Genomic DNA, 144,179 nt, shown 5'->3' with positions numbered 1-144,179 from the left:
AGATGATGTAATACCCATTATCTCACTATTACCGGCTTGTGTACTAACACTTGGGAGTGCATGAGATGAACCAATGTTTTAAACTGAGCGACAAACATTAGGTGTAGAGGTTGCAAATCCCACTTGACCTAAATCTGACAAGTCAACAAGAGCATGGTCCAGATTATTTGGAGGGGACTCAACCCGATCATGTGCCATGGAATATAAATCACGTGTCTCCCCTGATGCCATTTTGTTTGACTATAGATGCTGCAAAACCAAGAACTTTACAATTCTGCTTCTAAACGTACTCTATGAATGTACTTTATGACCTCTAATCAGTTTCAACAGGATATACCTGTATGATGAAACAGACCTTGATTCACATAATAAAACTACAAAATGTAATACTTTACTTGTTTTGGGATTTTTCTTTTTCTTACGGAAACAATGTTACTTATTCTGACAAGAATCAATTAGTTTTCACTAAGAAAATGACAAAACAATCCTGGTCTCGGCACCAAATCTGTAATAGGCGCCTCCGCTGAGGGAGGTCACCCAGTGACAGTAAGGTTCATATATCAAGGTTCGATGTTGTTATTTAACGCTCTCCGTTGTGGACTTTGCGTTGTGTATTTTTAATTAGATGTTAATCTTGTACCTGGAGAACGGAACCTTTCATGGACTTTATTTCAGGTTCTATGGTTGTTCAAGTCATTGTAAAAGATTCTTCACAAAATAAGAACAAAGTTCAGATTTCACTAAATAAATACAGTTTATTAATTAATAAAAACAAACTAAGCCAAACTCAACAAAATAAACAGAAGCCAGCATCAAACATACTCACAACTATCAGTATATGAAACCCAAAGAAAAAGAAAGTCCTAACTAATTAATTCCTACATACAAAGCCTACTCTAACCCTATCGTTTCCCCCAACCCACTAAATATTATGCCGTGACTGTCAACTGTCCGGGAAAGGAATAATTCCAACGGAATTTTACAGCCAAGCGAAGGTAAAAAGCGGAATTTTATTAACTACAAGCAACCTCCGAAGAAATCACTTACTCCCGGAAACTGCTACGTAAAACTTCCCACTAAATATATATATTACAACCCCAATAATGTGAAAAGAAAATAACTCCTATTCCCAACAAAAACCCATTTTCCTACACACTATTTCATCCAATCACAGCTGTCACATGTCTCTGTCTCTCTTGACTTGTTTTTACGGGTCTCGCGCAGGGAGCATGTGATACTGATTTAGTGTAGTGGAACCTAGAAGTCGAAGGGCTGGTGCCAGTCTATATGTGTGGGTGGTAGAGACGATTAACGGAATTGACACTCTCTTGGGATTTGACTCCATTAGTTCAACCTGGTTGTCCCATTTGAACGTTGGCCATGCAGTTAAGAGTGACCGATGAGGGGAACTTTTTTTTTCTTATTGTGTGTGTGTGTGTGTGTGTGTGTGTGTGTGTGTGTGTGTGTGTGTGTGTGTGTGTGTGTGTGTGTGTGTGTGTGTGTGTGTGTGTGTGTGTGTGTGTGTGTGTGTAAGAGAAAGAGACCTTGTACGAGATGACGACATTTCGTCCTCTGTTATAGTCAGTGTCTCACTGTGTCAGTGTTGCGATGGGCGTTTTACACATGATTACAGACAGCGATCGAGAGAGACTTTTGGGGTTAACAGTGGAAGAGCTGAATTGGCATGGGGAGGAGCGGTGAACGGCAGGAAATATTTCATAGCAGGAAGCGAACGATTTATCACGCGAGAGGTGAGCAGGTTTTATTTATGAAATATTTCTCAATATCTATATTTCTATAGGTCACACTGTCCCCAAAATTCATGCTGTAGAATAGAAGACACATGTGCCTAATTCCATCAAATATTTTTCCATTCCGGCATCATACAAGCCCATGAGCCTGTGAAACATTGTCCAGCTTCGGCTACGTTTCCGTAAAGATGCATGAATATATCAAAGGTTAAGGTACCATTGTTGTATAAACGAAAAACAAAATACATCAACATTTAGAGTAATTATCGAACTATGTTTGTGCCAAATTTAAATAGTTAGTGTTGTGCCGTTTTCGCGCTTTCATCCTCGGACGACCAACACCATTAAACTGTTAGTGAACGATTTAAGAACCCAGACAATTGGTCATGGTGAACGATTTCATTTCTCTGTTAGTGAACGATTTACGGCCAATCTAAACTCCTCATCCAAATTGCTGTTCAGCATTACCACTAACTATCAAGTATTCTATTCTTCAGATGTATTGTTTAAACGACGAAAGTGTCTCGATTCAGTGGGTTGATTTATCACTGCATTGACGTTTACAGGGAGAAGACAATTATTATCTTAAAAATATACGTTTATATGACATAACAGGTAACCTCAAATTAGAATATGTGCCAATTGAAACTGATAAAGAAATTGTTGTCTCAAAGGAACCTGAAAAACTCAATCAAAGGATGACGAATCACCATGTCCACCCAAAAAAAGAAGAGTCAGATTCCCCCTGAGCCACCACTAAATCAGATCTTTATGTGCGGATATTCTACCCTACACTATGACACTTCCTCCACCGAATCTGTCGAATGCAATTAGTGGCAAAACGTTCATTTCTCCCACGGTAAACATGCTGTATTCCATCTCGCCGGTGAAGAGGCCCGTGAAGATCCGGGGTAGAATAGGTCTTCAGCAACCCATGTGCTTGCCATAAAATGGCGACTATCTTGTCGTAAGAGGCGACTAACGGGATCGGGTGGTCAGTTTCGCTGACTTGGTTGACACATGTCATCGGTTCCCAATTGCGCAGATCGATGCTCATGCTGTTGATCACTGGATTGTCTGGTCCAGACTCGATTATTTACAGACCGCCGCCATATAGCTGGAATATTGCTGAGTGCGGCGTAAAACTAAACTCACTCACTCACTCACTCGCCGGTGAAGAAGAAATCGCGATTCATCCCTGAACCAGACTCGCCTCCAGTTTCTAAGGTTCCAGTTCCGGACTCTACGACATTACCGAAAGCGATTGCGTCAATAGAAGTCTCTCAAAACTAGGGCTGTGTATTGACAAATAAATTGTATTGGAATATATTGTGATCCCAGTATGGTACCCGTATTCCGATACGTGTTGCGATGTATTGGGAGCCTAAGTGTTTGACAGTGAATGACATCGATTGTACATGCAGATCCTATTTTCTGCAAGCTAAAGCCATAAAAATCAACTTAATGGTTGTGATAACAGACATTTCGAATTTAGATTTGATTTTGATGGATTGTATTTTCTTTTATATAATATGTATTGTATGTAAAGTATGCTGTTTTGTCAATCAATTACAAGGGACAACATCGGCGTGAAAGAAAGTCTGTATGGATTTGAACTTAAACCATAAAGATAATCACACAAAAACAAACAACAACAACACTGCAATACGTATCATTTGAAAGGCGTATTGCGATATACTGTTAATAACGTGCAGTCCTGACGCTAACTGGCCTTCTTGGTCGAATCCCCACTTCACGCAATCGATTCCTGACAGTTTGGTCGGAAATTCTTCTCAAACCAGGGATGCGTTGTGCAGTCTGGATGGATGGCTGTGGCAAGACGATGGCGCAAGTGAGCAACCGGGATGTAGCGGTCCTGGGCTTGGGTAGTAACTCTTGGAATGCCGCTTCTTAGGCGGAATTGGTCTGCAGTAAACGATCCCAAAGGTGAGATAAGGTGCTCTGATGAATGTTGAAATGTCGGGCAACTACAAACTGCGACTCCCCAGCTTCAAAGTGGCCAATGGCGATGTTTCGATTGGCGGCATTCAGTCGTGGCTTGATGATTTCCTCTTTTCCTGGCAAAAACGTATGACAAAATCAAACACTAACCTTTGTCTTTTTATAGTGATGATACCCAATGCTTTTCCGCTTACTTGCATGTGCATTTTCATTTGCGAATATTTCTTCAAACGCTTCTTAAACAAGGGGAAAAGTTAAAATTGCCGCGTTTCGGCGCTGAAGCACACAGGTGACGTTTCAGAAAGAAATAGTATATTTGTCTTGTTTCTGCCGCAGCTACATGAGTCCAATATTCTCAAAATCGACTAAGCGTTTCTTTCTTAAATTTCTTTTTTAAGAGTGTAGACAATGAACTGATGAATGAAATGAACTGATGAATGAAACCGTTTTTTCACGGCACTGCTTTTGATAGGTGTAGGGTGGGGGTGGTGGTTTGAGTATGTGTCTCGTTTAATGAGCCGTCCAAGGTGATTCCACTCACTTGTAGTGTCTCCATCTGCAAATGTTTTGCGACTGATATGACCATGTTGAAACAATTGTTAAGAATACAAACCACTGCCACTTTGACTCAGATATTGAAGTTGACGGAGAGAATCCGTACATAAGAAATATAATTGCCATGTAATACACACAAAAAAACATTGTGAAAAACAATTATCAAGTTGATATAGCTCTACGTGACTGAAATACGGATGTATCTATGGTTTCTCTGTGAATAAACGACTTTTGGGGCAGTACAGCTCAGGTTTGTCACTAGAAACTTTATTGAATAACCACCGTAAAGCGTTCACTTTGTAAATTCGAGTTCGACATGAAATCATTCACTATGGTGTTCTTAAATCGTTCACTAACAGTTTCATGGTGTGGTCTTCCGAGGATGAAAGCTCGAAAACGGCACAACACTAAGCATTCAAATTTGGCACAAACATAGTTCGATAATTACTCTAAATGTTGGTGTATTTTGTTTTTCGTTTATACAGCAATGATACCTTAAACTTTGATATATTCATGCATCTTTACGGAAACGTTGCCGAAGCTGGACAATGTTTCACAGGCTCAATGGGGACGTGGATATGCGGGAAAAACTAGCGGCACTAGTTGTTGGTGGTAAGAGCAAACAGTACTTGGGTGGAAATCTAATAACCGATAAAATTAATAGAATGCCCGCCGAAGAAGTCGAGCAACACAAGATACGAAAGCAGACTCAGCGCTGAAATGACAAAAACAATAGGTTCGGTTATAACCATTACTGGCCCAGTAAAGTCAGAAAATTAGGCCCATTTAAGGCATTCCGGAACTGGGCCTGTACTATTTTGCACATTGGCGTTAATCTGGACCAGTGCGGGCAAGGAAGTATGGCCCAGTACACAGCCGTAACGGTTGCAAATTGGCCCTTTACAGTATGGCCGGCACTGATCCGATTAAGTTTAGTACAGTTTCTACTATTTAAAAAAAGCTGATACCAAAACAAACTCTGAAAAAGAAAACAAACACACAAGACAACACAAGTTTATCCATATGAGTTTAATTCATGAAAATTAATGAAACCATAATGCGTCATTCTTTCATTGATTCAGAGTTCGTTGTCCTTCTGGATTAGCTTGTTCAACAGAAGTTTCAAAATTCAATTCACCTGATACTATAATATAGTATCAATATTTTGAATTTATGTTTTGAATGAGGCATGTCAACAGGTTTTCCATGATCTAACAACATGACATACATACTGAAAATTCATACTGCATGTTATTGTTAATATTTAGCTCAACACTTAACCTTAGTTGAAAAAGTAGTCTCTATAAGTGATTCACAGCAAGAACTGTTACATTTTAACGTGACATAAAGTCAATTTACATTCAGAAATGTGGAAAATGCCACACTCTACCTTTTGGCCACCTCTCTTGAGCAGACGACATGGTCCTGAGATAATCCCCCACAATTCACCAGACAGGAAGTGCACTGCCTGTACTGGGCCAGTACTGGGCCGGTACAGTATTGTGGTCCAGTATTTACGGTAACCACCCATATGGGGGCCCAGTACAGTTTTGCCTGTAACGGGCCACTAACAGAAAACGGGTATTGGTCTAGTACTGGCTTTATACTGTCGTACATTATGCCAGTACCAACGGTACAGGCCAGAGCGATGTCAGTACTGACCCAGTTATGTGATGTTAACTGGGACGGTACACTGGTGTAGCTTTGGCTCCACTTCCCATTCTACCAGAAAAACATCGACCATACTTATGCGAGGCACACGACGCTGACCCATTTATTGGTCACTCACTGGGTGTAATAAGTTGTGCGCTTTATCATAGATACGGTATGTTTTTAGCACCATTCACTGCGGCGATAATTACTGCTAATACAAATACAAAACAAAACAAAACTGCTCACATAATATTATACAATATGGAGGAGACGACGAACACCCACCAGTGGAGGATGCCCAGACTGATCAGGAGACGAACCGGATTAGGGTAACTTAGAATCCTAAAAAAGTAGCAGCTGGTAAAAAAGGTGGTTCGGCCAGAAGTAAAAATATGGAAGGTCGGGTTCACAACTGGGTCCCGTATGCACTAACAACAACCGTTGTTATCATCGCAGCTGTCTGGTTATATAAACAATGTTCATGCAAACCAAAATAAAACCAGATCATCATGAAAAGGCACCGCCGGTAGCAACTGTTGAACAATTAGGTGTAAATCCACATATTATTATGTTATAATCAATCGAGTCTACTCCAGATGGAAGAAAAGTTTGTAAACAATATGTATCATGCAGCTGTTGTCAGCAGCCATGCTAAGGACTATGCACAATTAGGTAAAATGGTGACCAAATCACGCCCAAGCTAGATTTCACTGCTTACGATATCAGTATGTTTGTCCTAGGTTTAGGCCTAGCTATGGCCACAAAAGATACGCTAATCAAACAAGGGATTATCCCAGAAAACATACTGAAGTAGTCCTATGTCTGCACATGCAAGTAGTGCTCACTAGGTATTGAAGTTATCACAACATGCTTTATTTTTATATATATAAAACATACTTTGTCATAATGGCTACGCCCTCACATTTTCAGGTAGAAATTATCTCCTTTTCTAAATTACGAACACCCAATGCAGCAGAGATAGAGGCTGAACGTAAAGACACAATATCGCAATTGAAAAATTTCAGACCGCACAAGCTGAGTATGCTCAGAAAAGAATGCAAAGGTCACGCAGTACAAAGGTATAGCGACGTATATGAGGCCATGCATGAATATTATCTTGTCTCCAGAAAACAGCTTCAACTTGGAAAACTTGGCGAAATGCCAAAACTCTTGTCATATTACTTCCAATATAATTAGACCAAATATGTATAAAAAGATTATTCTATTTAACACCAAGAAACTAGGAACTTTAAGAAAACTTTCATTTTTTTGTAAAATAATTATGGCTTTATTTAAACTGTACTACTACTAGTGCAACTAATTCAGGTCCCTATAGCCGTCAGGACGAGGAGAGTGTGTTTGACAGTCCCATTTCCTTAGAAGAAGTGAGACGTGTAGTAAGTCAAGCTAAGAGAGGGAAATCGCCAGGTTTCGACAATATTCCAGCTGATGTTTTGAAAAATGACATCTGTATAGATATTCTTCATAAACAGTTTTTTGTGTGTTACCAGTCTGGTCATGTACCCTGCAGCTGGGCCCAGGGGATCATTACCCCTATCCCTAAGTCAGGAGCTGACGACCCGAGAGACCCAATGTCTTATCGCGGCATCACACTTGCTAGTGCATCCTACAAGTTTTACTATGGGGTTCGGAATAACAGACTATGTCAGTACACAGAGGAAAACGAACTTATCGATGATCTACAAAATGGTTTTAGAAAAGGCCGCTCAACTACCGAACATATTTCAAGTTACATCTATAATTGAAACTCGGAAGTTTCAACGTAAATCGACTTTCACTGCTTTTATCGACTTTAAGAAGGCTTACGATTGTATAGAGAGAACACTGCTGAGGTGTAAACTGTATACAATCGGTGTGAATGGAAATATGTTCAAAGCAATTAGGTCAATTCATAAAAATGTTAATTTAAAGGTCACATGCAAAAACACAACTTTGCAGATTCTGATACCTTTCGGTATGGACTTACAAATGCAAATTCAACTTATAAAGTTGAAAAATAACGCGATGAAAAAAACCGCGCGAAACCGTAGTTCGAACGATTCACTAATTTTCCCCCAGCGCGTGGGGGAATTGAAGTGGTTTCAACAGCTGGGCTGCGCTCATAGCACGTGCGCAGTTCAATAGGTTCGCGCAGCTTGGAAGCAGGTTGTCCGGTGAATACTCGGTGAAGGCTTTGGTGTGAGCAGGGAGACTATATAAGGTAGACTAACAACTAGTCTCTGAAAAGAACATATTTTACTGAAAAAAGTTCATAGTAAAAAAATATAAAATATAATGAAAAGGAGCCCAGAAGCTGAGGAAATCTAGACTTGCCACATTTTCTAGACTTGTGTGGGCTTTCTTGGATATATTTGCTTCAGGGTCTGTACGACAGACTATATATAAGGGGGGTAGAGTATCCCTGGTGTGAGCTATTTTTCTAATGTTTTGTTGATATTTCACAGGCGCGAGCTTTCTATATGTTATGACAGTATATTAACTGTTTATATAATTTCATTTGTCTATTTCACCACACGTTCTTCTTACCGAGTCACTTTCTCAGTTCGATACTTAAAAGCAATGTCATTATTTAGCGTTGACAGAATTTCTAACTGTGATATAGATATGTCGTTGTCACAGACAAAACTCAGTGTCTTGTTTTATTGACACCTATGTGTCTGCCTGCCTGTCTGCTAATGACAATATTCAATACACAACTGCGATCACTGACCACATGCAATTTGAACTTAACACAAATCAGGCTATACACCATAAACAAAATGCATTGATTTATGGCCCGAGTTTGGTCTCTGTCACATTATGTAATTACACAGACAGGCAGGTGTGATACTTGTACACATGACATGTTATGATGTCTGTTGATTGCAAAATGATATACACAAAAAATAAGCATGTATTTACAAAACCCAACATCTCTATATATACACACTAGGGCTGGGACGGGTAGGACAAAAATGGAATCGAGTACCCGCATGTATTTACCCGAATCGGAATCGAGTACCCGGAAATGTAAGGAATACAGCGCTCTGTCAACTTTCTGAATATCCAATCACGATTTGACAGAAATTATCATACAAAATTTGAAAGGATGGCAATAAGACATTGAAACTGATCTTAGACTATTTAATTTACGTCTGTTTAACTAATATAGAGAGTAACACCATTACGTACATTCCACAGCACTTTTCGTTCGCACTGTTACTGTGACATGACAACTCATTGCTCATGTGCAACTAAATAACAATCGTTAATAATAACATCCATTAACCGGACAATACCAAAGATGTAAATGTGTGTTACGTCAATGAGAAAGACACGTTATTTTGTCAACTAGTACACAACTACCTTCAGGTGTGATATTCTAACTGAACCTATAATGTTTTACATGTAGATTTATTGTAAACTTACCTAGAATAAAATTTGATTGATGTATTTACTGACTGGAGAAGTCTATACGAGATATATACAGACCGGCAAACTGTAATGCAACTGAGTTAGCAACATAGCAAAATGCTTCGCTCGCATGAGGGAAGACTGGTCATTTTGCTCTGTTGCACAACTCAGTTGCATTACAGTTAGTCTATTATACAATACAAACTAATACAGTGATTAAATTTTATCCTTCCAGAAGATTATTAAAAGTTGCATTGAAATACTTTTTGTGTGAATGTAGGGATAAAGAGAATATATCTAAATGCTATATTTTCACGTTTAAATAAATAAAACACACAAAAACTATTGTTATTTAAATATTCTAAATTTGTATATATTAAGTGAACATTGCGTATCTTCATTGGAATAACTGTATGCTGATATTATTTGTTAAACTATAAAATGTATATTAACTAAATGGTATTATATGTGATCTAAGTGAATTGTGCTTCTATATATTTCTGATCACTTTCTTCTTATTGTCATGATAATCAGTCGAACATTGTATTTGCAAATCAGAATGTGCTCTTTCAATAAACGTTCGCTTTAATATGTTAATTCATTAGTTTTAATTGATATTCCCAACACATAGAATCATTTAATTACAATCTCTATATAGTGTGTGAAGCCCATTTCTGGTGTCCCCCGCCGTGATGTTGCTGGAATATTGCTAAAAGCGGCGTAAAACCAAACTCAGTCAGTCAGTCAGTCTCTATATAGTGAATGTATTCAGTCTTGACACAGAAGTAAAAGATGTGTTCATGAAATTGAAATAACAAAATTCAACGTAATCTTAACAGCATTTAATGAACTAACTTAATAAGCAATTAGAGTTACAAAATGCAATGAACACCTTTATGTTTTACGTTGTGTTTTAAAGCAAGATGTTTGTTCATTGAACTTGCACTGCTTCCACAATAAATAACATGGTACCACAGAGTTGGCATTTCGTTCTCTTGCCATTTGCATCAAGCTCAAAATGAGCCCAAACACACTTAGCATGTGTGTCGTCCATTTTGTTCTTGGTTTGAGTTACATGCCCTTGACATTACAGAGTTCTCACCCTTTCCGGGTACTCGATTCCTTGGAATTGGACTCGAATCCAGCTGTACCCGATCCGGATTCGAGTACCGAGTATCCGTCCCAGCCCTAATACACACACACACAATGAGCCGTGAGGGCTTCTGCAAATGAACCAGCCGTTACACTTGAGTGCACACCCACCCGCTCTGACTGGGTTCGGTATCCCGGCTGCTTCATTTCTTGGGAAGTAAACCCAAGTACACAATATGTCACTTTTGATTTGTGATTGTACGCTTATAATTTTGTTTATATGTTTTTTCATAACCAGCAATGTATATTATATGTCATGAATAAGTGATAATTATGTTTTAATTATGTTTGATTTTTTGGTTGCATGTGACCTTTAACAGCTCACTATACGATGTCCGCCATGTGTCTAGTACCTCCGTGACGTCATTTGAGATGGTTCCGTCACTGCGCTTCACTTCCATCGAGATTTTCTTCTTCCTGTAATAACCGACTCCAACTCGCCCTATCCTTCTCCAAAAGTCGCAGTCTTTAGCATCGCACATATCTTCAAAGTCCTTGAGTGTACGCCTGGTGGTTACACAACACCAAATGTTTTCCCATAGACTTCTATAGTAGCCTTATATTTTTTTAAAAATAATCCAGGCTATCAACAGCCATTCCATGTGCACATGGGTACACTCTGGCCTTTAAACTACCATAAAAACACACTATCTGGCCAACTTGTCCGGCTCGTTTTGCGAGCACAGGAAGCGGAACACATCAACCCCAGATCCGCACCAAATGTCACCTACTGGAAAATATCTGTACACACAATAAGTCATGGTGATGAAAATCACAGCACTGAATACTTAAAATTGTGGTCAGTTTTAATTACTGGTTGGATATGCTTTTAAAAAACATAAACATCTTACACTATTTCATCCAATCACAGCTGTCATATGTCTTTATCTCTTCATTTGTTTACATACGCATCTCGCTCAGTGAGCAAGCGATTCTCATTTAGTGTAGTATAACCTGTAGGAAAATTTAGAAACATTTGCCCTAGGCAAATCTGTGACTTATGTACTGTATATACATGCAACTTCTCAGAAAAAACATAAAACTGCATGAAGCTTCAATACTTTTTCCTGTCCAACATATGGCACAAGAATATATGGATTTGCTGCACTGACAGAGCTGTAAGAGTTATATCATGTCTATTTCACCAAAGCTATACAAAATGCACTTCTGCATTAATAGAGAAAGTTTTTAAATCATACATATACCATGGGAGTTTACTCTTATTTCACAAAAAAGGGGGGCCATGGGTTAATTCCATGCATGACTGGGACTGCCTTGATCATATCAATCCAAACTATATTTTGAACGACAAAAATCATTGAATTCAGGCCAGAAATTGGACAGGTTTAACATTAAGCAGCTTTAACATCCTGACATATGTAAGGCTGGATGATGAACTTTGCCAGAATGTAATAAGTGAGGGGTTGGATTATGCCTAGCAGTCTGAAAAACTGACCACAGTACCCTGCCGCCTGTTAGTCGATCAAGGCAAATGACCCTTTCAACAGATGAAATCACTTTTAGACCACAGCATGATAAGAACTTACACTTGAATCTATTGATTCATCAAGCTAAGACTTTGAAATACTTCCAGAAATTCAAAACTATTGACTGTGTATTGTTTTGAGGCTGTTACACTGGCCAATTTCATGTATAAGCCAGTTTAGAGGGAACAAAGTGAAAAAATCCACATAACTTTGGAAATTTATTGGTTACCCTGCCCTAAACTGAATATTTTTAATTACAATTAACAGTATTTGACAATATCAGCTAAAAACAGAGCTTCTCTGCAGTAATTTATGGGTTACTGGGTTAGAGAAAGACACAATGTATTTGGGTAAACAGGGGAGATAATTTTAAGATATCGAACACTCTCATGTCAATCAAATGTGAATTCAGACCCATAATATTACATTCCACAAGGGTCAGTTGTTATTATTTACATCTAAGCATCTTTTGGGATTGATGTACAGCCCTTATTTCATGTCTGGGAAGCTGAAATACTACACACTGAGGCATTAAGGGGACACTGTCAGAAATTTCTAATGTATGAGGATGACCGAGTGATGGAATTTGGTAGTGAGACATTTTGGTGCCTTAACTGGACTGGGACACTTAAATGTACTATATGTACCTACATGTCCAAATACTGCAACTTCTACAAGGCGGTGAAGCATATCGAAGCAAAGGGGTATGCTTGATTAGACACTGCCAACAACAGACTTCGGCCGGCATGTGAGAAATACCACATTGGATGTGAAGGCTTCTTTTTCTGCTGTATTTGTGAAGATACACCTCCCCATTCACCAACAGGCATTCTACAAGCTGAAAATAGTGTTGAGATTACATTAAATGTCAAATCATAAAATCTATAACAGCAATGAGACAGTTGTTAATAAAACAGAAATTCATTTTGAAAGTCCTATGGGTGAAAAAAAGGGTATATTTTTAAAAAGGAAAAGAAAATTAGGTCGTTGCATATTCAAAGAGGGAACAGGCAGAAAGAATTGATCATATGCTACACTGTTTGCATTTAAAACAAGGGTTTGTGACATGTTCTGCTGTCAGCAGTGAACAAATTTCATGATATTCTTATCATTTGACTTCAAATTGACCCTCAGGAGATTAACTTAGACACTCACATTGTTGTGGCAGTGGTGATTTTAACCTAATTTGTTGTCAAATTCATCAGTTCCAACAAATTTAGAAGCCAGGAACCACTACTTGATGGTAAGACTCACCGTGAGGTCTTTTCCCACTGTTCGACCACAAAAGCGAAGCAACGTTCATATTCTGGACACTAAAACAATCTATTCCACTCAAAACAGCCCTATCTTTACTCCCAGTACCTTTAAATTTGCCTCTACATTAATGCTAACATGTTTCCATGGTGAAATAAACACAGGAAATCATGTAAAGTATGAATTACTGAAAAGTGCTCGAAACCCTACAGGTTACACAACACCAAATGTTTTCCCATAGACTTCTATAGTAGCCTTATATTTTTTTTTTAAAATAATCCAGGCTATCAACAGCCATTCCATGTGCACATGGGTACACTCTGGCCTTTAAACTACCATAAAAACACACTATCTGGCCAACTTGTCCGGCTCGTTTTGCGAGCACAGGAAGCGGAACACATCAACCCCAGATCCGCACCAAATGTCACCTACTGGAAAATATCTGTACACACAATAAGCATAAGTCATGGTGATGAAAATCACAGCACTGAATACTTAAAATTGTGGTCAGTTTTAATTACTGGTTGGATATGCTTTTAAAAAACATAAACATCTTACACTATTTCATCCAATCACAGCTGTCACATGTCTTTATCTCTTCATTTTGTTTACATACGCATCTCGCTCAGTGAGCAAGCGATTCTCATTTAGTGTAGTATAACCTGTAGGAAAATTTAGAAACATTTGCCCTAGGCAAATCTGTGACTTATGTACTGTATATACATGCAACTTCTCAGAAAAAACATAAAACTGCATGAAGCTTCAATACTTTTCCTGTCCAACATATCTATATGGCACAAGAATATATGGATTTGCTGCACTGACAGAGCTGTAAGAGTTATATCATGTCTATTTCACCAAAGCTATACAAAATGCACTTCTGCATTAATAGAGAAAGTTTTTAAATCATACATATACCATGGGAGTTTACTCTTATTTCACAAAAAAGGGGGGCCATGGGTTAATTCCATGCATGACTGGGACTGCCTTGATCATATCAATCCAAACTATATTTTGAGCGACAAAAATCATTGAATTCAGGCCAGAAATTGGACAGGTTTAACATTAAGCAGCTTTAACATCCTGACATATGTAAGGCTGGATGATGAACTTTGCCAGAATGTAATAAGTGAGGGGTTGGATTATGCCTAGCAGTCTGAAACACTGACCACAGTACCCTGCCGCCTGTTAGTCGATCAAGGCAAATGACCCTTTCAACAGATGAAATCACTTTTAGACCACAGCATGATAAGAACTTACACTTGAATCTATTGATTCATCAAGCTAAGACTTTGAAATACTTCCAGAAATTCAAAACTATTGACTGTGTATTGTTTTGAGGCTGTTACACTTGCCAATTTCATGTATAAGCCAGTTTAGAGGGAACAAAGTGAAAAAATCCACATAACTTTGGAAATTTATTGGTTACCCTGCCCTAAACTGAATATTTTTAATTACAATTAACAGTATTTAACAATATCAGCTAAAAACAGAGCTTCTCTGCAGTAATTTATGGGTTACTGGGTTAGAGAAAGACACAATGTATTTGGGTAAACAGGGGAGATAATTTTAAGATATCGAACACTCTCATGTCAATAAAATGTGAATTCAGACCCATAATATTACATTCCACAAGGGTCAGTTGTTATTATTTACATCTAAGCAGCTTCTGGGATTGATGTACAGCCCTTATTTCATGTCTGGGAAGCTGAAATACTACACACTGAGGCATTAAGGGGACACTGTCAGAAATTTCTAATGTATGAGGATGACCGAGTGATGGAATTTGGTAGTGAGACATTTTGGTGCCTTAACTGGACTGGGACACTTAAATGTACTATATGTACCTACATGTCCAAATACTGCAACTTCTACAAGGCGGTGAAGCATATCGGAAGCAAAGGGAGTATGCTTGATTAGACACTGCCAACAACAGACTTCGGCCGGCATGTCGAAATACCACATTGGATGTGAAGGCTTCTTTTTCTGCTGTATTTGTGAAGATACACCTCCCCATTCACCAACAGGCATTCTACAAGCTGAAAATAGTGTTGAGATTACATTAAATGTCAAATCATAAAATCTATAACAGCAATGAGACAGTTGTTAATAAAACAGAAATTCATTTTGAAAGTCCTATGGGTGAAAAAAGGGGTATATTTTTAAAAAGAAAAGAAAATTAGGTCGTTGCATATTCAAAGGGAACAGGCAGAAAGAATTGATCATATGCTACACTGTTTGCATTTAAAACAAGGGTTTGTGACATGTTCTGCTGTCAGCAGTGAACAAATTTCATGATATTCTTATCATTTGACTTCAAATTGACCCTCAGGAGATTAACTTAGACACTCACATTGTTGTGGCAGTGGTGATTTTAACCTAATTTGTTGTCAAATTCATCAGTTCCAACAAATTTAGAAGCCAGGGAACCACTACTTGATGGTAAGACTCACCGTGAGGGTCTTTTTCCCACTGTTCGACCACAAAAGCGAAGCAGCGTTCATATTCTGGACACTAAAACAATCTATTCCACTCAAAACAGCCCTATCTTTACTCCCAGTACCTTTAAATTTGCCTCTACATTAATGCTAACATGTTTCCATGGTGAAATAAACACAGGAAATCATGTAAAGTATGAATTACTGAAAAGTGCTCAAACCCTACAGGTTACACAACACCAAATGTTTTCCCATAGACTTCTATAGTAGCCTTATATTTTTTAAAAATAATCCAGGCTATCAACAGCCATTCCATGTGCACATGGGTACACTCTGGCCTTTAAACTACCATAAAACACACTATCTGGCCAACTTGTCCGGCTCGTTTTGCGAGCACAGGAAGCGGAACACATCAACCCCAGATCCGCACCAAATGTCACCTACTGGAAAATATCTGTACACAATAAGCATAAGTCATGGTGATGAAAATCACAGCACTGAATACTTAAAATTGTGGTCAGTTTTAATTACTGGTTGGATATGCTTTTAAAAACATAAACATCTTACACTATTTCATCCAATCACAGCTGTCACATGTCTTTATCTCTTCATTTGTTTACATCGCATCTCGCTCAGTGAGCAAAGCGATTCTCATTTAGTGTAGTATAACCTGTAGGACAATTTAGAAACATTTGCCCTAGGCAAATCTGTGACTTATGTACTGTATATACATGCAACTTCTCAGAAAAATATAAAACTGCATGAAGCTTCAATACTTTTCCTGTCCAACATATCTATATGGCACAAGAATATATGGATTTGCTGCACTGACAGAGCTGTAAGAGTTATATCATGTCTATTTCACCAAAGCTATACAAAATGCACTTCTGCATTAATAGAGAAAGTTTTAAATCATACATATACCATGGGAGTTTACTCTTATTTCACAAAAAGGGGGACATGGGTTAATTCCATGCATGACTGGGACTGCCTTGATCACATCAATCCAAACTATATTTTGAGCGACAAAAATCATTGAATTCAGGCCAGAAATTGGACAGGTTTAACATTAAGCAGCTTTAACATCCTGACATATGTAAGGCTGGATGATGAACTTTGCCAGAATGTAATAAGTGAGGGGTTGGATTATGCCTAGCAGTCTGAAACACTGACCACAGTACCCTGCAGCCTGTTAGTCGATCAAGGCAAATGACCCTTTCAACAGATGAAATCACTTTTAGACCACAGCATGATAAGAACTTACACTTGAATCTATTGATTCATCAAGCTAAGACTTTGAAATACTTCCAGAAATTCAAAACTATTGACTGTGTATTGTTTTGAGGCTGTTACACTTACCAACTTCATGTATAAGCCAGTTTAGAGGGAACAAAGTGAAAAAATCCACATAACTTTGGAAATTTATTGGTTACCCTGCCCTAAACTGAATATTTTTAATTACAATTAACAGTATTTGACAATATCAGCTAAAAACAGAGCTTCTCTGCAGTAATTGATGGGTTACTGGGTTAGAGAAAGACACAATGTATTTGGGTAAACAGGGGAGATAATTTTAAGATATCGAACACTCTTATGTCAATAAAATGTGAATTCAGACCCATAATATTACATTCCACAAGGGTCAGTTGTTATTATTTACATCTAAGCAGCTTCTGGGATTGATGCACAGCCCTTATTTCATGTCTGGGAAGCTGAAATACTACACACTGAGGCATTAAGGGGACACTGTCAGAAATTTCTAATGTATGAGGATGACCCGAGTGATGGAATTTGGTAGTGAGACATTTTGGTGCCTTAACTGGACTGGGACACTTAAATGTACTATATGTACCTACATGTCCAAGTACTGCAACTTCTACAAGGCGGTGAAGCATATCGAAGCAAAGGGAGTATGCTTGATTAGACACTGCTAACAACAGACTTCGGCCGGCATGTCGAAATACCACATTGGATGTGAAGGCTTCTTTTTCTGCTGTATTTGTGAAGATACACCTCCCCATTCACCAACAGGCATTCTACAAGCTGAAAATAGTGTTGAGATTACATTAAATGTCAAATCATAAAATCTATAACAGCAATGAGACAGTTGTTAATAAAACAGAAATTCATTTTGAAAGTCCTATGGGTGAAAAAAGGGGTATATTTTTAAAAAAGGAAAAGAAAATTAGGTCGTTGCATATTCAAAGGGGACAGGCAGAAAAGAATTGATCATATGCTACACTGTTTGCATTTAAAACAAGGGTTTGTGACATGTTCTGCTGTCAGCAGTGAACAAATTTCATGATATTCTTATCATTTGACTTCAAATTGACCCTCAGGAGATTAACTTAGACACTCACATTGTTGTGGCAGTGGTGATTTTAACCTAATTTGTTGTCAAATTCATCAGTTCCAACAAATTTAGAAGCCAGGGAACCACTACTTGATGGTAAGACTCACCGTGAGGGTCTTTTCCCACTGTTCGACCACAAAGCGAAACAGCGTTCATATTCTGGACACTAAAACAATCTATTCCACTCAAAACAGCCCTATCTTTACTCCCAGTACCTTTAAATTTGCCTCTACATTAATGCTAACATGTTTCCATGGTGAAATAAACACAGGAAATCATGTAAAGTATGAATTACTGAAAAGTGCTCGAACCCTACAGGTTACACAACACCAAATGTTTTCCCATAGACTTCTATAGTAGCCTTATATTTTTTTAAAAATAATCCAGGCTATCAACAGCCATTCCATGTGCACATGGGTACACTCTGGCCTTTAAACTACCATAAAAACACACTATCTGGCCAACTTGTCCGGCTCGTTTTGCGAGCACAGGAAGCGGAACACATCAACCCCAGATCCGCACCAAATGTCACCTACTGGAAAATATCTGTACACACAATAAGCATAAGTCATGGTGATGAAAATCACAGCACTGAATACTTAAAATTGTGGTCAGTTTTAATTACTGGTTGGATATGCTTTTAAAAAACATAAACATCTTACACTATTTCATCCAATCACAGCTGTCACATGTCTTTATCTCTTCATTTGTTTACATACGCATCTCGCTCAGTGAGCAAGCGATTCTCATTTAGTGTAGTATAACCTGTAGGACAATTTAGAAACATTTGCCCTAGGCAAATCTGTGACTTATGTACTGTATATACATGCAACTTCTCAGAAAAAATATAAAACTGCATGAAGCTTCAATACTTTTTCCTGTCCAACATATCTATATGGCACAAGAATATATGGATTTGCTGCACTGACGGAGCTGTAAGAGTTATATCATGTCTATTTCACCAAAGCTATACAAAATGCACTTCTGCATTAATAGAGAAAGTTTTAAATCATACATATACCATGGGAGTTTACTCTTATTTCACAAAAAGGGGGACATGGGTTAATTCCATGCATGACTGGGACTGCCTTGATCACATCAACCCAAACTATATTTTGAGCGACAAAAATCATTGAATTCAGGCCAGAAATTGGACAGGTTTAACATTAAGCAGCTTTAACATCCTGACATATGTAAGGCTGGATGATGAACTTTGCCAGAATGTAATAAGTGAGGGGTTGGATTATGCCTAGCAGTCTGAAACACTGACCACAGTACCCTGCAGCCTGTTAGTCGATCAAGGCAAATGACCCTTTCAACAGATGAAATCACTTTTAGACCACAGCATGATAAGAACTTACACTTGAATCTATTGATTCATCAAGCTAAGACTTTGAAATACTTCCAGAAATTCAAAACTATTGACTGTGTATTGTTTTGAGGCTGTTACACTTGCCAACTTCATGTATAAAGCCAGTTCAGAGGAACAAAGTGAAAAAATCCACATAACTTTGGAAATTTATTGGTTACCCTGCCCTAAACTGAATATTTTTAATTACAATTAACAGTATTTGACAATATCAGCTAAAACAGAGCTTCTCTGCAGTAATTGATGGGTTACTGGGTTAGAGAAAGACACAATGTATTTGGGTAAACAGGGGAGATAATTTTAAGATATCGAACACTCTTATGTCAATAAAATGTGAATTCAGACCCATAATATTACATTCCACAAGGGTCAGTTGTTATTATTTACATCTAAGCAGCTTCTGGGATTGATGCACAGCCCTTATTTCATGTCTGGGAAGCTGAAATACTACACACTGAGGCATTAAGGGGACACTGTCAGAAATTTCTAATGTATGAGGATGACCGAGTGATGGAATTTGGTAGTGAGACATTTTGGTGCCTTAACTGGACTGGGACACTTAAATGTACTATATGTACCTACATGTCCAAGTACTGCAACTTCTACAAAGGCGGTGAAGCATATCGAAGCAAAGGGAGTATGCTTGATTAGACACTACTGCTAACAACAGACTTGGCGGCATGTGAAATATACCACATTGGATGTGAAGGCTTCTTTTTTCTGCTGTATTTGTGAAGATACACCTCCCCATTCACCAACAGGCATTCTACAAGCTGAAAATAGTGTTGAGATTACATTAAATGTCAAATCATAAAATCTATAACAGCAATGAGACAGTTGTTAATAAAACAGAAATTCATTTTGAAAGAAAGTCCTATGGGTGAAAAAAGGGGTATATTTTTAAAAAAGGAAAAGAAAATTAGGTCGTTGCATATTCAAAGGGGACAGGCAGAAAGAATTGATCATATGCTACACTGTTTGCATTTAAAACAAGGGTTTGTGACATGTTCTGCTGTCAGCAGTGAACAAATTTCATGATATTCTTATCATTTGACTTCAAATTGACCCTCAGGAGATTAACTTAGACACTCACATTGTTGTGGCAGTGGTGATTTTAACCTAATTTGTTGTCAAATTCATCAGTTCCAACAAATTTAGAAGCCAGGGAACCACTACTTGATGGTAAGACTCACCGTGAGGGTCTTTTCCCACTGTTCGACCACAAAGCGAAGCAGCGTTCATATTCTGGACACTAAAACAATCTATTCCACTCAAAACAGCCCTATCTTTACTCCCAGTACCTTTAAATTTGCCTCTACATTAATGCTAACATGTTTCCATGGTGAAATAAACACAGGAAATCATGTAAAGTATGAATTACTGAAAAGTGCTCGAACCCTACAGGTTACACAACACCAAATGTTTTCCCATAGACTTCTATAGTAGCCTTATATTTTTTTAAAATAATCCAGGCTATCAACAGCCATTCCATGTGCACATGGGTACACTCTGGCCTTTAAACTACCATAAAAACACACTATCTGGCCAACTTGTCCGGCTCGTTTTGCGAGCACAGGAAGCGGAACACATCAACCCCAGATCCGCACCAAATGTCACCTACTGGAAAATATCTGTACACACAATAAGCATAAGTCATGGTGATGAAAATCACAGCACTGAATACTTAAAATTGTGGTCAGTTTTAATTACTGGTTGGATATGCTTTTAAAAAACATAAACATCTTACACTATTTCATCCAATCACAGCTGTCACATGTCTTTATCTCTTCATTTTGTTTACACATCGCATCTCGCTCAGTGAGCAAAGCGATTCTCATTTAGTGTAGTATAACCTGTAGGACAATTTAGAAACATTTGCCCTAGGCAAATCTGTGACTTATGTACTGTATATACATGCAACTTCTCAGAAAAATATAAAACTGCATGAAGCTTCAATACTTTTTCCTGTCCAACATATCTATATGGCACAAGAATATATGGATTTGCTGCACTGACAGAGCTGTAAGAGTTATATCATGTCTATTTCACCAAAGCTATACAAAATGCACTTCTGCATTAATAGAAAGTTTTTAAATCATACATATACCATGGGAGTTTACTCTTATTTCACAAAAAGGGGGACATGGGTTAATTCCATGCATGACTGGGACTGCCTTGATCACATCAACCCAAACTATATTTTGAGCGACAAAATCATTGAATTCAGGCCAGAAATTGGACAGGTTTAACATTAAGCAGCTTTAACATCCTGACATATGTAAGGCTGGATGATGAACTTTGCCAGAATGTAATAAGTGAGGGGTTGGATTATGCCTAGCAGTCTGAAACACTGACCACAGTACCCTGCAGCCTGTTAGTCGATCAAGGCAAATGACCCTTTCAACAGATGAAATCACTTTTAGACCACAGCATGATAAGAACTTACACTTGAATCTATTGATTCATCAAGCTAAGACTTTGAAATACTTCCAGAAATTCAAAACTATTGACTGTGTATTGTTTTGAGGCTGTTACACTTGCCAACTTCATGTATAAGCCAGTTCAGAGGGAACAAAGTGAAAAAATCCACATAACTTTGGAAATTTATTGGTTTACCCTGCCCTAAACTGAATATTTTTAATTACAATTAACAGTATTTGACAATATCAGCTAAAAACAGAGCTTCTCTGCAGTAATTGATGGGTTACTGGGTTAGAGAAAGACACAATGTATTTGGGTAAACAGGGGAGATAATTTTAAGATATCGAACACTCTTATGTCAATAAAATGTGAATTCAGACCCATAATATTACATTCCACAAGGGTCAGTTGTTATTATTTACATCTAAGCAGCTTCTGGGATTGATGCACAGCCCTTATTTCATGTCTGGGAAGCTGAAATACTACACACTGAGGCATTAAGGGGACACTGTCAGAAATTTCTAATGTATGAGGATGACCGAGTGATGGAATTTGGTAGTGAGACATTTTGGTGCCTTAACTGGACTGGGACACTTAAATGTACTATATGTACCTACATGTCCAAGTACTGCAACTTCTACAAGGCGGTGAAGCATATCGAAAACAAAGGGAGTATGCTTGATTAGACACTGCTAACAACAGACTTGGCGGCATGTCGAAATACCACATTGGATGTGAAGGCTTCTTTTTCTGCTGTATTTGTGAAGATACACCTCCCCATTCACCAACAGGCATTCTACAAGCTGAAAATAGTGTTGAGATTACATTAAATGTCAAATCATAAAATCTATAACAGCAATGAGACAGTTGTTAATAAAACAGAAATTCATTTTGAAAGTCCTATGGGTGAAAAAAGGGGTATATTTTTAAAAAGGAAAAGAAAATTAGGTCGTTGCATATTCAAAGGGACAGGCAGAAAGAATTGATCATATGCTACACTGTTTGCATTTAAAACAAGGGTTTGTGACATGTTCTGCTGTCAGCAGTGAACAAATTTCATGATATTCTTATCATTTGACTTCAAATTGACCCTCAGGAGATTAACTTAGACACTCACATTGTTGTGGCAGTGGTGATTTTAACCTAATTTGTTGTCAAATTCATCAGTTCCAACAAATTTAGAAGCCAGGGAACCACTACTTGATGGTAAGACTCACCGTGAGGGTCTTTTCCCACTGTTCGACCACAAAAGCGAAGCAACGTTCATATTCTGGACACTAAAACAATCTATTCCACTCAAAACAGCCCTATCTTTACTCCCAGTACCTTTAAATTTGCCTCTACATTAATGCTAACATGTTTCCATGGTGAAATAAACACAGGAAATCATGTAAAGTATGAATTACTGAAAAGTGCTCGAACCCTACAGGTTACACAACACCAAATGTTTTCCCATAGACTTCTATAGTAGCCTTATATTTTTTTAAAATAATCCAGGCTATCAACAGCCATTCCATGTGCACATGGGTACACTCTGGCCTTTAAACTACCATAAAAACACACTATCTGGCCAACTTGTCCGGCTCGTTTTGCGAGCACAGGAAGCGGAACACATCAACCCCAGATCCGCACCAAATGTCACCTACTGGAAAATATCTGTACACACAATAAGCATAAGTCATGGTGATGAAAATCCACAGCACTGAATACTTAAAATTGTGGTCAGTTTTAATTACTGGTTGGATATGCTTTTAAAAACATAAACATCTTACACTATTTCATCCAATCACAGCTGTCACATGTCTTTATCTCTTCATTTTGTTTACATACATCTCGCTCAGTGAGCAAGCGATTCTCATTTAGTGTAGTATAACCTGTAGGACAATTTAGAAACATTTGCCCTAGGCAAATCTGTGACTTATGTACTGTATATACATGCAACTTCTCAGAAAAATATAAAACTGCATGAAGCTTCAATACTTTTCCTGTCCAACATATCTATATGGCACAAGAATATATGGATTTGCTGCACTGACAGAGCTGTAAGAGTTATATCATGTCTATTTCACCAAAGCTATACAAAATGCACTTCTGCATTAATAGAGAAAGTTTTTAAATCATACATATACCATGGGAGTTTACTCTTATTTCACAAAAAGGGGGGACATGGGTTAATTCCATGCATGACTGGGACTGCCTTGATCACATCAACCCAAACTATATTTTGAGCGACAAAAATCATTGAATTCAGGCCAGAAATTGGACAGGTTTAACATTAAGCAGCTTTAACATCCTGACATATGTAAGGCTGGATGATGAACTTTGCCAGAATGTAATAAGTGAGGGGTTGGATTATGCCTAGCAGTCTGAAACACTGACCACAGTACCCTGCCGCCTGTTAGTCGATCAAGGCAAATGACCCTTTCAACAGATGAAATCACTTTTAGACCACAGCATGATAAGAACTTACACTTGAATCTATTGATTCATCAAGCTAAGACTTTGAAATACTTCCAGAAATTCAAAACTATTGACTGTGTATTGTTTTGAGGCTGTTACACTTGCCAACTTCATGTATAAGCCAGTTCAGAGGAACAAAGTGAAAAAATCCACATAACTTTGGAAATTTATTGGTTACCCTGCCCTAAACTGAATATTTTTAATTACAATTAACAGTATTTGACAATATCAGCTAAAACAGAGCTTCTCTGCAGTAATTGATGGGTTACTGGGTTAGAGAAAGACACAATGTATTTGGGTAAACAGGGGAGATAATTTTAAGATATCGAACACTCTTATGTCAATAAAATGTGAATTCAGACCCATAATATTACATTCCACAAGGGTCAGTTGTTATTATTTACATCTAAGCAGCTTCTGGGATTGATGCACAGCCCTTATTTCATGTCTGGGAAGCTGAAATACTACACACTGAGGCATTAAGGGGACACTGTCAGAAATTTCTAATGTATGAGGATGACCGAGTGATGGAATTTGGTAGTGAGACATTTTGGTGCCTTAACTGGACTGGGACACTTAAATGTACTATATGTACCTACATGTCCAAGTACTGCAACTTCTACAAGGCGGTGAAGCATATCGAAGCAAAGGGAGTATGCTTGATTAGACACTGCTAACAACAGACTTGGCCCGGCATGTCGAGAAATACCACATTGGATGTGAAGGCTTCTTTTTCTGCTGTATTTGTGAAGATACACCTCCCCATTCACCAACAGGCATTCTACAAGCTGAAAATAGTGTTGAGATTACATTAAATGTCAAATCATAAAATCTATAACAGCAATGAGACAGTTGTTAATAAAACAGAAATTCATTTTGAAAGTCCTATGGGTGAAAAAAGGGGTATATTTTTAAAAAGGAAAAGAAAATTAGGTCGTTGCATATTCAAAGGGACAGGCAGAAAAAATTGATCATATGCTACACTGTTTGCATTTAAAACAAGGGTTTGTGACATGTTCTGCTGTCAGCAGTGAACAAATTTCATGATATTCTTATCATTTGACTTCAAATTGACCCTCAGGAGATTAACTTAGACACTCACATTGTTGTGGCAGTGGTGATTTTAACCTAATTTGTTGTCAAATTCATCAGTTCCAACAAATTTAGAAGCCAGGGAACCACTACTTGATGGTAAGACTCACCGTGAGGTCTTTTCCCACTGTTAGACCACAAAGCGAAGCAGCGTTCATATTCTGGACACTAAAACAATCTATTCCACTCAAAACAGCCCTATCTTTACTCCCAGTACCTTTAAATTTGCCTCTACATTAATGCTAACATGTTTCCATGGTGAAATAAACACAGGAAATCATGTAAAGTATGAATTACTGAAAAGTGCTCGAACCCTACAGGTTACACAACACCAAATGTTTTCCCATAGACTTCTATAGTAGCCTTATATTTTTTTTTAAAATAATCCAGGCTATCAACAGCCATTCCATGTGCACATGGGTACACTCTGGCCTTTAAACTACCATAAAAACACACTATCTGGCCAACTTGTCCGGCTCGTTTTGCGAGCACAGGAGCGAACACATCAACCCCAGATCCGCACAAATGTCACCTACTGGAAAATATCTGTACACACAATAAGCATAAGTCATGGTGATGAAAATCCACAGCACTGAATACTTAAAATTGTGGTCAGTTTTAATTACTGGTTGGATATGCTTTTAAAAAACATAAACATCTTACACTATTTCATCCAATCACAGCTGTCACATGTCTTTATCTCTTCATTTTGTTTACATCGCATCTAAGCTCAGTGAGCAAAGCGATTCTCATTTAGTGTAGTATAACCTGTAGGACAATTTAGAAACATTTGCCCTAGGCAAATCTGTGACTTATGTACTGTATATACATGCAACTTCTCAGAAAAATATAAAACTGCATGAAGCTTCAATACTTTTTCCTGTCCAACATATCTATATGGCACAAGAATATATGGATTTGCTGCACTGACAGAGCTGTAAGAGTTATATCATGTCTATTTCACCAAAGCTATACAAAATGCACTTCTGCATTAATAGAGAAAGTTTTAAATCATACATATACCATGGGGTTTACTCTTATTTCACAAAAAGGGGGACATGGGTTAATTCCATGCATGACTGGGACTGCCTTGATCACATCAACCCAAACTATATTTTGAGCGACAAAAATCATTGAATTCAGGCCAGAAATTGGACAGGTTTAACATTAAGCAGCTTTAACATCCTGACATATGTAAGGCTGGATGATGAACTTTGCCAGAATGTAATAAGTGAGGGTTGGATTATGCCTAGCAGTCTGAAACACTGACCACAGTACCCTGCCGCCTGTTAGTCGATCAAGGCAAATGACCCTTTCAACAGATGAAATCACTTTTAGACCACAGCATGATAAGAACTTACACTTGAATCTATTGATTCATCAAGCTAAGACTTTGAAATACTTCCAGAAATTCAAAACTATTGACTGTGTATTGTTTTGAGGCTGTTACACTTGCCAACTTCATGTATAAGCCAGTTTAGAGGGAACAAAGTGAAAAAATCCACATAACTTTGGAAATTTATTGGTTACCCTGCCCTAAACTGAATATTTTTAATTACAATTAACAGTATTTGACAATATCAGCTAAAAACAGAGCTTCTCTGCAGTAATTGATGGGTTACTGGGTTAGAGAAAGACACAATGTATTTGGGTAAACAGGGGAGATAATTTTAAGATATCGAACACTCTTATGTCAATAAAATGTGAATTCAGACCCATAATATTACATTCCACAAGGGTCAGTTGTTATTATTTACATCTAAGCAGCTTCTGGGATTGATGCACAGCCCTTATTTCATGTCTGGGAAGCTGAAATACTACACACTGAGGCATTAAGGGGACACTGTCAGAAATTTCTAATGTATGAGGATGACCGAGTGATGGAATTTGGTAGTGAGACATTTTGGTGCCTTAACTGGACTGGGACACTTAAATGTACTATATGTACCTACATGTCCAAGTACTGCAACTTCTACAAGGCGGTGAAGCATATCGAAGCAAAGGGAGTATGCTTGATTAGACACTGCTAACAACAGACTTCGGCCGGCATGTCGAAATACCACATTGGATGTGAAGGCTTCTTTTTCTGCTGTATTTGTGAAGATACACCTCCCCATTCACCAACAGGCATTCTACAAGCTGAAAATAGTGTTGAGATTACATTAAATGTCAAATCATAAAATCTATAACAGCAATGAGACAGTTGTTAATAAAACAGAAATTCATTTTGAAAGTCCTATGGGTGAAAAAAGGGGTATATTTTTTAAAAAGGAAATGAAAATTAGGTCGTTGCATATTCAAAAAGGGGACAGGCAGAAAGAATTGATCATATGCTACACTGTTTGCATTTAAAACAAGGGTTTGTGACATGTTCTGCTGTCAGCAGTGAACAAATTTCATGATATTCTTATCATTTGACTTCAAATTGACCCTCAGGAGATTAACTTAGACACTCACATTGTTGTGGCAGTGGTGATTTTAACCTAATTTGTTGTCAAATTCATCAGTTCCAACAAATTTAGAAGCCAGGGAACCACTACTTGATGGTAAGACTCACCGTGAGGGTCTTTTCCCACTGTTCGACCACAAAAGCGAAGCAGCGTTCATATTCTGGACACTAAAACAATCTATTCCACTCAAAACAGCCCTATCTTTACTCCCAGTACCTTTAAATTTGCCTCTACATTAATGCTAACATGTTTCCATGGTGAAATAAACACAGGAAATCATGTAAAGTATGAATTACTGAAAAGTGCTCAAACCCTACAGGTTACACAACACCAAATGTTTTCCCATAGACTTCTATAGTAGCCTTATATTTTTTTTAAAATAATCCAGGCTATCAACAGCCATTCCATGTGCACATGGGTACACTCTGGCCTTTAAACTACCATAAAAACACACTATCTGGCCAACTTGTCCGGCTCGTTTTGCGAGCACAGGAAGCGGAACACATCAACCCCAGATCCGCACCAAATGTCACCTACTGGAAAATATCTGTACACACAATAAGCATAAGTCATGGTGATGAAAATCACAGCACTGAATACTTAAAATTGTGGTCAGTTTTAATTACTGGTTGGATATGCTTTTAAAAACATAAACATCTTACACTATTTCATCCAATCACAGCTGTCACATGTCTTTATCTCTTCATTTTGTTTACATACGCATCTCGCTCAGTGAGCAAGCGATTCTCATTTAGTGTAGTATAACCTGTAGGACAATTTAGAAACATTTGCCCTAGGCAAATCTGTGACTTATGTACTGTATATACATGCAACTTCTCAGAAAAATATAAAACTGCATGAAGCTTCAATACTTTTTCCTGTCCAACATCTATATGGCACAAGAATATATGGATTTGCTGCACTGACAGAGCTGTAAGAGTTATATCATGTCTATTTCACCAAAGCTATACAAAATGCACTTCTGCATTAATAGAAAAGTTTTAAATCATACATATACCATGGGAGTTTACTCTTATTTCACAAAAAGGGGGCCATGGGTTAATTCCATGCATGACTGGGACTGCCTTGATCATATCAATCCAAACTATATTTTGAGCGACAAAAATCATTGAATTCAGGCCAGAAATTGGACAGGTTTAACATTAAGCAGCTTTAACATCCTGACATATGTAAGGCTGGATGATGAACTTTGCCAGAATGTAATAAGTGAGGGGTTGGATTATGCCTAGCAGTCTGAAACACTGACCACAGTACCCTGCCGCCTGTTAGTCGATCAAGGCAAATGACCCTTTCAACAGATGAAATCACTTTTAGACCACAGCATGATAAGAACTTACACTTGAATCTATTGATTCATCAAGCTAAGACTTTGAAATACTTCCAGAAATTCAAAACTATTGACTGTGTATTGTTTTGAGGCTGTTACACTTGCCAATTTCATGTATAAGCCAGTTTAGAGGGGAACAAAGTGAAAAAATCCACATAACTTTGGAAATTTATTGGTTACCCTGCCTAAACTGAATATTTTTAATTACAATTAACAGTATTTGACAATATCAGCTAAAAACAGAGCTTCTCTGCAGTAATTTATGGGTTACTGGGTTAGAGAAAGACACAATGTATTTGGGTAAACAGGGGAGATAATTTTAAGATATCGAACACTCTCATGTCAATAAAATGTGAATTCAGACCCATAATATTACATTCCACAAGGGTCAGTTGTTATTATTTACATCTAAGCATCTTTTGGGATTGATGTACAGCCCTTATTTCATGTCTGGAAAGCTGAAATACTACACACTGAGGCATTAAGGGGACACTGTCAGAAATTTCTAATGTATGAGGATGACCGAGTGATGGAATTTGGTAGTGAGACATTTTGGTGCCTTAACTGGACTGGGACACTTAAATGTACTATATGTACCTACATGTCCAAATACTGCAACTTCTACAAGGCGGTGAAGCATATCGAAGCAAAGGGAGTATGCTTGATTAGACACTGCCAACAACAGACTTCGGCCGGCATGTCGAAATACCACATTGGATGTGAAGGCTTCTTTTTCTGCTGTATTTGTGAAGATACACCTCCCCATTCACCAACAGGCATTCTACAAGCTGAAAATAGTGTTGAGATTACATTAAATGTCAAATCATAAAATCTATAACAGCAATGAGACAGTTGTTAATAAAACAGAAATTCATTTTGAAAGTCCCATGGGTGAAAAAAGGGGTATATTTTTAAAAAGAGGAAAAGAAAATTAGGTCGTTGCATATTCAAGAGGGAACAGGCAGAAAGAATTGATCATATGCTACACTGTTTGCATTTAAAACAAGGGTTTGTGACATGTTCTGCTGTCAGCAGTGAACAAATTTCATGATATTCTTATCATTTGACTTCAAATTGACCCTCAGGAGACTAACTTAGACACTCACATTGTTGTGGCAGTGGTGATTTTAACCTAATTTGTTGTCAAATTCATCAGTTCCAACAAATTTAGAAGCCAGGAACCACTACTTGATGGTAAGACTCACCGTGAGGGTCTTTTCCCACTGTTCGACCACAAAACGAAGCAACGTTCATATTCTGGACACTAAAACAATCTATTCCACTCAAAACAGCCCTATCTTTACTCCCAGTACCTTTAAATTTGCCTCTACATTAATGCTAACATGTTTCCATGGTGAAATAAACACAGGAAATCATGTAAAGTATGAATTACTGAAAAGTGCTCAAACCCTACAGGTTACACAACACCAAATGTTTTCCCATAGACTTCTATAGTAGCCTTATATTTTTTTTAAAAATAATCCAGGCTATCAACAGCCATTCCATGTGCACATGGGTACACTCTGGCCTTTAAACTACCATAAAAACACACTATCTGGCCAACTTGTCCGGCTCGTTTTGCGAGCACAGGAAGCGGAACACATCAACCCCAGATCCGCACCAAATGTCACCTACTGGAAAATATCTGTACACACAATAAGCATAAGTCATGGTGATGAAAATCACAGCACTGAATACTTAAAATTGTGGTCAGTTTTAATTACTGGTTGGATATGCTTTTAAAAAAACATAAACATCTTACACTATTTCATCCAATCACAGCTGTCACATGTCTTTATCTCTTCATTTGTTTACATACGCATCTCGCTCAGTGAGCAAGCGATTCTCATTTAGTGTAGTATAACCTGTAGGAAAATTTAGAAACATTTGCCCTAGGCAAATCTGTGACTTATGTACTGTATATACATGCAACTTCTCAGAAAAAACATAAAACTGCATGAAGCTTCAATACTTTTTCCTGTCCAACATATGGCACAAGAATATATGGATTTGCTGCACTGACAGAGCTGTAAGAGTTATATCATGTCTATTTCACCAAAGCTATACAAAATGCACTTCTGCATTAATAGAGAAAGTTTTTAAATCATACATATACCATGGGAGTTTACTCTTATTTCACAAAAAAGGGGGGCCATGGGTTAATTCCATGCATGACTGGGACTGCCTTGATCATATCAATCCAAACTATATTTTGAACGACAAAAATCATTGAATTCAGGCCAGAAATTGGACAGGTTTAACATTAAGCAGCTTTAACATCCTGACATATGTAAGGCTGGATGATGAACTTTGCCAGAATGTAATAAGTGAGGGGTTGGATTATGCCTAGCAGTCTGAAAAACTGACCACAGTACCCTGCCGCCTGTTAGTCGATCAAGGCAAATGACCCTTTCAACAGATGAAATCACTTTTAGACCACAGCATGATAAGAACTTACACTTGAATCTATTGATTCATCAAGCTAAGACTTTGAAATACTTCCAGAAATTCAAAACTATTGACTGTGTATTGTTTTGAGGCTGTTACACTGGCCAATTTCATGTATAAGCCAGTTTAGAGGGAACAAAGTGAAAAAATCCACATAACTTTGGAAATTTATTGGTTACCCTGCCCTAAACTGAATATTTTTAATTACAATTAACAGTATTTGACAATATCAGCTAAAAACAGAGCTTCTCTGCAGTAATTTATGGGTTACTGGGTTAGAGAAAGACACAATGTATTTGGGTAAACAGGGGAGATAATTTTAAGATATCGAACACTCTCATGTCAATAAAATGTGAATTCAGACCCATAATATTACATTCCACAAGGGTCAGTTGTTATTATTTACATCTAAGCATCTTTTGGGATTGATGTACAGCCCTTATTTCATGTCTGGAAAGCTGAAATACTACACACTGAGGCATTAAGGGGACACTGTCAGAAATTTCTAATGTATGAGGATGACCGAGTGATGGAATTTGGTAGTGAGACATTTTGGTGCCTTAACTGGACTGGGACACTTAAATGTACTATATGTACCTACATGTCCAAATACTGCAACTTCTACAAGGCGGTGAAGCATATCGAAGCAAAGGGAGTATGCTTGATTAGACACTGCCAACAACAGACTTCGGCCGGCATGTCGAAATACCACATTGGATGTGAAGGCTTCTTTTTCTGCTGTATTTGTGAAGATACACCTCCCCATTCACCAACAGGCATTCTACAAGCTGAAAATAGTGTTGAGATTACATTAAATGTCAAATCATAAAATCTATAACAGCAATGAGACAGTTGTTAATAAAACAGAAATTCATTTTGAAAGTCCCATGGGTGAAAAAAGGGGTATATTTTTAAAAAAAAAGGAAAAGAAAATTAGGTCGTTGCATATTCAAGAGGGAACAGGCAGAAAGAATTGATCATATGCTACACTGTTTGCATTTAAAACAAGGGTTTGTGACATGTTCTGCTGTCAGCAGTGAACAAATTTCATGATATTCTTATCATTTGACTTCAAATTGACCCTCAGGAGACTAACTTAGACACTCACATTGTTGTGGCAGTGGTGATTTTAACCTAATTTGTTGTCAAATTCATCAGTTCCAACAAATTTAGAAGCCAGGAACCACTACTTGATGGTAAGACTCACCGTGAGGGTCTTTTCCCACTGTTCGACCACAAAACGAAGCAACGTTCATATTCTGGACACTAAAACAATCTATTCCACTCAAAACAGCCCTATCTTTACTCCCAGTACCTTTAAATTTGCCTCTACATTAATGCTAACATGTTTCCATGGTGAAATAAACACAGGAAATCATGTAAAGTATGAATTACTGAAAAGTGCTCAAACCCTACAGGTTACACAACACCAAATGTTTTCCCATAGACTTCTATAGTAGCCTTATATTTTTTTAAAAATAATCCAGGCTATCAACAGCCATTCCATGTGCACATGGGTACACTCTGGCCTTTAAACTACCATAAAAACACACTATCTGGCCAACTTGTCCGGCTCGTTTTGCGAGCACAGGAAGCGGAACACATCAACCCCAGATCCGCACCAAATGTCACCTACTGGAAAATATCTGTACACACAATAAGTCATGGTGATGAAAATCACAGCACTGAATACTTAAAATTGTGGTCAGTTTTAATTACTGGTTGGATATGCTTTTAAAAAAACATAAACATCTTACACTATTTCATCCAATCACAGCTGTCACATGTCTTTATCTCTTCATTTGTTTACATACGCATCTCGCTCAGTGAGCAAGCGATTCTCATTTAGTGTAGTATAACCTGTAGTGTTCGCGCTTAGCTCTCTGAGCATGCCTGTCGAACAGTTTCCGCTTAGACACATACACATGTTTCAGCACATGTTACGAGGGCCATGCCACTAATTACACCACCGCCACTCGGCGTCACACATGTCACTCCAGAGTTGAGATAAATATTCAGTCGACCATTCCTTCTTCTTCCTGCTTCCTTTAGAAACTTACCGGGTGCCGATCTTTTGGTCATTATTTTCATAGGAAGCCAGTTTACCATTTCTGACCTAAGAGTGTCTTTAAAAACTGCAGTTGGCTGCAGTTGGCATCCTGAGTGACTAAAAGTTCAGTTCAGTTCAGTCAGAGAGGTCGCGAGTTGTCATTCGTCACATAAGGCATAGTTGTGACAGTGCCATTCCCCCAAGCCACTAGACCAGCCAAGCAGCTCGCCAAGCAATTTGACTGATGTTTATCTATGTGTGTAACAATGACGCACACTACATATAAATACAAATTGGTACTTATCAGAGAGCTCACAACTTGCGGCAAGAATTGCACAACCAACTATTGAGGAATACACATTAAAGCAATCAGGAAAGGTAACATTAACTGCACTTGCGGTGTTGGTGATAGATGTTACTAGTGGTGGATCCAGGAGGGGAAGCCCCGTTGACCCGGGGGGTGGGGGTGGGTTGGGGGGTTTTGAACCCCACTGAACCCCCTCCTTTCAAAATTCCTGGATCCGCCCATGTGTTATTATGATTTATGTAAAGCCCACGGAGTGGATGTTGTCAGAGCACAACTTATTTATGACAAGAGTCATCAGAAGCTGACAAATCCCCCCAGACCCTACAAATTTGAAAGAACAAAGCATCTGACAGTTACTTAAAGTCAAACTGATGTTTTTGGACTAAGCCCTAATCATATCCATGGAAATCATGAAAAATATAAATACCAAATATCTGCAAATAGCAAAAGGCACCACTTCAAGATCTGTTTGATATATCTGTCAAGTCTTGTAGAAAGATATTGAACAGTTTCCAAGTTTTGCTCCGAAAACGAAGCCCACCCCTCCCTTTTGCAACTAAGTCCGTTTGCAACAAAACGTTTCCATGGAAACCGAAAAAAGTAAAAGTGCCAAAAATCTGTAAATGGCAAAAGGTACCACTTTGGGATCTGCCTCATATAGCTGCTAAGTTTTGCTAAAGAATATTGAATGGTTTTTTAATTGTTCTTCCGAAACAAAGCCCACCTCTCCCTTTTGAGACTAAGTCCAAATCGTTTCCATGGAAATGCCAAAAATCTGTTAATAAAAGGTACCACTTTGGGAAATTGTCTCATATATATCTCCCAAGTTTTGCTGAAAGATATTGAAAGGTTTTCGAGCTGTATTTCGGAAAAGAAGCCCACCTCTCCCATGTAAACCGAGAAAAGTAAAAATGCCCCAAATCTGTAAGTAACAAAAGGCACCACTTTAGCTTCTGTTTGATATATCTACCCAGTCTTGCAGAAAGATATTGAATGGTTTTCGAGTTGTGATCTGGAAACAAAGCCCACCCCTCCCTTTTGCAACTAAGTCCGAATCGTTTCCTTGGAAACCATGAAAAATACAAGAATCATCAGAAGATGACATATCCCCCCAGCCCCCACATATTTGAAAGAACAAATCTGACAGTTACTTAAAGTCCAGCTTGATGATTTATTAGACTAAGTCCAAATTGTTTCCATGGAAATCATTCAAAATATAAATGCCAAAAATCTGCAAATAACAAAAGGCACCAATCTGGGATCTGCCACATATATCTGCCAAGTTCTGTTGAAAGATATTGAACGGTTTTCAAGCTGTGCTCAAGAAACTAAGCCCACTCGTCTGTTTGGAGACTAAGTTCGAATCGTTTCCATGGAAATTGAGAAAAATAAAAATGGCAAAAACCTGTTAATAGCCAAATGCAGCACCTTAGGTTCTATTTGTTATATCTACCAATTTTTGTTGAAAAATATTGAACGGCTTTTGAGTTATGCTCTGGAAACAAAATGATTACAGACGGATGGATGGATAGGGTTGACCTATATAGAGGTTTTTCTTTTGCTTCTTGAGATTGAAAGCATGTTACCTATTTATATATATAAAGATATATTGCAGAAAGTTATATGGAGGAAATGATCTTTAAGCAACAACTTTACCAGGGATTTGCTCTAGATCGGTTGGCCTTTAACATAACATCTTCATCTCTTTCACATGATTTGAAAAGATCTATATATTGGACAAGGTCAGCCAGCAGTCTTGCAGTGAGGATATAATCCCTGAAAACTATGGTGGCTGATAAGGGCAATCGCTTTCTGACCTTAAAATTTGACCATTAGACAGCGATATCACTGATGAGAAAGTGATAACGTGAGACGAGAAAGTGATACTGAATAGCACAAGATGAGCAAAAGATATCATTGCACGAGAAAGCGATATTCAGTCCTGTCTGCGTGTAGTCATCCCACAGATGACATCCTTACCTTGTCAGCTTGCTGATGGGGTTAACCTCTTTAGTCATGTGGACAAGGCGTCCGACTTCTGATCAGAAGGTCCATGGTTCGAATCCCAGCACGGGACTCGGAAATTTTATGGCCGCTACATGGGCATGATCAACTACAAATGGAAGCTCAGTCGCTATTTGCAGTTTCTGAATAGTATTACATGGTTTTCAGTAATATTCTTGCCCATGAATGGTTGTTGTATGACTTGACGTTTAGAGAATATCAAACACAGGTGCAGACTATCCTTTGGCATGCTATGTACACATACGCAATAGTCATATCGTGAAATAACAGAAACATTCATTTTGTGAAGTGACTAAGGGAATTACATATTTTATGACATGACTAGATTCAAATTGCCTTAACCAACTTACTGACACCAACCAATTAAATTATGATATTGTGTGACCAATGTGTCAGAAGTGCCAGACAAAAGGGAGTGGCCTAGGACAAATAAGGCATTGTCATGCCTATCTTTACATGGTGATTTCCATCATGAGTGGCTAGCACTAAGACAATCTAATACTGTACAATCAATCACTTCCAAACCATCATCCTATTATAAAATCACTGCAACACCATACCACATTGAATAACATCCTCCGAATGGTATGGAAAATATTCTTTAACAAGCAGACAAAGTCATCAATATCCCATGCAATGGCTAAATACTCTTCATGAATATGTCAACTAGTTATGCAAATGTCAAATATTTAGGTATGTACACAGCAGTGATTAATTGATTAATTGATTTTTAAAGTTCTACTCCGGAAAAGAGCACCAACACCAATTTCAGTCAAAGTCAAACTTGTTGCCATGGAAATGCAAAAAATATCTTATTCAGAAATCCAAAACTTCCAAAAGACACCAGTTCATCACCACACCTATCTATGTGCGAAGTTTGGTGAAGAACGGTTTTAAAGTTCTGCTCCGGAAAAGACAAATCTGCACGGACGGACACAGAGACAGACAGCGTTGCGGGGCATAAAAATATACTCCTCACAAAAAGTTAAGCAACACAAATGTTTAGTCTCATTACATTTTCATTTATTGAAATTGCAAATCATGGAATGATGCAATAGAAAGGTGAAAGATATGTACACACGATTAACAAAATGAAATGAAATGAAATGATATTGAGCAATAATAGACTTACAAATCATCAAAAGCATGTACCGTGAAACAGTCGTGCACAATGTGCTGCATAGATGGAGCAAACTGTTAACATTCAGGTTCAAGTCAATTTTGGACAGTGAAGCAGTTTTCAGTAACACGTATGACCACAATGGGCACGAATGGAAGCTTCTACACGTCTTGGCATTGAACAAATGGGCCTTTAACCTTGCTGTTGTGGAATGTTCTGCCATTCTCTCTGTAATGCCTGCTCAAGGTTATCCAGAGTCTGGGGGTGAACACGGAGACCGTAAACACGACTTCCAATAATGTTCCAGCATATTCAATGGGATTAAGATCACGTGACCTTGCAGGCCAGTCCATATGTGTGATGTTGTTGATCTAAACATCATTAACAACTCTTTCTCAGGCATTATCATCCATAGGCGGGCATTATCATCCATAAAAATGAAGTTGGAACCCGCTTATTGTACCAGAGGAATGATTACAGGTAGGTTTTAACCGATCAGAGTGCATGTGTGAAGAGTGGAGCACATTCATGCCACACATTTTGCATGTTGTTTCTGAGGGTGGTTGGGTTCAGGTGATGTTGTCAATGTTATCAGATAAATCAATTTGACAGTCACTAAAGGTTATGTATTCTTTGAATATTTACCTTTCAGTAATATGTCAGCAAAAATCGCTATCGAGATTGATAAAGATATTACACTGAAAATACTTGTTGCTTAATTTTTTGTGAGGAGTATAACACCAGCAATCTGGCAAAACTGTGTACAGAAAGTTGAAAATGAAATAGAGAATCAGTACTTTATAAAAAGTGTTTTAGATTATGCCACGATTCAACCAGTCATCATAAGTGTACAATCTGAGAGTAGTGAAAGGGAATCAGGAATTTCCTCAGATTCCAGTCCAGAAGAGTTTTGATACACCCCTAAATGTTGACATTCTAAACTGCACATGCTTTCCGCCCTTGAGGCTGTTCTGCAACTGTTACTTTACCCTCTTACACCTCACACGAAAAATATAAACAAAATGATGCTAGTTTGTCAAGTAACTTCTTTATTTTGGAGACAAACGTTATGAATCCTTTTTCCGGAGTTGGTCTGATGTTTTCATTACATTCTGCGTTGAAATGAATGTTTTATCATGAACCGATTTGGACATAGATTGAGATTCATCGGTATCATTTTGACCCCAAACAGACTGAAGTTTCAATTCCCATTCATGTGTAACATTGCCCCAATCAGTATGTGAACATCTTCAAATTCATGCACTACTTAAAACAAGTATACTGAACAGCAAAAGTAACCAGGTCTGGCTTTTTGTCAAGTTTTTTAATAGAAGACAACCAAAATCATGTCTAATCATTTATTCTATAGAAAACACTGTCAATTTAACAGTTGAAAGTTGCTGTTGACATTGAATTGCAATAAGTTCAAATTGATCACAGTCCGTCAAATGGAGATACCCCTGAACGCGAAAAGTGACAGTCTCTTTAGTAGCGTGTATAGCCACCTTGAGCTTGCACACAGGCCGTGCAACGTGGCCTCATTGAGTTCACTAGAGTCTGAAAGACTGCCTGAGGCAACTGGTTCTGCTCAAACACCAATCTGTATTCCAATTGTGCAAGTGTGAGTGGCTGTCTACCTGCCCCAATCCTCCGTCCAATTTCGTCCCAGAATGTTCAAAGGGAGCCATATCCGGGAAAGAGACGGCCCTGGAAAAATGTTAACGTTGTTCTGAGCCAGATGATCCGTCAACACCCTTGCTGTGTGAGGGCTGCTGGCGTTGTTGACGCGACGTCAAAACTGGCCCCACATATGGCCGTCGGCAGTGGATTCCAGCAGCCGAAGACGGCCTAATCGTATTGCGGACACTGCTCCACTTGACCCAAGAACTAAGGCTGCTGTTACTGTTTCTGCTTGAGTTCGGTTCTTTAGATGAGTGACCGGATGAACCGATCTTGGCGCATGAGTTGTCACTGTTGCCGTCCCGTGCGGGGGGCGATCAGCAGCAACCCGGGTTTGCTGATGACGTTGAGCAAGTCATGTAATGTGGTAAGATGACAGCCCAATTGCCTAGCTACAGCGGTTGCAGAGCTACCTCCGTGCAACTTTCCAATGGCCACTCCCCTCTGCTCAGTCGTTAGTCTAGGCATCGTTTGTGTGGCGTGTACACCTCCTAGCGTTAATACTGAACTGTTTTTTGACACAAACCTTTATAAAGGATACCTCAGAGTGAAATGCATGCTTTCCATCCAGAACCGTCGACGCACATGCTAAAATTATGGTTTTGCTGCACTGTTGGTGTGTTTGTGCGAATGGTTCGTATGGACGTCAAATTGCATGACATCATCTCATCTGGGATCATTACGTCACTTTACCATGAACGTTCCATAAACATGAACGCTTACCTTTATGAAATTTCATTTTTTCGAAACTTGCGTTTCTTTTGCTGTTCAGTATATTTTAAAATATCATTAGTCCAAGGAAAGCTTGTTACCATCATCATCCATTTTGTAAGAAAGCGTTCTTGTGCAACCATCCAAAAGAGTATTCTTCTTCTCACATCTAGGTAGCAGATACTTACATCTGTGTACGTGATATAATAAGCCAGATTCATTCCTATGAAAATGATAACTGATTGTGAGAGTGTGGCACTAATACGCTAAAAGACACTGAAATAATGGTACTTGTTCCTGCCTGGCACTCGGCATTAATTCGTACAACATGGACTGGTTGGCTTGGAGTCTGAGTCTGGTTTTCATGCTTATCTGCGGCATGGTATCTCAGTGGGCTAGCACTATAAAACCAGCTTAAGTCTGGGCAAGTACAAGCAGCCACACATACACACGCATGCACATCGTAATATGAGCAAAATATTCTTAAGTACAACGTTAAACCTCATTTCATCTCACTAATTCGCTACCATCATTTGGGTTTATGTAAACACATCTAACAAGAGTCTCTTTTTCTAAATTAAACAATAACTTATCAAATGCAATAAATAAAGCATTTTTTATCCAAAATGAGTTTCACACAAATGAGTTTCTGATTTATACCATGATACCAAATAGCAATGTTCTTGGCATGGAGTGTATCAGATTTAAAATAACCAGAAAAATGATCACACTTTCAGTCTTGGCACCATGTCTTGCTAAGGCATATGACATCAAAATAAACGCAGTACACATCAGCATGTTTATTTGTAAGACCTGAAAAATTCCCAAATATAGTCAGTGGGTGAATCATATAAGCACAACTGTCAGTTCCCCGAGCATGTCGTACTAGTTCATGCTGCCCCTGTTTGATCACTTGCATTGTCAGTATATCATGGGGCTTGTAGAGCTGAAAGGGGCGAGTCTCTGTTTATTCATGAAACAGCCTTTCTATAATTTTGTTGGTGTAGGTCCTGCAATACACTTCTCTGTCCTAGCTTGGTCACTGGCCATCCTTGTGCCAGAGTATTGTAGGTATAAGTGTACGTTTATCACACACTGGGAAAGAAAATAATTCACGAGAGAGTAGAGCACAGACAAATACAAACCAAACAGATGGATGACATGGGAACAAATACATGCTATGTCCCATCACGACAGTCTAACACCAGCTTGCGAAACCTGTCAGCTGAGCTTGGTCTGTTAGCTATTTGTTTTGTTGGTGGAGTTGGAACGTACTTTGCCTCACCGTGAGGGGGTGCTTGTGGAGACTGTATCCTGCTTACTGGCACAACTTTCACCAGAGTTGGACTAGCAGACACTTTTCTCACTGGTTGTTCCAATACTGCTATATCCTTTAGTGATACTGGAGAAGACGTTCCACAATCTGGGCTTGTAGATGAAAATGTTACTCCAATATTTGAACTTTCCTCATATCTTGCCTTCACTGGTGTATTATGTATGTTTTCCCACTTATAGTCACTTGATGAAAACAGATGTTTTGCTCCCACACTGATGGGCTGAGACAGGACAGACAAAGTACTTGTAGAGTGCAATCTGAAAAAAAAATCAATACAATCAAATGCACTCGACTGAAATCCATTAGGTGTATTTGGTTTATGTTCATTATTATGTGACCTCCTTTGATAGTGACAAAAAAGTAAGCTGTAAACTTGACCTTTAATTAACACTTATGGTAGTCTTACAGAAGATAAGGAACTTGACATGTAAAACACCCAGAAGCTAACTAGGATATATTTACAACATTACTATATCTGACCTGTGAAAAATACTTAAGTTGAAATGTATGTATTTCCATATGGTAATATCTATGAACTGTTCAATGTCCCATGTAACTAGTTATACATGTAGACCAGTGTACAAGTTCAATGTCCCATGTAACTTGTTATACATGTAGACCAGTGTACAAGTTGTAGACCAGTGTACAAGTTCAATGTCCCATGTACCTAGTTATACACGTAGACCAGTGTACATGTTCAATGTCCCATGTAACTACCGTAGTTATACATGTAGACCAGTGTACAAGTTCAATGTCCCATGTAACTAGTTACACATGTAGACCAGTGTACAAGTTCAATGTCCTATGTAACTAGTTATACATGTAGACCAGTGTACAAGTTCAATGTCCTATGTAACTAGTTATACATGTAGACCAGTGTACAAGTTCAATGTCCCACGTAACTAGTTATACATGTAGACCAGTGTACAAGTTCAATGTCCTATGTAACTACCGTAGTTATACATGTAGACCAGTGTACAAGTTCAATGTCCTATGTAACTAGTTATACATGTAGACCAGTGTACAAGTTCAATGTCCTATGTAACTTGTTATACATGTAGACTAGTGTACAAGTTCAATGTCCCATGTAACTAGTTATACATGTAGACCAGTGTACAAGTTCAATGTCCCATGTAACTTGTTATACATGTAGACCAGTGTACAAGTTCAATGTCCCATGTAACTTGTTATACATGTAGACCAGTGTACAAGTTCAATGTCCCATGTAACTTGTTATACATGTAGACTAGTGTACAAGTTCAATGTCCCATGTAACTAGTTATACATGTAGACCAGTGTACAAGTTCAATGTCCCATGTAACTAGTTATACATGTAGACCAGTGTACAAGTTCAATGTCCTATGTAACTACCGTAGTTATACATGTAGACCAGTGTACAAGTTCAATGTCCCATGTAACTTGTTATACATGTAGACCAGTGTACAAGTTCAATGTCCCATGTAACTACCGTAGTTATACATGTAGACCAGTGTACAAGTTCAATGTCCCATGTAACTTGTTATACATGTAGACCAGTGTACAAGTTCAATGTCCCATGTAACTACCGTAGTTATACATGTAAACCAGTGTACAAGTTCAATGTCCTATGTAACTAGTTATACATGTAGACCAGTGTACAAGTTCAATGTCCTATGTAACTAGTTATAAATGTAGACCAGTGTACAAGTTCAATGTCCCATGTAACTTGTTATACATGTAGACCAGTGTACAAGTTCAATGTCCCATGTAACTACCGTAGTTATACATGTAGACCAGTGTACAAGTTCAATGTCCTATGTAACTAGTTATACATGTAGACCAGTGTACAAGTTCAATGTCCCATGTAACTTGTTATACATGTAGACCAGTGTACAAGTTCAATGTCCTATGTAACTAGTTATACATGTAGACCAGTGTACAAGTTCAATGTCCCATCTAACTACCGTAGTTATACATGTAGACCAGTGTACAAGTTCAATGTCCCATGTAACTTGTTATACATGTAAACAGTGTACAAGTTCAATGTCCCATCTAACTACCGTAGTTATACATGTAGACCAGTGTACAAGTTCAATGTCCCATGTAACTAGTTATACACGTAGACCAGTGTACAAGTTCAATGTCCCATGTAACTAGTTATACACGTAGACCAGTGTACAAGTTCAATGTCCCATGTAACTACCGTAGTTATACATGTAAACCAGTGTACAAGTTCAATGTCCCATGTAACTTGTTATACATGTAGACAAGTGTACAAGTTCAATGTCCCATGTAACTAGTTATACACGTAGACCAGTGTACAAGTTCAATGTCCCATGTAACTACCGTATTTATACATGTAGACCAGTGTACAAGTTCAATGTCCCATGTAACTACCGTATTTATACATGTAAACCAGTGTACAAGTTCAATGTCCTATGTAACTAGTTATACATGTAGACCAGTGTACAAGTTCAATGTCCCACGTAACTAGTTATACATGTAGACCAGTGTACAAGTTCAATGTCCTATGTAACTACCGTAGTTATACATGTAGACCAGTGTACAAGTTCAATGTCCTATGTAACTAGTTATACATGTAGACCAGTGTACAAGTTCAATGTCCTATGTAACTTGTTATACATGTAGACTAGTGTACAAGTTCAATGTCCCATGTAACTAGTTATACATGTAGACCAGTGTACAAGTTCAATGTCCCATGTAACTTGTTATACATGTAGACCAGTGTACAAGTTCAATGTCCCATGTAACTTGTTATACATGTAGACCAGTGTACAAGTTCAATGTCCCATGTAACTTGTTATACATGTAGACTAGTGTACAAGTTCAATGTCCCATGTAACTAGTTATACATGTAGACCAGTGTACAAGTTCAATGTCCCATGTAACTTGTTATACATGTAGACCAGTGTACAAGTTCAATGTCCCATGTAACTAGTTATACATGTAGACCAGTGTACAAGTTCAATGTCCTATGAAACTACCGTAGTTATACATGTAGACCAGTGTACAAGTTCAATGTCCCATGTAACTTGTTATACATGTAGACCAGTGTACAAGTTCAATGTCCCATGTAACTACCGTAGTTATACATGTAGACCAGTGTACAAGTTCAATGTCCCATGTAACTTGTTATACATGTAGACCAGTGTACAAGTTCAATGTCCCATGTAACTACCGTAGTTATACATGTAGACCAGTGTACAAGTTCAATGTCCTATGTAACTAGTTATACATGTAGACCAGTGTACAAGTTCAATGTCCTATGTAACTAGTTATAAATGTAGACCAGTGTACAAGTTCAATGTCCCATGTAACTAGTTATACATGTAGACCAGTGTACAAGTTCAATGTCCCATGTAACTACCGTAGTTATACATGTAGACCAGTGTACAAGTTCAATGTCCTATGTAACTAGTTATACATGTAGACCAGTGTACAAGTTCAATGTCCCATGTAACTTGTTATACATGTAGACCAGTGTACAAGTTCAATGTCCTATGTAACTAGTTATACATGTAGACCAGTGTACAAGTTCAATGTCCCATCTAACTACCGTAGTTATACATGTAGACCAGTGTACAAGTTCAATGTCCCATGTAACTTGTTATACATGTAAACCAGTGTACAAGTTCAATGTCCCATGTAACTAGTTATACATGTAGACCAGTGTACAAGTTCAATGTCCCATGTAACTAGTTATACACGTAGACCAGTGTACAAGTTCAATGTCCCATGTAACTACCGTAGTTATACATGTAAACCAGTGTACAAGTTCAATGTCCCATCTAACTACCGTAGTTATACATGTAGACCAGTGTACAAGTTCAATGTCCCATGTAACTTGTTATACATGTAGACAAGTGTACAAGTTCAATGTCCCATGTAACTAGTTATACACGTAGACCAGTGTACAAGTTCAATGTCCCATGTAACTACCGTATTTATACATGTAGACCAGTGTACAAGTTCAATGTCCCATGTAACTACCGTATTTATACATGTAAACCAGTGTACAAGTTCAATGTCCCATGTAACTACCGTATTTATACATGTAAACCAGTGTACAAGTTCAATGTCCTATGTAACTTGTTATACATGTAGACCAGTGTACAAGTTCAATGTCCTATGTAACTAGTTATACATGTAGACCAGTGTACAAGTTCAATGTCCCATGTAACTACCGTAGTTATACATGTAGACCAGTGTACAAGTTCAATGTCCCATGTAACTTGTTATACATGTAGACCAGTGTACAAGTTCAATGTCCTATGTAACTAGTTATACATGTAGACCAGTGTACAAGTTCAATGTCCCATGTAACTAGTTATACATGTAGACCAGTGTACAAGTTCAATGTCCCATGTAACTACCGTATTTATACATGTAGACCAGTGTACAAGTTCAATGTCCTATGTAACTACCGTAGTTATACATGTAGACCAGTGTACAAGTTCAATGTCCCATGTAACTACCGTAGTTATACATGTAGACCAGTGTACAAGTTCAATGTCCCATGTAACTTGTTATACATGTAGACCAGTGTACAAGTTCAATGTCCCATGTAACTAGTTATACATGTAGACCAGTGTACAAGTTCAATGTCCCATGTAACTACCGTAGTTATACATGTAGACCAGTGTACAAGTTCAATCAACTAATCTCTAGTCTAGTTACACAAAAGATATCCCCTCGGAAGCTTCATGTGGTATCCTGTACAATTTACTTTTTGTTCAGTACTACAGTCCATTTGAGTCAGAAACGGACCGATGAATTGCAAATTTTATCATTGTACAAAATTGTCACATAAATGTAAATAGTACACATGTTTATCATTAACTAATACCCAACAACTTTCTTATATTTCAAAATTTTCCAGACTCCACCAAAAAAGTTCTTTAAGAAACTATCATTAAAATTTTGACACAGTTCACTATTTGTTATGAGGGAGGAGTGCAGAGAAAGGGACAGCCAGGTGTTAGAAAAGCACGTGCACAAGTGCCCACCAAGTTATTGATTCATTAGCCTGTGCTGTGCCGTCTCCATCCTTTCTCGCACACCTGGCTGTCCCTTTCTCTGCACTCCTCCCTCGTAACAAATAGTGAACTGTGTCAAAATTTTAATGATAGTTTCTAAAAGAACTTTTTTGGTGGAGTCCTGAAAATGTTCAAATATAAGAAAGCTGTTGGGTATTAGTAATGATAAACGTGCACTATTTTTTATATTTATGTGGCAATTTTGTACAATGATCAAATTTGCAATTCATCAGTCCGTTTCTGACTCAAACGGACTGTACCATATATTGTCAAGTAAAAGCGACCCCACTTTGGAACTGGCACTCACATAAAGACTTCCTAAATTCTAATAAAACCATTCACTGAATGAGAAGTATTGAACATCTTATACAAAACAAAGAGTTAGTTTTATTTAAATCTAACCTTAAGTCTGGTTTGGGTACAAAAGTAAGCCTGTTTGGTGGAGAGGCAGGAACCATGTCATGTGTTAGAAGCTCTTTCTCCAGGGCAGCCCTTTCCACTTTCAGTTCTGAAGTCAGACATTACAATAAAGTCAACACTTATCAGAATATCAGTGAGAAAACCTTATTAACTCATTAAGCCATGGAGCCACTTCACTGCTCAACACCTGGCTCACTGTGGCGAGACTAGTTGGTGCTATTCATACCTGATTTCCCCTGGCAGGTGTCAGAGATGACCAGAAACTGTCTAGTCATACAAACAAGTCCTGATTGTTTAATTGTGTTATAAAGATCTAAGGTGAGGTGTGGTGAAATTGGGTTTAACATCGTGCTTGAGAATATTTCGCTCATATGACGACGTGCATGCATGTGTATGTACGGCTGCTTGTACTAGCCCAGACTTAAGCTGGTTTTATAGTGCTAGACCACTGAGATACTATGCCGCAGTGAAGCATGAATACCCATCTCAGACACATTATACTGACTCCGAGCCGACCAGTCCTTGTTGTACCCATTAATGCCGAGCGCTAGGCAGGGACCAACAAGTACCATATTTTAACGTCTTTTGGTATGACGCGGTTGGGGATCGAACCCGTAACCTTCCGCTCTCCCGGGCGGATGCTCTAACCACTACACCACGGAGGCGGTCCATAAAGATCTAAGTGGAAAGAAAGCAGGTATGAATACATATCATATGTTGCAACATTTTATGTCATTTTATTGCAAGTGTCTCTTATAACCCTTTGGTGGCTTGTACATTCATATTTTATCAACATAGGTATATATTCTTTGCATGTATGAGATAAGACATATATAAATAAATTGTGTGAGGGTTTATTTTACAAAAAAAATCTTTTCACTTTACGGGATTATAGATTATTGACAATGACAGATTGTAAAGAAGAAATTACTTACATCTTTATAAGTCACACACACACACACACATATTGTATACTACACATTCCTTGACAAGACTTGAAACAAACAGTCCAGTGTTCACGAATAGCGTCTGACCCTCTGACAAATCCGGCAGATTTGCCAACGGTCCGATAGAAGTCTACAACCCGCCAGCCCGAGTGTCTGACTGTATATTTCACAATGACTTTGACTGAAGTTATATGGGGCATGTGACACCTGTTTGCTGTTTATAAATCTTATGTTAATTTCAGTGCCAATTATAAGAAATGCTAAATCTGAAGTGTGTGTTTAATTTTATTCTATGGGTCCTGTGAATTTTCAATGGGTCAGACAGACATCTGAAACTTACAGGACCAAATGTCTTGTTCCTTTGAAACACGATTCGTGAACACTGACAGTCATATGATGGGAAGTGATCAAGTTTTCCGAATAGAACTTTTGGTATCTCAACTGTTCAATAGAGTGCCTGATCATTTGTTATCTATGACCAATCGTATCATGAGACACCTGTCTCAGAGGAAGGGACAGGTGATGGGGCATGGCCTAAATGTCTGAAGAGCACGTTTGGTCACTCAACAGTTTGGATAGAGATTGATTATTGCCTATATCGCTGACCAATCGATATGTTGGGTTTTGGCTTTATCAACTCAAGCTATCATGTAAAAGTTTGTGTATTATAAACACACATAATCGTAACGATGTACGAAACAAACATATAAGACAAATAGGAGTAAACAGACGCTTTGGCAAGTTTATTTGTTCTCAGAAATCAAACACACATTTGTTATCTTTGATAAGTAAAACAATAACTATTGACATCCAACCATTAAGTAGAGACAGTTTAAATTATCATATATATATTTTGCACAAACAACTGGTACATAAAACATAATACTTTGCTGCACATGTACCGTTAAATATAATCTACACCTTGATATGAATGAATATCAAAATTAAAGCACACATATAATAGAATTAAAATATTGACATGATACTGAATTATAATATTCTATAAATTTGCAGTTGAAGCCCCCACCCCTCAAAAAGTTATGAAGGTGGGCATAAGATTAAAGATGTGCATGTATGCAAAAACATTACAGAGAAGGATGTGACTCCATAAAGCAGGTTGTTCAATGATATAACAGCGCATATTTTTATTTTACACTTGACATGGGACAAACCTTATAACAGGGGAGTTTGTTACACTGGTGAAGCGATCCACCGCGTGAGGACCCCATATTCTGTTGAGGTAGTTGAATACTTTGGGGTTGAGCATCCAGTTGTGAAAGTCTCTTCGTCGTGATAGGTAATCTGCATGCTAATTGTCTTCTCTGGCTATATGACTGCAGTGTATCCAAGCTCCAACGTCTGTAGCCTCTGCCCATATTGCCTTTGAAATTGATGTTAATGGGGAACATTCCTCACTTATCTCCCTTTACAGCTTCGCCAATAGATGGAGCCAATCACTACGGTCCTAAGTACACTTCCGGCATAATGATGGCGTTCAAAGTTTGTTGCACGGTCGATTTCAAATGCGCAGCAATATTACGATGCCTGAAACGTGCTGCCGTGCCTCGGGATGCTGCAATAGAGGTTCGACGTGTCCGAGAGGTCAAAACTTGCTGAAGTGGTGGTTGACTATCATTCGAATTAGCGACGAATGAAACAAAAGCATGACGAGGTAGCCGTCAGCTCTCGCTGGTCTCACTCTCAGTGTTGTGTGCCATTTCCACTTCTTACAGAGCGATTTCGTTACAATACTGTAACTAATTATGGTACCATGTATTTTGCATCTTTTACAGTTTGAAGAAAATATTGTTATTGTTATTCTCCTTGCCAAATTTAGTTAATGGCATGCCAATCGAAATTACGAGCAGGGGTTTTGAATCGATTCAGGGAAAGAGAATGTGTTGCTGTACACATGCTGTACAAAACTTTTCACCGAAACATTAGGGGCCTCTCACTGTAGTAATCATCAAAACGTACAGTACACAATCTTTTCGCTTTACAAAGGGTGCAGCCCAAGGCGCCACCATCTGTAGAATGCCACTGATGTTATCGTCTGAAATCGGCACCCACGTGAAGATTAGCTATAAACATGATGAAACAGTTTCTGTAGTAGTTAGGCTTTATTCATTGTTAAGATTGTTTCAAAATTTTCCACCGTACTTGAACACAGCTATTGCATTCTAATTTCAGGTTAATCTATTGAATCTATTTTCAACTATATTTCAATTAGAACTTATAAAATGCCACTCAAAGAAGTTATATTTCAATTATATCTTAGCAAAGCATTCATAACTTGATATGGCCTGTTGATTTTACCTGCTTGTCTTCTCTCATACAACACATGAATATGTGCAAACACCTAGTTGCGGGTACAGCAACGTGCAGTGAACTTGGACAAAATACTGTGACTATGTGTCCCAGTCCACCCAGCTGTGAATGGGTACCTCGTTAGGATGAGAAAGCCACGATAACTCGGTGCGCCTAGTGGCTGCAAGAGTTGTATACTCCCCAGGGAGTTGAGATTGATAATAAGATGTGCCATTGAGATTGACATCCAATGATCGAGGGAAAAAATACCAGCGCCTTGAGCAAGCACTAGTGCGTTGATGTGTGCTCTATATAAATATCCTATATTATTAATATTAACACCTGGTCATGCATCTTAAATACAGTTGTCAGTTTGACACTGAGTTACATTGAGTAATTTACTTAAAATTCTAATGTATGTGATATTTTCACATATGCTTATATCTCCTGATTACAGGTAGGCAAGAGTAGGCAAGTAAATTTGAACAGACCCCAATTTATTACTTTCAATGTTTTAAGATGGGTTAACTTTCATTTGCTTCTTGCTTTTAAAAAGCAAGTTAGCATCATTATATACATGTTTGCAAAGTTGTTTATGTTTGACAATAACACCTTTGCTCCCTTCATTGTTGAATTAAAGTTTACCAAGAATGCTAATACACAAGTGACTTTTTCCCTTTAATGCATCGTATTACATCTCCCTACAGGTGCCTGTTGTCCACAAAGATGAGGCCCAGGTGATTCCAGAATACACATGCTACAGGTTAGTGTTTGTTTACTTTTGGTATGAATTTGTCTGAATAATGTCTGGTGTACTTGTTGAACACACTTCTTTGTATCAGAAAAGAAATTAACGAGGAGAGGTACTTGCTTGATAACGGTGTTAATAGCTACACCACAATGTCGCTCATATTATATTAAAGAAGTTGTATATCCATAGAACTCTCCTTGTTGTTCATCACACCAACTTCTAAATGCCACTCAGAGAAGGAAAAAATGTCAGCATATTTAAATTATGCTTCTCCATTTGTTAAGAATATTGTTTTCCACCTTTGACCTATCGGAATGAATATGTTCATTATGTGACATGTCTTTCTCTACAATAGTAACTTAAATCTGATAATGATACATTTTCTCATAACTGGCAGTCATGAGATAATATTACCCTGTGTCAGTTTGGATAGTAATACTCCACTGATGTTTTCCAGGATGAACACCCCTGAGAGAAACAGATGTTGTATGACCAATTCTTTCCCTGGACTGTATCAGCTGACCCACTTAATGCTGGTGGATACTTGTGATGTTGAATGTAACATCAGTGAGGTCGCTGGGGAGAATATAATCACCCATGATGATTTTGATTTTTGTCTGATGATAATTGACACATGAGAATAATAAGTATTGTAGAATCTCAATTGTACCATTTAGACTACCATTCAAAAGCTACATTATTCCTTGTTTCAGTATTTCAAATACACACTGTGTTCACTGACACTGTGAGTCCATTATAATTGTGATGAGCCTTGATGTAAGTTGCAAACCCTTCACACATGCTGGAATAACAAATGTGAAATATTTTTATTCAAATTTAAAAGGCTCCCACCTTAAAAGACAATGTACCCGATACCCCCTTGCTTCTGACATCAGATAGTTCAGACCTCCAGTAATGGTTCAATGTGTTTATAATATTTCAGTAATTCACTCATGCTTAGTTACATTTGACAACACCTGAAACACAATTTCAAATGATTTTCTTATAATTAAATTTTTATTGTGTTCATTAAAATTCTGGCAATCTGATTGGTTAACTGGGAACATTTCTTTTGATTTCATTTCCCAACGAATCTAAAAAAATAAGCCACGCCCACCGAACCGGACTACTTTCGGACCTGAGGAATGTCGGGGAATACCTTTACACAGCGAGGGAATTCCGTTGCACTCAGGTACCTTAATGAACTTTGGATAAACATTGAAGTGATACATTGTGGTTAACATAAACAAACAACTCAAAATTATCTGTGAACGTTAATAAAGTGTTTATTTAATAAAAAAGTGTTTGTCATAATACATTATTTGACTGGTTACTGTGGTTACCACGTACAGTCAGCGCCTTTGTCTTGTTTACATTCCAACAAAATGGCCGATTCCAAGTACGGACGTTTTGATCTGGGGAATTTTGAGTCGATTTTCGAAGATCAATCTACTGGAAACGTTGCAACTCTTAGCACGGATAACATTGATTTTCCGGATGATTTAGACCTGGAAGAAATTGAAAGTTTGTTAGAGATAACAGCATCAACCAGATCTACAAACACATCGGCAAATCACAACAATGCAAGTCGATGATAAGCCATCCCAAACACATCGTTTCAAACGTTTATCAAATAATGATTTACTTCGAATGGACGACTACAGACAATCAACATCCACAAAAAGAAACACAAAATGGGGTGTTAAACTATTCCAAGGTAGATATACACAATTCATATAAATGTTATTTTCAAATTCCATCCTACTTATATTTTCTCAAAACGAAACACAGTTCATCAGCACAAAGTTGTATTTTTAAAAATGGAACAATTATCAGAATGAGATTAAATTATGTAGATCTAACCGAGAAAAATTATTTGCTATAAAGTTACCTAGTTCAAAGTTTACATAGTTGGGTCTGTCGTAGTCAGGTTTCTAGATATTGTTTTCGTTCTGTTTATTTAGATTGGTCGTTCGAGAGCGAGGGGAGGACTGCGGATTTTTCAACAATTACACCAGAGGAACTTAACACAAAGTTGAGATTTTTCTACACTGAGGCACAGCCTAAAAACCAGGAAACAAGATGTGAAAATATGCCGGCTGCACATGCTGCCGAGTATCACAAGAACACTTTAAAAAAGGTTCGTTCTGCCCTGAAAAGACACTTAAATGATATCGGGAGAGATATTGACATTGTAAGAGATAAGCAATTTAAGTCTGCAAATGATATGCTTGATGCTAAATTAAAGTACAATGTACAACATGGCTTGTCACGTCCCACACAACATAAATCAATCATTGAAACAAGTGATCTGATGAAAATTAGCACTTATCTGCATTCGGCATCCAATCCTGTTATCCTCCGGTACAAAGTATGGTACGACTTGGCCATCCACTTTGTAAGTCGTGGTCTTGAATTTCACCAGCAGCTTACGCCCACATCCTTTGAATTTGCGGTAGATGATAGCAATGTTGAATATGTCACACTGTCCCACAAAACGAAACAAAAAAACATCCAGGGTGGTCTCAGCAGCGATGAAGCGCAAAGCGACAAACGAATGTACGCGACGAATGATATAAACCAATGTCCCGTCAATGCACTTCGCCAGCTCCTTGACAAAAGTGACCCAAATGCCGGATCACTGTAATAAAGATGCACTTAGTTCTCCAGACGCACACAACATTTGATATACAGCAACCCCAGTCAAAAAATACCAGTTCACTCGTTTCATGTCTGACATATGTCGCAATGCCCAATGTATTCAGTCAGACACTGCTCATTGCCTTCGCGCCACAGCAATCCAAGCCATGAGTGACGCTGGCTTTGAACTTCGTCACATAATGTTTATGAGTGGCCATAGGAATGAAAGTTCCGTGCGTAGTTATAGTCGCCACACAACGACTACTCAAAAACTAAGAATTAGCGAGACGCTTTCCGCCATTGTAGCGCCGACAAGAGCATGCGCACGTTGGAACATCAGTTCATGGCATCGCAATCCCAGTCACATCACAGCCCCTTTCCACTTGCGCAAATACTGCTGCCACTAACAATCTCAGTTCCACTAACTTCATGTCATCGGGTTTCATTTCCAATTCTCACTTTTCAAACTGTGTCATTCAGTTCGCTGGTAATAATTCAAATGTTTGAACTTGAAACTTTGCCGTTACCGGAACGCGTCACGTTGTGTTGTTCCGCTCTGATTCGCAACCCCGATGTTAGCTTGGTTGATTGACAGCTGTTTGGGGGTGCTCTATGCTGATTGGCTAATGGTTTGGCAGGCGTGTCATTTTATGTAAATAAGTCACCTGAGTCATGTCACGCCATTACCGAATTCTTACACCGAAAATGTTAATCGGTGGTAACAAAGATATCTGTTTCGATGAATTTGATTGTGTTTAAATAAAATATTGTTGAAAGCATATAGTATTTGTTGTTGAATTTGATTATAAGGATTGACTGTGTATTTCTTTTGTTGACTGTGTATTTCTTTTCGTTGCAATGTGCAAACTTTTGTAAGAATCCGCTATGCGGATTCATACAGTTTGCACATTGGTTTTTAGTTTCATACCTCAATGCAATGAAAGAAATACACAGTCAATCCTTAAATGTTTTCAAAATGTGATCTATCATTTAGATACTGGTTATTTGTGGTGAGAAGAGACAGCCTTTAAAAATGGTACAGATTGAGGTGGGGTCCCAAATGATACTTAGAAATATATTGTGCAAGCAATATGCCAATATACTGTACATTTTGGGGATTGAATAATGGCCTAAATATATGTTTGGGATGTGAAGTGATGATGAATTTAAGGGGGATCACCTATTTTGTTCTGGAAAGGTAGAGGTCATCAATTTTGTACACATGAAAATGATTTATGTTTCAAATCTTTTCGCAAAGTTCCGTTGCCATAGCATTTCCTCTTTCCAGTGCATCCCAAAGCGTTATAGGCTATGAGAATAGGTTGTTTACGTGAACAAAAACTGAAGCACTTATGTTGTGCGCGTAATCAGGTCAGCGCTAACGTTATTCGTGTAACACTAATTTCAGTGTACACTAATCCTATGTTCTAACAACTATTACGACCGCATTAATGCTCTGTGTAATGTGACATAATGGGGAGTAAATGGTTTGACGAATTTACAAAGCAACTACTCAATAAGAAATTCCGAGAAACGGCAACATTACAATAACTGCAGTACCATTCTATTAGCATTATTTTTCGTCCAGACACGCTAGTTCTTCGTGCTTTGACAACAGTTGTCAGTCGGGACAACTTCCAGATTCCGTAATTCGTAATATAAGAACCACAGAGTTAAAAGTAGGTTTAATGTCGATTTAAGTTTAGGCTTGGCCGATAGGCAGGCCAGTATCAGAGTGACAGCTACTGTTGGACCGTAACTACCGCAGCGCTCCAAGCGGGCAAGGGAGCGCAACTCCAGGAATGTTCCCCATTGAGCCGAAGGTCCCCCTTTGTTGTTGATATAAGCCAGAGCTGTTGAGTTGTCTGTTAATATCGTCACATTGAAATCCAGAATAAAGTTACTGAAAGCTAAGATCACCATTAAAATGGCTAAAAGTTCTCTGTGATTGGACGATTTTGCGGAAATTCTCAAATTCCAGGTTCCAGAGGATTGTTGATTGTTCATAGTACCGCCCCATCCTGTCTTGGAAGCGTCAGTAACAATCTGAACATCAAAAGATTTTTTGCAAAGTTCTATGCCATTAAAAGCGTTGCCGTAAAAAGCGTCAACCACCAGTTCAGTTCTTCTATGGCACAACTGGTCAAGGTGAGGGCAGAATCCCATGAATCTCTGGTACTTAACAACCAGAAGCTGCACACAAGAATAGTTTAGCTGGGCCTACAACCCATGCCCCTGAAACACACTGACCACATACTTTAGCTAAGCTACGAGCTGTAACTGATTTCACGCGAAGAAGTCTTCTCAAGTCTATCTTTATGCGTTGCACCCTGCATCTCTTGGCTTTGATAACTGACTGACTGAGTTTGGTTTTACGCCGCTTTTAGCAATATTCCGGCGGGGGACACCAGAAATGGGCTTCACACATTGTGCCCATGTGGGGATTCGAACCCGGGTCTTCGGCGTGACCAGCTAACGCTTTAACCATAAGGCTACCCCACGGCCCCTTTGATAACTACATATCCAGAGCATTGATTCACAAACTGTAAGTAACTTAACTCTTAAGCCCTTTTTTACACAAATATATTTACTATGTGTAATATATTTTGGAGGACAATATCATGTATATCATGAGCCGTGCTGTGCACGTATGATACGAAGTATAATAGCTAATTTGTTTAGATGTTATGACAGACATGATAGATATCATGAGCCACATATTTACTGGTCATAATTATTGTTTATCCATGGGGAAGCGGTGTCCGCGACCTTCCACCCCCAAAAAAGTTGCCCATGGTAACCACGGATATTTCTTTGTTTTTAACCTTTCTATCCTTTGTTATATTAAAATCAAAATCTTTCACTTGGACACAACAACTACTTTCCACCAAATTTTGGTTTACAGTTAGAAATAGATAATCATGGGGGCAAATAATAAAATCAATCTAGTTTCAGCCAATTGCAGAGGTTTAGCCGATAAAAGTAAAAGCAAAGAAATTATGAATATATACAGAAAAAAGAAATTCTCTATCATATGTTTACAAGATATACATGTTTCTATAGACCATGAAAATATGATGACAAATGAATGGGGTTTAGATTGCGTTATTGTTCCTTTCAAGTCAAATGCAAGAGGAGTTGCCATCCTCTTAAACAATAATTTTGAATATGAAATACACAAGATATCTTAGGATGAAAATGGAAACTACATCATTTTAGACATAACCGTTGACGGTATTAGATTTACCCTTACGAATTTATATGGACCGAATGTGGACACTCCTACTTTTTATATAGACTTATTCAATAAGATTGTAACTATGGGTAATGATTCAATTGCAATTTGTGGAGATTGGAAACTTGTTTTAGATCCTTCGATTGACCTAGAAAATTATAAGAATATCAACAACCCTAAGGCTCGTCAAATCGTTTTAGATAATCCAGAAAACATGAACTTACTAGACTCATGGAGAGAGGTAAACACTGACACGAGAAAATATACATGGTGGAAAAGAAACCCTCGCCAACAAGCTAGGTTAGATTTCTTCTTGGTCACTGAAGACCTGTTTAACATAAGAACCAATACCTCCATCATACCAGGTTATAAGAGTGATCATTCGGTTGTAACACTATCTCTATCAACACAAAATAGCAAGGAAAAGGGACGTGGGTATTGGAAGTTCAACACATCATTATACGACATGGGGAATATATAGCATTAGTAACTGACTTACTCAATGATACTAAGCATGAAAGCGCAGATCCTAAGTATACAGATGAAGAAGTAAACAACACAGATGATTCAGACTTACTCTTAACCATCAATGATACACTGTTTTTGGAAACACTCTTAATGAAAGTCAGAGGGAAATCTATTTCATATTCGTCATATCTAAAAAAGACTAAAAAAGAAAAATACAAAGAATTGGAAGAGAACATATGTCGTTTAGAAGGATGAAATAAGAAATGCTTTCCAAAATGTTGATGAAACACTTCTCTCAAATCTTTCAAAAAATAAAATCGAACTCAAAAAAATAAAAGAAGAAGAAATGAAAGGGATACAAATTCGTAATAGAATCCAATGGTAAGATGAAGGGGAGAAACCTACTAATTACTTTTGCCATCTGGAGAATAGAAACTACACAAACAAACTTATTAATTCTCTTATAACTGACAGCGGTCATGAAACAACAGATGGAGAAGAAATAAGGAATGAACAGAAGATTTTTTACGAAAATTTGTATAAATCAAGTAATGTAATTGATGATGACAGTAAAGCTATATTCCGAACTACTGACACCCCTTCCTTAAACAAAGACCAGTCAGATGAATTAGAACGTGAAATAAGCCTCGAGGAACTAAATCGATGAAAAACAATAAAAGCCCTGGCCTAGATGGTTTCCCTATAGAATTCTTTAAGTTTTTTTTGAAGGACCTTAAAATATGGGTTCAGGGGTATGTTAAGGACACTTTCAACCGGAACTCCTTGACAATGACTATGAATAGAGGAGTGATCACATGTATCCCAAAACCAGGCAAAGATAGAAGATTCCTAAAAAATTGGCGCCCTATCTCCCTCCTTAATGTATTGTATAAGATTATAAGTACTTGTATTACTAACAGGATAAAGAAGACACTTGATTATCTCATTAACGAAAACCAAACGGGTTTCATCCCAGGAAGATGTATAACAGAAAATATCCGACTCCTCAACGACATCATGTTCGAAACTAAAATACAAAACAAAAAAGGTCTATTAATCCTGATTGATTTTGAAAAAGCCTTTGACACCGTCTCCAAGAATTTTATTACGATGGTACTGGATAAGTTCGGGTTTGGATGTAATATACCGAAATGGGTAAATATATTGATATCAAATGCTTCTTCATGTATTATTCAGAATGGACATTTGTCAACATTTTTTGAAAATGAAAGGGGTTGTAGGCAGGGTGATCCAATCTCCCCATATTTATTCTTACTCGTTGCCGAAATACTTTGGATTATGATAAGAAATAACGAAAACATAAAGGGAATTGTGCTAAACGAAATTGAGCATATTATTGACCAGTATGCTGATGATACTGAATTATTCTTGGATGGATCGGAAGCATCTCTTAATGAAGCTATGAAAACACATTTTACAATATGTCTGGTCTAAAAATAAATATGGATAAAACCAAAGCAGTTTGGCTTGGGGCAATGGCTGGCAGTAAGACAACTTTATCCCATGATTTTAACCTAGATTGGCATAGTGAAAATTTTGACGTTCTGGGAATAAAACTTAATGCAGACTTACAAAACCTATGGGTGATCAATACTAAAAAGAGACTTGAAAATATTAAAAGAATTCTTTTGAGCTGGAAAAAACGAAATTTAACCCTGATTGGAAAAATAACTGTTATAAAAACTTTGGCTCTATCTACTCTTGTTCATATCCTCTCTTCTCTCCCAAATCCACCAGATGAGTTTATTACAAACTTGAAAAAGCCATTTTTTAACTTCATATGGAACGATAAGAGGGACAAGATAAAACAACTAAATTTAATGCGAAAGTACGAGGAGGGTGGCCTCAGGATGGTCGATGTTAAAACTTTTATTGATTCATTCAAACTTTCTTGTTTAAAGAGATATGTTTTAAAATCAAACTGCTATAGACTAGCCGGTTTTCCAATAGAACACATCATTACGTTAGGAGCGAATATTAACAAAAACTACAAAATTACAAATTCGTACTGGAAAGATGCACCTGATGCCTGGCATAGCTATATAAAGGGATATGTAGTTAATGATATTAACATAAAAGAAATTCTTATGCAACCTCTCTGGTTAAATCACCAGTTTCACAATCCATATTTGATAATCAATAACTGGTTCAAACAAGGAATTGTTCATATAAAAGACATTTTCAATGACCAAGAGTTACTCTCATTTGCAGAACTTAAAACAAAATTTGATATTAAGGGCACAGTACTTGACCTAAACCGGGTCACTCTAAGTATTCCAAAAAAATGGAAAGAAGTCATTCAAACAGCTGGACACCCAAGCATAACAAATGTATCGATATGTTCTCCTTGGAATGATCTTATTAAACCTAATAAAGGATCTAGGTCATTTTACGACTGTCTCATATCTAAATCCAATTTTCCAAACGTATGTGATAAATGGGAAGGTGAATAAAACAATCATATCGATTGGAAGACCATATTTTTGCAATAAAGACAAACCATTAAAGACACAAAGCTTTTGGATTTTCAATACAAATTTATACATAGAGTTATTTATACAAAACGAGAGTTGTTTAAAATGAAACTAGTTGATAATGACATATGTACATCATGTGGCGTAAGTGAGAATATTTATCATGTATATATTGCAAGTCCAACCATTAGAATATTCTGGAAAGAATTCACCAATTTTTTTAATTGTGTCCTGCACTGAACATTCGTACTCTCAGCTCAAGATATACTATTTTGTGCTAATAGCGACCCTTTGCTCAACCACAGCTAGTGACAGTGTGAATGGTATAACCAATGTAGTCAATAGAGTGATCAGGCTCAAGCTTGCTCTTTTCAAAATTGATTTTAATCCCTAATTCTTCAAAGGAGTCAATTATCAGATCTTTGTGGTCACTAATAAAGAAACTACTTGACATGAGTAGAAAGTCATCAACATACACAACCACTCTCAAGCCTAGAGAACGTAAATATGCTGCTAGTGGTCTTAAAGTCTTATTAAAGTTGTAAGGGCTGCATGACAAACCAAACACACCACCTATAACATACAACGTTCCACAGAAAAGCTAAGTAATATCTATCATGGGGATGGACAGGGATATGGTACAAACCGTTCTTGAATCTAACGATATGAGTAAGTCATTTGGTTCAATTACATCAGCCACAGTCCTAATGTCCTTATTTTGTAAGCAAGTGAAGGGCAAAATGAGTTCAAATATCTAAGATTATGAATTAAACGGAACTTTCTGTTCTTCTTGGGAACACAACAAATGGGAGAAATGTAATCAAAAACATCACAATGCTCTATAATACCTTTTGACAACAGAGATTAACTTCAGAATCAATAAATTCACATTCCTTAAAAGAAAGGTCCGGTTTGGAAAGTTAAATATTTCAGGAGATCTGTTTATTGGGATATGAACACCCTTCTCAATCCACTGTAAGACACTCTGTGAAGCACCAATTCTCCTCCATGCGTCAGGATGTAAGCAACCCGCTACCATCTCATTTCAACAGTAGAAGGGAGGTAACTCTGTAGTCCTAATCCTCGTTGTCGTCGCTTGGTTGGGTGCGGCCTCTACCTCGCTTTGGGAAACCCCAATGTACAAACTAGGAATACACGTCACAATCACCGTGACCTCTCCCTCTAAAATTTCCATGGAAAAACGTAGATTTCCCCTACTGAAACTGGGCGTAGTAGAATTGTCTCTCTGGTTGACGTTGGATACCGCGGCAATGGAAGCAGCATTTTTCAAACAGTTGAGAACTGTACCTGTTAGTCCACTTGTGTTTGTTTGCATCACACAGAAATATCTCGAATTGGTGGGGTCCAATTGACCCTGTACAACAACAGCAGAGTGTTCATCCTGCAAATGTTTTGATATGCACTTTTGAAATCACAAACTGTGTGTTCATATCGTCGGGAGAAAGTCCGGATTTGACGATGCTTGCTAGCACTTTCAAACATGTCTCAACATAGCGCGCTGAACGACATAGTGTTATAATGAGATCTGTCACTCGCCCTTACGCCCCTCTTGGTTTCATTAAATCTGAGGTCAGGGGGTAACCTTATTCTCTGCAAGCTGTCCTTCACCGTAGGAACTCGCCTTGTATGTCAACGTCCACTGGATCCAGCGTTGGATGAGCGGGTTGACTGGTAACATCCGGCCCCGCTCGGTCAGTTTGATGACCCTCAGGAGCGGCTGCACTGTTCTGTAGGTCACCAATACACCTCTCTAAGTGGTCCTGGCATCTCAAAACATAATTGATCTTAGAACAAAGTTCAGCAATTACCGAATCTCTGGTTAAACTTGGTGCGTTATTCTCATCTGACATTTGACGTCTGCTCGCGGGAATGTACTGAGCATGATACACTAGCAACACCTGTCGCTAGACGTCACATGACTGGTCACGTGATTACAGTATCGTTCTTTCATGTGGATGTTCATTTGTGCTAGCATTCAACAGAATCATTTGTTCGAGGTGAAGTGTAATGAGACCGACAACATACACTAGGTTGCACTTAGAGCGTACGTGTGAAATATAATTCACGTTGGCAATCTATAAAATGTCTAGATATTACAGTCATGATATAATTTCACTATATGTAAAAGCAGATGGTGTGCTTTTTATTAAGTTTCAAAATGCTTACAAATATGATAATAAACTAATTAGGATTCTAAGACAAAATATAAAGACGTACATTATTTTTCAGTTTCTAACATTTTTTATCACTGGCAGATGGTTAAACTTCAAAATGTTTTCATTTGTTATTGTAATAATGAAGATGGAAATATTATCGAGTAAAAAAGAGTTCATCTTTGTTGATCAATCTATACTTATACATGTACTATCAATTGCACATGCGAGTTTTGCAGCCGAGGACACGAACCAGTCAAGAATTCTGGGATATCATCCGGGTACTCACGGGTGAAAAACAATAACAAAAGCAACAACTCTGGATCAGTGCCCCTTTAAAACACTCAATTACTATACCATGAAACCTGCCAACACCAGCACACAGTCAAAACCTGCATAAAATTTTGGTCCCGCCATTTTACAACCATATTAGGATCAATAAAACATTGTCTAATCCGGCACCTGTCTATTCCATATTCAGGCACAACTTCCGGTCCCAACAAGCAATTTTAACTGTAAATAACACTGTCTAAACCGCCATGGGTATGAGCAGTCCAATCAAGGACCCATACTCCAATACACTAATTAATCCTCTTGGCATGCTAGATAATCAGGAAGTAGTGATTGCGTGGTGAATCAAACACTCTAAGCGGGCATGGGTATGAGCAGTCCAATCAAAGTGAAGTAGACAACTTTAAGTGCAGCCTTTCCTTTTTGATTGATGATTATCACCTGAGGATGTTTTCAAATGCAATGAAACGGGTCTTGCGCTTTATGCGTTACCTGACAAGACACTGTCTACTAAGACTGATGCTGCTAAAGGTGACAAAATTTCAAAGAATAATTATCTGTCATCAACATTGTTTTAATTTGTTGCAAACTTACAAAAGATTAAAGGCATTATAGAGATAAAGAGGTTGACGAGCGTAAATGGCAGCCATGTTGGAAAATGATTGTCACTGTCTAATCTGGCACCCTGTCTAAACCGGCAAGGACTGAGGATGTCACTATCTGCATTATTTGAGGAAAGTTGCTGCGCCAGTACCAGGGGACCAAACTGATGGAGTCCTTCTACGTCAGTCACTGAGAGATCGTGCAGGTAGTGGGAGGCAAAAACTGTCTCTCTCCAAAAACATTCGTCTATAATAGATGTCAGAAAACAATTGCTGTGAAGAGCCATTGTTGATGCTAAGGCCCAAGTTGAAAACTGTGGTAGGGTAAAAAGTCTATCTGGATGTCCTGGCAGTTGGTTCTTTGCAATGAAGTCTAATCGGAGACCCAGAAAAGCTGCCATGCTTCTTCCTCTTGAAATGTTATCAATTGAGGTCCAGAGCATGGAGTTCAAAGTGTGATGCACTCAAAGTCCTTCTCTTCTTGAGGTTCTTAGTCGTTGGAGACAAGGTGTCGAAGGACAACAGAGAGGTCCTAAGCTGGAAGTTGGAACTTTTTTGATTGGTCAGATAACTTGTATGAGCGCAGAAGGGACTGGAGTTCAGCTACAGTGGAAATCTTATTGCCAGTTGCCATAGCTATCACCGTGTTGATTGCTGCTTAATAGGTGGCAAGAGTAGACGCCTTCAACTTCCTCGCAGATGTTGTAGGTAGTCCGCAACAACCTTGGCAGAGGCTGTAGTAGGAGATGCTACGCCCTTCAATCTGCAGTAATCTTCGCACTTCTTACAGAAGGGACTGGAATTCAGGTACAGTGGAATAAAATACAAACAAACAATGGTATTGGTTTTGAAGCATTTACTGCTAACAAACGATGGGGGTCACTGACACAATTTTTACAAATATGGAAACGTCATAGAACAAAACAGATGACGTCAATATTGAGCGTGATGACATTCGACCTTGACCTTTGCCCATACTACCAGCCGCCATCGCTTTTCAGCGCTCAACAACGTTAGAATTCCAGTCGATGTTTTCATTGCTGCATGTTGTAATTCATGGTACAATTGTTAAGGTTGGCACCAGCAAAAAAGTAGGTAATGACACATGTACATTTGGCGAATGTGAGTCAGAAATATCGTCAATATTGAACCCAAGTTCAAACGAGCTGTAGGTGACTGAACATCAAGAGCTGAGCTACTTATGACATCACCTTACAAGCATTTCAGGGCATTATCAAGTTACAGTGGCCCGCTCATTTCTGATAACATTCGGGCGTTTTAATGACAATTCTATCCATTTTAGCTATAATGTGAGATAACTCTGAGAATTGGTCACGGTAATGAGGGCCATGCCATTATTCGGGTAGGTAAATTGCCCATTGCAGAATTTCAAAATGTGAACCAAGCTTTTTGAAATTATTACATATATGTTTTCCAATTTTTAGTTAAGGATGGGTGTTAAAGGCAATGAATAAACAAAATGCTATTTGTTATTACTGAACCCGGTGTCTGTTTGTTATTGACAGTGTTACCACCCACACCATTTTGGGTGATACCACTTGAGATTGGAATGTGAGGCCGCATCACGTATTGATGCGTAACTAAAGAAAGAAAGAGTTCCAACAGAAATTGTACATAAAACTATCATGGTAGAATGGAGATAAACCTAATGTGTTTTGAAATTAGAGATAGTATATACAGAATTATAATAGCTCTGAATTTAAAGACTTAGAAAATTAGAGTCATTACAATTATGTTATACTACCTCTTAATTAAAACACAGTAGGTTTATTTCCTATTTGCTTCAGTATAATTCACTTACTAAGAAGAATATACATTTCATTTGTAAGATACAGGATAAGATTCCTAAAACTATGACTCTGATAAAGCACCTCTTCTTGCTATGCCTAAGGCACAACATACTTGTTTACACAAAATATAACAACACAAATGCAAATGTTATTTTTGATGGTCTGTTGAGATTCACAGAGGGAAAGCTTGAAGAAAGCCCTCCACCCAACAATATATAATCAATCTCTAAGACATGCAGTGAGGTGAGAGTAGTCATAAACTTAGAATACAATGTTGCATACTTTGGTTAGATGCAAGGGAAGCCTTAAAACAATTCAGCAGGTCTATCCATCGATCTGAAATGATCACACGAAATGAGAAAGAATAGAACTAATTCTGCAATTACAGAGAAATCAACTTGAGTACCTGTGAGAGTGGGCTCTTCTGTTATTGTTGGTCTCCCAGTCATTCGAATGGAAACTTCATCATCTAGCTGCAGTTGAAGAAAGGTGATGAACTGTAACAACTGTTCTATTTCATCCTGTAGAGTGGATCTGAATCATAGAAAAACAGTATTACCTCTATAAAATCCTCATATCATTTCCTGGTTTACCAGGATTAATTACAGGCTGCCATGTGATAGTTTGAATACTGCTAAGTGCGTTGTTCCAAACATTAATTCTGACAGATTGACACTGACAGATTTCATCTTCATCGATACAGACATTTCAATGCATGAGAAGGCGTTAAGGATAGAATTTATGACAAAAATGCAATAGGGGTAAAAGTAAGAATTAAGACCATCATATGACCATTATCAATGCAATATGGGCATTGTCACTTCAGGTCAGTGATATGTATTATTCATTTATTCAAATGTACATCATCATCACAAAGATTGAAACTTTGTATAACTTTTCATTTAACTTACTTGCAAGATTGATAAGTGTTGTTGGTAAGAACCCTTGAATTTGAGCTTAAAAATATACATCTGCTGTGCAAGCTATCCGTACAATATTTTGACACACAATGCACCATCAACATTACAAATACTAATATTAATTTCTGTGATTTCCATATCATTTATACTCTGCTCAGAGAAGAATTTGCTCATTGTACCAAATGTCTGGACAAATGTTCTTTTGCATACTCAGTGGTCATTGCCTGGATCAGTCTACAACACCCCTTTATGCCTGCAGTGAACTGTCTACTTTCACTCACAGCTCAAAACCTATGTCTTCTTTCTCCAAGTGAGTTCTTGTTTTAATGCTCTGAGTATTCATGTATATAAATTAGTTTGTTTTACCGATTTAAATAAATTGCAGCAGAGAGATACTGGATGGCCCTTGCACAGTCAGGCTGGTAAGGCTCATCATCAGGTCAGGAACCCTTGCCCCATCTACACGCAGCACAGTCAGTGAATGGGATATTTACAAAGCTTGTAATTTTGTAAATTTAGGAAGGATTTTACCACTACTCCTTTCAGTTTCTCCTTTTCCCAAGGATCCCCTGTTTTAATGGCTCTCTGATGTCAATGTCAGAAGCAGTGTATAGACTTAACTATTTTAACAGTCAATGATAATAACATAGAAAAGTCAAGATTTTGTCAGAGTGGTGCTCTTGAACCTACAACAGAGATCATTCTGGACCACTAAAATATGAAATGTATCCCTTCAGTGAATTCACGCATATATATGGATTAACAAACATGGTCCATAAAAAAAAAAAAAAAAAAATTGAAATAAAACATCACCAAACATTATGATTTGCCATTTAACTTATATCTCCTGTTCTGCCATGTATTATCTAATATGCATAGATTAAGATTACCATATATATTTTCTCATACACTAAGCCCGAAATTGCAATCCTGACTCATACTACATGTGTATTTGCTTCTTTCTCTCAACCCGAGATACATTGGAAACAACTGTTATGTTCCTCAAGAACTATGAAAACATCTCACCAGTATGCATCCTACAGGTGCGCATGTGCATTTCAAAATTTCCAAGTAAAAAACAAAAGTAGTGGAGAGCAGGGATCGCATATGAGTCAGAGTAAGTACAAATAATATTTTTACTAATTTTTTTTACATATTTCACCTTATCCTGACTCATACCATATTTTTGCTTGAATCAATGGCCAGCAATCCAATTTTGAATTCATGTATTGTTCATTTAACCCCAAAAAGGAACTTCCAATCTTCTTGAATCTAGATGAAAAGGGGTAACACCTTACTTTTTTAGCAAAAAGAAGAAAATCATGAAGATTTCATGAATAAGGCTTGCATTGAATATGCTAAGATTAGGTTGTAAATTTAACCGAATCATATCACTCAAGCTCTGCATTAGTCAAACATGGGGGCATTGACACTAAGTCCTTGGTTATGGGACAGTAACCTGACTTCTACAAGTCTATGTGATCGTGGGTGAGAATGATCTTCTTGAAGGAACTGTCAATTGTTGCACTATTACCAAAGGTCCTGTAGCAAAATCTCTTAAATATTGGTTGGCAAAGACAATATCAGACTTCCAGAAACATCCTTCCATAATAGATGTGATGGAGCAGTTGCAGTGAAATGCTAGTGAAGATGCTATGACTCTATCTTTGTTTGGATTTAATGCTTTAGGGGTATGGAGTCCTGCAGCTCTTTAGGCTTTGAGAATTACAGCCCTCATCCAAAACGATATATAGTATTTTTTTTTTTAGAAACTTCTTGAAAGACTTGATAGAGCTATGAATATCATATTTTTTTCATTTATCTTCTTCTTCAAGCCACTTTATGCAGATAAATGCAAAGAGCTCTGACCGGACAAAGTAGTACTAGTATATGTTCTATATCTACTGATCCAAGGATGGATTTTAGAGCTGAAATATGCAGCTCTTTATCATGTTGCTCTGGAAGCTGATTCTCTGTGAGAGTTCAATGTCATCTGATTCTACAACAGATGAGACTGTTGGGACTTGAAGAATGTTCAGGTCCGAAATATGAACTCTAAACTTCTTCTGTTGATCTTTAAATCCTGTGAGGAGGCGATGAATTTCAAGCCCTTGGTGTCACCATTTCGTGTTGTCATTTTCGTTAATCTGCGATGATCCCTGACCATTCGGAGATGGACACATTTCTATTCTTGTACTGCATCAATGATAACTCCTATGATGTGTCAATCTGAACAGTAGCACGTACAGTCTTCTAAAAATGACGACACAATCCCTTTGATGACATCTGGTTATCTTACTGTTATGGCTTTGGTGGTAGCTACAAATACTCATGCATCAATCAACTCCCTTATTCTTCAGTTATTGTGAATCCTGCATTAAGGGTTTGTTTCTAACCCCGAGATTTATGACACAGGATATGCAAAACAAATCTATGAGAACTACATTTTGCCTAGTATGTAGTCAAAACTTCAAATGTACATCAATTCATATGACAATACAGTGAAACTGTATAGTAGACAATGTGGTGTGCCAAGTTTCGAGTAACTAACAGTGTACCTCTAGCCAACTTCCTGTTGAATGTATTATGTCATCGGTGCATTGTCAGGTGGATCTCTGGGATATTTGATGTCTGCAACTGAAATGACTAACACGGCACAAGTGTCATATGCAAACTTTGTATTGTGAAAGGTCAGCAGATGATCATTGTAGTCTTCATTCTATTGATCAAATTAATATTGAGGTGATTATGCTGTGAGAGTAAATTATCGAGCTGTGATCGGTCAACATCATGCTCATAACCTCGTATCTCTCCGATAATCAAGTTTAGGGTTCATCACATCAGTCTTGCTTTTGCTCAATGTAGATTCATGAATTCTTCTGTGAGGGTGTGTAGGGTCTTTGATTCATCACAGATGATGCTGGAGAAAGGAAGCTGCATGATTCAGGACCTTCCAACACTTCTGGCTGTAAAACCGTTAGCCTTCATGATCAATCTTCTGTGCCTTCTGAGACTCCTGTGTGCACGTCACAAATCTTCTTCTAATGTAGGAGGGGGTTTAAAGTAAAGCTGTGTATCGTGGCCTAAGTGGCGAGACGATATATCCCGATACTAGTTTAATGAGGCGAGACGATATATCATGAAAGTATTGGCAAGGAACCTGCGAGACGATTATCATCACGATACAGTGATGGCGATACGATACTTATCCTGATACTTTACAATCCTTAAAACAGGACGTACATGACAGATAAAATGACTGAATCTTTATTTGTTATACAGCAGAACAGGTGTTACATTCACACACACTTAAAAGGCTGTTCATGTAATAAAGTTTCAGCATTTAATGCTTAAGAAAGTACAATCACACATATTCAGTACACCTTGATCTAGGTTTCCCTTGGAAAGTTGTGTTTCTGCACCAATGCTTTCACAGACAATTTATACAGTAATTTATACCAGAATCACTGCAAAAAACTCATAAGTATGCTTTCTAAATTTTAGCTTCTCTTTCTTAACAAAGCTAAGACACCGTTCATAGTTGTTAATAAATGGTGTTATTTGTCAAACAACTAAAACATGTTTCAATTACTTAAAGACAAGTCTTTACAGTTCACAGAGATTGTTTACATGCTTTCACTGATACACTAACTCCTTTGTTCATGTAACAAAGATGGCAGACACAAACAAATTCCTTTTAGGTTCAGTTTGTTTTTAAAATTCAGAAAAGAGACTCCCTTCCTATTACTTATGCAATACTCCCTACAACTTTAAGTAATATTTAAGTAGTATCGGGATATATCGTCTCTTGTGGCGATAGATCGATGTATCATGGACCCTCGCGATATAAATATCCTGATATATTGCCTAAACGTGTTTTGTATCGATGCACTCGTATCGCGCAGTTGACGATGCAAACATCGATACTATCGATGAATCGTTACACCACTAGTTTAAAGCCCCTGAAGTGACCGTTGGTTCTTCACTGTCTCCTTTAACTTTGCTTATTTCTGAAGATTTTTCAGATGAAGGCTTTCTCTTGATCTGTATCTCGCATGTGACCTTCAAATTTGCCTCAATTTACCTCAGTGGTAGAATTCTGTGACGGCAAGGCCTCTACCGACTGAAAACAATCCATGTTAATAGCGGGAACAACAATATCTTCCTGAGGGGAATGAATTGGAACAAATGATGATTGGGACAATGACCTTGTGTTTTTTCCATCTTTTATTGTCCATCTTTCTCCTCTACACTGCAAACAGATAATCTGCAAAATCATTATCCCCAAGTGGGATAAACTACAGTGTACCCTGCTTATAATGCCTCCTGGATATTACAGGTCATTGGCTCCCTCCCTCTGCAAGCATTCTGCGTTCTGCTGTTTATTTTGTTGACAGTTACATAGACAGATTCTTTAATACAAATGCATAAAATTGGTCATTTACAATGTGATTAGGTTGACTGACGAAACATCCACTTGCACAGTTTGAGATCGATTGGGTCATTGGATGAAGAGATATTTACAAAAAAACGGGTCCACATGCATTTCATGCCAAACTATAAGTGTTACTAATCGTCCGCGACCTGGTGCACCACCTGTGACGACAGTTCGACAAGACCGCAATATTCAAGTTTCACGCTTGTGAAATCGGTTCCAAACAGCTGCTGATATGGCAATGAGGACAATTGGGACAAGACAACATCATGTCGGCGCCAAAACGGTGCAAAGACGCCTTGCTGCTTTAAATATCCTGTGTCGTCGCCTGTACCATGGTCCAACCTTATTGCATTGCAACAGACTTGCCAGACAGCGATGGGCAGCTAATGGGGATATCTTGGCAACAGGAAATGGCGAGATGTCATTTTTTCAGATGAATCCAGGTTTAACGTATCCTTTGCAGATGGACGTCGAGGAGAAAGACATGAGCCAAAGCGTGTCCTTGAACATGATGGTTTTGGAGGAGGTGGTGTCATGATCTGGTGTGCTATCAATGCTAACTTCCAATCCAAGATGTAGTGGTTAACAGCAATCTGAATGCTCAATGTTATGTGGAAAAACATTCTTCGTCCAGCTGTACTCACAATGATGGATCAACATGGCGGTCGTAACCTTTTGGGTTTCAGCATAATAATGCACGTCCCCATGCAGCCAGGGTAACAAGGGACTCTTTGAATAATGAGAATGTTCATGTGATGGACTGCCCTTCATTGTTCATTGATGAATTTGGATGGCGAGTTCGAAATCAACTTGTGCCAACAAAGACAGTTGCTGAATTGACTCAGGCCCTTCAACATCACTGGTAGACCATCCCACAGCTGTTCCTGAGACATTTGTGCCTTTCAATGCCCCGGAGACTGCGAGCATGTCTTGCAGCGCATGGTGGACACACACGATATTGACTGTATGTGACCCTTGCTTTGTTTGATGTCGTTGTTGCGTCACTGATGCCTTTCAATGCCCCGGAGACTGCGAGCATGTCTTGCAGCGCATGGTGGACACACATGATATTGACTGTATGTGACCCTTGCTTTGTTTGATGTCGTTGTTGCGTCACTGATGCTGTTGTTAATAGGACATTTTCAGATGAAATTATCCACAGACGTTCACTTAAAGCATATCTGCCAGTTACATTTATATATGTTCATATTTGTGTGAGTAAAGAAAGTATGAGTATCGAATTGTGTTTTTAATGGCTTTCAGTATAGTTCCAGACATCAGGGTAAAAATAATGATTGATATAAGGAACTGAGTTCGAGACATTGGGGTTCGACTGTACCTGGTTATAATGCCAATCTGGATATAATGCCATTTGCCAATGGTTTTTGAAACAAAAGTCCACTGGCTGCATGTAGTATACAAATATTATATAGAGTATGATGCCAACAAGAAAGCCTGGATGACAGGAGCCACCTTTGCTGAATGGTTGAACAGGTTTATTATCTATATTGTAATGTTTAGGGACACATGATGAACATAACGGTTGTGGGTCCCAGTCTCATATTGTAAGATCAAATTAAACTTATTTATTTCTATTTGAAATTATTTTTTTTGATAGATATGATGCATAAAGGGCCTAAAGAAATAATCTGATCCTAATTTATGCAACAAATTAATAGTTTTGATAGGATGGGTTGAATTAGAAACACAGAAAATTATTCCCCAACCATCCCGTTTGGCAATAAAGGAGAGAGAGATGATAACTAGCTTGTCATGTGGGACGCTGGTGCACATGCACAGTGGGGGGGGTGCATTCAGGTGAGATGTTTTCACAGTTGTTGGGGAACATAACAGACCTTTCCATTGTTTCTTGGGTTAAAGGAGAGAGAAACAAAAAGTATAACTTCAGTGTGAACAATACTGAATGACATTAACAATAAAAACATGAATCAAGATATACAGTTTTGGATACATTCAGACTAAATTTCAGGTATTAAATGCTTATGGTAATGACTTTGCAATTTTCTAGTTACAGTAAAGGTTCAGTAATTTCCGCTTTTGTAGGGAGGCTTATGTAAATCAGCTCACTTGCCAGTGATAGCAAATCATCATGAAAGCCGACAGAGAACTTTAAGTGAGTACTGTCATAAAGCCACAACAATTCAGAAAAAATATTGGATATATATACACAGCCTGGAATGCCATCATTTCATTTAGAAAGTTCAAAATTTTCCTGTGTGAGTCCCCACAAGACCCCTATCAGTGGAAGGGTGCTCCCACCCATAGTCTGCCCTGGCAACGCTGCAGTCAGTGCCCTATTGAGACACCAGTGCTGGGACACAGGGCCCTAATCACATAAAATCCAAAATCATGCCTGGTTCAATGTGATAATCTGACATTCACCTGGACATTTGGAAAGGTTCTGTCAGCATACCTTGCAGGTTATAGTGAGTGAGTATAGTTTTACGCCGCTTTTAGCAATAATCCAGCAATATCACGGCGGGGTACACCAGAAATGGGCTTCACACATTGTACCCAGGAGGGGAATTGAACCTGGGTCTTCAGCGTGATGAGCCAACGCTTTAACCATTAGGCTACCCCACTGTCCCTGTAGGTTATAGAACACAAATTAAAAATGATCACCTAAGTAAGGAGCTAAACTCCAGACTGTGTGTGTGGCATTGCTTTAACCATAACTGTACAACCTAATGAAGATGTTGATAGTTCAGCTTATTGACCAGTCTCGGCATTGCTCACCTGAGATGCTGCACAACATCATCCAGCTGCAGGTAGTTCAGCTTATTTCTCATTCTCTGCATCTCTTCACTTAAGTCTTGGAATGGTATGCTAAAAGTAAGAGTCAAACAATGTGGATTTTATATCAGTTTGTACATTACAATATTCAATTACATTATTGAGTCACAAAACTTTAAAATAACGTAATTTATAATTTAACTTGCAAGATATTTTGTAAGCATAATGTTAAAGCATATAAACTTTTTATCTAATTGACCTTTGTTGTTGTCAAAATGATGCACGACATATTCACAAAGAGTACCTGGGAGGTACTTCTTTCCATATCTGATCACAAGTAGGGACAAAACACATGAAACTAACCAACTGCATCTACACTAGTATCGGACATGTAGAGAGACAATCTGATGTGCGGGAGAAGGCGTGGCAGAGGGAACAACCACAACCAGGGAGTGACCTCACGCAGGTTCATGACCAGCAGACTGCACGACATTGGCCTGGGAGAGGAGGAAAGCAGGAACCCCAACACCAAGCGGCACACTGGTAGAAACTGTAGACTGAGGTAACAACATCCAAGTTGGGAGAATTATTTTTGAAGGTAAAGTCGCAGCAGAAACAGCCACTGTAGATAATGAAGTTTGCCAACTAGCAAACAAAGTCATGTTGACAGCAGGCATACACATCGTCGTAATAGGGGCCTGTGAAATAGTGATTAACGTTGTCAGACTGGACTTAGATGGGGAGGTCCAAGGTCCAAGTCCAGGGCCACTTCCAGAAAATCTTCATCAGGCGATGGCGACTTAGATCGACGAGCTGTTTGCTTGTAGGGACGATCTTTCCTTGAGAGCTTTGACGATAAGGGACCCTCGGAAAGCCTCCGATGGTCTCTATCCGTCACTTGTCTTGAACCAACACGACAATAAGCAGAAAAAGCATCATCATTGAGATGAGAACAGTAGGAACATAGGTGTGACCACTCACACCAACCTACACAATCAATGCACAATGCATGCGTGATAAATGGCAAACAGAGGGAAAAACACATGGCCACCTCGGTGAGCGACAAGAAAGAGAACAAACAGTTGTCACTAAGGTGACATAATCCCCAGCCGCCAATTATCAAATCAAACTTAAAAAGTAATGAAAGTGAAGGTCGTAGTTAATAAGATGAAGTTAAATGTCAACAAAAACATGACCAGTCAACCTCTCTTGATATCTTGTTCTGTAGCTGTTCAAACACACAAATATTTTCAAGACTCACTTTGACCTTGACAAAAATGTCATGGTGTATCAAATATGCAAAAAAATAGTTATAAAGAATTGCTTATCAAATAAACATTCAAGAGCAGTCTAGAAAGTATACGAAGAAAATCCAGTGAACCATTCTTGAGATATCTTGTTGACAATCTTGACATACTGAAGTCTTCAAAGTGTTGGTGTGACCTTGAAATTTATATGAAGGCCACCAAAATCGACTGAGTCCTATATTCCCTATATGAAGCTTGGTGTCAAACATGAAGAAAATCCAGCATATGGTTCTTGAGGTATCTCGCTGACAAGTTTAACATGCAGGTTAACATGCTGAAATCTTCGGAGCGTCACCGTGACCTTGAAAATTAAGTGAAGGTCACTGACATTGACTGGGCCCTGCACATTCCCTAGATGAAACTTCGTGTCAGATATGAAGAAAATCCAGGGGAACGGTTCTTGAGATATGTCGCTGACAAAGTAACACTATAAAGTCCCCTTGTGACCTTGAAATGAAGATCAAGGTCACCAAACCTGACTGGGATCTTTTGCATACTGTGATGAACCTAGGTACCATGTATGAAAAGAATCTAGTTAATGGTTCTTAAGATATTCCAATTCATATGTACGTATGTATGTATGGACGGAGCTTATTGCTATATCCCCCACTTCGCGCTATACGCATGGCTGGGGATAATGACAGCAGTGAGATGTCATGTGACCATCTGAGAGCTTAACACGCTTTACAGACATGATTGACAGGTCCAGCAATCGCAGTGGGGAGAGAGATGTCAGTGACAGAGGCCAGAAGATTTGATTCAACTTAACCTACAGCACGTTTCCACACCTTGGTTGAAGAAGAGAGAGAAGTGCATACCATGAGATAGGATAAGTTTTAAAATTTATGTTGTGATTAGGACAGTTGATGATGTTGTCTGAGACTGCTGATTTTTGGTCTGATTTTGTGGTAGATGTTAAGTGTTCTTTGATTCTGATATTTATGGGCCGGGAGTAGGGCTCTGACGGGTAGCAAAAATCGGACTCAAGTACCCAGGGGATAAAACCCGACCCGGACTCGAGTACCTGACACTTATAGTGTAAATGTTAGTGAGAGCTATGTGTTTGTTTTAGGTAGTTTTCAATGGAATTTCACGCAAGAATAAATTGAAAACTTTCCTTAAAACACGTGGTTATCAATTTGACGAAACACAAACCTAAACTCATGATTTGACTAGCATCGGTCAATGCAGGGTCACATTCTTCAACTGAGCACTGGCGCAAACAGCCCACAGCAGAAACCGATTCATGTGAGGTATAGCGTCACGTGTCGCAACACGTGGTTATGAATACACAAAAATCGAGGGTTTGTAAAGGTTTGAGACTGGGCTAACAATGAGGTTCAACCCACAATGCAGAGAACAAAATTCAGAAAAAACAAGCCATTGTCAAAATCAGAACATTTATTAAAGCACATTTCGTTTAACCAATATCAAATGTGAGTTTCTTTGAAAAGATTGCACATTGTAACAAAGTGCATCATGGACGATCGTCCACGCGTCTTATGGTAAGAACACATGACTTTAGATCCCACTCGTCTGTGATGTAATGCCCTGTGACGGTGATGTATTAAACCGTGGGTGGCAAAGCTGGTCCAGATATCTGTTGTCAAAGATACGCCAGGTGACTCCTATAGAATATCTTGAAGCTGAGTTTTGGTGTCGGCATATTACTTCATAACGTAATCATGGAGGGTCTTTGGGCATGTTACCATACTCAGCAGCAAAACAAACGTCAGTACGTATCCAAATTAGATAGGCACTGTAATCAAATCATTACAGAATTTGACATAAGCAGATCAAAAACATGTTTGTGTACAATATCTTGACACATCAATGAATAACTCAGAAGAATTTCAAGACATAATAATAATAATAATAATAATAATTGATTTATAGAACGCCTATTTCCAAAGGATATTGCTCAATGGCGCTATGAAGAAAAAAGATTGTAGACAATGTCTATGGAAAAGAGAGTTTGAACAGATGAGTTTTGAGGGCAGTTTTGAAAGCATCAGCAGATTCTATTTCTTTTAGGATGAGTGGCAGAATGTTCCAGAGATAGGGGGGGGGGCTGCAGCAGAGAACGCTCTTGATCCCATGGCTGTTTTGACGTGAGGCTGTGTAAGCAGTAGGGAGTTTGACGAGCGGAGCAATCGGCTTGGAACATGGAGATGAATGAGGCTTTTAAGATATTGAAAAAACATGTTTTCATAGATGCAGCTGTGTGTAAGAAGAAGAAGTTTGTATTGAATTCTGCTTGATACAGGAAGCCAGTGAAGAGTTTGGAGGATAGGTGTCACAGTTTGGTAGCGTTACGTGAACGTTTGCAGTCCATTCAGACCTTTGACTTCAGTATCTAGTGTGACCACCACGAGCGGCAATAGCTGCAGCACAGCATCTATGCATGGAGTGCACCAATCGATTGATGAAGGCCATTGGTACTTGGAACCACACTCTGAGAAAGGCCTGGCGCAACAAATCGGCTGTGTTCGGCCTTGGTATGACATTATTCAGTCTCCTCTGAATTTCATCTCAAAGATGTTAAATTTGGTTTGAATCAGGACTAAGGGCTAGCCACTGCATAACGTTGACACCGTTCTGCTGTAGGCAGTCCCATGTAGCTCTGGCAGTATGGGCCCGGGCGTTATCATGCTGGAAAATGTTGTTCCGGTGAAATGTGGTATAGCTTGGTCGATGTAGCTCACCGCTGTGATGCGGCCTCCTCTCCCTGGACCAAGGTTCTGGAACATAACAGGACCTCTCGTTCAGGACTATTCACCCCCCATACCATGATGCTTGCACCTCCCCGTGAGTCTCTTTCACACACATTGGTCTGAGTAACGCTGGCCACGTCGTCGCCATATTCTTGTTCTGCCATCTGCAGTTGATACGCAGTATCTACTGAACAGAACAGTACTCCATTGCCAGTATCGCCAGTTTTGGTGTTGTAGGGCAAACTGTAGACGTTCACGCCGATGACGAGGGGTGAGGATAGGTCCACGGTAAGGTCTACGGCAATGGAAGTTCCCGCTGTTAAGACGTCAGCGTACTGTATCAGTACTGATTGTTCTTCCATGTGTTCCCACTGTCTCGCGTGCTGTTTCGGATGCATGCATGAAGGGATTCTGTACATGCTGTCACACATGGCGGTTGTCGCCTTGTGGTCAGCCTTGGTCTGCCAGTACGGGGGCGATCATTTGTGGTGTTGGTGGCCAGGAAACGTTGCTGCAGCCTTGAGATGGTCCGAACGTTGACCTGGAAGTGATTGGCAACGGCTTGTGCAGTGTGGCCAGCTTCAAGTCTTCCTAACGCCTGGTTCCTCTGAACTGTCGTGAGTCGCGGCATCCTGCTGACGTTGTAATGTGAATGTTTCAACCAGGTTTGGGGGGTGCATTTTATAGGGCTGGTCCTTGTGAACAGCACGTGCAGCATATGTTGCATGAAAAACATGGAGAACACCGTACCATCTCCGAGATCAGGTTGCGTTTTTGAGACCACTTCCTGGGTTCCATTCTGAGTTTGGGAAGGAATGTCTTTGCTCAGGTAATGTTGGAGATGTTGTCAATCAAAACATTAAATGAGTTTACAGTTATCCGTTTCTGCGAAGGACAATTCCAAAATGACGTTTCTTTTGCTGCTTGGTATATATAACTTGGATTCAGTGAGTGACAAAAATCACGAAAACCTTTACCTTTACGTTTAGTTTAGAGTTATCTCCCTTTGTCGGGTACTCGAGTCCTGGAATTTGGACTCGAGTCTTGCCGTACCCGACCCGTTGCCGGGTACTCGAGTACCTGTCAGAGCCCTAGGCGGGAGGTATCACCTACATAGGTCTTGCCACAGTCACAGTTGATTTTGTTGACATCTTTGGGTTAATGGTGTAGAGTAGTTTAAACCACTAGGGAAAGTTATGTCCATTGATCTTGGAAATGTTTTATTAGCATGACTGAATAACTGCCCTAGGGCAATTATTTCTATTTAAAAACAAGACAAATTGTACTTATTTTTATTATCATGCCTAATACATTACACACGTAATAAATAAGTATGTCCTCGTGGTGTAAGCTGTTTTATCACCCTCATTACGGTAGTTATTTAAATAAACTCTGCTTGATCCAAAGCCCTAGCAGAGTTTATTTAAATAACTACCTTGTGAGGGTGATTACATACACAATGGAGATACTGGATTACTTATCAAGCCCTTTCATCTCAATTCTGCTCCAACCCCCACAAAAAGACCCAATTTAGCGGAACACTAAATGTAGTCCAGCTAAATCTAACCTGTTTGTTTTTATATTATCTTGTGGGGGTTGAGGAGCAGAATTGAGATGAAAGTGTTTGAGGGTGAGTTACTCTTGTATCTCCACTGTGTATACTACCTAGGGGTAATACCGTATCGTTAGGTACAATGAGCAATTCTTCTCACAGAAATCCCCTACAGGTGCCTAAAATGAGTACAGATTTGTTTAAACATATTTATTCATGAAAATACGAATGGATTGGCCACAAACTCTGATGAGCTAATTTGAAGGCCGCTCCCGTAAACAAATACATGTACAAGTAAATACAGAAACATAGGACACATTGTTACAAGTCTTATTTATCAGCAATCAAGATAAGGATAATGCATGAATATTGATTCGTTTGTTTGGCAGTAAATATCAAAGTATTTATGAAACATCAAATCGATCGATCTTATTATGTAATCATGAATAGATTTTAATAATTTGTGTAGATCACTGCTAGTGAGGGATGCACATCCCCATAGTACTGTGTTGATACTAAACCCCTTTAAATAGCAATATGATTTTGGTCTTAATGCCGTGTATTTATTGCATGTGAAGAAATAATGCACAACATTTTCGACTGGATGACCACATGAGCACGAGGGGCTGTTGATGATGTATCTGTCAAACCTATCTGCATTCAAATCACTACAACGGAGCCTGAGACGAGAATGGATAATTTGGCATATTCTTGATCAATAGTTTAGGTCAAAGATAATAGCTTTGTCATTTGTTCTGCATATCAAATTTTTAAATCGGGAAATGGCCTTTTACTTTTAGGCCAGTGTACATTCTTGCCCATTGACGCATATCTAGTTGGTCAGCAGATTGGGAACTAAGTAATTTATGAACCACTTGTCATCAATTCCAGTGCAGCAAAAAACACCTCAAAACGGCTCTCATTATGATGCCTGATATTCCAACTAATAAATAAATAAAAACCCAAAACAGTCCACAACCATACTAATTTCAGGAACTAACCAAATCTGTAAGATTCAGTAAAATTACTTGTAGGCCAAATGTAGAGATAGCATAACACATTACAACCGGTTTTATCACCAACACTGCATATTTTGCCTGCATCAGTGCTTGTCACCCTCTATCAGACCATGGGGTTAATACTCTTGCAGTTGGTCAGCACAGTGGCTGATTGACTTGGGTTTGCTCAAATAATGAGCTGATACTGCAGTGTTGAGGAAGACTTGTAGTTATAGTTTCATGAAACCCGCTCAGCCACCGCAACTTCCACACAAATTGTTTTTAGTAGTTTCTTTCCGAATATCAAGATAAGTGAACAGCCACAACATATCGTATCATGATACAAATCCAAGAATGTGTTTAGCTCGACCCTTTTCAAGGTCATTAGTAAAACAATCAAGCTTTTGCTACTAAATTCCATTGTATACAACTAGGATGTGTTGTCTAAATGTCTGTGTTTATGATGAATAGGTTGATTCATGCCCAGAGTGGCCCTTCCCAAAGTGGCCCCTGAGTTTCCACGCCTTGTTAACAACCTTCCCACAGTGGCCCCTGAGTTTTCACGCCTTGTTAACAACCCTTCCCAAAGTGGCCCCTGAGTTTCCACGTCTTGTAAACAACCTTCCCACAGTAGTCCCTGAGTTTTAATGCCTTGTTAACAACCTTCCCAAAGTGGCCCCTGAGTTTTCATGCCTTGTTAACAACCTTCCCAAAGTGGCCCCTGAGTTTCCACGTCTTGTAAACAACCTTCCCACAGTAGTCCCTGAGTTTTAATGCCTTGTTAACAACCTTCCCAAAGTGGCCCCTGAGTTTTCATGCCTTGTTAACAACCTTCCCAAAGTGGCCCCTGAGTTTTCATGCCTTGTTAACAACCTTCCCAAAGTGGCCCCTGAGTTTTCACGCCTTGTTAACATCCTTCCCAAAGTGGCCCCTGAATTTTCACTTTGCCTTGTTAACAACCTTCCCAAAGTGGCCCCTGAGTTTTCATGCCTTGTTAACAACCTTCCCAAAGTGGCCCCTGAGTTTTCATGCCTTGTTAACATCCTTCCCACAGTGGCCCCTGAATTTTCACGCCTTGTTAACAACCTTCCCAAAGTGGCCCCTGAGTTTTCATGCCTTGTTAACAACCTTCCCAAAGTGGCCCCTGAGTTTTCATGCCTTGTTAACAACCTTCCCAAAGTGGCCCCTGAGTTTTCATGCCTTAACAACCTTCCCACAGTGGCCCCTGAATTTTCACGCCTTGTTAACAACCTTCCCACAGTGGCCCCTGAGTTTTCACGCCTTGTTAACAACCTTCCCACAGTGGCCACTGAGTTTTCACGCCTTGTTAACGACCCTTCCCAGAGTGGCCCCTGAGTTTCCACGTCTTGTTAACAACCTTCCCACAGTGGTCCCTGAGTCCAACAGTGTTGGACTTATTAGTCCAAAATCCACAATAATGGTGTTGGGCGCAACTGACATATCAAGAGATTCAGATTTAGCCTTAATTGAATGGATGAGGCGATGATATGTAGAACTCTTCTTATCTGGCAACAAACAGAATAACTCAGGGAAAGAAGTCTACTTACAGAAAAATACAAGAAAGGATAAACACACACACAAAAATTAAAGATAAATTATTATGTATTGTGTTGACTGTTGGGAAACTTATCACATAAATATGTATTAACATTCAGCAGACTCTTGAGCAAGATATGTATGTCATAATCACCAGAATGTTAGGTAACACATCCCATATGTTATTTTTACATACCATTGGACAATACATCCTATCTGTTATGTGTACACACCATTAAGCAACACATCCAATCTGTTATTTATATGGGGCGGTGGGGTAGCATAGTGGTTAACGTGTTCGCTCGTCACGCCAAAGACCCAGGTTCGATTCCCCACATGGGTACAATGGGTGAGGCCCATTTCTGGTGTCCCCACCATGATATTGCTGGAATATTGCTGAAAGCGGTGTTGCGCAGTGGAAAATAAAACGATTGGGCAGAGCTATGCAAATTAACTGAAATCCTAATCAACTAAAATTTTGAACTTGCCTTTTGGCCTAAAACAAGGAACTAAACGTGACAACTATTATAAGTGAGAAAACTATGGAATTTACAAAGAACTAAACGTGATTCTCTTAAGTGATTCTAAATGAACTTTGAAATGAAATGACCCGCTAAATACCGCTAATTGCCTAACCTTTAAACATACTAATGCAAGTTCAACAATCTAACGCCACAATAGCCAATTGAACCTACACATCTAACAACAAAGTCATTCGTAGATCTAAATGCCTAAACACGAATAGCACCGAATGGCAAAAAGGAGCGAATGCCATGTGTATCGCTGACCACCATCTTATATATGCAAAACGTATTCGTTTTTCCCGTGCAACATCTCCAGGTGTGTTCAGGCGATACGTCTAGTATGCACTGAGTGCGTTTGAGCGAGCAGTTTTAGTGATAAAACCAAAATGCCTTCAGAACATGCCCCCCCTCCATGATAGACCCCTGTCTATCATTAAAACTGACTAAATGGGAGAAACAAGGAAAACTATCTATGAGTATGTACATCATTTGCTGTAACATGCATCATTTTACCAATTCACCATTAACTCCATTCAAGAGGGCAGACCTTTGTGATAGGCCTTTTCAAGGCTGTAGAGCCAACCTGAACATCAAGAACGCGCACGTGACCATCCTTTCCAGGATAGGACTTCGATACTCTGCCTAGAGGCCAACTCCACGAGGAGTATCCGAAGATACTACAATCACAACGTCATCCACCTGTAGGTCTCGGCATGGTGTGAACCATTTCTTCCTGATGTTGAGAGATGTGAGCCACTCTCTCATCCATCGTTTCCACACGTGCCTAATGAGTTCTTGAACTCTTCTCCATCGCTTCTAAGGGCTGAAGGAGGTAGAGTCCAACTCTGGAGCAAATTCCCAACCTACCTGACCATGTAGGAAATGATTGGGCGTGAGTGGATCATCCTGTGGATGTGCGCTTTGATACGTCAAAGGTCTAGAATTCATAAGATCTTCCACTCCTATGACGGCTGTCATGAGTTCCTCGTCACTAACATCCCCCTGAACTCAAAATAGCATAAATAGCTCTTTTGGCCGACTTCACCAACGACTCAAAGACTCCTCCAAAGAATGGCGCATTTGGGGATTGAAAATCCAGTTGACACTTTTGTTTGCCAAAGTTGATTTAATTACCCCTGAATCTAGGCCAGCAACGAGCTGTTTCAGCTCTTTTGCAGCACCAACGAAGTCAGTCCCGTTGTCCGAGATTATTTCCTTTGGCATACCTCGTCTGTGCGCCATACGAAACAAGGCATTCAGAAACGAATCCGTGTCTAACCCAAAAGCCATTTCTAAATGTACTGCTCGTGTTGACAGACATGTGAAAAGGCAGAGATAACGTTTTTGTCGACTCTTACCTCGACCTTGTACCGTGTAAAACGGACCTGCATAATCCACACCTGTTGTCACAAATGCTTTCATTGAACATCGTACCCTAACCTTAGGGAGATCTGCCATTATCTGATGTGCTGGTTTGGCTTTTTGCCTTCTACACCATGAACACTGTCTTTTCCACTGACATATTTCCTCTCTAGCTGAAATAATCCAGATTCTAGTGGACAAAGCTGACAACGTACTATTTGTACCCCTGTGACTCACCTGCTCATGATAATATATGACAATCAGTTTGGTGACCCAGGAATGTCTTTGGAGTATAATAGGATGCCTGACATCAAAAGACAATACATCCGCAAACCTCAGTCTGCCTCCTGCTCATTAGCCCATTGTCATCAACAAAAGGTTGTAGGCCGACCAACTTACTGTTTGCTGACAACTCTGATTTTCTCATCAGTGAAGAATAATCATCAGGAAATTCTTCCCTTTGATTTCTTACCAGTATTGCTGTTTCTGCGTCCTCAATGTCCTCCGCATCCAGTTCACCCTTCTTCCTAAGTGAACATGGAGCTCTAGCATTGTTAAGAAACCTATAGACCCAAGCATACACTCTGCAGAGTCTCTTCCAGCTAGAATATCTATTTGGTTCTAACCTATCAGTGTTTGAGTCAGATTTAGTAAACATGACTACGTTTACTTGAGAAGGCCTTTTTAGTTCTGGATTCTCACAGTTGTCAGAGGCAACTGTCTGTTTTGGCCACTCATCTTCATCACGAGTCAGAAATGTAGGTTCATGCAGCCATTTGTCAGTGGAAAGGGTTTCAACATCTGCACCTCTACTAAGAATGTCTGCAGCATTCTGCTTGGAAGGGACGTATTTCCATTGACTGATGTTTGTACGTTCCTGTATGTATGCAATCCTGTTTGCTACAAATGGTTTAAAACATCTACTTTGTCTTCTAATCCACCAAAGGACGTTCTGACTGTCAGACCACAATGTTACACATTGTAGAGGCAACTCTAATGCCTTTGCTACTGCAAGAATCAGTCTAACCCCAAGAACAGCAGCGAGAAGCTCTAACCGTGGCATATTAACTGCTTTAAAAGGGGCTACACGACACTTTGAAGCTACCAGATGACTAGTCCTTTGACAATCCCCTTGAGTTGTAACTGAGAAAACTACAGCTCCAAACGCTACTTCTGAAGCATCTACAAATGTGTGCAACTTCATTCTTGAAGTATCTAAGTTGATCTTGAGTCCCCTTGGAACTCTAAGCGAGCACAAACTTTCAACCTCTTGGTACCAAGTCCATGCTTTTTGTTCAAGATCTGGACTAATAGTGTCATCCCAGTTAACACCCCATAGCCACATCTCTTGCAGGATAACTCTAGCTCTTATGGTGAATGGACCTAGGAACCCTAGAGGATCAAACAACCTAGCAGTTTCTTTCAAGAAGTTCCTCTTAGTCATCTTGATATCCTGCTTAGACGACATGAATGAGAACCTAAACTCATCTGAGTCAGCACTCCATAGTAAGCCAAATGCTTTTACAGATGGCAATTCACTCAATTGAATGTTTATCTCCTTTAGTCTGTCTTCTTCTGGTACTTGTTGGAGAACTGGTATGGAATTAGAGACCCACTTACGAGCATGCATTCCTGCACTACTCCACAGCTGTTGCAGCTGTTTGTAGAGCTCTATAGCTTTGCTGTTTGTCTCTGCAGAATCAATGTTGTCATCCATGTAGGTTGACTTTTCTATTGTAGCTGCAGCTAATGGAAGTTCTTTCTGAAATGATTTCGCATGTTCCTGAGTGATATACTGAGCTAAAAATGGAGAACAATTTAGTCCAAATACAACCATTGAGAACTCAAACACATCTGGCTTTTTGTTTTGATCCATCGATCTCCAAAGAAACCTTAGATATGTACGGTCATCCTGAGCAAGTTCAATTTGGAGGTACATTTCAGCAACATCACAAATGATTGCAACAGGGTGTTTCCGAAACCGCAGCAAGATCTCAAACAGATCATTCTGTAGTTTAGGGCCTTGATGAATAACATCATTCAAGGATATGCCTTTATTCCTTGCCGAAGCATCAAATGCTATTCTTACCTTTGTTGTACTTCTGTCAGGTTTAATTACCGGAAAATGAGGCAAAAAACATTTACTTTGACTTATTTCAGTTTCAGGTACTTTTCTTATGTAACCCTTTTGTGTGTACTGTTCTATGACGTCATTGTAGGCTTCTGAAATGGTTTGATCTTTTGACAACTTCTTTTCTATATTGACAAGACGACTGTATGCCATGTCATAATTGTTTTGCAGACAATCACGACCCTCCTTCCATGGAATGCCAACCTGATATCTGTCTTCTTTGCACACAAGACATTGTGTTACAGCCTTAACTGCAACATCCTCACCAAAACTTCTAACTGTTGTTGAACCCGAAATGCTTTCAGATTCCCAAAACGAATGAATCAAAGATTCAAGATTTGTATCTGCTTCTGCCTCTGTATTCCTGATGAAGAATGAACCTGCAACATGTGTTGCATGCCGGTCTAAACCTGGTATCTGACCCACACAAGTCCAGCCTAGGTGTCAACCTAGCTACTGGCTCTCTTGGAAGCCCACAGATTTCTTTGAGAGAAGAATGCAGCTCTAAATAGTCCATACCTATTAGGATGTCAACTATGGGCCGAGAACTTACCTCTGGGAATTGAATATTCCTCAAATGTGGCCATTGCTTTGCATGTTTATGCCAATCAATAACTTCCATTCTACCAGTTACTTTGGTAGTTGTCAAAGCTGTAATGGTCATGTCTACTGAACCATCTATACTCTCTAGGCCAACATCAATTAGCATACTGTCAAAGGTCTCCTGTTTATTATTCAGGACATTGACTCACACTTGTTGTGTATTACCATGCACACCAAGTTCATATGCTACATCCTCGTTGATGTAAGTATGCGTACTAGCATCATCGAGCAATGCGTTCACGGTCATTCTGTGATAACCATTCTTAAGAACGACAGGAATTGTCCTAAGAGCAAGATAATGTGCTTCCTGTTTAGCAGTTGACAAGGTGGTTGTCTCTGATCTACTTTCATGAGACTTTGTGGTTGTATCATTAACCTCCGCAACACCACTGTCAGCTCTATCGTTCCTGGCCACTTTGCTGTTGTCATGAAGTAACCTGTTATGATTTGCCTTACAGCCATCAAGCCCACATTTCTCAATTCTACTGCATGATTTACCCAGATGACCGATGTCAAGGCAGCGAAAGCATAAACCTAACTGTTTTGCCTTATCCCATCTTTCTGGTAGACCAAGAGACTTGAACTGTGCACAGTCCCACGTGTCATGATCTGTTCCATGACAAACATGACATTGCCTTGCCTTAGCTCGGTTATGTGTACTTGCGAATGTTCCTTTCTTGTAACCATTTCTCCTATCTGTTGTCTTTGATTTGTTAACTATTCCATGTTTTACCTCTGAAGCTATTGTCTGGAACTCTGCCTCTTGAGGTACCCATTCCCTAATTGTCTCAACTGACTCTTGTCTTTGGTGCTCAAACATCCATCTGTGAAACTGCATTATCATAGCCTCATTCATTTTTTTAACCAGTAGTGAATACAAACACCCACTCCCCAATTCCTCTATCGTGTCAGATTCCCTCAAACTGACCACAGCTACATCAAGCATGTCAGCAAAATTGTCCAAATCTTTAGCACTCCCTGGTCGTATTGGCCTGAAATTATATATTTCTTCCAGTTTCAGTGCTATCTGACGTCATGTGCCGCCATACTTTCTATCCAACCTTTCTAAGGCCACATCATAGACTGAGGCACTGTGACCTAACTTAGCTAAAAGTTGTGCTGCTTCACCAGAAAGATACTGTTTAAGCTGCAGAAGCTTATACTCATTCGTGGCTGGAGCTTTATCAACACATGCCATGAAAGCAGCTTTCCAGCCTTCGTATTCTCTAGTGTCACCATAAAATACTGGGATGGATACTCGCTTCAATAATTTCCACATGTCTTCACCTAAATTGTGCTGCCTAGATGACTTACCTGAAGAGGAATAATACACTTCGGTGTTAAGTGGAAGTTTACTAACCATATTTGACTTTTGTGAAACACAGCCTATGTTGGGTGAAGTAAGTTTGTCACCTTGACTAACGCCTGAACCATTTTGTGAACCTTTACAGTTCTCATGCGAATGACTTGCGTCAGAATGAAATAACCTTGATATTCCAGACCTAATGCTCGATGCCTTTGAACTAGCAGGTGCATTGGTTCTAAGAAACCCTTCAGCATTATCAAGGGCCAGTTGAATCTCATCTTCAACAATTTCAAATTCCTTACTAGTTTTCTGAACTTTGTCAGAGTCACCAATCAAGCTGTAAGCCTCTAATAACTCAACTATGATACCTAAGCCTTGCTCTGCAGGGAACTAACCTGGTCTATGGCATTCCTGATTGTTTTACGATCTGGAGTCTCAATTTCAACTAAATTCAACAATTTGTTCTTTGCTTTAGTTAAAGCCGACTTTGATACAGTCTTCTGATGCTTAAGTTTGGCTATTCTCAGTTCTATTTCGCCAGGAGCGACCTCTAACATAGACTTAGCAGTTGGCTTGGACTCTGACATAGTGAATAGTTATTTCACAGTAACTATTTCTATGTCTGAACTAAATGCTAATACAACTATAACTGAATATTCTAACCAGAGAAACCACGCTCTGCTACCAAATGTTGCGCAGTGGAAAATAAAACGATTGGGCAGAGCTATGCAAATTAACTGAAATCCTAATCAACTAAAATTTTGAACTTGCCTTTTGGCCTAAAACAAGGAACTAAACGTGACAACTATTATAAGTGAGAAAACTATGGAATTTACAAAGAACTAAACGTGATTCTCTTAAGTGATTCTAAATGAACTTTGAAATGAAATGACCCGCTAAATACCGCTAATTGCCTAACCTTTAAACATACTAATGCAAGTTCAACAATCTAACGCCACAATAGCCAATTAAACCTACACATCTAACAACAAAGTCATTCGTAGACTAAATGCCTAAACACGAATAGCACTGAATGGCAAAAAGGAGCGAATGCCATGTGAATCGCTGACTACCGTCTTATATATGCAAAACGTATTCGTTTTTCCCGTGCAACATCTCCAGGTGTGTTCAGGCGATACGTCTAGTATGCACTGATACGTTTACAGACCATTGGGCAACACATTCTATCTGTTATTTTTACAGACCATTGGGCAATACATCTTATCTGTTATTTTCCAATCTATTATTTTTACATACCATTGGGCAACACATCCAATCTTTTATTTTTACAGACCATTGGGAAACACATCCTATCTGTTATTTTTCCAGACCATTGGGGAACACATACTATCTATTATTTTTCCAGACCATTGGGCAACACATCTAATCTTTTATTTTTACAGGCCATTGGTCAATACATCTTATGTCAGAGCTCCAGATAAGATTTGTCTCAAGTGGGTACTGTACCCACTGAGTTTTATTGGAGTGGGTATTATGACTGTTGATTGGGTATTTAATTTTCCGTTACCCACTGCTTTAAAATATGCGGGTATATCAGTAATTTTACTCACCTGACTATATGTCATTGAATTTGTTTACTAAGCAGGTATGTACTGCCTTATGTCATGCCTAATCAAAACCAACTTAAGCATAATGGAAATGATTTTATACAAAAATCACTTGGGATCATTTACAATCAAGTCCACCATATTAGCATTTTCACAATGTCTGTAACTTTAACAACATTTCAAAATATCACTGATATGTGTAACCATGGTAACCACTATTCATGATAACTTGCTGAGTGACCTACCTAAAGTAATTTAAATCATCTTTGATTTCATTTTAATGAGTTTAGAAAACTAGCCATGGATATTTCAAACTATTTATCTGATAGATGACAGAGTGTTTCCATCAGAGGTACATTATCAAAAGAATTAAATGTTACTGCAGGGGTTCCTCAAGGGTCTCTCCTTGGTCCATTTTTGTTCCTTGTGTACATCAATGATTTACCTGAAACTCTAACAAATGTCACAAGACTGTTTGCCGACGACACTTCAATTGGTGTTGCAGGAATAGATGTAAAAACCATAGAAGCTACTCTTAACTATGATTTAGCAAAATTGAATGAATTTGTTGACAAATGGTTAGTTAAGTTTAACCCAAATAAGACAAAATTCATGCTTTTTAAAAATGGAAATTGTCCACAAGTTCCTGACTTAATTTTCAATAATGAACATTTGGAACGTGTACAAAAACATAAACACCTCGGTGTCATCTTTTCAGATGTATCATTTTCATGTATCGGCTGTAATAGAAGAGGCCTAAAAAATTGTTTCCTCATTACGAACGCTAAAGTACGTATTACCTAGATATATTCTTTCTAGCATGTATGAAATGTATATTAGGCATCTGAGGTCTGGGATAATTGCCCTAGCCTTATTTGTGATAAAACTTGAAATGTTACAACTTGAAGCAGCAAGAATTGTAACCGAATTGCCTAAATTCGCTTCAAGATATAGTTTATACAGTGACACTGGTTGGTGACCATTGAAAGTTAGACGAACACAAAGAAAACTCTGTACATTCTACTTGTTAATATGCAAGCTCCTTATTACCTGATAGATTTACTTCCACCTTTTACTGAAACCATTTCTGGATACAACTTGCGTAACAAATCAGATTTGGCTATTCCGAAATTTCGCACCTCAATTCTCCAAAAGTCATTTATTTATGATTGTGCAAGTTTATCGAATGCTCTCTCCTCTACAACAAAATGTACCAATTCATTATCATCGTTTAGATCAAAGTTAGCTGAAGAAAATGACAAAGTTCCAAAATATTTTCTACATGTATTTGGTGAAAGAAAGACAAATATACTACACACGATGTTAAGACATTCATGTAGTTCATTTCATGCAGATCTTTTTCGTGTTAATTAATCAGAGAGCAAAGCTTGCAATTGTGGCGCTCCGGTGGAAGATGCTAACGATTTCTTTTTGAAATGTCCAAAATTTGTCAGCTGCCATCTTGATCTGAAGCAAGACTTTGAACTATCAAAAGTTCACTTAGACATTGATACCATTCTTTACGGCAACCCTGCTCTACCAAATACTATAAATGAAAATATCTTTAGACATGTGCATAAATACATTGTACGAAGTAAGCGCTTCGATTAATGAATAATATGTCTTAATATTATTATGCCCATTCATTACGTCCATTCATTATTGTTCATGATTCTGATTGAAGCGGGTGGTAATAAGTTACATAACTTCAGTATTGAATAAAATATGTTCAAACAAACAAACAATAAATAGATTTGGAAGAAAATTGAAGAGTGGCCCATGTCTGATGCTGGAATAAGGATTAAACTTACTCCACAAATCAACTATTTGGATTTAAGTAAAATCGAAATGATCCTTTGAATATAATTTTGCTTCTTATTAAACAGACAATTTTTCACAACCAAAAGTACGGAATGGTACCAGATCAAAAGAATCTGCTGCCAATACTATTATGTCTCAAAATGTATGGCTTTTACAACCTCTTCATATGATAGATTTACAATATTTTGGTCATTGCTACATACTTTATTTGCCTAGTAATATATTACTAGCTTTGGATAAAGTCCATATTTAACACTGAATATAAGCAAAGACTGTAGACCAATATACATGTATGTTCATAGCTGTATAGACTCTGATATTAGCATCTTTACACAAATACATATTCTCGTGAAGGTGTTAAGAACATGCAATTGTTAATCTAATATTTGTTGATTACATGTGACATGTGACCTGTACTTTGAGAAAAATGTGCAAATAAAAAAAAAAGAAGGTAAATCAATATGTTTTGTAATATTATTTGTCTCAATATTCACACTTTATTGACCAAGACAGTTATCACCTGTTCATTTACCTGAAGTCTCTGAAGGGATATTTTGTAGTTTCTTGCTGTGCATAGTTTTGAAGTGTGAAGCTATTGATGAACATCATGTCAACAACAAAAACAAATGTCAACTTGGCTGTACCACTTTATAGCATATCTTTTGCTATTATAGACAGCTTATCACTCTTCAGTAGGTGTCTGAACACAAATGAAACCTGTCAAAATTATAGTCCAGTAACACACAAATTTGCATTCTGCATAGAAACATCAGATCCATATTTTTATGCTTTTAAAATTTCCCTTTAGGGTTGGACTGTCTAGGTCAGGACACCTAGCAGGTTAGTAGAGGAAAGACAAATTGAAACAGATTTAAAATAAATTTTTTTATAAACATATCTTATTCATGAAATATTAACATGACATGAATATGGATTGGCACAACAAGCCAACAACTGAAACAGATGGCTCATTAAGTTCTGTAAGCACATATTTCAACGTTTAAATTTCATTTCATTTTGAAAACTGCAGTTATGTGTGAGTCCTGTGTATCCCTGTTGTTATGTTGGATTATACCACTAGGCTGTGTTATGTCCATTGTTCTGGCAGGTTGATTTTCTGTGTATCAACCTTCTATCTGCACGTGCAGAGGTTGATATGTGGATAACAACCTCGGCGGTGCAGGAAACGCACGTGCAACAAGCAATGTACGAGTCCATTCGGCGCCCACGTGGTATAAGTAGGTTAGCACCCCCCCTCTGCGGGTGATATGGATTCAATGCTCTCGCCTTACGGCTCGAGCGTTGAAATCCATATCACCCTTGAGGAGGGTGCTAACGTATACATAGCTCAGTATTGTAGATCACTCTTATACATGATACAAGGAAGTTCAATGTTACCTGTTCTGTGGGGAGGTAACTCTGGTTGCTGCTTCTTCAGTCTTTGGTGACCTTATTTGAGCATTTGAACAGTCACCTGATATTGAAGAAAACTGTGATGAATCAAAACTATCCAAAGTTATCTTAAGATTTATAAAACATGCCCCAAACGAGTAATTATTGTTGTGTTCCAGTTTGTCTGAAGTACTGTATTCCTAAACATACAGAGCTTTTTAACATGAAGCACAGAGATGACATCAAAGGTATTTTAGAATATTTATGAGCATCGACCTACGCAGTTTCAATTTATCATGCACCCTTTTCCATTAGGCACTTCTTATGACAAGAATGGGTTCCTGAAGACAAACTCCAACCTTGATCTTCATACGTCTCAGGTCAAGTAGAACACAAATACGTGAGAAAGATAAACCCGATCTTTCAATGCAACGCCTAATGCCACACATAATTACTGTTGCTGTTTGTTACACATTTGACTTAGGTGCTGGCACTTGCATGGTCTTGTTGACACATTGATTTCATTATTTACAGTACACCTTGTGATAGTTTGTGACCAGTTGACTCAACAAGATTACAATACTCACGGCTTGTTTCCAAGGCATAGTCAATGACACAGCTGTTATGTTTGGTGAACAGGTGTTCATGATCTCTGAAGAAAGAAATAAGAAGCAGATTATATTACCTGGGCAAGGAGTACCAAAGGCTAGGTTTTACGTTTGACTACATTGATTTTATTCTGTTGCAACAGCTTCCAATTGGCTGAATGTGAGAGTATTTGAAAGCTATTTTTTACATCACACTCACAATGGGGACTTTTATCAAAATTTCAGCTGTCACTCTGGCAATTTCATAGGAGATTATAAGCACATTTTCATACCACCAATGACAAATAAAGGTTGGAATAAAACATTGCTAAGAAATAAGTCCCACTACTTAGTAGTACAGGTACACATGTACACAAATTGCATTACACGGACAAAACATGGTGGTTTTTTTTAGCATTCAGGGGTTTTATCTGAAAACTGCAACACATATGTGCAAACACTTGACATTTCCAAAATGCAAAAACCAGCACAATACATTGTTATCTGGTATTATAGTTCTTGAGCACATTGAAAGTAAGATCAATGTACAAAGAGACTGGGCAGATTGGATAAAGTAAACAAACAGGTTGCTACCTCAACATGGACTGTTTGTCAGGGTGTCTTCGCAGGTAGGCGACTTTTTTGGGCGTGTAAAAACATGGGCCGTTCTTCGTTTTCTTCTTTGTGCGAAAAAGGTGGGCATTTGCAACAAAATGGGTTCTGGTGTTTACACAAGAACCCTAATCCCAGAGGAAGGAAACATACATATGTACAAAATATTTCACTCCCACTGTCCTTCTTAATCATTCAATTATGTACAAAGTATCATCTAACATGCTGATTTTATTTCCTTGCCAACCAACTTCTTCAAGCACCCATGGCAACCTTCAAGGTTGTTGTTTGTTCTTGATACTTGTACTATAGCTGTGTGTTCGCCATGTCTCAGAAATTGAGTAATGGTGACTCTTGTACCGGCATATTTTTATAAAACTGTTGACATTGCTGTTTTATGCGATTGATACGAACTCACAATTCTTATGACAACCAATCAGTTGTAAATAACAGTTCGGCAAAAACTATTCATGAAATCAGTGTCATGAACGACCCATGAACTGTGTTCACGTAGAAATTAGTACAAATTTGGTCGCCACCCTTACGCTACTCCCCTGTTAACCCCCTTGATGCAGAGTTTTTTTTCAGGCGCACAGTTTCATACGGTTTGAAAAGTGATCGTTGTGCGAGAATTGCGCTTGCGTGGTCCTGGATCTACGTACGGCTTTATGATTACACAGAAATGTAGAATATTAAATTTCCTATCTGTTGGTATAAATATAAGTACAACTACCTTGGCGGTTTGAGAAATAGACACTGCTAAATGTTGTCCAAAGTTTGTTATGTGTTTAAAAAACAGTAAATTTATCCGCTTTTTATTGCGCACCGATAAAAGCACTGTGCTACGAATATTTCAATGTGGCATCTTTACAGAAAGTGTGAGCGAAGAAAATACAGCCTGATATCTGAACGACATAAGTGTATATGAATTGGGTTTATGTGCTTGTGCATAACATTATACGCTCAACATTAAAAATGACTTGCAATAAATGTCAAAAATGGATTTTCTTCTATGACGTCAAACGACGTCAAACGGCGTCAAACGGCGACAGAAAGGTCCTACACGTATAATGATAAGGGGGCATAACTCCGTTATGCGTAACACTAGGTCAATGTAACTCAGATCACTTGGAGAGAATTTTTTGTGGATACGGACGCTATATTTTCGTTATTTTATGTTCATGGTGAACCAAACTATTCCAATTCAAAGTTTCCCAATGTGAGCGGATGCAGTTTGGTAGTTTCAAAATTTACAAGAAAAATGACAACGTAATACATGTCAAAGCACGTAATAGCGATTTGGATGGCCCTATCTGATATATAAGTCAGTTCTTAGATTCCCATATTCTCCTGTTTGTGTAGATGTAATTTGACTAATTTTGCATCGTTATTACCAGAATACTAGCCATATCTTCAAATGGAATGAAATTGCTGAAAATAATACAACATGATTTTAGTTGACGTAATTGCTTGTTTTATGCATTTTGCGACGTCGGAAAAAGACGACATTGGTATGCTGATTAGTATATATATCTCCCCTAATTTCCATTAATTGTATAAAAGGTCTCGGCTTCTACATCAGAATTTAACACTCTTTAGACAAAACATGAAATGACTGATTTTTCCATTTAAATAGTGTCCTGAATATATCGACAATTAAGACGGTTTGACAGTGTATCTTATTGTGAACAACACGCGCACCTGTTTGGCATCAATGTAACGTAAATAAAAATAATATTTCACAACACCCGAATATTTTGTTTGGGATAAGAATTTTGTTTGTTTATGATTATGTAGCTATTTCTCTTCATACGTAGACAATGAAAGATGCAAAAAGATAGCTTTTTATATATGGAACTATATATTAGAATATGGATGTAAGATTTGTCCGAATTAACACATGAGATAGTATATGTATTTTTCAACAATTTTCCTATAAATGTAGATAGAGTTTGATATCCTGCCATCACAATAATATCTAATCGAATATGAATTGATTATATTATCGAAAACAATGATAGAGAATCATAAAACGTTTCCAACAAACGCGCACCTGGCCGATCAATATGCATCATTCTTTTGTCTATAAAACGACACAAAATTATGCAATGAACAAGACAATTACTTTAAATATGTGTGCATATACATTTCATACCATATATAAATCATTTTCATTAATATTATCAGTTTTACATAAGGTTGAATTAAATCACCGTTCATTAACCTGTTCATATGAAATTGCAATATTAGTCCAAATAAATTGAATATTGTACATCATAGGAACTAAAGTAGTTGCAGTTATTGCTACGTTTGATCTTCTAACACTTGTGTAAAGGTTTAGAACATGGTGTATTGCACTAAATATGTCAATTTCTTATGTAAATATGATTCAAACAATCAAAAACGTTCAAAGAATAAAACACCGTAAACCCTATATGCACGTATGGTATGATATTGAACAAGGCTAAATTTAGATACTGAAGTCAGTTTCATGAAAAAGTATCTGAACTATACGCAAAATATACACCATAATACTGACAGTGTAATCGGAAGGATTGGGCGATTGTGTTTACTCTTGTTCAACCGACCTTCATCGCAAAGAAATTGCCTAATATGTAGAACAATGTATGACATCACTACCGCTGACCAATTTCTTACAAAATGGCGGCTTTGCTGACAAGGGTAGACAGGGTTTTGCAAGGACCCTTCCATTGATTCAGGGATCGTTTGTACATAAATATGAGATGTAAGTAATCAGAATGATTCTGACTATCTGTGTATTGTTATATGTTTTTATCTGTTATCACTGTAAGTAAGAGAAAAAGCCAGAAATGCAGATAATTACCGTTGTCGTTCTGCGTGATTTTGCGTCAGTCATGGCGTCACGCTGCACGGAAACTTTGACAATTTCTTATGAATTATCAAATCATTGCATTGTATCTATTTATAATTTCCTATTGTTCGCTACGATACTCTTTCCATACATATTCAAAATGTATTGAGCCATTGCAAGCAATGAATAGACAGATGAATATTGAAAAATGTCAGAAAATGCTACGCAGTGTAAAATCAGAATTTGGCTTTGTTTACATTTCAGACAAGTGCAGTCTTTCAAGCACAGCGTTCGTTTTCACACCCAATATGTTTCGTCTCATTTCATCTAGACAGTTGGTATTGGTGACACAGACCAGTTGCAATTTGATTCTAAAATGTATGGGGAATTTAGTGATGCATTTTTCGAAGCTGAATATGAAATATACGTGATGTATATGCGTCTCAATACCGGCATTCGCCAAGCGTGATTTTGTAAACACTATCCAATATGGCGGAAAGCTCTCTACGGCGTTCGTGTAAGTGCATTTTCGAAAACATCCCAACCGATTCTAGGTTCATCGGCAACGTTTCAGAATTATAATTAGCGATTTCATGTAAAACTGATATCAGTGATCATGAATATGTTATTTTTGAAATTCAATACTCCCAGTAATTGTCCGATTTTCACATTTCAAAACATACAGCAAATAACGCTGAGAATCGCGATTTCGAACTGTGTCAAAAATGGCAACATTTTCGATGAAGCCTATTTTGAAAGGTCATTTTCAGCCCTTGAGCTTTGTCTAAAATAATAGTGGATGGTATCAAGAAACAGGAAATTTCCCGCAGAATTCAAAACTGTGAAGTGTATTTGTGTGCGTGGGATATTTGGATTTTTATTGGACTTGAAATTGAGGGTTGAAGGGGAAGGACATATATGTCCCTGTGGCATCCAGGGGGTTAATGTCCCGGTAAGACCTTACATAAACATTACTGTAACAACACTCAACATGAAAGGGTACCATGTTTCGCCTTCGAGCGAAAAGCTAAAACTCAAAAGTCGCCTTCCTGCGAATGAACCGTTTGTCAGACCTGGGCCCACTTGCACAGAACGATCTTAGCGCTACAATTATTGTAAATCCTTAAGATCGCGATCTTAGGCTTCGGTTACAATCGCCATCTACTTGCACAAAGCAATTGTAGGCTAAGATCATTGTAAGTTACAATCGAAACTTACAATTGGTCCGGACCAATTGTAAGGAGCTAAGATCATTTTAGTCATTTTAGAAATGGCACTGAAATTAGTGTCTGTTTCACGCAAATAATCAGCTTTACGTTTGGAGATTGCATTTATATTGCATGAAACTGTGTGGTTCGCCTCGACACTTCAACAACACGGATAATGCACAACCGATTTAACGTCGGATGCATTGTTATTTATTGTAGTGAAACACATAACTATCGAGTCGATATCACATAGTACTATTCCCACCCGATTCAATGTTGGAATACGGATAATCAAGGAAAGGATACTAGCCAATGGTGTCCGCGTGCGATTAACAATGGCCGTGACCTTTTCATTAACTCAAGAGCAGATAATTTACTTTATAATGCAAGATGGGAGTGGTTTCCTTGGCATATGCCGTTGCCGTACAGTCTCTCATGCCCAATTGCAGAGCTCAACATACTGATATCTCTTTTCGGTCATGGAGTGATTTTGTCTTAGTTTATCATTAAAGTAATCTACAATTAGATACAAGTTAACGTGCAAAATCAAGTTTCTTTCTCATCCATAAATCTAAATTTGATTATGCAATTTAAATATATACAGGTAGTCATCAAATAGGGATATACACATGATGGGGTATTACAAATTTCTGTTTCAAAAGAATTTCACTTTAAGAAAAAATATTTATCAATGCAATAGGGTTAAATAATTAATATACTGTGAATACGTGATTTAATAACTACTCTCTTGAAATATTATTTAATGCACGTATTTCCCTGCCCAGCATTCTTTACAACACTTCTGTAGCCATTGTTTTATTGTATTTTATTCTAGGTTATATTTAGGATTTTACCTCCCTCCCCACAAACAGCTGCGTATTAAACAACGTCTCATTGACAACCATTGGCAAATCATACATTTAGGTGTTATATCATAAGGAAATACTGTTTATATTTGTTATTTTAAGTTCCATAATTAAGTCACTAAATCTAGATCCAAATTTATTCATGTATTTTTTCAGATATTTCAGTATTTTCATAAAGCATGGGTGGTAGTATTTCTGTGGTTGCAATATCACATTCTCAGTTCATAAATCAAGACAGTTAGAATGTAGAAAAATATATGCTATCGTCCACGATGTCGGTTCCTTCTAAGATTTCTGGGACTTTTTCATGAAAATTCTGCAAGGTCGCGATTGAGGGAGGTATGTATTGTGTGCTGGGACCAGTATCACCTTTTATTTAAGCAGCATGCTATGCGCACTTTGAGACAACTGTATGGAGAGTTTAAGAAATTGTCCACCGTTGAAGAGTTTCTTAACTAAGATCGCGATCTTAAATGACAATAAGATGTTTGTGCATGATGTTTGTTGTTTGATTGTAGGGGCCTAAGATTAATTGTAACTAAGGTTGTTCTGTGCAAGAAGGTTCCTTACATATTGTATCAGGTGTACTTGATATGTTACTTGGTTAGAATGTTAAGTACCTAAGTAGTTTAAAGATTATGGAGTTGTGTAGGTTTAAAGTTGAATGATATGTTCATGATGTTTGTTGTTTGTCATTTCTGTATACAGAATGTATGAGATTTAAGGTTGCATTATATGTGTGTTATGTGTTATTGTATCTTGAGGATTTAAGTCACATCAGCAGTGTTTCAGCCATATTGTGACCACATAAAGGTTATGTTTAAGAAACCTCAGTAGCTAATTTAATATACCAGTTTAAAAGTAATTGATGTCATACACAACACATTAGTCAGAGTTTATGGAAGAATTCTTTTTCTTTATATGTTATCAAAATAACTATGAACATTATTAAAACAATCCCCTACAGGTGATGATTCAAAACATTTCTCCTATGCGACAGAAAAGTCAATACAGTCAGCAAGACATACTTAAAGGGCAAGTTTACACAAACCTTTCTGTCCTGCACTATTTCAACATAAAAAGTATTTACCTACTAGTTTCATAGCCAGAACAGCCATCACAAGCAATTAATTTATCCTTTGCATTATATCAATTCAGTTCTATTTCCAAAATAAACACACCATGGCTTATATCCCTTGCAATATGACGTCACTGGTGCCAATCAATAAATGGATGACATCATTAGACCTTCTTAGACCCATTTCACATGGTGAAGGTTCAGGTGTATGGTTCTTGTGTCTTAATGTGCAGTATACTTTTGACCCTCATGGTACCTGGCTGTATAAGCATAAGATCTACCTTACTATTGGTGAATCTGCCAGCATTCTAAGTTTGCTACTTTTCTACATAAATCGTAAAACATAAGCCCCTTCTCTTCAAACCTCACATGGATGTCGAAAGAATATACCATTTCATCAGGAATAAAAAAGCACTTAAAAGTTGTGATTTCTGTGGGTAAATCCCTCTTCTGTGATGAAGGGAGGGCAAAATTACTGAAAACTACATGCATCTTACTATTTTTTCATATTACAAAATCACCATTCACTGCGTTATTTAGTGTATGTTCTCAAAACTAAATATCGAATATTTACTCACAGTACTGAATAACCAATCACCAAAGAAAATTCAGAAATGTCGATGACTGTAGAATTGCTGAGAATGTTTTCAGAATACGGAAGGATCACTGACAGGATCACCACAATTTGTCCAATATTAAGACCACTATGTCAATAGTGTGAGCCACAATAGTGTGAACATAGCATAATTTCAAGCTCCTTTAAACAAGCAAAATAAGTTTCAGGTGTAAACACGAATGCTGTATTTGGAAAACAGCACCTGTATCAAATGTAAACATGTTCAGATTTTACAGTATATTATTTTTTCATTTTTTGCATACACTTGCCTCTTAGTTATAGAATATCCATGGGATGAATATTAAAGCAAACACTGGGGAATTAAAAACATGTATTTCAATGACAGTCAGCACAAAACTCAACTCGGCTAAACTTCTTAAAATGTAATATGGATTAAGGTGTGTCAGAAAGTCACTTTTCTTTATTAAGCAGTATACGGTTGAATATATTGGCGGATCCAGAGGGGGGATTCAGGGGGGTTGACCCAAGTTCGACAAGTACATGGCTCGCAGCAAGCCCTAAATGTTTTCAAAGTGGACAACTCTCATTACTTAATCAACTGAGTGACCCTTGTCCACTGATCAGTGGCCTCATCCACTCATCATCGTTTCATGTCCTAATTACCTCATTTATTATGTTATGTGGGCAGACCTTAATTAGGTTAAGTAGGTTTTATCAGGTGTGAATTTTAGGCCAGGTAGGCTGTAACCACATAAAGTTAACATGACGCTGACACACACCCCTACCCTTTGTTTTTGCCGCGGAATGTATATTGCCATTGAGCTACATCCCACCAGCAATGTCAACTACTGTACTACAACTCAGTATATTGCAACGGAAAACTGATTGCCAGCTTCTTGGACTACGTTTAATATAGCTACTCTATTTGTTGTGTACATTTCCAAATAATGTAGGTGATTGGCTGTTAATTCATGATAATTTGGATATTTTAGAGATGGATAATGCTTTTGAGGAAGTTACAAATTGATACAGTATTTGGGTGGAACCAATGCCGTGGTTTAGAGCCACATTCTCATTTGATCGCCAGCATTCAAGTATTCCAAGTCAGACAATTGGCAGTCTTCATTTTCAGCTTGAGTAACTAAAAATGTATATAATTAAAAATTGCCATGTAACATTTTATGTTTCTTTTTCGTTTCCTTATATATTTTGTATTGAACAAAGCTAAGAAGCAAACATTCACGTCATTTGGGTAGGTGAAATATGCACTGTGTTTTGGGAAACTGTTGAAATCTTCGAATTGTCCAATCAGACCATAAATATGCTGTTGGATCTAGTAGACATAGTTCAAATGTTTTAAAAATGTGACTGACAATGATGAGCGAAATATCATTTTCTAGTTTGTTTGTTTTGTTTTGTTTTTTGTTTTTTGTTGTTGTTTTTCCATACCCAGGGGTTTTTGCAGCATACATGTTTTTACTATTTTTGTAGATATTCTCGATACATTGGGCACAGCGCATGAAAAACAGACATATCCCTACTTTTATCCATACCCAGTTTTATGACTGGGTTAGCCATGGGAATAAATATGTTTTGCAGATGTTGTGTAAGCTTATATAGGGATATTTATTTGTTATTCACCACATCATTACTATATATATATTATCTTGTTTGTAGATTTTTTCTGCCATAAGATGTCTTGGTGGATAATGCATTGTTTTGAAGAAACGCCTCTCTGGCGGATTGAATAAATCCGAAGACTGCATACATAACTTGAAACAAATACTTGCCACATAGTCAATGATTTATGATTTACCTAAATTTACTGACATCTCACATTCCGTGTTTTGGCATGGTGAATTATCACCTGAGATCTAAAATAAAGTTGATTCAATATATCTCTTTTTAAGTTCGAGCAGTTATTAATTTCTAAGATTTGGCCTCACTGTGGTAACTTCTCCTAAAACTAATTGCATGCACACACTTTCTTTATTAGTGTGATATTATTAGCTTATCTAAAAGAAGCCTTTGTATTGAGCTGTTGTCTTAGGAGTCAACCTCCGTAGCTGGTGAGACCGTTTAAGCCTCACAGCATGTAATAAACAGGGAAAAGATATTCTAGATCCATGGTAAGATTATCGCCGGATAGTTTTGCAGCCTATAGATACAGTTCAAAGATCACGTGTCATTTCTAAATCAGTACAATAATCCAGAATACGTACAAACACTTATACTGAGAAAGATATCAACTTTGATAAAGACAGATGAATACACATACTTAGTATTAATAGGTTGGTTACTTTTGATTTGCAGTTTTCCTAAACAGATGAAAGAAACAATGGCGCAGATACAGCCCAGCAATCAACAACATGATCATGCCGCAATCGTGTTACTATTAACAGTTTTACTATCTATTCCTTTATTTACCTATCGTGTATGTCATCTTTTATAAATATAGACAAGAACTATGTATGAACATTTCATCTTAGGATATCATGAAATGTTAACTGATAAACAAAACTGATCTTTAGATATCACGAGACATAAGACAAGGTCTGGTTAATCGCATAGAGCGAAATTTCGATTAAAGTAACTACAACCACGCGATGAGAGGTATGTAGTGACAAGCAGTACTGCACTGCCTGTAACAACAAGTAATAGATAACGGGTAACGCACACACATAGCACAAGTCGTGAAGCCAATATACAGAAAGGATTAAACTGTAAACATACTGATTGGATGCTAGTTGATAAGTTGATTGACAGAGTATATAGCTTGAACTCTTCGTCGGCCGATGTTATGTAATCGCCTTGATCTCTTTTCCTGGCCATAAGGCAATTAAGGTCTTTGCAATAAATAACAAGTTCTCACTCATAAAGTCGTATGTTCCGTTATTCTAATACCAGCAATAGCGATCCAACAATATCAAATAATGTATCTTATCCTGTAAAATCGAATTTGCGACATTACAGATATCATCAGGTTAAATGTTTCTATATATATGTATATCGCAGAGTGTGAGATGTACATTCACTTTTGTCAGTCGGTTCAGTCACAATAATAGCTCGCTATCTGTAAAACTGCTGTACCTGGAAAATGTTTGCAAATAAATCTTCAGTGTGTGTTTTTTTCAGGCGATAGGTCTCGATAAAATGAAGCAATAGTGACCTGATAGTGTGAAATTTATAACGTTTGTCTCTCAGTTTGTTAATCGCTTGCACAGAGAATCCTAACAATTACGTACACAGCCATATTCAGCGGATGTTATGTAAGGGCAAACTTCTGATAATTGAATCAGTTTCTCATGCTGGTTCTGATGGACATGTGGGACATTAGGATCGTAAGATTTGTCTTGCGATCAGTGTATTTTGAAGCGATTACAATATTATTTACAATCCCACTTACTTCATTTTTTATGAGATGTTTTATAGTTACATGTCACCATGAATTACGGTTTTTGCTTGTAAGCTTCACACAACTGACGAATTCTCTAAACACACTATTCTTACCATCAAGTTATTAATGCCCAAATAATGTTGCATCGATTGATTAGGTATTATACTGACAGCGGCTTTGGCAGTGTATTCAACAGACCAGCAAAAACAACACTACTGTTCCGTTTTAACTTCAGCAGTCAATGCTCAATTTTTCCCTCTCCTGGCGGCCATTATGTCATGGCCATCTTACACACGATGAAAAGTACAAATTCTAGTACTTTTGGGGTTGAATCCCATGTATCCTGGAGATTAAGTGCCTGACTTTGAGGTTGTGAGTTTGAATCCTGGATGGGACTCAACCCAAAATGTACTAGAATATACATAGTGTTCCCCCTAGGCACATTTAGGAGGGCGCTGCGCCCTGCCCTTTGATTTTTGCGCCCTGCCCTTTTTGTTTTGCGCCCTGCCCTTTTCGACTCAATTCCAGGTTTTTTTTCCAGCTGTGCTTGATTTTACAACAACCCGTGTGTATTTTCCGGATTTTATTAAGGACGGAGTTCTCTCCCTTTCAAGGGGAGACGCAAAATTGTTTTGATAATGATTAGGAAATTGGCATTTAAACCATGGCGAAGTCAAATGTGTTTAATTAAACTTTACAAATCACAATGCCTACCAAGGAAAGAATCAAATGGAAAAGAGAAGAAGCGGTGAAGGTTGAAGCAAGGAAGTGTCGCCGACTAATAGATTTCTTCGCTCCCTAACAGGTATGTGCCTCTAAGTTCATGATTTTTAGGCCATTGATTTCCCTTTCAATTTCACATGCCTTTCAAATAAGACCTTCATTTATTAAAGATAACGATGTGTGAACTACATGGGATGTATTTTGGTACGTTTGGGGGACCGATATTCATGTGACTGTGCTGTTTAGGTGAAAATCTGAAACTCGAAAATGTCCGCCATTTTGAATCCATCGGCAATTTGAAATTGATCTTGAATTATTTTGTTGTTTGTCCTGGGAAATGAAATAGTTAATACAGCTTGCATAACAGCTTCACTTGGTAGCCTTGTTTTTAGTGTTTACTGTCGATTTCATAAAAATGTAAGTCTTGAAGGAGTAAAACTATTTTACGATTTCAAACAATGGGAAGCCACACCCTTGTCGAAGCTCTCCACAGTAGATACTTACGTTCAGGTGTATTATTGTGTGTATTTTTGTTTTAATAATTATGATTGCAAATTTAATATCTAAGAATATTTTGAATATGGTATATTAACTTTGTATATATTTTTTTCAGACCGGACTTAGACGAGTCAGAGGTAGTTTCCTATGAAAATTCAAGGGCACACGAGACAGAGTCAGTTAATCCAACACAGAAGAAAGATAGTGGTCACAAGACTGCATTTGACACAAAGTGGCAACAAAACCGTCCCCTGGTCGAGGGTACTCAGAAGATGACAAAAAGAAGGGAATGATGTTTTGTTCATTATGTTCTAAATGAACACCAAGGGCAGAAACACAGATTGAGTGGAGTCAAGTAAAGGAGCTTGACACCAGTTCACCCTCCACCATTTTGAAGACTCAAGCCTCAACTTGGAAACTTGAATCCAAACATTGTTCAATTACTGTCCATTCATGCAACTGTGATTGTCCACTTCTGAAGTTGAGAGAGTGTTCTCAAAAGTGAAACTGATTGTGACAGATCATAGAAACAGACTCAGTGTTCAAAATTGCAACAGACTTCTCTTGATTAGTCTGAATGCATCGTCAGTTTCAGACATTGACTTGAAAAAAGTTGTGAACAGATGCTTGGCAAGAAAGAAAACAAAACTGTAAATTGTTGTTTGCGTGTTTTGTGAAATTGTAAACAAATGTGACAACAGATTAATGACTTGAAATGCTTTTTTTTCCAAATTTTGATCTTAAAATACAAAATGAGAAGAGTAATAATGAACTTTAGAAATAAAATTATAAGAGCATTTGACTTCATATACATTTTGTTATTGTTATTTTTTCAATAATCCTCACCAAAGTGCCCTTTTAGATTATGAAGTGCCCTTTTTGTTTAAGTTACCCTGCCCTTTCTGAATCCTAGGGGGAACACTAATACACCATATTCTTCAGCTGAGTTGACTTATTCTGATCGCACTGGCTTAGACTTAGGCTCTTTTCGCAGCCGTTTAGATGAAGAGTGAAATTCATATCTGAGTCTAAGCCCCAAAAGGCACATCTATGGATCATGCTTGACATATGTACCAAGTTTGATGAAGCTAGCATGTATAGTTTGGAAGATCTGCTCTGGACAAAATGACATCCTCATAGTCACAGCCTAAGTCATGTTTCCATGGAAACTAGTGTCGGGAATTGGTTGAAATCTCACAATTGATGATTGGTTCAATACCAATGACCAATCATCAAAATAAATTGGTTAGCGTTATTTTTTAGATTTTCCTATTCAGGTTGTAGTTGCAGATAAGTATAAAGAAAAAAACATTTGGTTCTCTGTTGTAGTTTTTTGTTTTATTTAGAAACTGCACAAATTACATTTGCAAATTTCACCTCCAGTGTAAAATGATTCAGTTCCAGTGTAACATAAACTTCCCAGATTCTTCAAGAAATATTCAATCATGACTTTTCAGAAAGTGAAGTGAGTTTTCTAAGAATTAAACACGTTTTCCGTCCCTGACAACGTCCTAGATATGTTCCATCATCAAGTATTTCAAACTCTATTACAGCAGTCCCAAAATCGTTTGTGTTCGATTATGAGAAAATGTGATCGATTGCTTGGTCGTTTTGCCACTGCGATTTCAATTAATCGGAACACCACTAATGGAAACAGCAAAACATAAAATTCATATCTGGGTCTAACCCCACAAAACACGTCTAGGGATCATGGTTGACATGTGTACCAAGTTTGGTTAAGTTATCAGGGACAGTTAAGGAGATGTACTTCGGAAAAAGTGTGATGGACACACAGACGGACACATGGACGAACAGACTCGTTTCTATATCCCCTGCAACTTCTTTGTTGTGGGGGATAAGTAAACAGAGAAACAAGCAGACACATGTGAATATGTGTGCCACGGGAATAATTATGAACTTTCCCCACGCTTTTCGGGGAGATAACTCCATCGCGAAGTGCTTGGGAAGACTGAGGAAAGGAAGGGCAAGACAACTCAATAGATATTATAAAATTTTGTCCGAAAAACCTGTGGACCAGAAACAAGTTTCAGGGAAGAAGGCAGTCAAGTGTTTGAGGGACGTAATCATAAAAATTACATAGATTTCTAGAAATGTATGGACACTTACATTCCCTTGCTTTTGGCTTTGGCTTTGATATTTTCAACAAAGAAACTAATTTCTTGTATGAGTCTTTCTCGTTGTTGCGGTGGTTCTGGGAGAACTTTAAGAGGTTCACTTTCGCTTGTCTCCATTCTGTAGTCCTGCAAGATGGACAGCAGTGTAGATACCTGTAATAAAAATATGATGTAATCATAAGAAGCGTATCCTGAAGCCCCAAGTGCCTTCGACTGTTTCAGTTCCTGGAATATCGCCCATTATAATATATTATGAAACAGTTTTCAATTGGTTTCCCGACAATCTCTCGTGTGTAAACTTTAGGCTTATTAGATGTATAGTATTAGGTAAACCAATCTTAGTGAAAATATTTTTATCCAAGGTAACAGTGACCCCCTCGAGATTTGCATAAGAATTTGTTGCTGCCTGTATATAAATCGCACAACTATGCCATAGATGTTTTAGCGACCAACAAAGTTTGACCCCTGTTATAATGATAACATTTTCTCTTGGTGCATCTCCGAGCAAGGCTTTGATATAAAGCGTAGAATCTGGCGGCATCATTTCTAAGACAGTTAACACATTGTCGAATGGGCTATCTTTTTGTTGCGAAGGGCGACAACTCTCCTTTTGAAATGATATAAGCAACTTCTCGCTTCCGGTCTGGTTCCAGACTCAATGTGCGCTGCGACAACTTGCTACATGTAAAGACAGAGCCCAGTTTAGACGTTGCCCTGCTGCACCTTCCTTCAAAAAACAATCGTTTATGATGGAAAACCTTTAACTGACACATGAAGTCTGTCCTCTACATGCACTAGGTTATTGTGTTTGGACGTTTGAATCAAACATGGTGCTGGTGTGTTTTGCACCCTTGTTTTTAGCTGTTTTTTACAATGTTTCATTTCACTCAAGACTCAACAAATATTGAATCAGTTGCTTCACTGCATGTTCCATCATGTTCCAAAAAGTTACATTTACCAAAGGACCTCACCACGTTAAAGTTTATATATGACTTTCAAATTTTAGAGCGTTCCCATACTTTTTGTTTGTAGTATATAATGAAAAGTTGAATTTGGAAACTACCCTTGAATATTGAATTGTTATAAGGTATAGCTTCCTATGCATCTGAATTATTATATTTTATAAATAAACACTTTAATATTATTTCCTTCTATTCAAAATTTAAAAACAACAACAACATTTACATATATTTCCTTAATTCAGGATAATTAAAATGCAGTCATTGTAGCAATTTGCAATATATATATCCACCATTTTTCAGTACAGTCATTTTATATATGCACCATAAACCCTTACATAAGATATGCTGTTCAGGCACCACGTTACCGGTGAAGGTGAAGGCATTGCTGGTTAACTGTTTCTAAGTCTGACCTACCAAACAAACAGTGAACAAATCCTCAAAACTGAACTCATATATACCAAAACAGGAAAATAAACTTTCAAAACTGCAACAATATCCTCTAAAACTGAAACAAACGCATCTGTAATGGAAAACTAATCGTTTAGAATGGAAACAAAACTCGCGTTTCAACTGCAAAAGCGCTTGAGAACGGTCGTAGTGTAAAAAACTGCAGTCATAACATCCCAAAACAGCAGTCATAGCATCCCAAAACGGCATAAAAATCGTCAAAGATGGCAGCGCAGGGAGACGAACAGGTTTTGGTAAATACTGGTAATGTTTTCCGTCACGATGAGTCTAATCTTGAAAATTTGATATCGGGATGTAGCGCATCAACACCTTATTGTAGTAAGCTTCAAACCTATGTTCATACTTCTCAGTGTCAGGCTTGCAATTCTGCACAGTGTGGTCCCTAGTCCAACCAAAGAGGGTTTGTACTCTGTTGTCGACATGTTGTGCTACTGTTTCTGTTCAGTTTTATAAATAAAGTATTCGTCAGGGTAGAGACTGCGATTGGAGTCTCTACTGGTAGAATCTCCGATCCTACTAGTAGAGATTGCGATCCTACTGGTAGAGACTACGATTATATGGAATAACCTATGCGATTGGAGTCTCTACTGGTAGAATCTTCGATCCTACTAGTAGAGATTGCGATCCTACTGGTAGAGACTACGATTATATGGAATAACCTATGTAAGCAAGTGCAAGCTTATGCAAGCAAGTATAATAAGTGGGGATAATGTTTTCCTATTATTTGCCAGTTATAATTGAACTTATTTATTGTTATCTTGTTAACTTTATTTGTTAAGTCTGTTTTGGAGTAAGGTATTTTGTTATTGTTTTTTGAGTGGAGTCCAAATTTGGCAGCTTGGTCTCATGATGTAAATACAGTGTTACAAACCATTTTTATTTTTTGTTTTGATATTGTTTACAGTGAGGTGTTAAATGTTTGTTATCAAAGTTTCAGTTAAAAGTAGGAAGTTCATTCAGATGTATTTCAAAACTTATGATCAGTAATTGTTATAAAAACACTGCTTTCCAAAGAGGTGGGGAAATGACCAGGTGGGGATATGGCAGATGGGGTAATGACCTGGTGGGGAATTGCCCTACACCTATCCTCCCAAAATGCCGACATGCCAATACACCTATAGCTTATAACAACAAACCAATTCTGTATTTCCTGGAGCAGTGTTACAATAAGCGAACATGCTTGTTTAATGATCATTTGAAATTTATTGTTAAATAAAGAAATGGGTTTATGAGCATTCACATATGTATGGTATTATTTAATTTGGAAAAAAAAAAAATTGTTTTGGGGATTAAATGACTAAATGTGAGTTATGTCTCTGAAAAATCAGGCGTGTGAAAAGGGCACCGAGAACATTTTTTAGCCGTGCCATTTCAATAATGACCGTGCCATGGCACACTAATATATGGGGTATTTCAAACCCTGATAACAGTTGATCTCTTGATGAAAGAAGTTGACTCCCAAAAACATGTCCATGACTCCCTCTCATGATGACTTCTAAATTTTTATGCCTAGGGCAAACACTGATTATGCAATTGATCTTGCTTGTAATCAGTTTTGTAATATATGTATATATTGTAATATGATCTCTCAAGTCACATTTGTATTTTTAGTCCTTAATATATCTGTTGAAGTGGAAACAGTCTAGTGTTATATCTGAATAAAATGCATAGTACTGTTCAGAAAAAGTGTCTTTGTTGTTTACCCACAGATCACTCGGAGTTTCTACCAGTTGAAGACGATTGCAGCCTCTACTAGTAGGATCAGAGTTTCTAAACAATATCAAAATAAAAAATAAAAATGGTTTGTAACACTGTATTTACATCATGAGACCAAGCTGCCAAATTTGGACTCCACTCAAAAAACAATAACAAAATACCTTACTCCAAAACAGACTTAACAAATAAAGTTAACAAGATAACAATAAATAAGTTCAATTATAACTGGCAAATAATAGGAAAACATTATCCCCACTTATTACACTTGCTTGCATAAGCTTGCACTTGCTTGCATAGGTTATTCCATATAATCGTAGTCTCTACCAGTAGGATCGCAATCTCTACTAGTAGGATCGGAGATTCTACCAGTAGAGACTCCAATCGCATAGGTTATTCCATATAATCGTAGTCTCTACCAGTAGAAACTCCGATCGCAATCTCTACTAGTAGGATCGGAGATTCTACCAGTAGAGACCCGATCAAGAGTCTCTACTGGTAGAGACTCCGATCACTCGATCGCAATCTCTACTGGTAGAGACTCCGATCGCAATCTCTACTGGTAGAATCTCTGATTCTACCAGATCACAGTCTCTACCCTGACATATATATTGTAATATGATCTCTCAAGTCACATTTGTATTTTTAGTCCTTAATATATCTGTAGAAGTGGAAACAGTCTAGTGTTATATCTGAATAAAATGCATAGTACTGTTCAGAAAAAGTGTCTTTGTTGTTTACCCACAGATCACTCGGAGTTTCTACCAGTTGAAGACGATTGCAGCCTCTACTAGTAGGATCGGAGTTTCTACCAGTTGAATTGGAAAATGTACTGGTAGAATCTCCGATTCAACCAGTAGAGACTACGATTGCAATCTCTACTAGTAGGATCGGAGATTCTACCAGTAGAGACTCCGATCGCAGGCTCTACTGGTAGAGACTCCGATCGCAATCTCTACTGGTAGAATCTCCGATTCTACCAGATCGCAGTCTCTACCCTGACATATTCATAGCATCACATTCAACGTTAATATATTTTGGTGATATAAAACGTTGATCACTCTTTTTGAATTGCATATCTAAGTGGACATTTTGTCTTTGAAACCATAAAGTGAACGAGTGCAAACTCAATCCACTGATTAGGGCAGGGATTTCTGTTTCAAGTCCACAGGAGGTGACTTCTTGAGACTTGTTTATACCCATGTTTATACCTCAATTTAAGCTTTATGTTTTGTTAAATGATGTAAAATGTTTGGGATTGACGATTGCAGCATGAATAAAGAGATCACCAAAAGAGAGATATGTTGTCGTACTTATCATTCATGGGCCGTCATATGGCACACAGTGTTTGGGTACTCACGCAAAAATTCAACTCGGTACTGAAAGATCTAAGAGAAGAGATGCAATGGGTCGCATTATTTCAATGCAAGTATAGGGATTAGTTAGAGGAATGTTTACGGAAAAATGATGTGATTCCTGACAAAACCGAGCGAGAACACGTTAGTACATTGTGTAACCCCCATAAACCCTACATAAACCATGAAGTGTTTTGAAATTCTCGGGGTTTTTTACTTGACATTCATATCGTTATGTTTTGGTTATGTCATATTTTGTTATATTAGATTTAAAAACAATTCATGTATTATAAGATGGAGTATGAAGACCTACTCGATCAAAACGTTATCCGAAAACATGGAGGCACCACCTAAAAAGAGAACAAAGGACGGTGTGTCCCCATTCGTGGATAAGCGAGAAAAACTAGCATCACTCTTCGTTGGTGGTAAGGGTAAACACTATGACGCAAATATACACCGGTATAGCTTAATATCTACTTCCCATTCCACCAGAACGTCAACTGTACTTATGCGAAGCACTCGATGCGGACCTGTTTATCGGTCACTGATTGAGCACCATAAGTTGCGAGCTTTATCATAGATACAGTATGTTTTTAGCTCCTTTCACCACAGCGACCATTACTGCTAAGCATTGTCAATTTAAACAAAAGTGCCCTCCTAATAATATACAATATGGAGGAGACGAATAAAAAAGTAGCCGCCGATAAAAAAGGTGGGTTAGCCAGGAATAAACAAATACACCATCGGTTAACAAATGGGTCCCCTCAAAATCCACATATCATGTTATAATAAATCATGTCAGCCATAGTTGGAAAACCATTCGTAAAATGATCACTAAAGAGCAAATTTCTCAACTCGATTTTACGGCATATGACATCAGCATGCTCGTCCCAGATTTGGGACTGGCTATGGCCACCAAAGATATGCTCATCAAACAAGGAATTATCCCCAAAAACATATTGAAGTAATGTCATATGATTATAATAATGGCTACCATTGATGGTGGGTGGGCCTAAGTAAACGCTCTCGCATTTTCAGGTAGCAATTATCTTGTTTCTAAATTACGAATATCCAATGCAGCTGAGATCGAACCCAAACTAGAGGATATGATATTGCCATTGAAAATTTACAGGCTGCGCAAGCCGAATATGTGAGAAAAAGGATGCAAATGATTGATTATATCAACGAACAACTCAAACAAGAAGGTCACACAGTATGAATGTTTAACAACATAGACAACACACGAATATTATCTCATCACCAGAAAACAGCTTGAATCACTCGGCTATATGCCAACAATCTCATAACAGCAGTTGCACTCATCGTCACCCACCTCCAAAATCAATTATACTAATGTTCATCTATGTGCATAGTAGCAAGATGAGGCCAGCTCAGTATCATTGGCCTCCACAACTGAACAGAGTTTCACATATAAAATGCAAGAACACCAAGCTTGTGGTTTTGGTTACGTGGTCGTTCGATATGATGAGAAAACGAATACTCCCATGGTATACATGGTGTTTCATGACGTGGCTGAAAAGTTTCTCATGTGTCTACAACGTGAAGAGAAAATAATCAGGGAAACTTTAACGAAAATTACCCCCATGTGCATAATGAATGATGACTGGAGAGCTCATAACAAGTCTTAGCATTGTCACGTGTTTGAGAAACCACTGGACGGTGACAGTGTGAGAGATCATTGCCATGTGACTGGACATTACAGAGGAGCCGCTCACAATGCGTGCAACTTGAAGCATAGAATAAACCCCAAAACAATACAAATCTCCGTTGTGTTTCATAATCTCAGAGGTTATGATGCTCAGTTAATCGTGCAGGCTATCTCGAAAATCGACAGTCACTTAACGTGCATCACCCAGAACATGGAAAAATATATGTCGTTCTCGCTAGATGGTCTGAAATTCATAGACAGCGTTCAGTTCCTACTACCATCGCTAGACAGTTTAATGAACAACCCTGATGCCTTCGCCATAATGAATCAATACACCGACGTGTCGACTCGACCTTTGTTGCTAAGGAAGGGTGTGTGCAAATACATGGACGATTGGTCTAGATTCACAGAAACGAAATTGCCTCCCATACAATCATTTATTGTCACTTAACCAAATCAGGCGTAACCGATGACGATTACAAGCACGCCATTGAGGTATGGGACAAACTAGGCTGTAAGATGTTAGGTGACTACCATGATCTATATTTGAAAACTGATGTGTTGCTGGTCGTCGATGTGTTCAGAAAAAACGTGTTTGAAACAGTACGGCCTAGACCCAGCGTGGTATTTCTCAAGCCCGGGTCTATCTTCGGATGCGTTGTTAAAATAAGATGGGTGTCGAGTTGATATTACCAACGGATTATGATATGCATCTGTTTATCAAGAACGGCATACGAGCTGGAATTTCAATGGCTGCTAAATGGTATTTGAAAGTTTATCATAAATTCGTGGAAGGTCATGACCCAAGCCAGTCGTCAAAGTACATTCTTTATCTCTACGCAAACAATTTGTATGTATGAGCTGTGAGTCAGCTGTGGCTGGGACTTATTTGGAACAGACCATGGCTTTATGCAAATTAGTGTGCTGGGATATTGCATTACAAATAACACTTTTTAAATGTCCATTGTGAAATTAGACTTAACTTCATCATAAATGATAGCTGACGTAAAAAATAACAACTTAATACTGAAACTATTAAAGATGTAGCTACCATTGAGTCTCACTATCACTTTATTTCAATCACAAGAATTGCTCATGCTATGGATAATGCTGATTGCAAATGTCAAGAAGTACTTTGTGCAGGAGAGGGATTGGGGGAACTGCTCTTTAGATATGACAGGGTAAATCATAAAACTAGTGCAGCCCTGGGGGTACATACAAGCATTCAAATGTCCATTTTTAATCCCTACGACAGTTGTAACTATATTTTGAATAAAAATATTTACAAAACAAAAACTATGTTTTTGCCTTGTGAGACCACCCCTACAGGGCCCCACGGACCCCTGATGGCCAAGAGCAGCTAACTCTAGGCTATAACCTTGAACCTCACTTTCCATGCTGAACTTAATCATACAGAATGTGGGGATGTGGGTGGCCGTACCCCAAGGAGGACTATATTCAAAGAATCTGCAACCTCTACAGGTTTGTTCGATTCTTTTTCATAGAGATCCTCCTTGGGGTACATATAAGCATAAGACAGACTCCTAAAGACTGTGTCCAGGAGTGGCATTCTGTCTATAAAACTGACCTAATAACAAGAAGAATTCCCAAACTATAAATAGAAAAAGAATCTCACTTACCTGGTCACATGCCCACCAGAGCCAATCGGGAGCAAGCGAAAATATCGCACATATATACTCAGGGCTCCAGATAATTTTTCAACATCAGGAGTACATACTCCTTATTTTGTCAAGATAGGAGTACTGGAAAACCTTAAGTGTACATTTAGAGTACTGAATGGAAGCTAATGGACTATCAGTAATCTTGTGTTTCGTTTCATATATGCACCCCAATATTGCTACCCTTGTGTAAACAGGTCAATAAACAATAAAACAATACTGTGTTTCAGATAAATACGTCTGTAAATGATTCTAAAACCGTACACCATTGCTGTGGTGCGTATCTGCTACGTTTTCTAAATTATTTCCTACCGTATCGTGCATATTTTTTATCCGTACATACTCCGATACGGCCCTTATCTGGAGCCCTGTATACTACTTGAAACACATCCCCCACCACCTCCCTTAATTTATAGGAAGCGAAGCTAAGGTGGCGCTGACAATATACCCAAGGAGAAATTTGCCTGAAGAAGCAAAGGTTTCCAAGGGAAATTGTGCAGTATAAATATTGCAAGCTCGGAGATAAAAAACACCCATCACCTTAAACCCGACACCAAGGGAAAAAGGTAGGGGAGTTCAAACAAACCCATCACCAATCAGAAAGGCAGATAGTTGGAAATCTCGAAAGCTCAAATGGCTAGAGAGGTGGAACCCCGCCCACTGGTGAGTACTGACTGACCAAACCAAGCACACTCGCTGGTGTGTTTGTCAAGTTGATAGTGACGAATGAACGTGTTCGGTCGGCTCCAAATAGCTGTGGAGCAGATCTCCTCAATGGACAGGGCTGCAGCATATGCCTTAGACGTAGCAACTGCCCTAACCGAATGAGCTTTCAAACCTTCAGGTTGAATACAACCTTTGTGAGTATAACCCAAACAATTGGCAGAGACAAGCCACCAAGATATGGTCTGCTTGTTCACCGGAAGGCCCGCCTTACCCCCGCCACAAAACAACTAATTATCCTTATGGATATCCTTTATTCATTTGATATAAGCCTTAAGGGTCTTGCAGACATCTAAGACGTGAGCACGCCGTAGAGAGGTACCGGCCGGGGAAGGCTGCATGAAAGCAGGAAGCTCAATAGGCCCTATGACATGAAAGGCACCATCTCTCTTAGGACGGTAAGTATCCGACAAACGAATACTAACTCTGTCCTTATAAGAAACAGTTAGTGTGGGGGATGGCGTACATTGCGTGAACGTCCTCTACCCACCTGCCTGAAGTTACTGCCACAAGAAAGGCTGCCGTCCACATCTGGAGGGAAAGAGCCGACATATTGAGAAAAAGGGGTCCGGACAGCCAATCGAGAACAATTGACAAGTTCCACGGGGGACTGATCTGGCAGACAGTCGGACGGATTCTGTCCATGCCTGCTAAAAAGCACTGAACCAGAGGGCGCTGCCCCAAGTCTGCACCGTCAACAGGAACAATGAATGCCGAAATAGCCGTTGAATATCTTCTAACAGTTGAAGTCGCAAGACCGGCTCCAACCGAGATGGAGGAATTCCATCACAGAGACTAAATCTGCAGAAAAGGGATCAAGAATCCCCCTGCTGACACACCAGCGCGCATAACATATTGAACGTTTGTCGAATCCCTAAGCGAAGCGAGATTTGTGACCACGAACTAACTCCACGAAGCTTTCGAACACCCAGCGGACTGCTCTCAATTCTAGAACACTGATGTGCAATCGGACTTCGCTCTACAACCAAAGGCTCAGAACCTGAGAGGGAGGGGTCTGTCTGAATCGAGAGGGTAGGCATCGGTGTTTCCAGAGGGAGCCCCATGGATAGATTCCCGAATTCCGTCTACCACCGAAAGTGAGGGATTAACCACTCGGGCGTCTCGAGTAGGTACTCGTAGCTCTCCAAGTGGGCTAACGCCTGCTGTATTGGTCTCATCCTCAGACGCGCAAGCCAAAGTACATCCACTGTTACCACCATGTTGCCTAGCAACCGAAGCCAAGTCTGAACTGAGACAATGGGGAACTGGAGGAACAGTGTTATAGTCCTCTTGATTTTGACAATGCGGTCTGGAGCCAGGGAAACAATCCCTAGCTCCGTATTGAACCTTGCCCCCAAGAACACCAGATCCTGTGTCGTAACCAGTTCTGAATTTCTTGAGGTTGATAATCCAGCCCAGTTTTACGAGAATATCCATCAACCTGTGTGTGGAGTCTCGACTTAACTGTTGGCCTAAGGCCCTCAGTAATCAATCGTCTAGGTACGGGTGACAACATGAAATCGGGGAGCATGGGAACATGGAGGTATGCATCTTTGAGATCTATTAACATGAGCCAATCCCTGTCTCGACAGCTGAGATCCCTGAGCGCAGTGTCTCCATCCTGAAAGACGGCACCTCTATTAACTCGTTCAGCCCTCTGAGATTCAGAATGGGTCTGAACACTCCGTCCTTCTTGGTCTCTAGGAAGTAAGTGGAATAAAACAACTCTACTTGCCGACCTTCCGGAACCACCTCGATGGCTGCCTTGTCCAGTAACGACTGAGGACGTCCGCCTTCTCTCTGGAGGATGGCACGGGAGTGTACCGAACCCTGGAAAAGGACGGTGGACCTCGCCTCCACTGTGGCATGACAGGACCCAGGGATTTGACGAGGCTGCCTCTCACTCCCGAAGGAATAGGGACAGCCGGCCACCTACAGAGACATGTGACATGAGGCAGTACACCCCCCCCAGTCGGCAAGTCTCCGCTTGCTTGTGCGTGGGGCAGTAAGGGCTCTGTGGGGAGATTCAATGGGAAAAGGCTGCTGCGACTGAGCAGGCTTGCCCTTGCCTCGTGCCCTCTTGCTCTGCAATGGCGCCGTCCATTTTGCAGGCTCCTTTGCCGGTGTAGAAGGATAAGCGGTAGAGGCGAGGGCCGCTGGCGAGAGAAGTGGAGGGGTGTTCTAAGAAAGGCTTAGAGTCTTTGAAAGTACTTACCGCCTCCGCGGCCTCTCATACCACCTTCAGTGCCCCAGGGAAAAGGATAGAACCCATAGTGTAAGGCAGTGAAAGCAGCGCCTGCTGTGTGGCCGGGGAACAACACGCCACCAAATGCCAAAACCGACGCAGGCCCATAACGGCGCCCATCATCTGACTGGCACAGCATCTAATGCTATCCCTAGCCAGATGAGAATGGACGTCGGTAAGCTGCCGCACTAGCAAGGGCGACTACACAACATCACCACTTGCACCCTGGTCCGACAACTGCCCATGTACAGCCGACAGGTAGGCAGAGTGGACTGCCACACGTAGTTGTTTAGCCACGCACCGATAAACATCCTCGAAGGACAGGCAAGCTGACTTAAGTGTAGGGGCACTAGCGGGAAAAGGCGGCAGCCGCTAGCCCTGACTGGCAGAAGCCAGAGAAGAAGAGGTGGACCCCCCCCAAGGGTGATGGAGGCGTAGACACATTCATCCACCACTGGTGCCTCAAATAGTGTGTCCTCCCTCAACTGGTACCACTTGCTGATCTCCGGAAAATCAAAGCGTGAACAGGGGAAAGTCAGAAGTGGATTCAATACCATGCTCAACGGGAGAATGCGCAACCTCGTTTCAGCCACCCGGGTAGGTGCAAAAGCATCATCCGGGAGATGAAACTCCATGGGGTTGGACTCTTGCACCTGAACAGCCACCTGAGGCAACACTTCCGCAATACGCTCATGGACTTGCCTCAGGGACGACCCAAAAGAGTATGTGACTTCCATCTCTGACCCTTCTCTCCACTTGTCCTCCTCCATATCTACTTCATCACATTCCTCGGCAACCGGGTTCTTGTAATCGAGAGAGGTAACCGAGGGCGCAACAGACATAGAACATGAAAGGCTCGGAAGGTCATCGGGGCCAAGTACCCGAGTCGCCCTGTCCCTGGCCGAAGCCCAAGCCGGTGCACCGAGCTGCAAGGGACGAGCCTGCCCCTACAGGATTCTCTGGCAACCCAGACTACACACAGGCACCGAGGAGCCCGAGACGAAGCTAGGGCTTTTAGTTGGCGCACCAGCGAACTCAGGTCGAGACATGAGTCGCCAGCACCGGGGAAGCTGTGCCGTGCCTGAGCCAGAGGCCAGGCCGACCACGAGGTCCCCAGACAACCCATCACCAGAGCCCAAGCTCGGATCGGGCCGCATCCAACCCCCAACAGAAGCGTCCATGCCACCCATGACGACAGGCAGGGTGCTGAGCTCCTGGTGGAGCCCAGACATCGCACTGTCTATCATGGATTTTACGGATGACATCTGTCTCTGTAACAAATCCGACAAAGCATCAAATGTTAATATAGGTGCACTGACAGATGGACGTGCAGGGGAGGCAGAGATAGGGGCGGGGAAGGGCTACTTAACAGCTTTTGCTTTTTTAAGGGCTGACTCCACATTAGAAGAGGAGGCAGAAGTCACCTTCTTTTTATGCGACCGTTTGGAGTGGGGGTCCTGTTCCCAAATGTCACCCTCCACCCGAATAAGATTGCTATAAAATAGCAAATCAGCATGGCGGGACTTTCTGGTGTTAGGGGTGAAGCCCGAGCATGAGGAGCATTCCTGATCATCATGACTGCCTTCAGCCAAACATCGCAGGCAAGAATCGTGGGGATCCTTGACTGGGATCGCCGATTTGGACTCAAAGCGTGCTACATATAAACAGAATAAACAATAACACGCATGGGCGACACAAACTAACTAATAGCATAACATTAATGTAGACACAACATGAGAAAAACTAATGCATGCTACGTACAAACCTACCAGCAAAAAAGTTGCAATCAAGAAACATGAGGCGTAATTGAACTGAACAATGTAAAATTACCAGCGGAAAAACACCATATATATAGTAAATATATATTGCATATATAACCTAACTACAAAACACAAACAACTACTAAACCACTAAGCATTGAAAGACACAAGGCTAACAAGAAGACAAAGTCATCAATATCCCCCTCAATGGCAAAATACTCTTTATGAATATGTCTGCTAGTTATGATTATGTCAAATGTTTTTGGTGTGTATACAGCAAAGTGGAAGGAGAGTGTTGAAAGGTTTTTAAGATCTGCTCCATAAAGGAGCACTACCACCAAATTCAGTTGAAGCATAACTTGTTGCCATGGAAATGCAACAAGATGACACCCTCATAGTCACAGCCTAAGTCATGTTTTCATGGAAACCGCAAAAAATAAATTTCATATCTGGGTCTAACTCCCAAAAGGCACATCTAGGGATCATGCTTGATACGTGTACCAAGTTTGATGAAGCTAGCATGTATAATTTAGGAGATCTGCTCCAGACAACATGATATCCTCACAGTCACAGCCTAAGTCATGTTTCCATGGAAACCACAAAAAATAAAATTCATATCTGGGTCTAAACCCCAAAAGGCACATCTAGGGATCATGCTTGATATGTGTACCAAGTTTGATGAAGCTAGCACGTACAGTTTAGGAGATCTGCTCCTGACAAGATGACATCCTCATAGTCACAGCCTAAGTGATGTTTTCATGGAAACCGCAAAAAATAAATTTGCAGCTGGGTCTAACCCCCAAAAGGCACATCTAGGGATCATGGTTGACCTGTGTACCATGTTTGGTTAAGCTATCACGAATAGTTTAGGAGATATGCTTCGGACAACGTGTGACGGACGCATGGACGGTACGACGGACACACGTAACTCATTTGTATATCCCCCGCAACAAAAGATGAATGAAAATAATATCTGAAACACATTCTAAATCGCCCATGCAGGAAAAAAGAGAACCATACATACAGTAGCCGTCTAAGAAACACTCATTGTCACAGGAATTAAGTCAAACTCTTGTTAGAAGGCAAGGGCACCACACACGTCTGATACTCAGAACGACAGCATGGAAAGTGAGGTTTGAGGTTATAGCCTAGAGTTACCTGCTCTTGGTCGTCTGGGTTCCGTGGGGCCCTGTAGGGGTGGTCTCACAAGGCAAAAACATAGTTTTTGTTTTGTAAATATTTTTATTCAAAATACAGTTACAACTGTCGTAGGGATTAAAATGGACATTTTATTGCTTATATGTACCCCAAGGAGGATCTCTATGAAAAAGAATTGATACTAATTTGATCAACTTGATTTGTCAAAATTACAAACCTCCTCATGAAGTTCAATACTCTGGTCAACAAGGCTTTCTCCCAAAATCCTCTTAACTTCCCCTTGCTCATGTGAACTAACAACGTCTTCCACTAGTTGCCATAGTGACAGCGGTGGCTTGTAACTTTGCACTCCAAGGGAAAGGTCAAGTGGAGGAACAGATATACTGGCCATCTTTCCAGTCGTTAAACTGAGACAGATAACTGAAATATATAAATTAGACAACTCTTTTACACAAAATATTTATGGAAAAGATACACATACAAAAATTTAGATACAAGTGCAAAACAAGAAGACAAAGTCATCAATATTCTCCGCAATGGCAAAATACTCTTTATGAATATATCAACTAGTTATGACTATTTCAAATGTTTTGGCATGTATATAGCAAATTGGAAGGAGAGTATTGAAAGGAGCACTACCACCAAATTAAATCAAAGTCAAACTTGTTGCCATGGAAACGCAAAAAAATTTTTTTTCAGAAATCCCAAACTACCAAAAGGCCCCAGTACACCACCAGACCTACCTATGTGAAAAGTTTGGTGCACTAAAGTACTGTCGGAAATGCAATTTTTCATATATTTTTTCGCATTTATATCTACAATTTATGTAGCTAATATGTAAAGTAGTTATATGCCTTACTACAGTCTCAGTGGTAGGGAGATAGTAAACGTAGAAAAAGGACTTTACTGAGGAGTGATTAGTGCAGAAATGAGCAATGTGGTTATTTTCTAAGTCCAAAGCGACTTATTTGGAACAGACCATGGCTTTATGAAAATTAGAGTGCGATGATATTGTATTACAATGGACAAGTTTTAAATGCCCATTTTGAAGTTAGACTTAGCTTCATTATAAACGACAGCAGACGTTAAAAATAATAACTCTAATACTGAAACTATTGAGGATGTAGTTACCATGGAGTCTCACTATCACTATAAAATGAAACAGGTAGGAGGGGTTGTCTCAAAAGCAAAACCAGGACGGGTGTCGCAGACAGTAGTTGGGGTAAGGCTGAGGATAGAGATCAATCAATAGGGGGATAGAAAAATTAATGTTACTGTTAATTCCATCAACTATGTCATTTATGTTTATAGTCAAAAGTAGTGGTCATAAGACTGAACCCTGAGGAACACCAGTCATTACAGGTCTTAATTTGGAACGGAAACCATTAATCACAACCTTTTGTACTCTATTTAGTAAACATTTTAGTAAGTAAGCAATCAGTATACTATTAGTAGCAGTCTAACAGCTACATAGGTGGTACATTGACAAATATTCAAGCACAAATTGGGCTGTAAACATATACACATGGCAAAGATACAGTTATGAAATACACAATGCCATTTTAGAAAGTGGTCAAATGTTACATATGTTATATTTGGGAATACACTTTCTTAGTAAAGTACAGATTCTAGTACTTCTTGGGTTGAGTCCCATTCGGGATTTGAACCCACACCCTCAGAGTCAGGCACCTAATCGCCAGCACTCAAAGTCAGACACCTAGACCGCTCAGACACAGCGGCTTCCACAAAAATGGAAGTCAGACAACTGGTAGTCTAGACTGCGGACTTTGTGTACCCCTCTGATGAGTGTTAATTGGCACGGCTCCCACGGCCGAAAGCTATGAAATACACAATGCCATTTTAGAAAGAGGTCAAATGTAACATATGTTATATTTGGGATTACACTTTCTTAGTAAAGTACAGATTCTAGTACTTTTTGGGTTGAGCTGGAAACATTTTTTCCCTTTCTCAGGCTTGACCCTCAGCAACAGCTTCATCCATCATTTGAATAAAATTTATATCATCACCATTGCCTTGTGTTGTCTTGAGCAGCAGCCCAGAGCCGAACCACAAAAACATGGCTACACAACGTTGCATAAATTCATTTGAACCTTTTAATTTAATATTGTAATCTAAATATGTAATTTGTTTTTGAATAAAGTATATGGTAGTTTCCGAGGGCTGATAGTATTATTGAGAGAAATGCATTATTTAATTTTAGAGAGGTGTGGTGTGATATAGTAGACCAGCATGAATTGCCTTCGTTTCACTTGATTCTTCTTCTCATCTTCACTGGAAGATTGTCTTGCAAGATGTTAAATCGGATCGTATTGATACGGTCTAACATCCATTTCAGAAGTGACATCAGGAACATATTTTACTGCTTCAGAAACCATGGACACTGTTAAGTTGTGAGGTAAAACCAAAGAGGAAGCCATCAGCAACAGGCACATATGACGTCATGTCACGTGATACCCCCTTTGCTCATTAACTGTCAGGTGTTTCCGTAACAGGTGGAAATACAAGTACGTTTTTTTGTGTTTTTATTGCGATTTTACAAACTTTTTGTTCAATTTTATTCACGGAAGGTGACTTTTAGAATAACTTTACTCCCATCAAAAGTTACGTTTTCGTTCGTATTCTCTTTTTATTCGAGTGAAATTAAAAAGACAAGAAACATTGCTAAACTTGTCGAGAGAGCTAAACACAGACTAACATGTTTTCGACTTAAGTAACATCATTCCTAGGGAAGTGAAACCACTTAACAAAAAGGTGAAAGTGTGTGCGGTTTTTTTTGCAATTTCATGCCAAAACTAGTCAGGAACTAATTCAATTCTAATACTTGTTGTGAAAAAATAATGTATTTATTTTGGCTTGATGGAACAGTGTCTTGTATTCAATTCTGTAAAAAAAAATAACAAATGTGATACTTATTTTTTGATACATCATGGTTTATTGTTGATATTTCGGAGATAAACATCATGTGTTGGCGAATTTCCGGGTGTTATTGGGTATTTGAAGCACGGGAGTTCATTTGGAACCGACGGCGTCAGCCGGAAATAACAATAACACCCGGAAATTCGCCAACACATGATGTTTATCGACATTGTAAACACAAAAGTAAACCAAAAGGTCCACACACGTTTTTTGTGTCTGCACTCATTGACATCGAGTATGGGTACAGCAGTGAAATGTCATCAGCCGGCCGTTTCGGCTGTCTCCCATGGTAGCATCTAGAACTGCTCATTTGTGACATCATTCGGACTTTACGTCACAATATGATTTTAATGACGTCATCACAGCTGACGACGTAACAATACAATGACGTGAGCGATGTTTGTATGTATTAATACGCAGAGAATTTCCGGGAATCAAATACCATTTGATCACGTTTTTCAACCAATCAGATTAAAGAACACAGTGACTTTTGGTTTACAATGTGCTGTACAATAGTTGTCATGCAATCATTTGTACATAATTATAGCCACATTCAATTATTCTATTAGCATCATACAGATCTGGACTATGATCAATCATTACAATACTCAACAAATCAATATGGATTTCACACAAGCTATACAGGTAAAAGATGACAAATACGGAAAATACATTGAAATGCGAGGTAGAAAACTTGCTACTAAATGTAACCTTGATGTTTGTCATTAAGTGCTTCTATGAAAGCTTGCAACTGTTTACATAACAGATATCCCCATTTAATTCACTTAACAGTACATTTGTTTTGTTGTCAAATCATAATGATAATGATAAGTCTATATACAACAAATGTACAGTATCCCCTGGAGTAATACTATATAGTAATTATAGTAATAATATTTATTACTTTTTCATGTACATGTTCTTGTTTTAGAAATGGATGTAATAGTATTAGATGCTGAAATCCCAAGCTCTGTTATGAATATTAGCTGAACAAATGTACAGAAATAAATTTCAATTTACGTTCCATAATGTCATGTTGTCTCAACTGACATACTATTATGTATGCCAGTAAGTATTAAAATTAATATGAGTCAGTATTTGGTGAGACTCTGAGTTTTGTTATGTTTATCGACTTGTAGTGAAATATTATATATCAAATGACTCTCGGATGAGACTATCTGTATATGCATGTCTCACTGACCTTTTACACTTCTCACATACATTTAACATATCAATAATTTACAGGACTACAACTGCAGATCAATATAAGACAACAGTTTAGGGCAATGAATGATTCATAGAAAGAGGTTATTTTCTGAAAATCTTTTTTCCATTCCATTTGGTCAAAAAAAAATCCTATCAATATATATCAAATGCTTTCCAGTTTTTATGGTACCTTCAACATAGAGAACAAAATCACACCACTGCACATTTGCAACTGCCATTTGGCACTGTAATTGCTTGAACCAAGTTGAAGACCTATTCTGCTTTATCACTCCATTTTCATTTTCATACACATTGTACTTCTCAGAACAAATTTTGTCAATACTGCAATTTTTGTATTTGTAAGTACATTTAACTTCTAAAAGGTTCTTACCACAACATTCACAATGTACAACGCCATCAGGGCTGGCACATAGATGAGGCATATTTTCATTTACTAATAATCCTGGAACATAAACATTCAGGCCAACACGGTGCTAATCTTGAAGAAGCATAAGTACTACTAACAGCAGATTTACCTCTGTACTCAGACATGACTTGTTTTAGTATGTAATTGTCACTTTCTTTTAGTTTGACTGTAAGCTAACACATTTAGAAAGACAGATGCAGTCAGTCGACCACATCGATACTTAAACCAGTTTTTATCATCTGACTGACCCTCAGGAAGTGAATTAATTTCTTCACAATCACTGTTTCTCATGTTAAACTTAACATAATCAAAGAAACTGGGAGGTGAAATTGTCAAAGTTTATACTTAAGGCCACATTCCAGCATTGTTTTTGGAAGTGAAATGCTAACTTGACTATGCTCATTATTGAAGACTTCATTCATTTGACAATCTGTGTCCTTAATATATGCAATTTATATTGTTTATCTTTGGTTACTGTATACACATGCAATATTTACAAGCAGTATTGTCAAAACAAACACTGAGAATGCGATATATTCATTTCTGGGAATATGTAAAAAAATTGTTGTGATTTTCAGGGATTTTGTTAAACCCCTAGGAATTCCAGGGATTTTGTGAAACCACCGAGTGAATCAGGAATTTTATAAAATCCCTGAAATTTTCAGTGATGTTACAAAATCACTGATTTGACATATTCACTGTAACATATCTATATTTATGACCAGGATAGTTAAGATATAGGTGATGTGTCCCTCAAAACCATGATGTGCTCAACTGATTGGCCAAGCTAACCCTCCAAGTTAAGCCCTTTGTCTAACAGCTTGCACTCAGTCTGCACAAAGTCACTCCACAGATAAGTTGACAAGAAAACCTTTCACATCAGGTAGGTCCAATATATCTCTATATATTTATATTATTGCATTTATATGTTGCAGTACATTAAACCTGTTCTATTAAAGTAAATTAAGCGTTTTATATTTTCTAAATCTCATCCATTATCTGTTTACATAAATATGCTAAACCAGGCTTATAAATTGTAAGCTTTAATATTACTAACAAACAGCTTTCCTATATCTTTACTCTTGTGTGCATGAGATAGAGTCTGAATGTGTTGCAGAATAGTCTTATTTAAATTCTGTTGTGGTTAGGTATTTGTATGCAATATATACGGCATTAACATTTCAAGTGGTATGTAAATTGTATAAATGTGTTACTCTTAGTTATGAGAGTATATAAATTTTATTCAGATATATGCTGGATATATACACACGTTGCTGTGCTGGTCGACACCTCAGTCTTATCCACAGGGGGTTAGACTTCCACCCGTATCCCCCCTTAATTTTAACGATGAGGATAAATTTCTTTGAGAGGCATTTTCAGAAGTTGGGTATGTCTTTCAGTATGTTCAGATACAATTAAAGAAACATATTAAAACTCATCCTTATCACATGAGGAATATATATTCAGGTGATATGATTTGAATAGAATTAAATGTAAGGGGGGGATTTGGGCGGAAGTCTTTCCCAATTTGTAAAAAGCTCATAATCTCATTGCAATTAGAATACTTATCAACATATATCGTGCAATATACTTGGTAAGATTGATTGTAACCTTACTGTGTATTGTATGTTAGTCTGTTTATAACTACTAGTATGAACTATTGCAATATTGATGATTCTATCATATGTGCTATTAATGTATCATTTGTGTGAAGCCCATTTCTGGTGTCCCCCGCCGTGATGTTGCTGGAATATTGCTAAAAGCGGCGTAAAACCAAACTCAGTCAGTAATGTATCATTATTTCTATAAATGTTTCAGGGTGAATTTTCGACTAATAAATGCTCCTTTGGGCAATAGCTCACACCAGTAGCGTGTGTTTGTAGTTTTGTTACATTCACTGCCCTGCTACATTAATGTCAGCTAGTTTAAGTGGCAAAGACTCTTTCCTTGCATTGTCCCAAACACACTTGACATCTGTGCAGGTCTCTGTACTCCTGTCCACGTTTGTCAGACCAGTCCACTAAGCTGAAGAGTAGGGCAACAACATGCTTACAAGCACCCTCATCACTGAAAAAAAATATGAAACAGAATTTATTTAATAACTACTATGAATTTTTGAAAAGGCTAATAAACATTGTAGCTTTGAAAATTGTTTTGTAACACTTCACTTGACATAATTCAACTGATTCAGGAAATTCAATAATTTGTAGGAAAATACACAAAAAAAATAATACTTACCCTGTACGTTCACATCCTCCTGAGACAATACTAGCATTTCCCCTCTCCAGTAGACACCAGGTTAGGTAGGCCTTGTCAGACTGTGATGTCTCATGGGTGCAATGGGCTCGTTCATACACATGATCAAGTGTCAAACTATGAAGCTCAACTGCATGGACATGGCCATCGATATGCAATCGGTATCCCTTCTCCTTCCTGAACCCCTTGAGCCTCTCTTTACTCCAACCTGCATGCCCAAGCAAGTAAACTATAGTACTGTCGGAAATGCTAGAAAAATCCTTTTTAGCCTTAATATCTTTATAAAGGTGATAAATGTACTATGTTGTCAATATATCAACTCGCCTATTGTCTACCTAATTTTTATTTCAATCGATTTAACATCCCCATGCATTTAAAGGGCAGTTTACAGGAGAGAATTTGGTACCAAAACAGCAACTTAAGATTTATTCAGAGTTCAACAACAGAAATCTGAAATAGTCTTTACATTTATGTTAATAATACAGGTGGTGTAAAAATATGAATTAACGTTTTCCTAAACAAATAAATGTTGAATGTTTGTGTTACTTTACTTAATTATCGTTTTCTGTATTGAAGAAATATTAATATAAATGTTAAGTCTTGAGAAATAGGTTTCCCGTCATGCATGCACATCTTTATCACAGCGTGCACTATGGCCAACGATTTGCAGTCGATTGTTGCAAAGGTTTATAGTTTTTTTCTGCTTAAAAAAGACAGAGGTAAACCTTTCATTAGTGTAGAGAGGGTTTATTACAGAACTTGTAGAGCTGTTGGCATGTCTTACCAACAAGTTTACAATATTGTAAACAAATCAGACAAGACAGGGACCGTCTCATATATGCAAAACCGAGACGTAAAACCATCCTTGACAACTTTGACAAGGGAGTGCTTAGACGGACGGTCTACAAACTTTATGAGAAGAAAAATATATATAATATATCTTTGGCCAATGTTCACAACTAGATTAAACTGACCGAATTACATCCATATTTTTTCAATGAACTATACTGTTGACATGCAAAACGCTTTATTAAAACGTTGCACATTTCTACAATCAATCGATAAGATACCACAAGTGATAGGATTCTTTCCAATGTACAGTTTATGTCACAACAAACACACATACACAAATGATCCCTTACATAACTGATGATACTATACCTACACATATTCAACATTTTGCAGAAAACATCTATTGAGATGACCCTCGCCCGAGCGTGTGCTCAGGTGTCAATTTCACCTGTCGATACCGTGCATTCTGATGACGTAACACAGGCAGTTAATGTTTGTTTCAAATAACGTCCAACTACCCCTTATTTTTCTAAGTTTTTGGTATTTTCATCAGTAAAAACACAGTTTAGAGCATGTCTCTAAATATATTCCCCCGGTCTACATTAGGTAGATGTTTCTTGAAGTGATATTTGTTATTTAAGTAACTGTAATACCTCTGAATTTTAAATATAAGTCAAAAAGCATTTTTCTAGCATTTCCGACAGTACTTTAGGATGTCAGGTTGACATAAAATGGGAAGCAAAGACAGGTTATCAGTCCAGAATTTCAGTTTGGGCGACACACCCAAGGGAAACATCACTGTCAACAACTACCATACATCTCTCCAAAAGGAATGGAGCCGTGTCATCGGGAGTCGTTAGCACTGGTAATCCAAGTTCAACTGCCTTGTTAGCAAACTCACGCGGTTGTGTCAAAGTGTAATTTGACACACAGTCATGCCCCTTGCCAGAAAAAACGATCTTAATTCAGGTTTCAGCATCGAATCGTGACATTTTGTATTACCCGCCATTACGATGCTAAAAAACAGCCCAACCTTAAGCTTTGTTGCACAACCTATTTGTGCCTCCATTCAAAGAAGAGTGACCCCATCTCAAAACCTCAGTATTTCCGTGTCAAACGAGGCAATCGGGATTAAACGATCGTATTAAACAGGTTGTGACTATGTGATACATTATTTGTGGACCGCCTTCGTGGTGTAGTGGTTAGAGTGTCCGCCCGGGAGAGCGGAAGGTCGTGGGTTCGATCCCCGACCGTGTCATACCAAAACACGTTAAAATATGGTACTTGTTGGTCCCTGCCTGGCGCTCGGCATTAATGGGTACAACAAGGACTGGTTGGCTCGGAGTCAGTATAATGTGTCTGAGAGGGGTAGTCATGCTTCACTGTGGCACGGTATCTCAGTGGGCTAGCACTATAAAACCAGCTTCAGTCTGGGCTAGTACAAGCAGCCGCACATACACTTACACGCGCATGCACGTCGTCATATGAGCGAAATATTCTCAAGTACGACATAAAACCCAATTTCACCTCACCTCACATTATTTGTGACAGAAATGAAGATTAAACATCAGTCAACTGAAAATATATATAAAATGCCAAATGTCAGTAGGTGTTCATAATCCTGATAGCAAAAACATAACTACAGCGATATTAGAGGCTCCATGACTGTCCAAATGAGTAAATATATTCACATTTATCTCCGAATGGAGGAAATAAAGATGATGATGATGATGATGACAACAGCAAATTGTCTCCAAGTGATTTACACTTTATGTAGGTAGAAAAGTTGCAGCACGAACGAAAATACCCGCACAACGTTCACTTTTCAGATCGTGAGTCAGAAAAAAAAAACCCACTTGGCATGCAGGGGGTTAGGTATATCCCTTTAATCGCAACTGCTTTATTTGCGTACCTGTTTCATTATCGGATGTTTTAGGATATATTTTAAGAGAAGGGTAAGAATACACACAGTAAAGTAAAAGGCGCACACCCTACTGTAGTTGTTATCGTGACAGGAAAACTCGCGTGTGCAGGTGTGCGCCTGACTACAAGGAAGAACGTTTTGCCTGAACAGGAAACACGAAAGAAATGGAGTCACCGATAACGTGTAATATTTACCTTTAGAGAGGAGGAATAGTTCACTGGATGTAATTGATTATTCTCACGTTATTCTACTAATGCATTATCGAAATAGGCGTTGTCATGAATTCCATGACGCCACCATTTCGTTTACATTACGGTGTCGGGTCAACTGTGCACTTCCGGTTGAATGTATCCTATATCGTCCGGTGTAGACCCACAGACCGGCGCAGTTAGGACTGCCTTGTAGGAAATACTAGTACCAAATCCGTACATGATTTGGTTCATTCTTTGGCACCCGACATGGATAATATATCTGAACTTGTGCTGGCCATTAGCATTATGACATTCTTCATCACTTTTGTTGCGTAACAGAGATCTCGAGAATATTCGACTGGTGATTTCAACGATTACATTGCTCGCGCTATACCGGGGGAGTACATGTTCGCGATCGGAGTGCACAAGCAATTGAAACTAAAATAATTATCAATAAAGGCAAATACCCAAAACCTTTTGGACAAAAAATACAGGAAATTAAACAACTTGATTTATATACTGCCGAATATAATACAAACCCATATTACTAATCTCTTCCTCCAGTATTACTGCCAAAAATCCTTGCCAACACAAAACTTACTGAACACAATATGCTTAATATATTCACAGTGTAAGAATTCATACAACAAAATTACAATCCACAAGATAATCTCCACATGTATACTGACGGATCCTAGGACCAACGTGGAAATTATACTGGTTTTGGTATCTACATAAGCACTACCATCTGCATTTTTTACGGATTCCTTAAGCTCCATACAAGCTCTCAAAACTTACTCTACAACAAAAAGACCAGATCTAATAAAGAACAAATACAGAAGAATACTAGTAACACCACTCTTTCAAAATTTCTTTTTTTCTTCCCCATCATTTCTTAATAAGTGTACTACCCCGTCGCCGAAATACCTTAGTTGTGCGTGCGACGCTATATAGCAAATAACTAACTAACTAGTATAACAATTTGAAATATAGTTAAAGTGTCCATTTCTTTAGATCAGGGATGTCGCCAAGTCTGGTGACTATTACAAGTCGTCTGGCGTGATGGCCGAGGAGATATACAGAGCCGAGAGTGAACCCAGCTGCCCATTCCTGCCACCTTTGAGCCAAGCAGCGCGGAAGATAAATTATCACAGACCGGTGATTGTCCTAGCGAACCCAAAGACTTGGATTTTAAGTTATGTATTACTTTATGTATAATTTAACAACCGCTCAATATGTTATCCTTATTTGTGTATTTCATCATTTAAATTCCTATTATCTATATTTGTATATTGTGCATATAATCATAATATAATATGTAACATTTTTATCTCTTTCTACACAGTTATAAAGTACACTAATTTTGTAAAATATAGTCTCTCATAACCTTCTTGGGTGGCATTTGTACGTTTACCCTTTTAATATTCTAAATGCTGTATTTTACCTCTTGCTGTACAAATGGTGAGACTCTAATAAACTATATTGCATTGTATTGTATTGTATTGTATAGTGTTCGCTTTCAGTATTCAGTATATTTTTAATAATGTTAAATACATTTATTTTCACAAATATTTTTCTTTTTCAGATTTCCTCACGCTTCCTATTAGGGCTCTGACGGGTACTCGAGTAACCGGCAACGGGTCGGGTACGGCAAATTCCAGGACTCGAGTACCCGACAAAGGGAGATAACTCTAAACTAAACATAAAGGAAAAGGTTTTCGTGATTTTTGTCACTCACTGAATCCAAGTTATATATTCCAAGCAGCAAAAGAAACGTCAGTTTGGAATTGTCCTTCGCAGAAACGGATAACTGTAAACTCATTTAATGTTTTGATTGTATATTTTTGACAACATCTCTAACTTTACCTGAGCAAAGACATTCCTTCCCAAACTCAGAATGGAACCCAGGAAATGGTCTCAAAAACGCAACCTGATCTCGGAGATGGTACGGTGTTCTCCATGTTTTTCATGCAACTTATGCTGCACGTGCTGTTCACAAGGACCAGCCCTATAAAATGCACCCCCCAAACCTGGTTGAAACATTCACATTACAACGTCAGCAGGATGCCGCGACTCACGACAGCTCAGAGGAACCAGGCGTTAGGAAGACTTGAAGCTGGCCACACTGCACAAGCCGTTGCCAATCATTTCCAGGTCAACGTTCGGACCATCTCAAGGCTGCAGCAACGTTTCCGGGCCACCAACACCACAAATGATCACCCCCATACTGGCAGACCAAGGCTGACCACAAGGCGACAAGACCGCCATGTTGTGCGACAGCATGTACAGAATCCCTTCATGCATGCATCCGAAACAGCACGCCAGACAGTGGGAACACACGGAAGAACAATCAGTACTAATACAGTACGCCGACGTCTTAACAGCGGGAACTTCCATTGCCGTAGACCTTACCGTGGACCTATCCTCACCCCTCGTCATCGGCGCGAACGTCTACAGTTTGCCCTACAACACCAAAACTGGCGATACAGACAATGGAGTACTGTTCTGTTCAGATGAGAGTCGGTACTGCGTATCAACAGCAGATGGCAGAACAAGAATATGGCGACGACGACGAGCGTTACTCAGACCAATGTGTGTGAAAGAGACTCACGGGGAGGTGCAAGCATCATGGTATGGGGTGAATAGTCCTGAACGAGAGGTCCTGTTATGTTCCAGAACCTTGGTCCAGGGAGAGGAGGCCGCATCACAGCGGTGAACTACATCGACCAAGCTATACCACATTTCGCACGTCACTGGAACAACATTTTCCAGCATGATAACGCCCGGGCCCATACTGCCAGAGCTACATGGGACTGCCTACAGCAGAACGGTGTCAACGTTATGCAGTGGCCAGCCCTTAGTCCTGATTTAAACCAAATTTAACATCTTTGGGATGAAATTCAGAGGAGACTGAATAATGTCATACCAAGGCCGAACACAGCCGATTTGTTGCGCCAGGCCTTTCTCAGGGTGTGGTTCCAAGTACCAATGGCCTTCATCAATCGATTGGTGCACTCCATGCATAGACGCTGTGCTGCAGCTATTGCCGCTCGTGGTGGTCACACTAGATACTGAAGTCAAAGGTCTGAATGGACTGCAAACGTTCACGTAACGCTACCAAACTGTGACACCTATCCTCCAAACTCTTCACTGGCTTCCTGTATCAAGCAGAATTCAATACAAACTTCTTCTTCTTACACACAGCTGCATCTATGAAAACATGTTTTCTCAATATCTTAAAAGCCTCATTCATCTCCATGTTCCAAGCCGATTGCTCCGCTCGTCAAACTCCCTACTGCTTACACAGCCTCACATCAAAACAGCCATGGGATCAAGAGCGTTCTCTGCTGCAGCCCCCTATCTCTGGAACATTCTACCACTCACCCTAAAAGAAATAGAATCTGCTGATGCTTTCAAAACTGCCCTCAAAACTCATCTGTTCAAACTCTCTTTTCCATAGACATTGTCTACAATCTTTTCTCTTCATAGCGCCATTGAGCAATATCCTTTGGAAATAGGCGCTCTATAAATCAATTATTATTATTATGTTTTACAGGTTAAAGATAATATGCAGCAGAGAGGGTTCGGGTGACCCTGGCACAGTCAGGCTGGTAAGGCTCATCATCAGCTCAGGGCCCTTGCCCCCTCTACACGCAGCCCAGACAGCGAATGGGACTTCTCCCAGGAAACGCTGCCTAGTCGAACCCACCAAGAACTTTCCGGAGAATACGAAGGCTCCCCAACACTGCAACCTTCTGCATTACCCAGAGTGTCAGAAGGGCTGTGCTCCCGGTGGAGAACCCGGGCACTCTCCTGATCTGCGCCAAGAGATCAGGAGGTACCAAACCAAGGGCACCGAGAACAATGGGGAGCCTGACGACAGTGTACTTGGGATGCAAGCGAGACATTTCAAAGGCGAGGTCCGCATATTTATCGTGCTCTTCCTTGATCTTGTCAATCACATTCCTGTCAAAAGGGACAGAAAATTCAATGATATATATAAATTCATTGGCTTTATCAAAAAGGACAAGATCAGGTTTGTTAGCTGGAATTCTTCTGAGGCTGTATATGGGCCTATTCCACAGAAGTTTGAAAGCATCATTTTCCATGACGCCCTGGACATGTTCAGGGTCGTACCATGGATGGACCTCGGAGTCAAAGCCACAGGCATGTCGGAGACGGTAGTAAAAGCAGCGAGCCATGCCATCATGTCGTTTAAGATATGCTGTTTGTGCCAAGGAAGGGCATCCACTGACAAGGTGTTGGACAGTCTCTGTGAATTCATTGCAAAGACGACATTTCATATTGATATTTTCTTTAAGAATCACATTTAGGCGATTACGAGTGGGAAGTGACTGGTCCTGAGCAGCAAAAAGGAAGCCCTCAGTTTCACATTTAAGACCAGCCGACTTCATCCAGGCAAAGGAGTCAGAGGGATTACTATTCTGTTCCACACACTGCATGTACACACGATGCAATGGCTTCTCAGAAAGCTTATCCACAAAAGACCGACTCTGGGCAGACTTGGTGAAGGACTTCACCTGGTTTACTCTCATCGCTGTACCGTCCAGCAGTACATCGCCATCAGCAAAGTCAACCTCAAATTTCAGATTCTGTCCAACAACCTTGGCACGCTTAAAATAGCTGTGGAATTCCTTGCTTTCATCATGAGTCTTCACATGCATCACCAGAGGATCATCCGATAAATAAATATGTACAAAAGTACACAATAAAATTCTGTCATGAAGAGCCTCCACATTAATCAAACCCGACCTCCAGAATTGATTGGCATATATACACGGTTAAGAGAGGAACGAGGGTGGTGGGCTCTGTTATCAGACATGATCCTTCTGGTCAGGCGGTCAAGACTCTGGATGTCTTGTTTTGTCCAATCAACTACTCCAAAGGAATAGGAGAGGACTGGCACAGCAAAAGTATTGGTGGCTTTGACCTTGTTTCGAGCATTTAGCTCTGAGCTCCAGATTTTCTTTAAACGAGATTTATACTCGGCCCAAAGTTTGTCTTGAATCTGGGCATTCTGGAGCTTGTCTCGAACTTGCATTCCAAGATAGGTGTAGGCCTGATCTTCCACAAGATGCTCAATAACTCCTCCCCCTTGTAACTTGACCGATCCGTCATTAGTTACCTTGCCACGTTTCAAATGAAGAGTATTACATTTGTCGAGTCCAAATGTCATACCAATATCATTCGAAAAGGACTCGACAAGGAGAACCTGCTCTTTCAAATTGGTATCTCCTTTGGCAAGGAGCTCGATATCATCCATGTAAAGGAGATGAGTAAGAGGTGTTGGGGATCTGTGCTGAGGAGGTCCGGGATGGTAACCCTCCTCTTTATTGAGCAGAAAGCTCAAAGGATTTAAAGACAGACAAAAAAGCAAAGGACTAAAGGAATCCCCCTGAAATATTCCCCTTCTGATTGGAATAGATTCCGAAGTCTGCACCTGCCCCAGCGAGTACATCTCAAGTTGAGTCGACCAGCAACTCATTAAAGACTTGAGTAAATCAAGTAGTCGCTCAGGGAGGTCAATACAATGAAGAGACTTCAGAATCCATTCGTGAGGGACAGAGTCATATGCTTTTTTGTAGTCAATCCAGCACATGGAGAGGTTGCGGTGATATGTTTTAGCCTCTTCCAAAATCATTTTCTGTACAAGAAGTTGATCCTTGCACCCCAACATCCCTTTCTTGCCCCTTCTGCTCTCTGTAAATTATATCATTGGAAGAGCAGTAAGATGACACGAGGTTTGTCAAACACCCTGTGAATATTTTGTATTGTGTATTCAAACATGTGATAGGGCGGAAGTTTTTGGGATCAGTCAAGTCTCCTTTCTTGGGGAGAAGTATTGTGCGACCTTTGCAGAACCATGGAGGAACATCACCTGTGTCCACAAGAGAATTGAAACAGTGTAGTAATGGTGTTTGGACACAGGGGAACAGTTTCCAATACCGATTTCGAATGCCATCAGGCCCTGGAGCTGTATTAGATTTGGACTTTTTTATAACACTTTTCAGGCAATCTGGTGAGATGTAACAGACAAACGACCTAGTTACCTTCTCATGCATTGCATGGTCATAATCACGGACCCATGGTGCCTCAAGGTTACAGTTGCCGGGTACAGACCACAACTGTTTCCAGAACCTTTCATTGGCATCCATGGGAGGCCGTTTGTCATGTTCACCATCACCCTTTGCTTTCAGTTGCCTGTAGAAGTGCTTTTCATTGTTTCTAAACAGTTTATTTTGTTTGATGAATTTATTTTTCTTTTCCCATTTTTTCTTTCTTTCAGTCCAAACCTTTATTTTGGCCTTAAGGGAATCGACAATTTGGAGAAGTATCTTTTCTTTCGTTGTTTTATATTTCAGTTTTAATTTTCTCCAAATTGCCTTTTGTCTTTTGACATTGGACTGCCTGATGATCTTAACTTCAGGCACAGCTCTATCCAGGAAATGTATTTTCTAGTTTCCGTTAGTTTTACTTGAAACCGGTTTTTCTTTGGTGTAGTCTTCTTAGTATTGGATGTGTTTTCTTTGGAAACTGTGTGAAGTTCCTCCAAGGTTCGAGCGGCAGCATAGACACAACAATTAACTTCATGTAATGAACAGTCCGATGAAAGTTTCATAGAAATAATATCATTTAATAAATTAATTTCATTTTGGGAAAAGATTCATTTGTTTGTTTAATAGGCCTCCGATTTTCTAAAAGGTATGCCAGATATTTCATCATAAATAGAATGAAACAAAATATACACAGGATTTTCAGAAAGATCTGCAACTGAAGAAGAGGAAGAGTGAGGGTCTGAAATTTCGGGGCCAATTGGCTCTATGCCGGAAGAGTTTCCATCAGCAAGAGGAAAGAGGTTGACACGGACGTCCATTCGAAGTTTTGGGTCTGCTGCCACTTGAGCATTCTGTTCATGCAAAGGTTCCTGACGGGCACCAGTTGTGGGTTGAACTGGCTCACGGGGCAAGAGATTTTTAAGCCGCCGGAATTGATCTCGGAGATTTTGCTCCGTCAGGTAAGCATACATGGGCATGGCATTGTCCCAATGCAGCTTCAGCGACTTGCCATTGATTCGTGGATTTTCAGGCCATCCTGTCGCTCTCGCACACTCAAGTAGTGTGGTTTTAAGGTGGTTTGACCAAGATATTCTTGGTCGGGTTCTGTGCCTTCCCCTGGGGCAAGTCCCATCTCCAGTATGGTTGGTTTCACTACCGGAGGAAGGCTGACTGGGCTGCGGAAGTGAATCTAAACTTTCCTTTTGGCTGTCTGTAACCCAGTGAAAAACCAGCTTCGGGGGGTCAGCCCTAACTGGGTGATGCACGTTTGGTTCAGGGAATATAATTCCCCCATCTAGGCCATCCACGGAGAGGTGTACATCATCAGGCCCTTATTATTATCTTTTACAGATTAAAGATAATATGCAGCAGAGAGGGTTCGGGTGATCCTGGCACAGTCAGGCTGGTAAGGCTCATCATCAGCTCAGGGCCCTTGCCCCCCTCTACACGCAGCCCAGACAGCGAATGGGACTTCTCCCAGGAAACGCTGCCTAGTCGAACCCACCAAGAACTTTCCGGAGAATATGAAGGCTCCCCAACACTGCAGCCTTCTGCATTACCCAGAGTGTCAGAAGGGCTGTACTCCCGGTGGAGAACCCGGGCACTCTCCTGATCTGTGCCAAAAGATCAGGAGGTACCAAACCAAGGGCACCGAGAACAATGGGGAGCCTGACGACAGTGTACTTGGGATGCAAGCGAGACATTTCAAATGCGAGGTCCGCATATTTATCATGTTTTTCCTTGATCTTGTCAATCACATTCCTGTCAAAAGGGACAGAAAATTCAATGATATATATAAATTCATTGGCTTTATCAAAAAGGACAAGATCAGGTTTGTTAGCTGGAATTCTTCTGAGGCTGTATATGGGCCTATTCCACAGAAGTTTGAAAGCATCATTTTCCATGACGCCCTGGACATGTTCAGGGTCGTACCATGGATGGACCTCGGAGTCAAAGCCACAGGCATGTCGGAGACGGTAGTAAAAGCAGCGAGCCATGCCATCATGTCGTTTAAGATATGCTGTTTGTGCCAAGGAAGGGCATCCACTGACAAGGTGTTGGACAGTCTCTGTGAATTCCTTGCAAAGACGACATTTCATATTGATATTTTCTTTAAGAATCACATTTAGGCGATTACGAGTGGGAAGTGACTGGTCCTGAGCAGCAAAAAAGGAAGCCCTCAGTTTCACATTTAAGACCAGCCGACTTCATCCAGGCGAAGGAGTCAGAGGGATTGCTATTCTGTTCCACACACTGCATGTACACACGATGCAATGGCTTCTCAGAAAGCTTATCCACAAAAGACCGACTCTGGGCAGACTTGGTAAAGGACTTCACCTGGTTTACTCCCATCGCTGTACCGTCCAGCAGTACATTGCCTTCAACAAAGTCAACCTCAAATTTCAGATTCTGTCCAACAACCTTGGCACGCTTAAAATAGCTGTGGAATTCCTTGCTTTCATCATGAGTCTTCACATGCATCACCAGAGGATCATCCGATAAATAAATATGTACAAAATTACACAATAAAATTCTGTCATGAAGAGCCTACACATTAATCAAACCCCGACCTCCAGAATTGATTGGCATGTATAAACGGTTAAGAGAGGAACGAGGGTGGTGGGCTCTGTTATCAGACATGATCCTTCTGGTCAGACGGTCAAGACTCTGGATGTCTTGTTTTGTCCAATCAACTACTCCAAAGGAATAGGAGAGGACTGGCACAGCAAAAGTATTGGTGGGTTTGACCTTGTTACGAGCATTTAGCTCTGAGCTCCAGATTTTCTTTAAACGAGATTTATACTCGGCCCAAAGTTTGTCTTGAATCTGGGCATTCTGGAGCTTGTCTCGAACTTGCATTCTAAGATAGGTGTAGGCCTGATCTTCCACAAGATGCTCAATAACTCCTCCCCCCTTGTAACCTGACCGATCCATCATTAGTTACCTTGCCACGTTTCAAATGAAGAGTATTACATTTGTCGAGTCCAAATGTCATACCAATATCATTCGAAAAGGACTCGACAAGGAGAACCTGCTCTTTCAAATTGGAATCTCCTTTGGCAAGGAGTTCGATGTCATCCATGTAAAGGAGATGAGTAAGAGGTGTTGGGGATCTGTGCTGAGGAGGTCCGGGATGGTAACCCTCCTCTTTATTGAGCAGAAAGCTCAAAGGATTTAGAGAAAGACAAAAAAGCAAAGGACTAAAGGAATCCCCCTGAAATATTCCCCTTCTGATTGGAATAGATTCCGAAGTCTGCACCTGCCCTTGTGAGTACATCTCAAGTTGAGTTGACCAGCAACTCATTAAAGACTTGAGTAAATCAAGTAGTCGCTCAGGGAGGTCAATACAATGAAGAGACTTCAGAATCCATTCGTGAGGGACAGAGTCGTATGCTTTTTTGTAGTCAATCCAGCACATGGAGAGGTTGCGGTGATATGTTTTAGCCTCTTCCAAAATCATTTTCTGTACAAGAAGTTGATCCTTGCACCCCCAACATCCCTTTCTTGCCCCCTTCTGCTCTCTGTAAATTATATCATTGGAAGAGCAGTAAGATGACACGAGGTTTGTCAAACACCCTGTGAATATTTTGTTTTTGTGTATTCAAACATGTGATAGGGCGGAAGTTTTTGGGATCAGTCAAGTCTCCTTTCTTGGGGAGAAGTATTGTGCGACCATGGAGGAACATCACCTGTGTCCACGAGAGTATTGAAACAGTGCAGTAATGGTGTTTGGACACAGGGGAACAGTTTCCAATACCGATTTCGAATGCCATCAGGCCCTGGAGCTGTATTAGATTTGGACTTTTTTTATAACTCTTTTCAGGCAATCTGGTGAGATGTAACAGACAAACGACCTAGTTACCTTCTCATGCATTGCATGGTCATAATCACGGACCCATGGTGCCTCAAGGTTACAGTTGCCGGGTACAGACCACAACTGTTTCCAGAACCTTTCATTGGCATCCATGGGAGGCCGTTTGTCATGTTCACCATCACCTTTTGTTTTCAGTTGCCTGTAGAAGTGTTTTTCATTATTTTGTTTGATGAATTTATTTTTCTTTTCCCATTTTTTCTTTCTTTCAGTCCAAACCTTTATTTTGGCCTTAAGGGAATCGACAATTTGGAGAAGTATCTTTTCTTTTTGTTGTCTTGTATTGTAATTTTAATTTTCTCCAAATTGACTTTTGCCGTTTGGACATTGGACTCCCTGATGATCTTAACTTCAGGCACAGTTCTATCCAGGAAATGTATTTTCTAGTTTCCGTTAGTTTTACTTGAAACCGGTTTTTCTTTGGTGTATTGTTCTTAGTGTTAGATGTTTTTTTCTTTGGAAACTGTGTGAAGTTCCTCCAAGGTTCGAGCAGCAGCGTAGACACAACAATTAACTTCATGTAATGAACAGTCCGATGAAAGTTTCATAGAAATAATATCATTTAATAAATTGATTTCATTTTTGGGAAAAGATTCATTTGTTTGTTTAATTGGCCTTCGATTTTCTAAAGGTATGCCAGATATTTCATCATAAACAGAATGAAACAAAATATACACAGGGTTTTCGGAAAGATCTGCAACTGAAGAAGAGGAAGAGTGAGGGTCTGAAATTTCGGGGCCAATTAGCTCTTTGTCGGAAGAGTTTCCATCAGCAAGAGGAAAGAGGTTGACACGGACGTCCATTCGAAGTTTTGGGTCTGCTGCCACTTGAGCATTCTGTTCATGCAAAGGTTCCTGACGGGCACCAGTTGTGGGTTGAACTGGCTCACGGGGCAAGAGATTTTTAAGCCGCCGGAATTGATCTCGGAGATTTTGCTCCGTCAGGTAAGCATACATGGGCATGGCATTGTCCCAATGCAGCTTCAGCGACTTGCCATTGATTCGTGGATTTTCAGGCCATCCTGTCGCTCTCGCACACTCAAGTAGTGTGGTTTTAAGGTGGTTTGACCCAGATATTCTTGGTCGGGTTCTGTGCCTTCCCCTGGGGCAAGTCCCATCTCCAGTGTGGTTGGTGTCACTACCCGAGGAAGACTGACTGGGCTGCGGAAGTGAATTTAAACTTTCCTTTTGGCTGTCTGTAACCAAGTGAAAAACCAGCTTCGGGGGGTCAGCCCTAACTGGGTGATGCACGTTTGGTTCAGGGAATATAATTCCCCTATCTAGGCCCACCACGGAGAGGCGTACATCATCATTATTATTATTATTATTGTTGTTTTACAGATTAAAGATAATATGCAGCAGAGAGGGTTTGGGTGATCCTGGCACAGTCAGGCTGGTAAGGCTCATCATCAGCTCAGGGCCCTTGCCCCCCTCTACACGCAGTCCAGACAGTGAATGGGACTTCTCCCAGGAAACGCTGCCTAGTCGAACCCACCAAGAACTTTCCGGAGAATATGAAGGCTCCCCAACACTGCAGCCTTCTGCATTACCCAGAGTGTCAGAAGGGCTGTGCTCCCGGTGGAGAACCCCGGGCACTCTCCTGATCTGTGCCAAGAGATCAGGAGGTACCAAACCAAGGGCACCGAGAACAATGGGGAGCCTGACGACAGTGTACTTGGGATGCAAGCGAGACATTTCAAAGACGAGGTCCGCATATTTATCATGCTTTTCCTTGATCTTGTCAATCACATTCCTGTCAAAAGGGACAGAAAATTCAATGATATATATAAATTCATTGGCTTTATCAAAACGGACAAGATCAGGTTTGTTGGCAGTAACTCTTCTGAGGCTGTATATGGGCCTATTCCACAGAAGTTTGAAAGCATCATTTTCCATGACGCCCTGGACATGTTCAGGGTCGTACCATGGATGGACCTCGGAGTCAAAGCCACAGGCATGTCGGAGACGGTAGTAAAAGCAGCGAGCCATGCCATCATGTCGTTTAAGATATTTATTATTATGTTTTACAGATTAAAGATAAAATGCAGCAGATTATTATTATTATTATTTTTCACAGATTAAAAATTGTATGCAGCAGAGAGGGTTCGGGTGATCCTGGCACAGTCAGGCTGGTAAGGCTCATCATCAGCTCAGGGCCCTTGCCCCCTCTACACGCAGTCCAGACAGTGAATGGGACTTCTCCCAGGAAACGCTGCCTAGTCGAACCCACCAAGAACTTTCCGGAGAATATGAAGGCTCCCCAACACTGCAGCCTTCTGCATTACCCAGAGTGTCAGAAGGGCTGTGCTCCCGGTGGAGAACCCGGGCACTCTCCTGATCTGTGCCAAGAGATCAGGAGGTACCAAACCAAGGGCACCGAGAACAATGGGGAGCCTGACGACAGTGTACTTGGGATGCAAGCGAGACATTTCAAAGGCGAGGTCCGCATATTTATCATGCTTTTCCTTGATCTTGTCAATCACATTCCTGTCAAAAGGGACAGAAAATTCAATGATATATATAAATTCATTGGCTTTATCAAAAAGGACAAGATCAGGTTTGTTAGCTGGAATTCTTCTGAGGCTGTATATGGGCCTATTTGAAAGTTTGAAAGCATCATTTTCCATGACGCCCTGGACATGTTCAGGGTCGTACCATGGATGGACCTCAGAGTCAAAGCCACAGGCATGTCGGAGACGGTAGTAAAAGCAGCGAGCCATGCCATCATGTCGTTTAAGATATGCTGTTTGTGCCAAGGAAGGGCATCCACTGACAAGGTGTTGGACAGTCTCTGTGAATTCATTGCAAAGACGACATTTCATATTGATATTTTCTTTAAGAATCACATTTAGGCGATTACGAGTGGGAAGTGACTGGTCCTGAGCAGCAAAAAGGAAGCCCTCAGTTTCACATTTAAGACCAGCCGACTTCATCCAGGCGAAGGAGTCAGAGGATTGCTATTCTGTTCCACACACTGCATGTACACACGATGCAATGGCTTCTCAGAAAGCTTATCCACAAAAGACCGACTCTGGGCAGACTTGGTAAAGGACTTCACCTGGTTTACTCCCATCGCTGTACCGTCCAGCAGTACATTGCCTTCAACAAAGTCAACCTCAAATTTCAGATTCTGTCCAACAACCTTGGCACGCTTAAAATAGCTGTGGAATTCCTTGCTTTCATCATGAGTCTTCACATGCATCACCAGAGGATCATCCGATAAATAAATATGTACAAAAGTACACAATAAAATTCTGTCATGAAGAGCCTACACATTAATCAAACCCCGACCTCCAGAATTGATTGGCATGTATAAACGGTTAAGAGAGGAACGAGGGTGGTGGGCTCTGTTATCAGACATGATCCTTCTGGTCAGACGGTCAAGACTCTTGATGTCTTGTTTTGTCCAATCAACTACTCCAAAGGAATAGGAGAGGACTGGCACAGCAAAAGTATTGGTGGGTTTGACCTTGTTACGAGCATTTAGCTCTGAGCTCCAGATTTTCTTTAAACGAGATTTATACTCGGCCCAAAGTTTGTCTTGAATCTGGGCATTCTGGAGCTTGTCTCGAACTTGCATTCTAAGATAGGTGTAGGCCTGATCTTCCACAAGATGCTCAATAACTCCTCCCCCTTGTAACCTGACCGATCCATCATTAGTTACCTTGCCACGTTTCAAATGAAGAGTATTACATTTGTCGAGTCCAAATGTCATACCAATATCATTCGAAAAGGACTCGACAAGGAGAACCTGCTCTTTCAAATTGGAATCTCCTTTGGCAAGGAGTTCGATGTCATCCATGTAAAGGAGATGAGTAAGAGGTGTTGGGGATCTGTGCTGAGGAGGTCCGGGATGGTAACCCTCCTCTTTATTGAGCAGAAAGCTCAAAGGATTTAGAGAAAGACAAAAAAGCAAAGGACTAAAGGAATCCCCCTGAAATATTCCCCTTCTGATTGGAATAGATTCCGAAGTCTGCACCTGCCCTTGTGAGTACATCTCAAGTTGAGTTGACCAGCAACTCATTAAAGACTTGAGTAAATCAAGTAGTCGCTCAGGGAGGTCAATACAATGAAGAGACTTCAGAATCCATTCGTGAGGGACAGAGTCGTATGCTTTTTTGTAGTCAATCCAGCACATGGAGAGGTTGCGGTGATATGTTTTAGCCTCTTCCAAAATCATTTTCTGTACAAGAAGTTGATCCTTGCACCCCCAACATCCCTTTCTTGCCCCCTTCTGCTCTCTGTAAATTATATCATTGGAAGAGCAGTAAGATGACACGAGGTTTGTCAAACACCCTGTGAATATTTTGTTTTTGTGTATTCAAACATGTGATAGGGCGGAAGTTTTTTGGGATCAGTCAAGTCTCCTTTCTTGGGGAGAAGTATTGTGCGACCATGGAGGAACATCACCTGTGTCCACGAGAGTATTGAAACAGTGCAGTAATGGTGTTTGGACACAGGGGAACGGTTTCCAATACCGATTTCGAATGCCATCAGGCCCTGGAGCTGTATTAGATTTGGACTTTTTTATAACTCTTTTCAGGCAATCTGGTGAGATGTAACAGACAAACGACTTAGTTACCTTCTCATGCATTGCATGGTCATAATCACGGACCCATGGTGCCTCAAGGTTACAGTTGCCGGGTACAGACCACAACTGTTTCCAGAACCTTTCATTGGCATCCATGGGAGGCCGTTTGTCATGTTCACCATCACCTTTTGTTTTCAGTTGCCTGTAGAAGTGTTTTTCATTATTTTGTTTGATGAATTTATTTTTCTTTTCCCATTTTTTCTTTCTTTCAGTCCAAACCTTTATTTTGGCCTTAAGGGAATCGACAATTTGGAGAAGTATCTTTTCTTTTGTTGTCTTGTATTGTAATTTTAATTTTCTCCAAATTGACTTTTGCCGTTTTGACATTGGACTCCTGATGATCTTAACTTCAGGCACAGTTCCATCCAGGAAATGTATTTTCTAGTTTCGTTAGTTTTACTTGAAACCGGGTTTTCTTTGGTGTATTGTTCTTAGTGTTAGATGTTTTTTCTTTGGAAACTGTGTGAAGTTCCTCCAAGGTTCGAGCAGCAGCGTAGACACAACAATTAACTTCATGTAATGAACAGTCCGATGAAAGTTTCATAGAAATAATATAATTTAATAAATTGATTTCATTTTTGGGAAAAGATTCATTTGTTTGTTTAATTGGCCTTCGATTTTCTAAAGGTATGCCAGATATTTCATCATAAATAGAATGAAACAAAATATACACAGGGTTTTCGGAAAGATCTGCAACTGAAG

The 144,179-nt window shown here is 39.0% G+C and overlaps 1 protein-coding gene across 1 annotated transcript; it reads right to left on the bottom strand.

Moving 5' to 3' along the window:
- Positions 1–40,102: 40,102 nt before the first annotated feature.
- LOC124259012 (coiled-coil domain-containing protein 24-like) lies at positions 40,103–129,063 on the bottom strand. The gene is made up of 9 exons (XM_046693077.1): positions 128,941–129,063; positions 119,424–119,644; positions 105,467–105,627; positions 91,548–91,612; positions 90,967–91,042; positions 72,129–72,218; positions 64,420–64,547; positions 46,275–46,380; positions 40,103–41,093 (listed from the first exon to the last, which is right to left on the bottom strand). Exons 2-9 carry the CDS (start codon positions 119,595–119,597, stop codon positions 40,679–40,681), a joined length of 1,215 nt encoding a protein of 404 aa, XP_046549033.1. The 5' UTR covers positions 119,598–119,644; positions 128,941–129,063; the 3' UTR covers positions 40,103–40,678.
- Between the last annotated feature and the right edge of the window lie 15,116 nt (positions 129,064–144,179).

This window comes from Haliotis rubra, unplaced genomic scaffold, assembly GCF_003918875.1.
Source record: "Haliotis rubra isolate DU_JTF1 unplaced genomic scaffold, ASM391887v1 Scf706, whole genome shotgun sequence".
NCBI lineage: Eukaryota > Metazoa > Mollusca > Gastropoda > Lepetellida > Haliotidae > Haliotis > Haliotis rubra.
Note: the sequence above shows the minus strand (reverse complement) of the source record. Positions and strands in the feature narration are given on the sequence as shown.

Coding starts and splice junctions, on each gene's coding strand:
- LOC124259012 (XM_046693077.1), bottom strand. CDS start 119,597: ATGGCCAGTATATCTGTTCCTCCACTTGACCTTTCCCTTGGAGTGCAA. Junction 91,613..105,466: donor AAAGCCAAAAGCAAGGGAAT/GTAAGTGTCCAT, acceptor TTCTTTCTTCAG/AGATCATGAACACCTGTTCA. Junction 46,381..64,419: donor AGAAGAGCCCACTCTCACAG/GTACTCAAGTTG, acceptor GTCTGACTTCAG/AACTGAAAGTGGAAAGGGCT.